Source organism: Sinohyriopsis cumingii, chromosome 1 (genome assembly GCF_028554795.1).
Source record: "Sinohyriopsis cumingii isolate HCF-2022 chromosome 1, ASM2855479v2, whole genome shotgun sequence".
Lineage (NCBI taxonomy): Eukaryota > Metazoa > Mollusca > Bivalvia > Unionida > Unionidae > Sinohyriopsis > Sinohyriopsis cumingii.
In genome coordinates, this window is record NC_142961.1 from 9,852,253 (window position 1) to 9,996,431 (window position 144,179).

Sequence of the window (144,179 nt, forward strand, 5' to 3'; positions counted from 1 at the left end):
CAAGTGCAGTTTAAAGATTCGATGAGTTACTTGGCCATGCCTTTGAGTCGAATGCCTAAAACGTTTGGAATGACAGAAATGGCTAAAGGTTATTTTCCTCACTTTTTCAATACGGAAGCCAATCAACACGCCGTTCTACCCCATTTGCCTGAGGCTCACTATTACGACCCCGACAACATGCGTACCGAACAACGAGAAGCTTTCTACGCTTGGTACCAGACTCACGCCTCCGACCCTTTCGACTTTCAGGAAGAAATGCTAAAGTATTGTCGTTCTGACGTGGACATTTTACGGCGTTGCTGTGGAAAATTTCGAGAACTGTTCATGGAACACGGAGGGGTCGATCCTTTGAAAGAAGCTTGCACCATTGCCAAAGCGTGTTCCTTAGTGTATCGACAACGATTCATGCCTGAAAACACCGTGGCTGTCATCAGTCCTCAAACGACCCACTATGTCAAACGTCAATACTCGGTCAAAGCCCTACGTTGGTTCCATTACTTGTGCGACAAGGAAGACAAATGGATTCAGCATGCCCGCAACGGAGGAGGTGAAAAGACCATCGGAACGTATTCGGTCGATGGCTGGGACTTAGAAAACCCCAAGATCGTGTACGAGTTTAACGGTTGCTTATTTCACGGATGTCCCGTCTGTTACCCTGATCGTAGCACTAAAAATCAGTTTTTACAACGAACCATGGAAGACTTGTACGAGGACACTTGACAGCGACGCCTAAAGTTAGAACAGCAAGGATACCAAGTGGTGGAAATGTGGGAACACGAGTACGATCACCGTATGAAAACCGATCCCGAGTTTAAACGTGCCGTGGAAAGTTACAAGCTGATGGACCCCCTAAACCCGAGGGATAGTTTGTACGGAGGAAGGACCAATGGCACCTGTTTGCTGTACCAAGCCGACGAAGAGAAAGGAGAAGAAATCAAATACTTGGACGTGTGTTCGCTGTATCCTTACGTGTGCAAATATTGACCCTTTCCTGCAGGGCACCCACAATTGTTCACGGAACACATCGACCTGAAAAACATTCGACAATACGAAGGCTTGATCAAGTGTAAAGTTTTGCCTCACACGAACCTATACCATCCCGTCTTACCTCACCATTGTCAAGGCAAACTGATGTTTCCATTGTGCCGTACTTGTGCCGAAACGTGCAACCAAGACCAACCTTGTCAGCACACCCAGGAAGAACGTGCCTTGACGGGAACCTGGATCAGCGTAGAATTGTTGAAAGCTCTGGACATGGGATACCAACTGTTAGAAGTGTACGAAATTTGCCACTTTCCCAAGACACAACAATACCACAAGGGTGACCCCAGTCAGAAAGGCATTTTCGCCGACTACGTGGATGCCTTTTTGAAACTGAAGCAAGAAGCCAGCGGCTATCCTTCCTGGTGTCACACTTCCGAAGACGAAAAGACATTCAAAGAGAAATACTATGAACAAGAAGGCATCTCTTTAGACCATATCGAGAAAAACGAAGGCAGGCGGTGGTTTGCCAAAGTGATGTTAAATTGCTTGTGGGGTAAAATGGCACAACGACCGTGTTTACCCAAGACGGAATATTTGACAGAACCTTCCCGCTACTTCCAGATGATTCACGACAAAACCAAATACATGAAACACGTGGACGTCGTTCGAGAGGATTTGATCTTGGTCAATTACGAAGAAGATCTGGACTTTGTACAAGACGACCCCTTTGGAAATGTCATCATTGCGGCTTACGTGACAGCTCATGCTCGCTTAAAATTGTACGAAGCTTTAGAACTGTTAGGGGAACGTGTCCTGTACTTTGACACGGACAGTTGCATTTACATCCATCACCCGAGTCAACAGCACCCTGACATCGAAGGAGACCGTTTAGGAGCCTGGACAGACGAACATCCCGACGACAAGATTCTAGGTTTCGTCATTGGTGGTCCCAAAAATTACGGCTACGAATACCGGGACCCACAAGGAGAATTGCACACGACGTGTAAAGTGAAAGGATTGACTCTGAATTATCGTACCAGTCGTGTGGTGAACTTTGGGGTATTGAAAGAAGCCTTGCAATCGGGAGAGGATGCAAACTTTAAAGTGACCACCTATCAACCGAACAAAATTGTACGTTTACCCACTCACCACATCGTCAGTCGACCCTTGGAAAAAGTCTATCAAATCGTGTACCAGAAGCGAGTGCGACTTCCCAATCATTTCACCTTACCGTATGGACACGTCGGTATTGGTCTGTATATAAAATGAAACCCTACGCAAGATCGATAGTTCATTGTGAATACCAAGACCGAGCGAACAAGATGAATACTTTCAGAGAAACACAAAACAAGTTTAGACAGGCACAATTCAAGTGTGGGGCTTCTGAAGTGGAATGCGATTGTGAGCCTTGCGACTTTTCAACCTGTGTTAGTGACGGTGCCAGAAGAACCCGTCACCCAGGACGGGACTGTCGTGGACAGGCCTGAAAGACCCTTTCGGGAGGACACTTGTGTGACCTTACCCCCTACTATAGAACTGGTTAGAACATTACCCAAAACATGTTGTACAGACATTTGTGTTTATTCCACGTTAATGGTTATCATGTGCCTTTTATCCTTATACTTAAGCCTTTATCTTTTATGTATTTTTGTCTTTCGTATTCATGTTTGAAACATTCAATAAACGTGTTCTGAAAAAAAGTATATAAACTCTCGTCTTGTTTGTTTTCGTGTCACAAGTGACATTTCTGACACTATGGCTACCTCTGCTGTCTCTGCTCCCTCTTCCTCTACTGTCAAAGTCATCGACGAACACTTAGATCGTGCCAGTTGGGAGGCTTTGTATCTTCGCCATCCCTTTAACATGCTCATTGCTGGATCTAGCGGTTCAGGCAAAACCGAATTCGTCAAACGTTTGATCGAACATAAACATCATTTGATCGATCGGCCACCTCAACGGATCGTGTGGTGTTACAAAGAGTGGCAATCGGCGTACAGCCTCTTGCGAGAAAGTCAAGGCGATTCCATCGTGTTTGTGGAAGGCATTCCTAAAGAAGACGACGGCATCGTCTCTGACTCCCGTCAAACCCATTTGGTCATTTTTGACGACATGTTAGGAGAAGAGGAAGAAGAAATTAAACTGTGGTTCACGCGCAAAGGGCATCACCGTAATGCCAGTGTCGTTTACATCACCCAAAATTTGTTTCAACAAAGTAAAGCCCATCGCACCATCAGTCTCAATGCGCATTACGTGGTCTTGTTTAAAAGCCCTCGAGATAAATCGCAAGTGCAAGTCTTAGCCAAACAGTTAGGAACGCCTTGGCTGACTCAGGCGTACGACGATGCCACTCAAACTCCACACGCCTATTTACTCGTCGATTTGAAACCTACGACCCCCGAGGATTTGCGATTTCGTACCCACTTGTTTCACCACTGGTGCCAAGACGGAGGGCCTGTCCTGTACACGTCTCCGTCCTCGACTTACTTTCACTCCACAAAAAAATCTATAAAAACCTCAGACCCTTTTCGTCTGTCTCACACAACGTCAACATGACGTCCCTTCAGTCGCATCTTCCCGTCAAATTGATTCGTGCCTTATATGGCATCAGTCGAGAAAAAAATCCACAAATACGAGCTCGTGTCTTAGAAGCTAGTCTCAAAGAAGTCTTACGATGGTTCACGGTGACGGCACGTCAATTACTCCAAGGAATCATTCAGATTCCTCATCAAACCAAACGCTTTTTCGATCGAAACAAAGTCGCTTTGGTCCAACTGGCCGATCCCCGCATCGACACTCAAACCAAAAAACAAATCATTTTGAAACCTGGAGGGAGCGGTACTCTAGGAGGGGTCATCATTCGCTCTCTCTTAAGATGGGATCCTAATGCCCCCAAACTTCTCCCCAAGAAAAAAGTCCAACGAAGCCCCAAGAAGAAGAAAAAGACCAGGTCCCCAAGAAGAACTTCTCCAGTGGCAGGACCTTCCTCTGACCAGACACCACCCCGGAAAAAGAAAAGAAGCCCCCAGAAAAAGAAACAGAGAAAAAGTCCCCAGAAAAAGAAACGTCCACAGCAGAAAACTAGTCGCAAGAGAGGCACTTCGGCCAGGACGCAACTTTACACTCGCAAACCACGACCTGCCACGGCGGTGACCGCATCTCCGGCAGCCTCACGTTCATCCACTTCTCCGTTGATGACACCAAGAACTGAAGAGTACTTGGAAACGTTGATCACACCAAGAACTTCTCCGTTGATGACCCCAAAAATTACTTCCCCAATGGTAGGACCCTCCAATTTAGTGGCAGTGGCTGCTGCTCACAAAGTACCTTCTCCCAAAATCAAAGTCCAAGAAAGATCGGGCATGTTACAGAGTTTACTGGATTTGTCCAAACAAGAACTGGCTCGATTTAGTCCGTTACGTACCCCTGCACGACGTGTCATGCCTGTCCTCAAATTGATACGAGGTAAAGACAATCAGTGGCGACGCGTTCCAGTATAAAAAAGGTGTGTGACCAAGTAGGGTGTCAGTGTTTTTTGGTGCTCCTGAAGACTCAAAGATGTCACCCTCCAGAAAACTCCAAGGAAAGAAAAGAAAAGGACTACCACCACGTTTAATCAAACATGGGGACATGTTATCTGTCCTGTCCAAAGCTTCTCCACCTCTACGAAAAAAACTCATTCAATCGGCGTCCAAAGAGGTCATCGATACCGTGTGCGAATGTTGTTTGAACGTCTTGAAAGGCACGATCCCTTTGTCCAAACACCAGAAACAATGCTTAAGCAAACATCGTCACGTTCTTCGCCAAATGGTTCAAAAGAAAATTCCGATTCGTCAAAAAAAGAAGATGTTGGTCCAACGTGGAGGCATTTTACCTCTCTTGTTAGGCCCCTTACTGAAAGGAGTCTTGGGAACCATGTTGGGAGGACTGGTGGGAGCAAGATAAAAAGGCCCTCGGAAGTCCCAAGATTTCAAAATCGACCCCTGACAACCCCATGGAAGGACGAAAACTAGCTTTAGTGCCTTACAAACGATGGATGGAATACCATCGTTGGCAAGAACAACGCACCCCGCATTTACCTCCCAATCCCCATTTGAGCGAGATGTCCCAGTTACAACACGAACTGCAGTCCCTGATGGATCGCCAAGATTTGTCCGAAACAGAAAAATCGCAAACGTACGGTCAACTCTTGCAACGACTGCAACTCTTTCACCAGAAAGCTTTAGACGAAACAGCTCTACCCACTCTGAAAGATTTTAAGACCTTGATGAAAAGTCCAGCACCATCACCAGTACCAGTACCAGTACCAGTACCACCACTACCAGTGACCAGGACAGAAAAAGGAGAAGAAGAAGAAGGGTTTCAAACTCCACCAGAAAAAGTACGCAAGTTAACAACACCACCTACCTCCAGAATTGGATGGATTAAAAAGATGATGGCCACCCCTTTTTCATCACAAGAGAAAAAGAAAGTGAAGAAAGAAGTGAAGACAGAAGTGAAACAAGAACCGATATTCCCCGCTCAGACATCCTCCTCTTCAACACCTATTGCCGGTCGCACACTCAAAGCATTGCAATCCAAGAAAATACCCCAAGAGAAAAAGAGTAGCATCCTCCAAGAGTGGGTGTCTTATTAACACACCAACCAACACAAAAAATGGAAAAAGTCTTAGCCAACATTTACTACGATCCCTCTCATCCTGCAGGTTACGCAGGAGTTCAAAAATTGTATCGTGCTGCCAAAACTCGACTGAAAAGTCTCCGTTTACCTCAAGTGCAACGATGGTTACAAGAACAAGCTACCTACACTTTACACAAACCCATTCGACGCAAGTTTGCCAGAAGTCGCACCCGAGTGGAAGGCATCGATCATCAATGGCAAGCCGATTTAGCCGATGTCTCTCATTTGGCCAGCTACAATCGTGGCTACAAATATTTGTTTTGTGTCATCGACGTCTTTTCCAAATTTGCTTGGGTCGTGCCCTTGACTTCCAAATCGAGCAGCGAGTTCGTGCGAGCCCTGCAACGAGTGTTGAAACAAAGTGTCCGTCACCCTCTTCGATGGCAAACGGACAAAGGCACCGAATTTCTGAACCAAGCTTTCCAAAAAGAATTAAAGAAACGTGACATTCATTTTTTTACCACCGAGAATCCCGAAACCAAAGCCAGCATCGTGGAACGTTTTCAACGCACTTTGAAAGAACGCATGTGGAAATATTTTACGCATCACCACACTCTGAAGTACATCGACATCTTACCGCACCTGGTGCAAGCGTACAACCAATCTTACCATCGAAGCATCGGACGTGCCCCGCAAGACGTGACTCCCGACAACGAAGTGTTGGTGTTTGAGCGTCTGTTTGGTACGCCCCCGACGAGGGCTGTCCCCAAGAAAAGTGGAGAGTTGGCCGTAGGAGATTGGGTGCGCATTGGCAAAACCAAACGCACTTTCGACAATAGTTACTTACCTAACTGGACGACCGAATTGTTTCGCGTCACTGGACGAGTGCATGGCCGTCATCCTGCCGTCTATAAATTGGAAGACATGAACGGAGAAGTGCTCAAAGGAACGTTTTATTTGCCCGAGTTACAACGTGTCACCAAAAAAGAAGACGACGTGTACGACATCGAAAGCATTCTCGAACGCAGAACCCGTAAAGTGGGCAAACGACGTGTCAAAGAAGTCAAAGTACGTTGGAAAGGATATCCACCCAGTTTTGATTCTTGGATCGAGGCTTCGCAAGTCATCGACTATAAAAAGAAGTGACCATCATGCCCTTTCACACAGACGCAGCTACGTCGACCACTCCTCCTTCACCTAGTTCTTCTGTGCAAGATTTACAAAAAAAACCCTTGTGGGTGTGGTGTGGAGAACGTGTGCCTAAAACGCAAATCGTCTTTTTCTGCCAAATCTTCGTGGTGTATTGTGTCATCGGGGCAGCCATTGCCAATTTGAGTTTGCAACAAGGAGACAAACAATTGTGGACCATTTTATTGAGCAGTTGCATCGGTTACCTGCTTCCCAATCCCTCCCTGAAATTCTCCTCGAACGGGAACCACGGGAACCTTGTGTCCAGTGCCAGTGCCAGTCACCACTCCAACAAAAATCACAACCAGAACCTCATTTTGGGCTGAGACACGCCTCTGACGTCCAGTAACCCCTCGGACAGCCACAGAACTCTGGAATTATGAGTCACCAAAACCAATTTTACTTGACCTTACCCAGTGACAGTTCCATGGAGGTGTTCCCCAACAACACGTTGTGCTGTTACACGGCCAAATTACCTCAAGCCATCCAGTTAGATCACGAAGCCCATTGGGAAGTGGCTTTGGTAGAAATGATTCACCCTACACAAATCCAAAACATCACCGAAAAGCAAAACACTTTTGAGGTCGAAATCCTGAACCAACAATTACAAGAAGTCATGAATGACATCGGGTTTTCAGGGGACACAAGACCATCCAACAATTCACCGTTCAATATCTACACCTTGAAAATTCCGGCAGGGTTTTATTTTAGTGGTCAACATTTGGTGGACACCATTACTTCCAGGTTCGAGTTAGCCTTTGACAAAGCCCTGAACAGAGTCAAAAAAAGTGTCACCCTGGAGAACTATAAAGTGGCTCGTCGCTTCTTGATGAAATTTCAGGATACCCAAACGTTGTCCATCAGTTTTAATCGTGACTTGTTTGATATTTTAGGTGGAGACAAAAATGGCTCCAAATTTTAAACCGAAGATCAACAGCAATACGGAATTTTACAAGTTTTTTCGATTCCCTGTAGAACTGAACCAAGGACTGAATTTGATGTTCGTGTACTCCGATGTGGTGGAGTATAACGTGGTGGGACACACCTTACTGCGTGTCATTCCTTTCAAAGTGGATAGTACCACAACCAGTGACCAGGAAGGTGGAAACACTTACCACGTCCACCGGGAATTTGTACATCCTCATTATTTGCCTGTCAACAAGTCGTATTTGGACACGGTCAACATTGCTATAAAAGGAGATTTGGGACAAAATATTCCATTCACCAAAGGAAAAGTCACGGTGAAACTCCATTTTCGAAAACGGTTCTCTCACGACTCGTAAGTCATGTATCCAGTGTATCGAGGGGTTGCTCGACAGCGAGGACACGGTTTAGGAGATATGTTAAAATCGGCCTTTCGTTCGGTGGCCCCAGTGTTGAAACCGATGGTGACACGATGATTGCACGCCTTGAAAGATGCCGCACTGACGCAAGGCAAAGAATTTCTCCAAAATGTCATCATCGACAAACAAAACCCTAAAGAAGCCTTCATGAGGGCAGGCAAAAATGTCTTGCTGCAAACAGGCAAAGACCTTTTGGGCCGACGCGAAACACCTATAAATGCCCTGCACGCTACCGAGTCACGCATTCAGCAAGGACAAGGCAGAAAGAGACGACGAAGAAAACAAAATCCATAATCTAACTCTTACCCTTGTCTAGTTCCAGCAGAGTTATCTCTCTTAAATGTAACAGCGTACCTGGTTCTATCCTTGTAAAATTGACAATCTAACATGGTTCTCTATGACAGAGGCGTAGCTGGGGGGGGGGGGGGGGGGCAGGGGGGTACATATGTCCCCGGGCGCCAAGGTACAGGGGCGCCAAAATGAGGCTTACAACGTTACATTATAATAAGTAAACAAGGGTAATATTCAAAAATGTGATTAGACGGGGAGGGGGCTGGGGCGCCAATTTTATAGTTCGTCCCCGGGCGCAAAATATCATAGCTACGCCTCTGCTCTATGACAGTGTGTAACATGCGTGCTGAAGTAGGATCTAAAGTATATTTATTTCACAAAACATTAGCATTGAGGTCTATGGAAAAACAATTGGTACCGTGATACCATTAGGGGAGGTAACATTATATTTTCCTCCTTTGAAGTTTTCATTATTATAAAGTTGTTTCCCTTGTCTGTTTGGTGTTATTTTAAACCAAAGTGCAGACAATAGAAATGGAACACTGAAATGTCACTCCTGCAAACAAGGAATTCTCTACAAGAAATGTCCTCACCAGTGCGACTTATGGGTATTGCACGCACGTTTTCCATGGTAACACATCTTTTAAGACTTAAGTTCGTAATATGTAGGTCCTTAATGTATCTTGTCTTCGTACAGTGGCAGCGCTAAAATCTGTCTCCGGAGATAAGCAAGTAATACTAATGTTTGTTTTTTAACAATTAATTGTGTTTGGTCCATGCTCACAAAAAGAAATGACAGAACAATATATTTTTAAAATTATCGATTTTAATGATCTCTCTCTCTCTCTCTCTCTCTCTCTCTCTCTCTCTCTCCTCCCCCCGTTCCGGTGGCCTAGTGGTTTGAACGTCCTACTCGGATGCGGGAGGTCGTGGTTTCGTACACCGGCCGAGTCATACCAAAGACTTATTAAAATAGTACTAACAGCTACATCACCTGGCGCTCAACATTAAGAGATTATACCTGGGATCAGGATAATGTGACTGGTGGGACATGATGCTACATATCTGCGACATGATGGACTAGTGCTATCCATCTCTATAAACTGTCACACTGCAGACACCGTAGAGATATGACTAACATTCTTAAAACTACGTTAAAAGTCCCAAAGTCTCTCTGTCTGTCTGTCTCTCTTTTCTCTCTCTCTCTCTCTCTCTCTCTCTCTCTCTCTCTCTATATATATATATATATATATATATATATATAGAGAGAGAGAGAGAGAGAGAGGAAAGATAAAAACGAAAATATAAGTGTATATTTATATAAAAACCCAGCTGAATGCGTATAAGGTTTGGAACTCCAAAATGTGAAAGGCCTCTGCTCTAGGGTCATTTATCGTATTCCTGATATGAGCTAGCCCCATGGTCGCTTCATTCCAAATGAAATAATTTTTCTTATCTTACAGTGAGCTTAATACGAGTTTGAAATATAAAGCATCTAGCTTCTTTAAGAAGAAATTCTTCGAATGAATGAAACACAGTTTGTACAAAAACAGACTGAACATGTCACTAAAAACAGCAATACCTACTGATTAAACAGATTTGTAATTTTGCATGATCAGCGATACTAGTACGTCACTGCGCCTACCATAAAAGGCAAGTTATTCTGCTTGTGTTTTTTTCTTTTAGACATAATGATACTTCACAATGATTACCATAAAACTGTAGTTTGTCAACATTTCGCTGCTTTTTTTAAACTTCGTCATCGGTGTTGAGAATCAATTCGTACCTTGGTAAACATCGATCGGATGTTGATACAGCATATCCAGTTTATCCGAATGATCTAACACATTGTCACCTTTAAATAAGCACTCTCAGTAATCAGTGTCATCAAACAGAGAAGATGCATAAGACCAATAAGAGCGATGGAATCTAAATATCCACTTGAACCAACAGTTTACATCAAACAACCAATAAATGTATCTTAGAACACACAGACTATGATAGCCGATTACAACAGAAGAAATGAAACATGGAGAACTATCACCTCGAGTGAAAATATTATTTTGCTGAACAACAGGAAAGATGGATAATGTGTACTTAAATGCTACAATTTACAGTCCAGGAAATCTGTTGTGAGCATGCTGAGGACAACAACAAAAATGCTCATACGCACCCAAAGGTTAAATCGCGGGAACTCTGGACGTTAATAAGTCAAAAGAGTGTAATTAAGTTGACATTTAACACAACTGGTGAGATATCATAGAGAAACTATTGAAAAACATCAATTCAAATGCTGGAGAAAATATGCCGTTAGGTAAAACATTGAAAGTACCATTGAAAGAAAAGGTTTAATAATTGTCAATATAGCTAAAGTGAGAGCACTAATCATGTGATCACTGGGTCTGATTATAACAAGTTGGGTAATCACTCCTCTACTAACTCAAACTCAAACACCCTACCTTCTCTTATCCCCTCATACTTTAGACGAATTTTTTTTACATAATCCAAAACGTTTTGGAAATCTTAGCCATTTATTTCTTTAAGTTAGAGAAAAAGTAAATGATACAATACTTGCATTATTATTAGTATGATAAACTGGTTATTCCATAGCGCTGGATATATCGTTTCCTTTCCTTTTTTTTTTTTTGGTTGTTGAAATTAATTTTGTTGGGGTTTTCTTGGTGGGTTGTTTTGTGTCCATAAAATCTTTAGGCACGATGTTTGAGAGAATACAATAAATTATCTAAACTTGGCAACGTAGTTAAAGTCTTTATTCAAAAGGCTATCATCGTAGGCGAAACGTCTGCAAGTGTACTGAAGGCACAATTTGTAATCCATATTAAAAAGTCAACTAAAATAACTCCTGTAACTATTAGTATGAATATAAATGATTTATCGATTACACCATGATCAGACTTTTCTGCTCTCCGAAACAAAATATTGCCAATTGACATTTCACGCGTACAGTTCGTTTCCTTACCCATGTCATTGTCATTCGTACGCCTGAATATCGGCTAATATACGTGGCAGTAGGAATGGCGGGCCAGGGTAAAGCACAGCAAGATCATCAGTCTTCATCTCTACATAATTTATACTCACTTTATCATCCTTTTATTTCTCTACAATCTCTTGTCATCTTAGGAATAATATTGTTTGTTATTTCTGTATTCATGATGTAATTTAGTTCCATTATAAATGAATCTTTGGGCTTCTGTGTATTGTTATTGTATCTGAAAATACCATCCATTTTCATCACCATGTCACTAATTAACAACACGATACCGTCATGACCAGCAATGCAATTAAATTTCACTTATTAAACTGTAATGCATTGTTGAAACCTTGCTGATTTGAACTAAATAGGTTAAATAATTTTTGGCGGTGTCTACTACAGTCGAAACAGAACGAGTAATATAATTTCGTTTATGCGCATGTGCGACTAATATGCAGATTACATAAGACCTTGACAGTTTTCTGCTTTAGTGCTTATTTCGTCAGCTGACATGTTCTACAAGCGTCAACTTCACCTACTCCATGGTTATATTTACGTTTCGAACAGCTGAAACAACAGTTGACGTTTCCACCATCTAATTTCGCTGATTTTACAAAACTCTCAAGTCACAATGTGATATGTATTAGTTCATAGATTCGTCACTGTCAAGATTTAACTTGTATTTGTCATCAATATTAATTGACCTGTATGTGACATCTTCAAGTTCAGGCTAGTAAATTTAAATTTCTTTAAATATTTGCGATATATCCTGGTACTTATTAATTCTTTTTTAATGTGATGTATTTTCTTATCTAAAATGAAGTGTAGAACAATATTCACATATACTTCGAATATGAGCTCACCTTTTTGTGCAAATAAATTGAGCCCCTATTTACTTTTTTCGTATTTACATGTAGTGTTTTTTTTTAAGTTATCCCAATAATCTATTCATTTCCTCTACTCTAATAAAATTTTGTTCACATTCATTTTACGCAATATTTACAAAATGGCATTTTGTATTTCACTTTTTCGCTCCGGTGATCGAGTGGTTAAAGCGTCCGCCTCGGATGCGGGAGGTCGTGGGTTCGAACCACGGCCGAGTTGCAGCAAAAAATTAAAAAATATACTAACAGCTTCCTTTCTAGGCGCTCAGCATTAAGAAGTTAGTGTTAGGACTGGTCGGCCTGGTGCCAGGATAATGTGACTGGGTGGGACATGATGATACATGTCTGTGGCATAATGCCCCAGTGCTAGACATCACTATAAACTGCCACACTGCCGACAGCGTAGCATATGACTGCAAAATTATTAAAGTCACGTTAAAAATCTAAATCACACACATATGTTACTTGTCATTTCTCTACCGCTGTTTATTAGATGTATTTGTAGCATTTTACAACTGACCGCACCATTTATTTCAGTACTTTAATGTTATGTACCTACTTCAGGTTAAATCAATGTTCTTAAAGTATTGCATTTTTGACATCAGTGTATGTGCACACTGTGTAGGATGTACTTTGGTTTACTCAGTTCATTAGTTTAAAAAAAAAACTTATTTTATGCTCTTTAATAATTCCATGTATGTGGTGCTCTTCATTAAACTCTGATAAAGATGTATGCTTTTATTACATCGTCTACAGAGGAGAGGTGTGTTGAATCAACATATAGTTTTATGGTATAATGTTTTCAGCTGCTTCCCAGCTGTCAAAATATTTATCAATTTCTTTCCATTTGACGAGTACATACTTTGTGCAGTTAATACTTCAAGTCTTCAAAATCTTTTCAACTTTGGATACATCAGTTTCTTTGTTGCTTAGATGTCATTCTGTTTCCTAAAAGACATCCTCTGTGTTGTCCCCTTTTCTCTCTTCCAGCTTGTAAACGATTGGGTTACCTGAAATTACTTACTATATTCAAAACTTGTTTTGATTTTGAAAATCTGTTTTGCCTTTTTAAATAAGGCTTTTCGGATATATATTTTGTTTAATAACGAAAACAATTAATCCATACTTTTGAGCTGTTTTATTCCTACTTTATTATTTCAATCAGTCATGTCGATTAATCTATTTTGAGTATTAATGTATTTGCTAACGTTTCTTCGAAAGTCAACCGATTTTCAGGTTTCATTTCGACTGGAATTCTTCCATTTTCTTTTCTTTAACGTTGTGTTAAATCTTTCGCCACAGATGCTCATTTATTTAAGCAATTTGAAAAAACCTCAGTGCTTTCATCTTCCAGCAAATCCTTAACTTTCCTGTTTTAAACTTTTTCCCTCATTAAACTATACCTTTTTTAAACTTTCTCTAATTAAAGATTTTTAAAAGCATTACATATGTCATATCCTATTTTGGTTTTAATTATACCAGTCTAAGTGTATTTGAAAGGAGATATATTGATATCCTTTATTATATTTTCATATGCTTACTTGTTAATATCTGTTTATCGCTGGACATGAACGAAGTTAACGTAAATACATTTTAAGGTAATTTTTTTAATCTTGCTTGTGTAATATGTACGTAGATTGTCTTCATCATTCTTTCGATTCAACACATTTTATTTTAATTTTGTCCCATTTAACTTGCTCCCAGGATTGAGTGACATTTGTGCGAGCAACCGCACTTTCATGATCGTCGTAAAGATGTCTTAAATACTTCACTTTCTCAACAATTTGACAGTATAGTTATTAAGACATATTTTTTGCCTCAAAAATCCTACGGAACTTCCGTCTCCAACAGACACTTTAATTAACAGAAATGTGCAAAATTTCTTAACTCCTTTCAAAATGTATGAATTTTTATAGATTTTGTCAGATTTTGCCATTCCTATAGTTTATTATAAAACAGCTACTGAGTTACGGTTTGTTGCTTGGACTCTAGCTTTGTTCTCCATAAACGCTATATGTATTATAGTCAAATCTTTGTAGATTAGACTTGTAAAACATTAATGGGTTTTCAAGTCATACTGCGAATTAGGCGAATAAAGTTTTTCGTATTTACCCATATATTAAAAAAAATGTCAGTTATTCATCCCTCATAAGCACTGCTCTAGATATCTTGCCTATAATACTTTTTATGCATTTTCGATGCTATCATTACTAAATGTAATATGTAAACAGGCAACTTTTCTAAAGAATTGTAGCATACTTTTAATTTTTCAATTAGAAATCCATATTTTTTATTTTGTATGTATTGTGCAACAAACCTGTCTTTGTTTAAAACTGTACAACATCCAAGCGTTTAAGCAAAAATACAATGTGTTCTAACACCGACATGTTTTTTTCAAGCTAAACTCACGAAATATCTATATCAACTCTCAGTAAACTTTGGTATTCAGTATAGTGTAGCTTTCAATTATTTATGTGGTGCAACACTTTCATATTAATGTGCTGCATGCCAACATGATAAAAAGCAAACACGTATGCTGGGATCCTGTGATAAGGGGGTGGGTGTTGTTTATTTTTATTTTTAAAACTATTAGTGGTTCTACGTATACATCTCAAAGACAAAACTAAGTATAGTATCCTCGAGGAATTTGTGGCATTTCTGTGTTTTTAAATAAAATACGAGTCGTTTGAAAATGTCATCAAACAGGAGGGATACGACATTTAAATTTGAAAAATTACTGTACAGTCCAGGGTCTTATTGCTACAAATGACTTGTTAAAGCTTTGCCGTACCAGCAAATAAACCGTTTCACATTTATTGCATCTCGCATTAAAATTTAGCTTTCACCAACCATTTAAAAGAACAAGTTGTTTGAACGAAATTAGTAGTAGGCTTTAAAGTAAACTACAAAATTTAAGGATCAACTAAAGAAACTTGTTCCAATGTCTGACCTTAAGCAAATTGCTTGAATGAGAGAAGCGATATAGAGAGAGAAAGGGGGGGGGGGGTAGAGAACAAACAAGAAATATTTATGTCAACCAGAAAAATTCTCTCGTTGTTGCAGTGTATGTACATGACACAATAGAGCTAATGCATTCTCTCTCTCTCTCTCTCTCTCTCTCTCTCTCTGTCTGTATGCTAACATGTCCGTATAGACTTTGCTGACAGATTCGAAGTGTACAAATTAGCATTGAATGGAACAAACAGAATAAATATCAGAAAACTCAAATAAAAGAGGCAGAAAACAACAAAAAAAGCACCTTTCCATACATTTAAAAGCTTTATTAAAAACAGATTTCCAGTTTCTTAAGCTAGTTTATTCTGTCCCAGAACAATTACACATGTTGATTCTAATGTATGATGTGTGCTGATTGAGTTCCTCGACAATTCATGCATTTCATCAGGTGATGCAGTCAAAATTATTATTTTTTCTCCATTTCCGAAACAATGAAAAACGCAATAATGTAAGTATGAATGTTGAAACGTCATTCCAGAAGTTCCTAAGCAAGTAATTATTAGTATTTTCAGTAAAGTGTGACGTTCTTTAGGAGTAATAATTATGTTATATCTAGCGTAAAATTCGTATTAAATGTTAATTTCAATTTCTATCAAGTTTGGAGGTAAACTGCACAGATCATCCATTCACAGCCACATTAGTATACACACTTCATAAACAATGTTTGGTTACAACTAAACATTTGGGCATAAATATACTTGTTTCACATATAGATCGTTTCGATGCGGCCCATCCATTTTTTTTTTAGTTATGACCAATAACTTACATCATTAGTAATTAATACTAAATCATTTAAAGTGTGCATTTCACTGGAGATTTAAGGTTTCTAACACATTCATTTCTGGAACTCTAACGACAGCAATGTTTCCTCAAAGACAAAAAATAACAAATGAAGTATTTAAAATGTACCATATTTACGTAATACAAACCAGATACGTTACAAAGATTAAGTTACCTATTTAGCTAAACTTACCACCTACACTCACTTATAAGTCGGGTCAAACTGCTAACACTATATACCCTGATCTGCCATCGAATAATGAGCCGGCAAATCACATTTGTTGTTTTACTAATTACTCTTAACAAACTGTATAGATCTAGATATGCCGTTGCATAATGTCACGGCATTTCTGAGTCTGCGCAGTTTGACGGTACTACTTATAAGAGAGTGTGCATGGTATCTGACTTTTTTTTATCACACGACATGACCGTCAGGGTGAGCCTTCGAATGAGAATACAGTGTAATCATCGATAACACGAGTTTTTGACGTCGTATCACATTTTGTCAACAGACATCCTCATCTGCATTATTTTTAGTTTGCTTATAGGAAGGAAGTTGAGAATTATATAATAAACATGCCATTCTGCAGAACCTTCACTTATACAAAAAATAGGACAACCTTCAGACCAATTAAGGTCAGGACTGGACGGTCTAATTTGTATCCCAGTAACAATGTCAATTTAAATTGAAAAATACAAAAATAATTGTTTCACTTTACAAAAATGCAGCCTTGCTTGATTCTATTTTCTATTTTCTTTTTTAAATACTTTCAATCATTCATATATATATATATATATATATATATATATATATATATATATATATATATATATGCAGCGTTAAAACTTCTCGTTCCTGCGTAAGAATTTGTGATGTATGTACTCAACATATGATTGATTCTAAAAATAGTTGATCAAATGGGTTTTTGTTTGCCCTCCATGGAAAGTAAAATGTTTCATATGCAGCCAAAAGGCACATATAAACAAAGTTAAGTTGGTAGCATTTTGGGATACAGAAAACTGAAGTGTCGTACGTTTTGTCACATACCTTGGTAAACGATTAAAGACAATACATTTTGAAAAATAAATAAATATTATTGACTCTAAATTCGTTCCCTTGCAGATTTACAAAATATGGGATGCTAGATTTAATAATTAATAGTCATGCGAATTATATACGTTATCAGGGTTTTCTGCAATGGAGATTTTATATTAAGGTAGCCATGGAATTTCTTCAAATTTCATAATTTTAACAATATACGTAGCATTGGTATCTGAAAATAATGTTGTTGAAGCTTATCCAGTTTGGAATAAAGTCACAAAATAAGACACATTCAAATATTTATTAGATTGTGATAAGGATCAGGGTCGTTAAATAAACCAGTAATATCTAAATAATAAAGACCAGATCACAAAATCTTGAAGACTGTGAATGTGGATTTATATGCCTTATAGTTTCAATATCACAGCCTATATCATAAAACAATATCATAACAGAAATCAACGAATCATCAGCAACAGGTACACGTGTATTAAATGGATGAAATCTAAGTCTCAATTAATAGCGCAAGGCATCCCTATCGCTATCTCCTACAGGTAGTTTTTGTATATATGCATATGTTAGTATGTGCTATGCATACATTTAAATTGGACTAGTGAACATTGATCGGAGTTTCATCTGTTAGTTATTGATGGTAGTTTCATCTCTTTGTGTGTTTAGCTAACTGGTCTGCCGTTTTCTTTTCATTTATATGTACATAATCATGTGTGTCTCAAAATTTGTGTATATATTAGATTGCCTCAAAGTAGATTAATCTATTGTGTAACTAGCTAGGTTTCCCTCATTAAATAACGTTATTATTATTATTATTATTATTATTATTTAGCAGGCTAAAACATATCTATCCCTATGTAATATAATGAAAACATTAATATATGAGAAGGTGTTACAACCAAAAAATCAAGAAAAAAAAGTTTCATTTTTGGGTCAATATTTTGTTAATCCCATGTGGTTTGTCGGATTAGTCTAAAACTTGGTAAAACCAAAACCGCCAATAGGCCCTGGGTATGTGGTGCTGTATTCGTACATGGAACCATAGTAGGGCGTGCTACTCTGGGGACACTGATTACACGTGCAGACTGCAGCCGTCTTCCAGCATATGCTGCCATCCCACAAAGGGTGTCCACTTATCAGATTGTTTCCATCTCCTAGTGAGGTATTAAATATAGAAATCATTCTTAAAAAAATAGAAAGAGCAGATTTTATAAGATAGACATAAATAATTAAATGGTTTTGAAAGTACTGATAAGTGTATTTTTTTGTGAAAACGATACATTAATATCGAAGGACTGAAGAAGTATTTTGTAAATCATTTTCCTTGACTAGATTGAACCTTTTGTTTTAAGACGGAAAGAAAGAAAGAATTCAATTTATCTGTAAATTACGATTGCGATTGTTTACCTTGAAAAGCAACAATTGTTAAACACTAATAGGACGGTCGTTAGTTTGATATCAAATCAGACCCAATGTTTACAGAATGGTAATTGATGTTTATTGATATTGTTAATACGCTGTCATCACACACTTCAACATTTCCATATCTTCTCTCTCCGTAATAAACTAACTTCCTAGCTACGTGCTACCACTGGTATATTTACGCGTAAAGGTGAAACGTAATTTATCAGTGCCAACAGGCTAATTGTACAAACAAGCAAAGCCATTAATTAATCGAATTTACTAAAAGCTGCCCTCAGTGGGATGTAGTCATCCACTATTACATACATATACACACACATAGACACATTCGAGGCAAAAGTAGCAATACTTACGCTCCCAGATCACCATGGGGCGTCGTTTTGGAGCAAATGGATTCGGACAACCACTTTCCTGGTACCACCCTAGTAATAATAATAATAATAATAATAATAATAATAATAATAATAATAATATCAATAATAATAATAATAATAATAATAATAATAATATAATATCAATAATAATAGTATCAATAATAATAATGATAATAATAATAATAATATCAATAATAATAATAATAATAATAATATTAATAATAATAATAATATTCTCTTAAAGTACAAAGAACCCAAAGATGCTGAGTATGTGCCTTTAGACTGCAGTATACATGTTCTTTTTGTGGACTGACCTTCCATGGAATTAGAAATTACATCTGTAAAAGAAAATACTATTCACTTTTAAGAGGCAGCTCAAATTAGTAGTGGTACCAAGGATACTTAGTCAGTGGCCCGCTGATGATAATTTTGCCCAAGTCCTAGCTTCAATTGATATCTGATATTGTTTAGTTAGAACATCCGCCTCGGATGCAGGAGGTCGCGGGTTCGAACCCAAGCCGAGTCATACCAAAGAATTATACAAATGGTACTAACAGCGGCCTTGCTTGGCGCCCAGCATTAAGAGATTAGTATTATGACTGGTTGGCCTGGCATCAGGATAATGTGAAAGAGTGGGACATGATGTTACACGTCTGCAGCATGATGCCCCAGTGCTAAACATCACACTATAAACTGCCACACTCCTTCATCGTAGCGATATGACTGGAAAATTGTTAAAGCTTCATTAAAAATTCAACACACACACACACACACATACACTCCGCCTAACATTAGTCCATTATCAATGATTAAAACTGGCTCATAATATTTTATATGTACCATATGAGAGTTTTATTTTTGGAATAACTGGTGAGCTCCTCAAATATAGGAAGTTTCATAACTTTTGCTACGGCCAGAAATAGCGAATTCCCGGATATACAAACTTAAAATCAAAAAGTTATTTTCCGTATTTTTAGTAACTGTCTCTGCCTTTATTATCACTATATTTAAATTTATGTTAAGCAATACGATGCTAAATCTCGATTTCATGAAAACGAATGATAACTCAATGTGTATAAAATGGCTGTAACATAATTTCGCCCAGAGAGCATCGTCTTCAGTTAGCTACACTTATTGAAACTTAGCAACCATGTTACAATGTTTATCTATAGGGATTAGGACACTTCCCACGCGGGGCTATATTTAATCACGAGGTCATTACACGTGATGTAACCTTATCTGCAACCTACTCTATTTGCTCCCGTTCGCTTTACACATGAAAAAACAGGCATACATTGCTAGTTAGCTCATGAAACGTTTATGCTTAAAATATCGTTATTTTCTATGTATTTTTCAAGCAAAACATATACCTTTTTGGCTTTTGACAATGGTCTCTACATCCCGTAAACCCATGTCTTTGTACCCAGCTCTGATGGCATCAGACAATCTTTTCATCCGACAAACGTGTTCACGGACCACCAGTAGCTCGGTTATCTTCTCACACTTGTCAGCATTGCAATAACCCAGCATCCTCTGCAGACATGGATTGATCTTGCCCATCACCGCCGCCTCATCGCACTGAGCAAACTCATTCTGGAGTAACCATTTGTCAGTCATTTTCATCACGGTGTTGTTGGCAACATGTTCCTTCAGGGACATCAATGTATGAAGCACCACGTCAAGAAAATTTGAGCAGCCATAAGACTTACTCTCTGTCATAGACGCTGTTTTCATGACGACAGATGCAGCAGATACGAGTTGGATCACCTTATTTAAGCCATTCTGGATCTCCCGCGTGTCAGCGAGCTTCATATATTCACTTGTGATTCCGTTCTTTACCAGTTTGATTACCTGGGCCGCACTACAAGCCAATCCGCCTATTGCAGAAACCTCGGTTCCAGGAGAAAACACGTTTCCGATCCTTGCGCTAGCCAAGGCTTGGAGACCCCACACAGCACCGATGAATGCTTGTCTACGGGCAACTGCTTTCATGGTCCATCCATCGGTCAACGTAGTGTTTAGTTGTTTCAAGATATTATCTGCTTCTCCTATAATTCCCTGTAAGGTAGAAAAAGGACTTCTTTCAAGCATATGCGTTATAAAATCCAAACTGTATTAACAAAATCTCCAAAACATTGTAACCTAAAAAAGTCATCGGTGTTGGCACACGAAGTGAAGTTTAACAAGCAGGATAAATAACACTACCTTACTTTCTATGTCCACGAAGATGACCAATCATGTCTAGATGCAAAGCAAATGATGAGATTACTCTTTTGCTCACACATGTTTTCGGTGCCTAAGTACTATACGTGCTGATTGAGATTTAATTTCCTCCCGGCAAACATCGTTATGTTCCTAAGTTCCATAACGCGAAAAAACGTTTTAAAAGATGTGTTGACTTTCTCAACAAAATTGTAAACCATTGTACTTGTTATATTTTTAAGAGTAATATTAAAAATGGATGTATTTATTTGTTTGTGTTCTATTTCTTGTTGTTTTGTTTTGTTTTGTGTGGGTTTTAAAAAAATTAAACATAGGCACTTTTTAACAATTTGATTACTTACATATATTTAAAGTTCATGGAGAAGTACACCACTGCCATTTTCCCCTGCCTACGAGCACTAACCCATTGAAATAAGTCATTATAAAAGAAGAAGTAAAAAGATGGATACATTCCGATTTTACGACCTCGTTTGGTTGTGAAGATCCTGCTACAAGATATTTTGCCTTACAGGCCTTTTGTTTTGTTCAAGACGCCAATCGTAAAGGTTTATTGTTACATCTATTTTTAAATGCACAACCAATACCTGCTTTGGCTGGGCAAACCCCGCTGGAAGATATTTTGCCGTACAGGCATTTTTTTATGTTAACACAGCTCCGGTGGCCTAAGTGGTTACAGCGTCCGCCTTGGATGTGGGAGGTGGTGGGTTCGAATACCTGACGAGTGCTATCAAAGACATAAAAATGGTACTAGCAGCTTGGCGCTCAGCATTAAGATGTTAGTGTTAGGACTAGTCGGCCGGTGTCAGGATAATGTGACTGGGTGGGACATGATGCCACATATCTGCGGTTAAAAATTAAAATCACACACACACATACACTGTTTTGTTCAGGAAGCCATCCGTAAAGTGGACAACTTCCTGACAAAACTCGCTATAGGGTGATAATACAGTCAGATTTTGCTCTGTGATAAACTTGGTTATTTGTGAAATCCATGGCCAGAGAGCTTAAGGTAATCGGGTTTTTCACTGCAAGTACTTTACTCATTTTGGTGAACCAAATTAAGTACTTTGAATTAAAGGAAGAGGAAAATAAACCATCCTCAGTAAACGCTGTACGCGGTAATGAAACCCAAGTACATTTTCGTTCATGTATAATGTAAAAGCACTAATTACACGCAACTCCGTGTCTGGAACAAAATCATAAAAGGAAACCTATACAACAAGTTTACGCCAGATAACGGGCGAATTTATTATCAATATTTCAATTATTTGCCTCATCCACAAAAGTCGTCAAAGGCATACAAATAAATCATACATTACACACAAGTATCTAAGTTACCTATAACTTTGTTGCCTTTCGACCACGAGCATGCGGGCATATATTTAATGGAAAAGATTATTTTTACCAAGTTCCAAGTCAAAAGTCACATTATCAAACGGTTAACGAGTCGAGCTTCCTCAAATGACATGGATGTAAAATCCGAATAAATGATTTTCAGCAAGAAATGAACCAATAAATGTTATCGTCCTTTTATTCACAGTTAGAACTGGTCAATACTATGTTGTTATCATTAGAATAGGAATTTCGTGTTGGGTAAATGAAAGAAGCAAACAATTACGTTCACTTTTGATTAAATCTGCCATACGTCATTTTTTATGGTGTGTTTCCTAATATATATAATATTTGGGTACTTAATAGAACAATTTTGTTTTGACGAGCACTAGTCTTAATGTGTTTTTAATGCAAAAGTGATGATGACGTCATCTACAGTAAAATGAATTAAATGAGGTGCATGAACGGTGATTGACGTTTTTTGCTTTAGTGTTACAGTGTATGAATAGACGTGCAAAAGAAATAACTTGCTTTTCTATTTTCCCTTCTTTATCTCTCAAACCTGATGTGTTTTTGTTAAATTATTCTGACAGTTTCTTCATTAAGGCGGCTATTTTCTCTTTCGTTAATAAGGTTTTTTGCATCTCGCTTTGAGAGTTCCCAGTTATAGCAGTACAAATTGTGTTCGATTATTAACCAAATCAGTATGAATTGTGTTCGATTCATAGTATGGTGATTACACGGTATGACTGCTCCTTACCGTGTCTATAAGGTAGCGTATGGTGATTACACGGTATGACTGCTCCTTACTGTGTCTATAAGGTAGCGTATGGTGATTGCACGGTATGACTGCTCCTTACTGTGTCTATAAGGTAGCGTATGGTGATTACACGGTATGACTGCTCCTTACTGTGTCTATATGGGTAGTGTATGGTGATTACACGACATGACGGCTCCTTGCTGTGTTTGAAAGGGTAGCGTATGGTGAATTACACGGTATGACTGTTCCTAACTGTGTCTATAAGGGTAGTGTATGGTGATCATACGGCATGATTGCTCCTTACTGTGTTTAAAAGGGTAGCGTATGGTGATTACACGGTATGACTGCTCCTTACTATGTCTATAAGGGTAGTGTATGGGGATTACACGTCAACACTATCGGTTTTTATCGTCGGAGAAATAAAACATTAACATTAACAGACACACATATACACACACGCACACACACACACTTGCTATTTCATAAATATGACATTAATGCGCCAAAATAATTTTGTTACTTCTCACCTGCGCTGCGTTTCTCAAATCATGTACACGACTAGTTGCTATTTCCCATTTGTGCTGTGCTTGGTTCAGCCAGACGGGAAGCAATCAATACAACAGCTACTTTGTTTCAAATTGCATTTTTCAAATGATACGCATTTCAAAAGCGTCACAGTTATTTCCAAATATGCCATTGGTGTATATATGTGTAGTACATGTAAATATGTAACCACGTAAGCACATGATGAGGGATAACAACTCTACTACTCACTTTAACCAGGTAAGCACATGATGAGGGATAACAACTCTACTACTCACTGTAACCAGGTAAGCACATGATGAGGGATAACAACTCTACTACTCACTGTAGCTTCTTCCTTAAATTTCCTTCATCTGAATTAAAGTTGAACAATCGTCCATTAATTGCAAAACGGGAGGTGTAAATATAAATATATAGCGAACTTTCATGGTATATTGGACTTTAATAGGTCTTCTGTTTGAAAAAAAAATTTGAAGACAATATAAACAATCAACATTTTCACACACATATGGTTGTTTAGACGGGCAGACAAACAACAGATCGATAAACGGGCGAACAAGCAAACGGACAGAGAACTGGAGCAACTGTGAGGAGAACAGACAGATTGGATGTAGACTCAAATGAACGGACCGACGATGAAATCAATAAACAAGCGGACGGATTGGCAAATAGCGAATAGACTGATAGACGAGTGGTGAACGGATGGAGGAAAGAGCTCATGGACAGTCAAAAGATAATGACGAATAAAATGATGAAAGTACGCACATTCAGATGGATGAAAAGACAAAAAAACTGGTCAATACATGGACAAACAGACGGTCGGAAATTCGAACAGATGAGTGAAAATAGTTCTGAATAGATAATAAATTTGTCAAATGAATAATTGGACTGAAACACGGGCAGATTATGCAATAATGTTATAGCATTCCTTCAAGCAATTGAGAAATCGACTAAAATGTATATCAGACAGCAAAATCTCGAATCGACGGAAGAGGTGCGAATAATTCTGCGCCGATTCGTCAGTGATGTTTTTTTTTCTTTCTTGTGTATTCTCAAATGTTATTGAAAAACTACGAGCACAAGCTACTTCGTCATACTCGACATAATCATCATTACCCAGGTTTGTCCTGGTCAGGATACACTGCAGTCATATCTCGTGTTGTAGATGTTGTAGTGTTTGCTTTCGTAAATTTAGACAAGAATCCAAGTGCTGCAAGGTTTATCCATTTGGATTTACGTACACACACCATATATCATTTTAACCCAGATTTGCAAACCGGTTGGGGGGGGGGAGGAGGTAGTGATGCGGATGAGATTTCTTCATTGTAATTTGAGTATTACCTGTTCATATTTTATATTTTACACATAATACTTTAACAACATTCTCTGTGTATAATAATAATAATTATACATGTTTAAATATACTTGTAAGTGTTTTTCATTTTTAAACCAAATACCGTGGATGGGACTTTCAACCGCATACATCAGCGTGAATTACGCAAATAGTTAACTTTACACCACCGGCACAAATACGGCCCACTTATGTATACATATTTATTGAACTAAGACCTAAAAAAAAAAAAAATTTTTCAAAGACAAATATTTAGTTGAGTTCATACTCAGTTTGAATAGTTGACTACAATTTTAACCTTTTTGCAGGTTCTATACATTTTCCTTAAGCAGATGAAATAACGATATTTCTGAACGTCGCATCACGTGTACAATGGCCTTCAACGCATCACATGTGCAATGGCCAGTCATCGCGTCACATGTACAACGGCCAATCAACGCATCACATGTACAATGGCCAATCATTGCATCACACCTACGATGGCCAATCATCGCATCACATGTACAATGGTCAATCAACGCATCACATGTACAATGGCCAATCAGTGCATCACGTATACAATGGCCAATCATCTCATCACATATAAAATGGCTAATTATCGCATCACGTGTACAATGACCAATCATCGCATCACATGTACATTTGCTAATTATCGCATCACATGTACAATGGAGATTGCTAGCGATTTGAAAAAGAAAAGAGTGTGATCCCTTGAGCAGTTGAAAATGATTGGCGACATGAAAAGTTGCAGATGAGGCAACATTGAAGACAAGACGAAATGCAGAGAAAGAAACGCATAAGGGAAATGTGTAATCTAGGTGGAAAACTAGAATTAATTACATGAAAATCAGGAAGAAAACAAAGGCCGTCATAGTGATATAAATTAGCTAGACAATATTCTCGTTTGTGATACCAGTAATATTGCTAAAAGGGAACCCGTATGGTATTGGCAGAAAATGCGTCTTCGATTTCTCTGCTAAAACCCTTTTATTTGCCCCACATTATAGTATCTCTGGTATTCCACTCTCGCATATAGTTTAGCTAATACATACTTCTTATCATTATGAACGAAAGTAAACATGCATTAAATTGGCTTGGTACGATCAAGCACAGGAAGAATGTGAAAATAAGCCACTCATTGATTCGTTTGCTTAATTTGACGATAAGAAAGAGTCTTTTATTGAACATTAATTGCCTTCATTTTAAAAGGAAATTGATTGATTGATTTCAAATCTTTAATATTGATGATTAAACGATCTGCAAGTAAATTGCGACATGTTACTGTGGGTGAAAATTGTGACACGTTACTATAGGTGAGAATTGCGACATGTTACTATGGGTGAAAATTGCGACATGTTACCATGGGTGATAAAGAGGAAGACACTGCAGCTACCAAAGTTCAAACTCCTGCACAAAAGTAAACTGAAGCATGTTATCATGTTTCATCTAAAAAGGGTAGACAGATACAGAAAAATACAAATACAATTCGAGAAAGAAAGGAAACAAATTGTAATAGTTTTCGTTTGCTACGTAGATAATCGTATTACCATTAGTTCTTGCTGAGAAGCATTCTTTACTCGCTCTGTGAGATGAAGAACCACGGCATTGGTCTGTTTTTCATCTGAAGACATGTCATCAACTTTGTCCTTCGTTCCATTAAAAAGCATGTCGTCATCCTCATTGTCTTGTTGCAGTTCTTCGTCACTGCAGTTGTACAGTTCACCTCGATCTTCTAGAACCTTTTCCAAAACCTTTATGGCTCCCATTTTGCTCCTGAGTGCCTGGTCTAGCCCATAATCATTCTCATTCATTTTTGCAATAGACCTGTTACCGTATGAATACTGAAAAGTAAAATACAGTGTCTTGATTTACCTTGTAAATGGAAAATACCCTTATATTTTACTACAAATTTTCCATGTAAATTGCTTTTGGTGTACAAAGTTAAGATAAGTAAAAAAAAATTGTATTTTGTATTTTCTAACTGGCAGTCAATAATATTTTTTCTATACACTATGAATTTTCGACTCTCATCTAGTTTTTATGCAAGGCTGTTATAAAACAGACAAACAAACAGCCAGCCAAAGACCATAGAAATACAAAGATTATTTAGTGTCTAATAGAAGTACGATTTAAAATTTCTAAATATCGGGCCTTATTAGTTTGAATTCTGATGATAAAAGGGCACCTAGTTGGTGCTTACCATATCAAGAGAACAGCCGTCTCTAAACTATTCGAAAATAAAGTGTTCCCATCATGCTGAATGAAATGGGAAGGGTTACCTAGATTACTCTACTTGGAGTCTGCTTTTTAAAAAAATCTTAAACAGTCCATATAAGATGAAAATAGTTCTCTTGTATTCTTTAATAATTGTAATAGACGTTTATGTAATATGCGTCTTTGTTTTTAAATTCATGTCAGGCCATAAAAGTCGCAAAGAGTTTGTTCAACATTCCTAAAAATTAAAAGCTTAATTTATGCATCTTTTATGTCAAAATAGCTTTCGAACACAGGAAGCTGAGCGCCAGTATGCTTACATTCTTAGAACCAATCGTCTAGTAAGTCTGGATGAGATCAAAGGAATGGTCAATTATGATTCTATGCTAATTTTATGGTTCGTTACCAGAATGATTAGATTGGTTTCGTGTTTTGGTACATCACAATTTTGAAGGCTTTTACATGCCAAAGCAAGTCGCGTACATTACCTGTCCACGGATATATCGTGGTAGCTGATCTTAACATGTCCAATGGCGGGAATCGAATCTGCGCATTTGAAGGAGTCTGCAGACGAGACCTGTTTGTGTGATTTGCTGTTTAGTAATGAACATATAACAGTGATTTCTTCTTTTTTCGCATCGTTCATATGTATGAGAGTATAGTGATTTTGTCCTTCAGCTAGGATTTAATACTAAGATAAAGAAAATAGTGAATAGTTTGATTTATATTGGCACCGTCCTCATACTTTTAACGGTGACTGAGTGGATAAGCAACTAAAATTGCAGCTAATGTTATACCATTAATGCAGAATAAATTAATGATTCCAGCCTCGCTCCATCACAAAAGATGAAGTCTTGATAACTTCTACTGAGGGCTGCAGAAACCAAACCCAGGGTGTCATTCTGTTGTTCCTTTAGTCGACCAAATATTTTATAGGTCATTTGAAACGATAGAAACTCATTCGGTAGTGTCAATCCCATCCCGCTGACAGCAGAGGAACAGAAAGAAGAAGGCTGGATTACATAATGTATTCCCTTATGAGCAGAAAAAGAGGTTGGTGCTGAGACTTATTAACACCGGTCTGGCTAGCGTGCATAAAGAAAGAGAAATAGTCCTTATAGTGGTGAAAATATGGGTGAATAAAATAAGAGCATCTTAAGAGAATAACTTTAACCTGTGTTAGTCGATTGCCTATTAATCTTGAAAAAGCTGTGGAGCTGAAATCAACAGAAAGAGGCCGTTTTGACCTCTGATGCATTGGACATGTACGTTGGGAGATTTGTGTAGTCATGTGACTAGCAATGCAAATGGATAGTACCAGGTTAAGTTTTATCAAAGCTGCAGTTTTATCTCGTTCGTTAGCCGATTCAAAGCATACTGGTTATACTACGCACAGTGTCTTTGAAAATAAATAATTTCATATCGATTTTATGCTGCGATAACTCGATGTAACATCATTCAAGTTTGTTCGGCTCTTTGGTAAGCGGCTACCCTGCACCGTCCCCGCACCGAGGCGGCGAATTCAAACCTTTAGATAAGCATGAGACTCTGACCCTACACTCCAACATAAATGTCCACAAATATCAAAACTGGGGTAGGTAGAATCAAAAGAAGTTCCAACTAGCAGATACCCTGATTTTAGGAGGGATTTAAAAAGAAACAAATTTTATGTTTCTTTTTTTAAAAAATTAATACCGCGCTTGAAGAAAGGGCCGCGATGTATTTGTTGCTGTCTCCCATGCTACTAATGTGTCTAGGTATCCGTGGAGATGTTCTCTGTCCTCTGTATTTATGTGTGGAAGACAGATCAAGACTTCACAGTCTGGATCAAGAAGCTTGTAAATTGTAATAACGATACACTGTGCAGACCTTTGATAGGTTTCCATGAACTTGTCGCGTGTATATGTATACAACAAGTAGAAATAGTTCACAAACTCAGAAACTGGAGATTTTGTTACTGCAGATAAGAATTTAATTCTTTTCAGCTTCCTATTTGTTTTGGAGTCTCTTAATATGCTTATATCGACATTAATCAAACAGGCGTATGCAGATGTTGGTTGCAAAGGAACCCTGAAATCCAAGCTATAAAAGAAAACTTATAGTTGATTAGGTGGCTGTTTTTTTTTTTTTATCTTGAGAACCTGAACTGGAGTATGCTTAAAGAGTCATTATTGAAGCAGATTATAGAGTCATTAATCAAGCAGAGTATCACATTGATTGAAAGGATCACTGAAATGCAACTATTAACGCACATGTAAAACTCCAGACTGCCAATAGGTCAAGAGCGGATTTAGATGAGCTTTTGAAAATTATACAGGTTATAGCAGCTAGAGTGTCGTGGAAAATGTACAGGTTTATAGCAGCTAGAGTGTCGTGGAAAATGATGATGCAAGTCCCTGTCAATCACTGAGTTTCAAAACTCAGTTTCTGATCAAAGCCCGTAGATGTGGAAACGTAACAGATATTAAACTGTTAAAACAAGTATTACACAATAATTTTAGATAAAAGACCAAACAGCACATATTTATTATGGTGTGCCATCTTGCCCAAGTATAAACATTTTTAACATGATTCTCAGTTAGTATGTTATCAAAAAGTTTGCTCTACCTCTCCCAACCCCCCAAAAGAAGGGAGACACTGAATAACGAAACTGATAGTGCTCGCTGTAGTTTCTGAATAAAATACTGTCTTGTTGTGATGTTTAATCACCACAAGGATTCAGATGTTTGCTTTAATCGACAAGTGAAGATCAAAGAGGGCGAAAATACACTTACTAGGTGACAAACACCTTTTAGCTGCAAGACTGGAACAGTTATCATGTCAAAACAATATGTATAGATACTGACCATTCCGAAAAAATAGTCAGAATTTGATGTAAAACGCATAGTTGTATCAGCAACGGAAATGAACATGCAATTTTATTCAGCAGTGCAAATGGATTTCTTGCAATATGACAGATTTGCAAACTAGAGCACCTTCCCATAAAATCAGATCAAAACAATTATCTGAATAATAATAATAATAATAATAATAATAATAATAATTTACCTCGAATTTAAACTTCTTTGGGTATTCGTCCTGGAGGCCATTGTTGAAGGTTAGGATCGCAGTTCTTCCGGCGTCAAATGGATCAGAATGAACGTTGCACATCTGTTCATACTGAGCTAAAAGTTCCACAGGATAAGAAAGACCAACATTTAGTCCTACGAAATTCTTTCTCTCTCTCTCTCTCTCTCTCTCTCTCTCTCTTGGATGGATGAATTTATAAAAGGTAAGATAGTTAGTTAGGAGGAAATGACTACATGTAGGTCGGTAAGTAGATATTAGTAATGAAAGTTGGTAGGAACATGAAAGAAAATACAAACACTGAAAATGCATAAGTGGCCGTTAGTCTTGGGTAAAGAGTTTGTGGGTATCTTTATATACGCATGTTTAGTAAGTACACTGGGAGCTGATTGTCATTGTTATTTTTACATTTTATAATGATTGAAACTGACACATACGTTATGCGAATGGAAATGTATTTCACTTACTGATCTTCATAATAGAGTCGCAGTTTACGTTCACATTTAACACGTTGAAGTTATTGCATCGTGCCGTATCACTTGTCTCGTTAGCAACGTTGAAAGGATCCACTGCTGTGACCAAAATAGCTGAGCCTGTATCAAATATATTGAAATGATTGTTAGATCAAAAACCGCGCTTTGACGCCAGAATGTATTACCAATGTAAGCTCAAAGTTGGTTGGTGAAACATTTTTATTGCGGCCTTATACAAAATATTTAACTCTTATTGACTAAAAAGACATAACTGTGAGGGAATACTTACTTCCAGCTTTGGACTGGAGTAATGAATGAGGACCTGGGGTGTAAGTTGCGTCCATAGAAGTGAAAGTTTTCAATTTGTATCACTTCGTTTGATGCGAGTCTTGGCCACTCTCTAGCTTATTGAGGTACCTACAGGTTTCAGAAGAATTTGATCTCCATTCCATAGTTAATTATTCTGCACATGAGTAAATTTCTATCTAAAAATGAATTCCTTTATTTGACCAATGGAATCATACATTATTTAAAGAAAATTTCAGAAATCTTCATGGAGCCAAAATTAGTTGTCTTTAAGTTGCTCCAGATGATGAATGCATAGTATGGTTTTCAATGGAATCGAAAGAAAGTAAGCTGAGGAAGAATGTCCGGTTTTAGAATGCAAAAGTGTGTACGACATCTTTTACATGATATTAAAAAAGTTCAACTTCTCCGATGTCTTGAAATTTTGTCAACAGAATGACAAAACACGGTACAAGTACACTTGCACGAAAATGTATTAGCCAAAACTGGACCAGGGCGAGAAATACCGACATTAGGCTAATATTAACGTTATTTGGGTACTTCACGAAACACGGTACTAACTGTATGGAAAAAAGGGAACCAGCCTGGAAATGGGTGAACATAAATTAGAGTGTATATGGGTTTGACTGGCCAGGATTGGTTGATATTGTAGGTTATTTTTTGATATATAGGAAAACGATTCTTTTGAGAGCCCTATTAGTTCTAAGTGAAAAAATAGACATTGTTTTATTGAGAAATTTCAGTCTTTTAACAGACTTGAGTTTCGAACACTCATTATTGAAATTAGCACCTCTTTGGTGAGGAATTGAAAGCACATGTATCAAACACATGCAGGTCCAGAAAATCCCACGGCTCATATACTTTTCTCTAAATAGAAGCTGACATCCAGGTTTCATGTATACTGATAAATATAGGTTTGATCATAAGTAGTTAGAAATTTTAAGTTTTTGAATTATTAGTATCATGGTGTTTGCATAGGTTTACTATGGGAGCTGAGTTAATACCGTGAGCCCTCAGGTTTAATTTAAAAGGGTACTAAGCAATTCTGACTGAAAAATAAAATGCAGGATAGTTATCAAATAGAAACAGGATTTTTCCATCAAAGGAAACGAAAAAAGTGCAGTTATTTGGCAGCTTTAACGGCAGAGACTGGCGCATTTGAGGAAGTGAATGATTAATTAATCTAAGTAAAAATTGTGAAGGATAATCATTACGATTTTCGATGAAGTATTATCAGGAGGTCACTTCGGCAAATTGTTTCAGTCAGCGGAAGATTCTTTATTCAATTTTCCCACTCTTTTTGGTTCCTTTCTGAACCAAGGGAACAGTTATTACATATTTACACTTAACGGACATCTGAACTCACTAACGGAGTGAAAAGAAGTCATTAATTTCCAGTTTTAAAAAATAATGGTTTACTTTCAACAAATAAGTTGGGGTGGGTTTTTTTCGGGTGTCGTGATCGGCCGGCATTCTATTAGTGTTCGATCATCATATCATTGTTTAGAGTGGCTACAGCAATGAGGTTCATGAAGGTATTATTTTGATACCGATCTCCTCAATTTCTTTATTTTACAATTTTCATTAACATACAGTTAAAACAAAATCCCAAAATGACCAATGATTTTGTGTGCTTTTATATCAAGAGTAGTTGAAAGCATTTTCCTCTAGCAATGTCTGTATATATTATCTAACATAAGAACGAATACGGAAAGCATGTGGGAGTTTTGAGACACCATCATATGCTAAAATCTGCAACAGCATGGCTACAACTCGATTTTGTCACAAGTTGAAACGTAAATATCTTCCAATACAACTAATGCTTGTTTGTTAATTGGTTGGTTTAAATTATAAAATAAATCACTTTAGTTTAAAGCTTGATATAGAATGTCGTCAGCGGAGAACAATATACCTGAAAATGACAAATTCTTAAATAGAAATCACAAGAAACAACTGCAACAGAAAGAATAAACTTTCATTTTTTCAGACGGCATAAATAAAGTGACATGCTACATTTTCGTTTCCTTTTTACGAGCCAGCCGGCTCTGTAATCGCGTGACGCATTACTGTATAAGAAAAATGAAATAACTATGTGCAGATCTAATGCCACCCAATTATATCGATATCATCAGAAATGATTAATATAATCGATTGATTCTTGTATAATGTCCGTATCATACATTTTAACCATTGATCCCATACTAGAAAACACATCTGCGAAACAATATTTACCGCAAATCTGGAGTTCCTTAACGTGGATGGATTCTTGGAGAACCTGATTGAGGGGACCTGAGAAATTATAAGTTCCTCCAGGGCCCAGGCCTGTAATAACGAAAAGGAAAGACCATATATGTCACAATTGTCATTATCTTCTTTGTTATCATTTATGTCATCGTCAACATAGTTATTATTATTGTCATTATTTACTTATATATATAATTATTATCATCATTACTATTAATGCCACTTACGATGTTATTGCTCCTATCACTGTTAGTACTGTCGCAGTTGTTGATGTTATTGTTATTTTTGTTATTATTTATGGTAGTGGTTTTTTTATTTGATAACAAAGTTACATAATACAACAACTATATCTCACCATTCTGGAAGGTGTGGGCCCAAACCACAGTTGATGAGGGTCCAATGTGGTACATGTTATTCGGTGTGCCAAAAGCGTCGTAACAATAGTCCGTAAGGGATGGACTGGATTTGGTTAGGTATGACACTATGATATAAGGCGAACCAGACGACGTAAACGGTAACGTACCATTCCCATTGTTCTGTACCCATCCCTGAAAAACAATGTGGTTTGTGCGTGTTTTTTATTGTTCTTTATTATTTTTGGTAACCTCATATTTATGTATTACCGTGTTTAGTGTTTAATCTTAAATACAATTTTTTAAATTATGTTTCAGGACAAACTGACTCTGGTGTAGCGTCAGCTTGCAATGTTTAAGAGGTAAGAACTGATACTCTTGACGTCTGGTCATGATGTCCTTACTGGTCGATGATAAAAGGTCAGTCAATTCAATCTTACACGATAAGTGTATTTCTAAAATAAAATAATACATATTTGGAAGTATCCACTTACTGATGATGTTGTCCATTATATTCTAATACAATTTTCATATTATGTGTCAAATATACAATTTTCATATCAAATGTCAAATATATAATTTTTATATCAAATATCAAATAATAAAGTATGTCTATATGTATGCTTGTTTATAATAAAATAATTCATGCTATGAAAATCACTCTCAGTCAGTGAACCTTTCTCAAGTACATACGTATGGAGAAAAATTCTTCAATCGCATTGTGGACAAATTATGGTAAATCGATCGACTGAATTATGCAAATATAGTTGATAAGCTTTTGGCCATGCTTTCAAGTCTTATTTTGAAAGTGAATAAACTTTAGCAACTGTCCATCAGCTGAATGAGAAGCACTTATGTCACTATTAGGTGTGTGTGTGTCTGTGTGCGTGTGTGTGTGTGTGTGTGTGTGTGTGTGTGTGTGTGTGTGTGATTTTTATTTTCAGTGTAGCTTTACCAATGTTTCAGTCATATAGCGACCTCACGCATTAGAGGCGGACGCTCTAACCACTTAGACCATAGGAGCGGTCGCTATTAGGTGTAAAGATCATGCAATTGGTAACTCAGCAGAAAGTCTTCATTTTGATTGATTGTCTGATTGTTTTAAAAGATACATCAACACTTTTGAAAGATTATATTATGCTGAGGCAATCAGAATAATGGGTCTTGCCTAGGGACATATCAAGGCCGGTAAAAATCTGGCCATAATTTAAACCTGTCGTGTTCTGTTCTTGAGTCCAGCACGCTAACCACCGAGCCACTGAAATTCAGGAATAAGGTAAACAGAAGAAAACAAAATTTATAGACATTAGTAATATCTCAAAGAGTGTAGTACAAATTCTCACATATTTGAGCTAAGAAACCGTTACACGTGAGTATTTTGTAGGCATTTGTACGTACAGTCTCATAAATTAGCCACCAAACATATATCCTCGTATGAACGTACCAATACAGATATGGAGGTTGATTTATCGAACTATGGTGTGTACCAATAAATAAGATTAGCTTTTAAAACTCCCTGTGCTAAACTGAGAAAGCTACCCAAGAGGACAGGACATAAATTCTAATATTTGTATTGTTCAAATGCGTTTGAAGCTAAATGGACTGAAACCTAATAAGAAACAATTTGAAGAACGTACCGTTATGTAGTTTACACCTGAATTTGAGAAAGTCTCTATCCACGTTTTACCGTCCTGGATCTCAAGCTGCGTGTTATTACTGAAAGCATCTTTGTTTGGACTTGTCATCATAAACAGCCCCAAGTCGATCGCTTGAAATTAAAGGAATAAATAACCCTGTCATTTACATGTGCTTAGAAATATGTCCATCCAAACTTAAGTCCAAATAATTTATATAAGAAAGATCCAAAATTTAATAAATACTTTAAATACTTTATTATTTAAAAATAACAACAATTTAATCAGACAATCGCCATTTTGCTCAAATTCAATGAACCAAATGAAAAAATTGAATAAAAGTTTTGAAATATAATCTATATAACTGGATCCAATCGATCTAAACTTCGAAAATGTCGAGGGAAACGGGGCATCCTTCAGAGACTCAGTCTACTCAATTGCATCTAAAACCCTCTGTCCCACCGCAAATAAACACTGGGATTGGTTTTATTAGAACGATGCTATCATACGGAGACTTCTGGATGAGAACCACCAATTACAGAAGACCCGATTAGGTGACAGCAATATCCTAGTCTAAAAATGCGGATTTCAACACCTTCAAGAGGACCGTCCATTGCAAACTCACAGAGTTGCAAGACTTGTACCTGAGCAATAACGCAAATGCGATTCAGTCATACGCATACATGAATGACATGAAAAACTTATATGATGCTTTGAAGACAATCAACGGGACATAGTCATCACGAATATCTCCAATACTGAGTGCTGACAGCGCCACGCTGCTGATAAAGAAAAGATAAGTTCATCATTTACTCACCCCGACAAATACATACGGCAAAATCAATGCTTAATTATTAGGACATCTTTCGATGAAGTCAAGCTAAACGTGTGATCCAGTATAAACCTGGAATGAATGTCATGTGCTGTGATGTTACAATGAAATATGCTTAGTTGAAAAATTCGTACTACCCTGTTATTTGTTATGATAGACTCAATATCCTCTTTCATGACCATGTTTAGTACCTGACCAAAATTTTAAAAGTCCATAGCGATCAAAAGTTTTCCTTCGGAAGTTTTTTGATGAAATTTAAGGTTAGGAGCATTCAAGAATCAGGATTGAATATACTTTTAATTTTAATTTTAATACTATATGAGTAGTACATTTTAGAAACACAATAAATATTTGATCTAATTTGTGTAAATACGCCAACATGAACATGTAGACGTGATGAATAAACAGCGTTACGTTGTTCATTTTGTTCTTATCCTTCTCTTATTGTATGACCTGGACGAGTTCATTGCTGGTAATTTACCCTGGACGAGTTCATTGCTGGTAATTTACCCTGGATGAGTTCATTGCTGGTAATTTACTTTGCTATTTAATCAGCTATCTTTGTACATTTCAAATTTTTAATTCGTGTTGATAACACATTTTGAAAAGAAATTCTTTGTCGATTTTCTCTTCATTTGCATCAATTATGAAAGACTGAAGTCTCACCTTGGCCCACAAAATTCTCTGATTGGAACGTCATTTAACTGATCCATGAAAAGGTAATTAACGCTATTGTTAATTTGTAGCGTACCATATGTGTTATCCTTTCAGTAGTCACTAGTGTCATTATTCATGTCATTGCAACACGTTTCGTCTGAACATCGATATACAGTCAGTCTTTATTAGTCATGAATCATCGATTCTATCATCGCAGTAATTGTTGAGCTTGTTGAGGTACATCAAGGCTATGAAAATTGTAACACTGTAACTACACGCTGGTTGTTTTTAAGGTTGTTGTAGTGGCACTTGTAAAACAACCGTTTTGAATAACGTAACACTGTAACTGAGCCGCAGTTGTGTTTCAGCAAGTTGTAGCAAAGACTGGTACACTGTAACTGAGCCGCAGTTGTGTTTCAGCAAGTTGTAGCAAAGACTCGTACATCAACCGTTTTGAAAGCTGTACCACTGTAACTACGCCGCAGTTGTGTTTGAGCAAGTTGTAGTAACACTGGTACATCAACTATTTTAAAGCATGTAACACTGTAATAACACCGTAAATTCGTTTTATTTTCTTAATTGATTTTCTTGATTTTCAAACTGAGCAGTCTTAAATCGTCTTCAATAATGTTATTATGGCAAATCATTTTCCTAACATTTAAAAATATGTAATTTGTAAATGTTTTAGCTGTTGTTCCTCTTTACAAATTCGCCATCTGTAATTCATTAGTTCAAACAAATTCTTTATCAAAGTCATTTGCTTCTTATTTTCTCTAATTTATAGTAATCCTCTATATGCCGATGCAAATACGGCGATAATCAATGAACGATAATCGATAATCTATAAGCGATAATCGCCTTGTTAATTTCGTTTGTGGAGAATAAAGGGTACGATTCGTTAATATTGCATTTACTGTTATGAGGACGATAGTAGTATATGGGGCCACCCTAGCGACAATGGGAATTAGCATTACAAAACCCCTTGGGCCACTCTAGCGACAAGGGAAATTTAACATGGAGAAAAACCCTGGGTCACTCTAGCGACAAGGGGAAATGAACATGGAAATTGAACATGGGAATGTCACCTGGGGATCCGTGGGAATTAAACATTGGTAACGTCATAGGTTTATAGGGTCAAAACCTTTTATAGGGTGAAATGTATTTGTAGGGACAAAGGGTTGATAGGGACAAACATAGACATACAGAAACAAACAAATACACATTGAAACACACAGAAAAGAGGACAGAAATATTCTAAAGAAAGACTCACAGATAGAATAGAGACTCGATAAAGAAAAGTCTGTTGTATGGGTTCAAAACATTTATTCAAGTACATATATACATGGGCTCTCTGGCCTGTGCTTTGGTCTAAGCACTATCCATTAAATACGTAAACATTTGAACATAAAAGAAACATATTGACGAGTTGTTTAGTTATTGACTCTAGTAAACTAATGTTTAAAATTAACGTTCACTCCTTTCTAAAATCACTTCATATGCAACGAATTTACATTAAATGTTCGTTTATAAGAAAAAGTTAAAACAAAACAAGTAACAAACAATCAAATAAGAGAAAGTTCGTGTTTGTCTCTCTATCCGTTACACACGTTGTTTAAAATCTGGTCAGCTACCACTTGTGTCCCAGCATAGATGTTTCCGATCTCGTATTCCCTGTCAGTCGTAAATCTGCTGTTACGTCCATCGTGCTAGGTACACTTATCGGTAAGCAGATCAAGAGCAGTGATCGTCTTCTTCCCATGGAGGTACAACATATGCCATATGAATAGTCACTTTTCCATCGGTGATGTCAAATTTTTCTCTCACCGACCGCACGTCTTCAATAGCCCTCAAAAGTTTGGAAGAAGTTATTTCTGCAGGTGTGCTAAATCCGAGACATACAGGCGAGTTCAAACTGTCGTGATACATAGATAGGCTCAAACGACCTTCATCTTTGACTTGGCAATGACATTTGAGTTCCTCTAACAGTGAGTCAAGTAGATCCGTAATGAAACCTGATACTTCCTCGGCTGGAACGTCAGACGCGAAGTCTTTAAATTTCACCGTGTAGGTGTAAGTTGTCGTTCTAAATTTTCTCGAGGTCGCTGTCTGGGTCATTTGGATGCTAAAATACTCCTTTAGGTCTATTGAATCCTTTCCCTTCTTGAACGCACTTTGCTGTGACGGTATGGTGGTGAAAGAGGTCAATGATGTTTGTTCCTTCTCGTTTTTCTTCTGCGTAGAGTTATTCATCTTTCTCGTCGCTTGTCCTCGCAATGAAGTGTCGTTCTTGGAAGTCGTCCCTTTTTATACTGGGTGATATCAGCATGTCCATAAGGTAAAGTTTTGTGGTCTGGAAGTTTCACTGGTTGCACGTAGTTTGTCATGGCATTAGTACATAACAACTAAGATGTGGTATTGCATTGGTGATGTGATCGTGAGGCATAGAATCACACCAGAGTTTCTCGTTGGACTTGAGTCTTACGCTCTATACTTGCTGTTTGAAAGGATTCATTTTTGTCGATTGGTCTTGGTAGTGACAATGAACTATTGGTCTTGGACGTTGTCCCTTTTTATATGCCGACAAATATCGATGTGACCGTACGGCAACGTAAAGTGATTGGGAAGTCTCACTCGCTTCTGGTACACGATTTGATAGATTTTTTCCAGGGGTCGACTGACGATGTGGTGAGTGGGTAAACGTACAATCTTGTTCGGTTGGTGAGTGGTCACTTTAAAGTTTCCATCCTCTCCCGATTGCAAGGCTTCTTTCAATACCCCAAAGTTGACCACTCGACTGGTACGATAATTCAGAGTCAGTCCTTTCACTTTGCACTCTGTGTGCACTTCTCCTTGTTTGTCCCGGTATTCGTAGCCGTAATTTTTAGGACCGCCACTCGCGAAACTTAGAATCTTGTCGTCGGGGTGTTCGTCTGTCCAGGCTCCTAAACGGTTTTCTTCGATGTTAGGGTGTTGCTGACCCGGTCGATCGATGTAGATGCAACTGTCCGTGTCAAAGTACAGGACGCGTTCCCCTAACAGTTCTAAAGCTTCGTACAATTTTAAGCGAGCATGAGCTGTCACGTAAGCTGCAATGATGACATTTCCAAAAGGGTCGTCTTGTACAAAGTCCAGATCTTCTTCGTAATTGACCAAGATCAAATTCTCTCGAACGACGTCCACGTGTTTCATGTATTTGGTTTTGTCGTGAATCATCTGGAAGTAGCGGGAAGGTTCTGTCAAATATTCCGTCTTGGGTAAACACGGTCGTTGTGCCATTTTACCCCACAAGCAATTTAACATCACTTTGGCAAACGATCGCCTGCCTTCGTTTTTCTCGATGTGGTCTAAAGAGATGCCTTCTTGTTCATAGTATTTCTCTTTGAATTGTATTTGGTCTTCGGGAGTGTGACACCAGGAAGGATAGCCGCTGGCTTCTTGTTTCAGTTTCAGAAAGGCATCCACGTAGTCAGCGAAAATGCCTTTCTGACTGGGATCACCCTTGTGGTATTGTTGTGTCTTGGGAAAGTGGCAAATTTCGTACACTTCTAACAGTTGGTATCCCATGTCCAGAGCTTTGAACAATTCTACGCTGACCCAGGTTCCCGTCAAGGCACGTTCTTCCTGGGTGTGCTGACAAGGTTGGTCTTGGTTGCACGTTTCGGCACAAGTACGGCACAATGGAAACATCAGTTTGCCTTGACAATGGTGAGGTAAGACGGGATGGTATAGGTTCGTGGGAGGCAAAACTTTACACTTGATCAAGCCTTCGTATTGTCGAATGTTTTTCATGTCGATGTGTTCCGTTAACAATTGCGGGTGCCCTACAGGAAAGCGACAATATTTGCACACGTAGGGATACAGCGAACACACGTCCAAGTATTTGATTTCTTCTCCTTTCTCTTCGTCGGCTTGGTACAGCAAACAGGTGGCATTGGTCCTTCCTCCGTACAAACTATCCCTCGGGTTCAGCGGGTCCATGAACTGGTAACTTTCCACGAGGCGTTTAAACTCGGGATCGGTTTTCATACGGTGATCGTACTCGTGTTCCCACATTTCCACCACTTGGTATCCTTCCTGTTCCAACTTTAGGCGCCGCTGACAAGTGTCCTGGTACAAGTCTTCCATGGTTCGTTGTAAAAACTGATTTTTAGTGCTACGATCAGGGTAACAGACGGGACATCCGTGAAATAAGCAACCGTTGAACTCGTACACGATCTTGGGGTTTTCTAAGTCCCAGCCATCGACCGAATACGTTCCGATGGTCTTTTCACCCCCTCCGTTGCGGGCATGCTGAATCCATTTGTTTTCCTTGTCGCACAAGTAATGTAACCAACGTAGGGCTTTGACCGAGTATTGACGTTTGACAAAGTTGGTCGTTTGAGGGCTGATGACAGCCACGGTGTTTTCAGGCATGAATCGTTGTCGATACACTAAGGAACACGCTTTGGCAATGGTGCAAGCTTCTTTCAAAGGATCGACCCCTCCGTGTTGCATGAACAGTTCTCGAAATTTTCCACAGCAACGCCGTAAAATGTCCACGTCGGAACGACAATACTTTAGCATTTCTTCCTGAAAGTCGAAAGGGTCCGAGGCGTGAGCCTGGTACCAAGCGTAGAAAGCTTCTCGTTGTTCGGTACGCATGTTGTCGGGGTCGTAATAGTGAGCCTCAGGTAAATGGGGTAGAACGGCGTGTTGATTGGCTTCCGTATTGAAAAAGTGTGGAAAGTACCCTTTAGCCATTTCTGTCATTCCAAACGTTTTAGGCATTCGACTCAAAGGCATGGCCAAATAGCTCATCGAATCTTTAAACTGTACTTGTCCCACTTGCATGAAAATGATTTTGGCTCCGTTCAAAGTCACTTTAGGACGTTCGGTGCCATGTTCCGTATAGTATCTGAGAAGAAACTGTCCATCGTATCCGGAGAAATTGTGAGCCATCACCGTGGCATGACGATGACAATCTCCGTAACGTTCGATGTCCTCTTGGCTCCACGTCTCGTCGATGGGGTTTAAGACCCATCGAGCGAAATCGGCTAGCGTGTTCGGTCCCCGAAAGATTTTTTCACGTCCTCCAGGAATCTTGCTGCAGTGAGGGCAATGACTGAAGATAGGTTCTTGAATGCACTTCTCGCACGCTCGATGAGCCACGCAGAAATTAGGAATGTGAATGCCGGTCTCTTGCATGCATTCGAAATCGAAAAAGATGAAATTGCTTTTCTTCTTGTGACCATCCTCTTTCTCTGGTTGGGTTTGGTATTTCTGCACGTAGCATTGGTGTTTCAAGTCCACGATGTGATGACAAATGTGACATTTTTTTTTTCCTGAACATACGTGTGCCTTGGTACTATTGGTACGTATGCCTTGTCCACACGTAGGGCACAATCTCAGGAGTTGACAAGCACATTTCTGCTGTGAACCTTGCGTCTTCAGATGTTGATGGTAACAGGCAGGGCTGACAAACGTGCGCAGACAAGCAGGACAATGCAATGGTTTTTGCCCTTCGCTCAGACAGGGTGGAGAGGCCAAACATCCTCGGCATTTCGATCCACAATGTTTGTGTTGCTCTCGATTATTATAACCACGGTCACATTTCTCACAGTAATATCTGTATCCCAGGAATCCGGGGATGGCGGTAATGGTATCGAAATGTTCATCGTGATAATAGACATGAATGTATTTTCCGTCCTTAAAGTCTTGGCCTCGAAACAACAGAGGTCCGCGCACTTCTTGAGGGTGCACTTTCAAGGTGTATCGTGGAGCTAGGGCATCTTGCAATTTTTTGCATCTCAGGAATGCCACAGGGTGTGTCTTTGGACAGTCCGGCTTGTTGTAACAGGAGTTCTGCTTCATTTCGTTGTTTGGCTCGATCGGATCGTTGAATAGTTTTCCAGGTTCTTTTCCATTCTACCGTGTCGTTCTTGTTGGCATAGGTTCGTCCCACCACGATGGCACGGGCTAAACACATCTGGTCTTGAGGGTTGTTAATTCGGACGAGACTTGTTTTGGTGTTGCGAAGGTCGTCCACCAATAAGACCTTTTTGCGTCCAGTCCCTTGAGGAGGAGAGACGTGGGCCATTTTCAGTGTGGCTTTACCATCGGTGATGTCAAACTGATCATTAGATTGTTGTACGTGTTGAATCTTGTCCATGACTTTGGAAGGGGTTAGTTCTGCGGGTCTGCTAAACTCGATCCAAACAGGGGATTTCAAGCTGTCGTGATCTATGGATAGTGTCAAGAAATCGTCTTCTTTGGGTTGACATTGTCGCTTTAGTGTGGTGAGCAAAGAATCCCACATCTCGGTGATAAACCCTTCTGCTTTCTCCAATGGTACGTCGGACTTGAAATCTTTAAACTTCACCGTGTAGGTGTAAGTTGTGGTTCTAAATTTTCTAGAGGGTCGCTTTTCCGTCTCTCGAATGTGATAGTACTTTTCAGGGTTAACTGGTGGACTTTGGTTTGGAGTGGGCTCTCTATGTCTGGTCGCAGACGTGGAAGGTGTTGGTTCAGGTTTGCTCATGTCTTCGTTTTGAGCGAACACTTCTTTTCGTGTGTGAGGCGATACGTCACTTCGCTGCCTCTTACGTTCTTCTTCTCTCTCACTGAAATCGTGCGATCGTTTCATCTCGATTGCTGATTCAGAAATGATTTAACCAAGTTCATTCTCTCCATATATACCCTCTCTACCTCTTGTTGTCACAATGACTTGGTATATTTCACAAGGGCAAGTGAAAGCCAAGCATATAGGAGCGCAACGACAGCGGTGCGTCTTAAACACCTCATGCATCTTGATGACCCTTCGATTCAAACCCTACCACGAAAGAAAAAAGTTGCAAGAAAAAAACCCAGACAGTTGGTGTCTTCAAGAGAGCTAGAGACGCCGGCACTGTGTCGCTGGGACACGTACGTACTCCAGAAAACTACGCCACTCGACAACGTTGTCTCCTTCTCTCAGTCACTTCTACTTTGTCGCTGAATACATTCTACCAACCCTGTTTTAACACACGTTTCTTCATCTGATATTTTTAAAAAATATACTAAACGCATTTTTAAAAGAACTACCCTTTTTCGACAGCAGTGACGGCGTCTCCTCCTGCTGTTACCACTGTTGCTGCACAAAGATGATCTTTCCTTAAGATCAAAATATGAGACAGAGCAAGTAAGTTGTGAAGTTGAGCGGAGGTGTCTAAACAACAACTGTCAAGCCCCTATGTTCCATTTCTGTTTGTGATAATAACTTGTGATGCTTCACATTTTCTAAAGTGGAAATCTTTACAAACCGTACAAAAGTTATATGACTTTGGCTTTTGACAGTTGTACAGACTCTTCACTTTATAAGTGTCACGAGAAAATAGTGTATCCAAGTTTTACCATTTTCCAAAACACCCACACACTTGCAACGTGACCAGAATCTGTACTTCTTTATTTGTGGATATCCAACAGACCCGTCCCAGCATATATAGCTGGTTAAGAACTGTAGGAATATCACCTCATTTTTTTTCAGAAATATCAAAGCTTTTATGTGTATCTTCCCTGTTCCACCCTTTATTAGTGCTTAGGTATATTCCCTAAAAAACACAAACAATTTGGAACAAAATTAAATTTTGAATTAAGGTTTCTCTCTGTTTATACATTTTTTTTTTCAAGTTGTTGGTACATGGCATATGACATCCAAATAGTTTCTCAAACTGAGAGGCATTTCTACACGTCATTGCCTTTGTTAAATTCGGTTTTGTTGGTTAGTCATCGTTAATCTTTAATTCTATTTTTATGATGTATTTCTTTTTTGCTAGAAGATTTAATTTATTTATGTTGTTTAGTCTGTTGCTGCAAAAAAGAAAATTCATGTATCTATAGCAAAGTGTTTAAGTTTGTTCAGTTTTTTATTTCAAGCTCTACAAAAGGTACCAAGTTTGTCTTGCAAAGGGATTGAAACTTTAAGTTACGCGGACGTGAAGGAAAACATACCTTTGTTACTACAATTTGCTGTCTTTGTGTTCGTTCTAATCATGCTTGCCTTATATCTTTTTGTTTTAGGATCATATTTCTTCTGATGTAAATACATACATCAATGGATAGACAGCTTGGGTTATCATCCTTGAGGTTCACTGTACTTTTAGTTTCTTTACTTCATACAAACCCCAAAATCACTAGCTTGAAGGGGAAAAAATAACAAAAAACTGACACCTGGTACTGTAACACATCTGTCTCTGTTGATGTGAGTGTGCTTGACAAAATGTTTGAGTAAGATTAAAAATGTTTGTCAGTTTCAAAACTCGAACCAGTACTGTGGCCGTTTAATATTTTCATGTGGCAAGAAGAAATGGTACAATACGCAACAAAGGGATTGTACATTTACGCTCCAATCTGTCTGCACTGCAATGGTAACAACGCTCTTGCGTTGACATTATTTTGCCACACTACCTAAGAAAAAACAATTCATCACTCATCATAAACGATTTCATTGGCTGTACATATTTTCTTACCGCTTTCGCTTCGAATTGACTTCAGTACCTTTTCGCACAGTGACAAGATCGGACGTGTTTTTTGCTTTTTTTTTATTCTGCGGCTGGTCGCTACACTACTTGCTCTGAATTTACAACCAAACATTGTGTTACGCATTGTAAGTGACTTCATTGGGCCAACCGATATTTTACACTTCTATCTCTATTCATGTGTGTGTGCTTGTCAAAGTGTTTGAGTAAGATTAAAAATGTTTGTCAGTTTCAAAACGCGAACCAGTACTGTGGCCGTTTAGTATTTGATCTGGCAAGAAGAAATGGTACAATACGCAACAAAGGGTTTGTACGTTTACACTCTCCAATCTGTCTGCACTGCAATGGTAACAACGCTCTTGCGTTGACATTATTTTGCCACACTACCTAAGAAAAAAACAATGCACCACTCATCATAAACGATTTCATTGGCTATACTTATTTTCTTACCGCTTTCGCTTCGAATTGACTTCAGTACCGTTTCGCACAGTGACAAGATCGGACGTGTTTTTTTTTTTTTTGTTTTTTTTTTTTATTCTGCGTCTGGTCGCTACTCTACTTGCCCTGAATTTACAACCAAACAATGTGTTGCACATTTTAAGTGACTTCATTGGTCAGTCGATATTTTCCACCGCCTTAGCTTCAAATTGGTTTCACTTGTTATTCGCACCGCGAGATGATCAGACGCGTTTTTCTGTACCTGACCATTAGTCACTTCACAAACAATAAAACCAACACACAAATGATCACGCCATGGGCGACTCATGGAAATTATGTTAGTCATGTTACGAAATATATCACGACTTGTTTGGATGTACTTTTCTGTGGTCACTCTTTAATCACATGCGTCTTCAGTTCACTCTTGTGATATTTTTTAAAGGGTGTATTTTTTCTATGGATGTGATTGTTATGTGCTATATGTTCTTTTATGTTTTCAGTGATTTTACTTTATATCTGTATTTTAATTTAGATGTATAGACTATGTAGTCTGAAATAAAGAATTCTTATCTTATCTTATGTAAGTGGAATGAGTGTTTCTTTGAAACTTTCGTAAGGAAAATATACCGTAAAAAAACAAACGTACGTGTCGTGATATTTTTAAAGTAGGAATACATGCTTTCTCTCTCTCTCTCTCTCTCTCTCTCTGTGGTTTTGATTTATACCCTAATGAAATATGTTCCCGTTTGAAGATACCTCTCCAAAATTGTGATCAGTGGTCACCATAATTACGCGAACTGTTCCGTTTGTCATCTTATTTTTTTCAAAAGTTTACACTCTAAAAAATTGTAGAACGATTTTTTTTCTTCCATCAGTAAATCTTTGGATAAAATAAAAGCTTGAGTTTGCACAATTCTGGTATCTTAACTTTATCCTATTTTGGAACTGAAACATGTCACGGAATTTTTTTTCTTCTAACATTAGATTTACAGTTTTCAGAAAAAAAGACAATCACACGGCTTTTTCAAGAATGAAGCAAGCGACATTGCACTGTATAACCCTGCCTATGGTTAACTCTGAATTCTAAAGTCAAAACATGGATTCAGGAAAAAATGTAACAATGTTCGTCCTATCCTCCTAAGACGAACATTGTTACATTTTTTCCTGAATCCATGTTTTGACTTTAGAATTCAGAGTTAACCATAGGCAGGGTTATACAGTGCAATGTCGCTTGCTTCATTCTTGAAAAAGCCGTGTGATTGTCTTTTTTTCTGAAAACTGTAAATCTAATGTTAGAAGAAAAAAAATTCCGTGACATGTTTCAGTTCCAAAATAGGATAAAGTTAAGATACCAGAATTGTGCAAACTCAAGCTTTTATTTTATCCAAAGATTTACTGATGGAAGAAAAAAAATCGTTCTACAATTTTTTAGAGTGTAAACTTTTGAAAAAAATAAGATGACAAACGGAACAGTTCGCGTAATTATGGTGACCACTGATCACAATTTTGGAGAGGTATCTTCAAACGGGAACATATTTCATTAGGGTATAAATCAAAACCACAGAGAGAGAGAGAGAGAGAGAGAGAAAGCATGTATTCCTACTTTAAAAATATCACGACACGTACGTTTGTTTTTTTACGGTATATTTTCCTTACGAAAGTTTCAAAGAAACACTCATTCCACTTACATAAGATAAGATAAGAATTCTTTATTTCAGACTACATAGTCTATACATCTAAATTAAAATACAGATATAAAGTAAAATCACTGAAAACATAAAAGAACATATAGCACATAACAATCACATCCATAGAAAAAATACACCCTTTAAAAAATATCACAAGAGTGAACTGAAGACGCATGTGATTAAAGAGTGACCACAGAAAAGTACATCCAAACAAGTCGTGATATATTTCGTAACATGACTAACATAATTTCCATGAGTCGCCCATGGCGTGATCATTTGTGTGTTGGTTTTATTGTTTGTGAAGTGACTAATGGTCAGGTACAGAAAAACGCGTCTGATCATCTCGCGGTGCGAATAACAAGTGAAACCAATTTGAAGCTAAGGCGGTGGAAAATATCGACTGACCAATGAAGTCACTTAAAATGTGCAACACATTGTTTGGTTGTAAATTCAGGGCAAGTAGAGTAGCGACCAGACGCAGAATAAAAAAAAAAAACAAAAAAAAAAAAACACGTCCGATCTTGTCACTGTGCGAAACGGTACTGAAGTCAATTCGAAGCGAAAGCGGTAAGAAAATAAGTATAGCCAATGAAATCGTTTATGATGAGTGGTGCATTGTTTTTTTCTTAGGTAGTGTGGCAAAATAATGTCAACGCAAGAGCGTTGTTACCATTGCAGTGCAGACAGATTGGAGAGTGTAAACGTACAAACCCTTTGTTTCGTATTGTACCATTTCTTCTTGCCAGATCAAATACTAATTGGCCACAGTACTGGTTCGCGTTTTGAAACTGACAAACATTTTTAATCTTACTCAAACACTTTGACAAGCACACACACATGAATAGAGATAGAAGTGTAAAATATCGGTTGGCCCAATGAAGTCACTTACAATGCGTAACACAATGTTTGGTTGTAAATTCAGAGCAAGTAGTGTAGCGACCAGCCGCAGAATAAAAAAAAAGCAAAAAACACGTCCGATCTTGTCACTGTGCGAAAAGGTACTGAAGTCAATTCGAAGCGAAAGCGGTAAGAAAATATGTACAGCCAATGAAATCGTTTATGATGAGTGATGAATTGTTTTTTCTTAGGTAGTGTGGCAAAATAATGTCAACGCAAGAGCGTTGTTACCATTGCAGTGCAGACAGATTGGAGCGTAAATGTACAATCCCTTTGTTGCGTATTGTACCATTTCTTCTTGCCACATGAAAATATTAAACGGCCACAGTACTGGTTCGAGTTTTGAAACTGACAAACATTTTTAATCTTACTCAAACATTTTGTCAAGCACACTCACATCAACAGAGACAGATGTGTTACAGTACCAGGTGTCAGTTTTTTGTTATTTTTTCCCCTTCAAGCTAGTGATTTTGGGGTTTGTATGAAGTAAAGAAACTAAAAGTACAGTGAACCTCAAGGATGATAACCCAAGCTGTCTATCCATTGATGTATGTATTTACATCAGAAGAAATATGATCCTAAAACAAAAAGATATAAGGCAAGCATGATTAGAACGAACACAAAGACAGCAAATTGTAGTAACAAAGGTATGTTTTCCTTCACGTCCGCGTAACTTAAAGTTTCAATCCCTTTGCAAGACAAACTTGGTACCTTTTGTAGAGCTTGAAATAAAAAACTGAACAAACTTAAACACTTTGCTATAGATACATGAATTTTCTTTTTTGCAGCAACAGACTAAACAACATAAATAAATTAAATCTTCTAGCAAAAAAGAAATACATCATAAAAATAGAATTAAAGATTAACGATGACTAACCAACAAAACCGAATTTAACAAAGGCAATGACGTGTAGAAATGCCTCTCAGTTTGAGAAACTATTTGGATGTCATATGCCATGTACCAACAACTTGAAAAAAAAAATGTATAAACAGAGAGAAACCTTAATTCAAAATTTAATTTTGTTCCAAATTGTTTGTGTTTTTTAGGGAATATACCTAAGCACTAATAAAGGGTGGAACAGGGAAGATACACATAAAAGCTTTGATATTTCTGAAAAAAAATGAGGTGATATTCCTACAGTTCTTAACCAGCTATATATGCTGGGACGGGTCTGTTGGATATCCACAAATAAAGAAGTACAGATTCTGGTCACGTTGCAAGTGTGTGGGTGTTTTGGAAAATGGTAAAACTTGGATACACTATTTTCTCGTGACACTTATAAAGTGAAGAGTCTGTACAACTGTCAAAAGCCAAAGTCATATAACTTTTGTACGGTTTGTAAAGATTTCCACTTTAGAAAATGTGAAGTATCACAAGTTATTATCACAAACAGAAATGGAACATAGGGGCTTGACAGTTGTTGTTTAGACACCTCCGCTCAACTTCACAACTTACTTGCTCTGTCTCATATTTTGATCTTAAGGAAAGATCATCTTTGTGCAGCAACAGTGGTAACAGCAGGAGGAGACGCCGTCACTGCTGTCGAAAAAGGGTAGTTCTTTTAAAAATGCGTTTAGTATATTTTTTAAAAATATCAGATGAAGAAACGTGTGTTAAAACAGGGTTGGTAGAATGTATTCAGCGACAAAGTAGAAGTGACTGAGAGAAGGAGACAACGTTGTCGAGTGGCGTAGTTTTCTGGAGTACGTACGTGTCCCAGCGACACAGTGCCGGCGTCTCTAGCTCTCTTGAAGACACCAACTGTCTGGGTTTTTTTCTTGCAACTTTTTTCTTTCGTGGTAGGGTTTGAATCGAAGGGTCATCAAGATGCATGAGGTGTTTAAGACGCACCGCTGTCGTTGCGCTCCTATATGCTTGGCTTTCACTTGCCCTTGTGAAATATACCAAGTCATTGTGACAACAAGAGGTAGAGAGGGTATATATGGAGAGAATGAACTTGGTTAAATCATTTCTGAATCAGCAATCGAGATGAAACGATCGCACGATTTCAGTGAGAGAGAAGAAGAACGTAAGAGGCAGCGAAGTGACGTATCGCCTCACACACGAAAAGAAGTGTTCGCTCAAAACGAAGACATGAGCAAACCTGAACCAACACCTTCCACGTCTGCGACCAGACATAGAGAGCCCACTCCAAACCAAAGTCCACCAGTTAACCCTGAAAAGTACTATCACATTCGAGAGACGGAAAAGCGACCCTCTAGAAAATTTAGAACCACAACTTACACCTACACGGTGAAGTTTAAAGATTTCAAGTCCGACGTACCATTGGAGAAAGCAGAAGGGTTTATCACCGAGATGTGGGATTCTTTGCTCACCACACTAAAGCGACAATGTCAACCCAAAGAAGACGATTTCTTGACACTATCCATAGATCACGACAGCTTGAAATCCCCTGTTTGGATCGAGTTTAGCAGACCCGCAGAACTAACCCCTTCCAAAGTCATGGACAAGATTCAACACGTACAACAATCTAATGATCAGTTTGACATCACCGATGGTAAAGCCACACTGAAAATGGCCCACGTCTCTCCTCCTCAAGGGACTGGACGCAAAAAGGTCTTATTGGTGGACGACCTTCGCAACACCAAAACAAGTCTCGTCCGAATTAACAACCCTCAAGACCAGATGTGTTTAGCCCGTGCCATCGTGGTGGGACGAACCTATGCCAACAAGAACGACACGGTAGAATGGAAAAGAACCTGGAAAACTATTCAACGATCCGATCGAGCCAAACAACGAAATGAAGCAGAACTCCTGTTACAACAAGCCGGACTGTCCAAAGACACACCCTGTGGCATTCCTGAGATGCAAAAATTGCAAGATGCCCTAGCTCCACGATACACCTTGAAAGTGCACCCTCAAGAAGTGCGCGGACCTCTGTTGTTTCGAGGCCAAGACTTTAAGGACGGAAAATACATTCATGTCTATTATCACGATGAACATTTCGATACCATTACCGCCATCCCCGGATTCCTGGGATACAGATATTACTGTGAGAAATGTGACCGTGGTTATAATAATCGAGAGCAACACAAACATTGTGGATCGAAATGCCGAGGATGTTTGGCCTCTCCACCCTGTCTGAGCGAAGGGCAAAAACCATTGCATTGTCCTGCTTGTCTGCGCACGTTTGTCAGCCCTGCCTGTTACCATCAACATCTGAAGACGCAAGGTTCACAGCAGAAATGTGCTTGTCAACTCCTGAGATTGTGCCCTACGTGTGGACAAGGCATACGTACCAATAGTACCAAGGCACACGTATGTTCAGGAAAAAAAAAATGTCACATTTGTCATCACATCGTGGACTTGAAACACCAATGCTACGTGCAGAAATACCAAACCCAACCAGAGAAAGAGGATGGTCACAAGAAGAAAAGCAATTTCATCTTTTTCGATTTCGAATGCATGCAAGAGACCGGCATTCACATTCCTAATTTCTGCGTGGCTCATCGAGCGTGCGAGAAGTGCATTCAAGAACCTATCTTCAGTCATTGCCCTCACTGCAGCAAGATTCCTGGAGGACGTGAAAAAATCTTTCGGGGACCGAACACGCTAGCCGATTTCGCTCGATGGGTCTTAAACCCCATCGACGAGACGTGGAGCCAAGAGGACATCGAACGTTACGGAGATTGTCATCGTCATGCCACGGTGATGGCTCACAATTTCTCCGGATACGATGGACAGTTTCTTCTCAGATACTATACGGAACATGGCACCGAACGTCCTAAAGTGACTTTGAACGGAGCCAAAATCATTTTCATGCAAGTGGGACAAGTACAGTTTAAAGATTCGATGAGCTATTTGGCCATGCCTTTGAGTCGAATGCCTAAAACGTTTGGAATGACAGAAATGGCTAAAGGGTACTTTCCACACTTTTTCAATACGGAAGCCAATCAACACGCCGTTCTACCCCATTTACCTGAGGCTCACTATTACGACCCCGACAACATGCGTACCGAACAACGAGAAGCTTTCTACGCTTGGTACCAGGCTCACGCCTCGGACCCTTTCGACTTTCAGGAAGAAATGCTAAAGTATTGTCGTTCCGACGTGGACATTTTACGGCGTTGCTGTGGAAAATTTCGAGAACTGTTCATGCAACACGGAGGGGTCGATCCTTTGAAAGAAGCTTGCACCATTGCCAAAGCGTGTTCCTTAGTGTATCGACAACGATTCATGCCTGAAAACACCGTGGCTGTCATCAGCCCTCAAACGACCAACTTTGTCAAACGTCAATACTCGGTCAAAGCCCTACGTTGGTTACATTACTTGTGCGACAAGGAAAACAAATGGATTCAGCATGCCCGCAACGGAGGGGGTGAAAAGACCATCGGAACGTATTCGGTCGATGGCTGGGACTTAGAAAACCCCAAGATCGTGTACGAGTTCAACGGTTGCTTATTTCACGGATGTCCCGTCTGTTACCCTGATCGTAGCACTAAAAATCAGTTTTTACAACGAACCATGGAAGACTTGTACCAGGACACTTGTCAGCGGCGCCTAAAGTTGGAACAGGAAGGATACCAAGTGGTGGAAATGTGGGAACACGAGTACGATCACCGTATGAAAACCGATCCCGAGTTTAAACGCCTCGTGGAAAGTTACCAGTTCATGGACCCGCTGAACCCGAGGGATAGTTTGTACGGAGGAAGGACCAATGCCACCTGTTTGCTGTACCAAGCCGACGAAGAGAAAGGAGAAGAAATCAAATACTTGGACGTGTGTTCGCTGTATCCCTACGTGTGCAAATATTGTCGCTTTCCTGTAGGGCACCCGCAATTGTTAACGGAACACATCGACATGAAAAACATTCGACAATACGAAGGCTTGATCAAGTGTAAAGTTTTGCCTCCCACGAACCTATACCATCCCGTCTTACCTCACCATTGTCAAGGCAAACTGATGTTTCCATTGTGCCGTACTTGTGCCGAAACGTGCAACCAAGACCAACCTTGTCAGCACACCCAGGAAGAACGTGCCTTGACGGGAACCTGGGTCAGCGTAGAATTGTTCAAAGCTCTGGACATGGGATACCAACTGTTAGAAGTGTACGAAATTTGCCACTTTCCCAAGACACAACAATACCACAAGGGTGATCCCAGTCAGAAAGGCATTTTCGCTGACTACGTGGATGCCTTTCTGAAACTGAAACAAGAAGCCAGCGGCTATCCTTCCTGGTGTCACACTCCCGAAGACCAAATACAATTCAAAGAGAAATACTATGAACAAGAAGGCATCTCTTTAGACCACATCGAGAAAAACGAAGGCAGGCGATCGTTTGCCAAAGTGATGTTAAATTGCTTGTGGGGTAAAATGGCACAACGACCGTGTTTACCCAAGACGGAATATTTGACAGAACCTTCCCGCTACTTCCAGATGATTCACGACAAAACCAAATACATGAAACACGTGGACGTCGTTCGAGAGAATTTGATCTTGGTCAATTACGAAGAAGATCTGGACTTTGTACAAGACGACCCTTTTGGAAATGTCATCATTGCAGCTTACGTGACAGCTCATGCTCGCTTAAAATTGTACGAAGCTTTAGAACTGTTAGGGGAACGCGTCCTGTACTTTGACACGGACAGTTGCATCTACATCGATCGACCGGGTCAGCAACACCCTAACATCGAAGAAAACCGTTTAGGAGCCTGGACAGACGAACACCCCGACGACAAGATTCTAAGTTTCGCGAGTGGCGGTCCTAAAAATTACGGCTACGAATACCGGGACAAACAAGGAGAAGTGCACACAGAGTGCAAAGTGAAAGGACTGACTCTGAATTATCGTACCAGTCGAGTGGTCAACTTTGGGGTATTGAAAGAAGCCTTGCAATCGGGAGAGGATGGAAACTTTAAAGTGACCACTCACCAACCGAACAAGATTGTACGTTTACCCACTCACCACATCGTCAGTCGACCCCTGGAAAAAATCTATCAAATCGTGTACCAGAAGCGAGTGAGACTTCCCAATCACTTTACGTTGCCGTACGGTCACATCGATATTTGTCGGCATATAAAAAGGGACAACGTCCAAGACCAATAGTTCATTGTCACTACCAAGACCAATCGACAAAAATGAATCCTTTCAAACAGCAAGTATAGAGCGTAAGACTCAAGTCCAACGAGAAACTCTGGTGTGATTCTATGCCTCACGATCACATCACCAATGCAATACCACATCTTAGTTGTTATGTACTAATGCCATGACAAACTACGTGCAACCAGTGAAACTTCCAGACCACAAAACTTTACCTTATGGACATGCTGATATCACCCAGTATAAAAAGGGACGACTTCCAAGAACGACACTTCATTGCGAGGACAAGCGACGAGAAAGATGAATAACTCTACGCAGAAGAAAAACGAGAAGGAACAAACATCATTGACCTCTTTCACCACCATACCGTCACAGCAAAGTGCGTTCAAGAAGGGAAAGGATTCAATAGACCTAAAGGAGTATTTTAGCATCCAAATGACCCAGACAGCGACCTCGAGAAAATTTAGAACGACAACTTACACCTACACGGTGAAATTTAAAGACTTCGCGTCTGACGTTCCAGCCGAGGAAGTATCAGGTTTCATTACGGATCTACTTGACTCACTGTTAGAGGAACTCAAATGTCATTGCCAAGTCAAAGATGAAGGTCGTTTGAGCCTATCTATGTATCACGACAGTTTGAACTCGCCTGTATGTCTCGGATTTAGCACACCTGCAGAAATAACTTCTTCCAAACTTTTGAGGGCTATTGAAGACGTGCGGTCGGTGAGAGAAAAATTTGACATCACCGATGGAAAAGTGACTATTCATATGGCATATGTTGTACCTCCATGGGAAGAAGACGATCACTGCTCTTGATCTGCTTACCGATAAGTGTACCTAGCACGATGGACGTAACAGCAGATTTACGACTGACAGGGAATACGAGATCGGAAACATCTATGCTGGGACACAAGTGGTAGCTGACCAGATTTTAAACAACGTGTGTAACGGATAGAGAGACAAACACGAACTTTCTCTTATTTGATTGTTTGTTACTTGTTTTGTTTTAACTTTTTCTTATAAACGAACATTTAATGTAAATTCGTTGCATATGAAGTGATTTTAGAAAGGAGTGAACGTTAATTTTAAACATTAGTTTACTAGAGTCAATAACTAAACAACTCGTCAATATGTTTCTTTTATGTTCAAATGTTTACGTATTTAATGGATAGTGCTTAGACCAAAGCACAGGCCAGAGAGCCCATGTATATATGTACTTGAATAAATGTTTTGAACCCATACAACAGACTTTTCTTTATCGAGTCTCTATTCTATCTGTGAGTCTTTCTTTAGAATATTTCTGTCCTCTTTTCTGTGTGTTTCAATGTGTATTTGTTTGTTTCTGTATGTCTATGTTTGTCCCTATCAACCCTTTGTCCCTACAAATACATTTCACCCTATAAAAGGTTTTGACCCTATAAACCTATGACGTTACCAATGTTTAATTCCCACGGATCCCCAGGTGACATTCCCATGTTCAATTTCCATGTTCATTTCCCCTTGTCGCTAGAGTGACCCAGGGTTTTTCTCCATGTTAAATTTCCCTTGTCGCTAGAGTGGCCCAAGGGGTTTTGTAATGCTAATTCCCATTGTCGCTAGGGTGGCCCCATATACTACTGACGATTCTTTGTAGTGGAGTAATCATGGAATATGGCAATTACATTCATGTTCTTATCACTTACCAGTTGCATCATACCTCAAACAAAAGGTTTTAATTTCATAATCTTGGTCACCACGTCTTATTTCCTTATAGGATTTTACATGTGCAATGATACAAATATCATTACATGTAAGATCACACGATAGTGATCTATTATTATCTGAAAGTCAAGTGGTATTCTAAACTTTTTTTCATGCACAAAAGCTGTATATTTTCAATTTCAAAATGCGTACATTTCCTCATCATAGATTTCTCAACTTAATATTCATGATAATTTTTTTGGATTGTAATTGCTCTTAAAGATACTGGTAATAGCACATAGTTCTATGTCATAACAGATGTCATAGTTTTCTATGTCATATAAATTGTTGTAGTCATTTAGCGTGAAAATATCATCACCTCCGTTGGATATGGTGATGTCTTTCACAAGCATTGCACCGAAATTGTTTCAGAAAGCATTAATATCATCTCCTTTCATCTTCCTAGTAAACAATACAAAGAAACTATCAGGTACAATTCCAATATTTAACATTGTATTTGTTTTTCAAATTTTTAGAGTTTGTTCGAGTCAAACTGAGCTTGGGATGTATAATATAAGACGGTGTGTTGGACTGAGGTTTTTAATTCAGTGTGGTACTTGTTTCTACTTGTAAGGAGTTATTTATTTACCTACGCTACATTTAGTGGGTTAAAAGAGCACAATAAAGGTTATGCTATGTCAAGCTCTATGTGTCCTTGTATCGAAGGTATAATCAGCATGTGTGAATACCACAGCAATACAAATACTATTTGTCATGTGAACAACAATTGTTTTCTTATATTTTTAAAGAACGTCAAAGACTTTCTTTTAGAAAAACCTATTAGCAACATGTATGCTAACAACTGTTATAAGTGCAATGAATATTGTTACGGATATCTGTATGAAATATTAATTTATAACATAGTTTTATTTAAATTATTGGGGTTTATGATCCTTATAATTTAATTCTTTAAATTAGGCGGTGGTGTGTGTTATTGTAAATGCACATGTACAATACGTGTAGGATTTTTCAAGGTAAAGTCAGCAACTATTTTGGTCAGGTAAGCCTCGCGTTAATTTGAATGAAGGTCACGAAAATGTCACATGATAATAGGAATGCAATTGTCCTGTAGAGACATGCACACCATAGTTGCTGAGTGACTAAATAATTCCAGAAGTTCATAACATGTCTATTAAATTATTTCACAATCTAATAATTTAAATGTTCGAGAATCCTTAAGTGATTCAGATTTTGTTGATTTGTTGCTCACATAAAGACTAAATAAGAGACTTCCATCACCACGTTAGTATTCTTTAGTTCACCTGCCGGTTTTGTAAGAATCGTGTGAGGAAATCGTGATTCATCTATAATTCTAATATGTTCCTTGGACTAGCAGAAGGCAAAATATTTCATCTAAAACGGACCGTACCTTCAGAATTTCGTGAATTTATTCAAGAACTTAAATATTTGAATAAATCTATCCGTGTATGTGGAACTTCAAGGATTTCAGTGATATTCTACTTTCACGGGATTACCTTAAAGTAAAACCTTTCTGATTAAGAACTGTGATTTGATTCTTCAGTGGTGCTATTACGTTGCCACATAAGAGCATTACAACCTTCATTCGGTATACATTGGGATAGTTTTCGGATTGATATTAAATTGATAGTGTAATTTAAGATAATATTCTAGGAATTCATACCCTTGAATTTATTTTTTAACTCTTTCACTTTGTTTGATTTTATATTTTACTGAAATAAGTTTATATCCCTAAACGTAACAATGTGCATTCGTATGTTACCTGTGTAGCAGAGGTCTGATATAATTCATACTACTAAGTTTGTCTTAGGTTTACCTTTTTTTAATTATGTTTTGGCTGAGAATATTTCTAGTATGGCGAGTAAATGCGTGTATAGAAAAATATCAGGCAGTTTGTATCATGGTGAGCAAATATATATAGAGCAAAGTATGATGAAAGTTTTACCATGATGACTAACTGCCTATAAAGGAAAGCATCATGCAGTTTGTATCATGGTGAGCAATACCACTAAAGCAAAGCATCATGCAGTTTGTATCATGGTGAGCAATACCACTAAAGCAAAGGATCATATAGTTTGTATCATGGTGAGCAATACCACTAAAGCAAAGTATCATGCAGTTTGTATCATGGTGAGCAATACCACTAAAGCAAAGTATCATGCAGTTTGTATCATGGTGAGCAATACCACTAAAGCAAAGTATCATGCAGTTTGTATCATGGTGAGCAATACCACTAAAGCAAAGTATCATGCAGTTTGTATCATGGTGAGCAATACCACTAAAGCAAAGCATCATGCAGTTTGTATCATGGTGAGCAATACCACTAAAGCAAAGCATCATGCAGTTTGTATCATGGTGAGCAATACCACTAAAGCAAAGCATCATGCAGTTTGTATCATGGTGAGAAATACCACTAAAGCAAAGCATCATGCAGTTTGTATCATGGTGAGAAATACCACTAAAGCAAAGCATCATGCAGTTTGTATCATGGTGAGAAATACCACTAAAGCAAAGCATCATGCAGTTTGTATCATGGTGAGCAAATACCACTAAAGCAAAGCATCATGCAGTTTGTATCATGGTGAGCAAATACCACTAAAGCAAAGCATCATGCAGTTTGTATCATGGTGAGCAAATACCACTAAAGCAAAGCATCATGCAGTTTGTATCATGGTGAGCAATACCACTAAAGCAAAGTATCATGCAGTTTGTATCATGGTGAGCAATACCACTAAAGCAAAGTATCATGCAGTTTGTATCATGATAAGCAAATACCAATACAGCAAAGTATAATGCAGTTTGTATCATAGTGAGTAAATACCTTTAAAGCAAATTATCATGCAGGTTATAGAAAGCTGACTCTCGAAGCCTTGTTCTTTCTTTATTTCATTCAAGTGTCAAATGTCTTCGCTCTGTTTTACTGAATTACAGTTCTTCCATTATTGCCACCGGCATTAATTCTGTCATTTTCACGTATATCTGGATAAAACTCCATTATATATATATGGGGTCTGTATCATGGAACGCAAGAGGGACATGAAGGCATGCGACATTTTACCCAACGGCTGGGAAGTGCTGGCCGAGGACCGAGGCACCTGGAGACTGACGTAATTAAGCAAGGGCATAGCAGTCGCTGATGCGAGGAGTGGCCAGTTGGCGGCAGAGAAACGTGACAGAAAGAAGAGCGCGGCAGCAACCCCAGTAACTCAGACTTCCCAGTATGTCTGCACCAAATGCAACAGGGACTGTCACTCGCGCATAGGCCTGCACAGCCACAGCAGACGATACCAACACCCCAGAGACAGACGCATGGTCTCTCAGACTGAGCCGCCAATGATGAATGACGATCAGGGAACATTGCCACTTAAATTTATTACGCCGATTTTGTTAGACTTACCTGACTTTGATTGTCTGACCTTATCGTATACTTTCCTATCATTGTTTGAATGTAATGTATGGTTACCAGGTCCTCTGAGATATATCTCCGTTATTATTCTATTATTCATGTAAATGAAAACATGAGTTACATGGCGATCTTAGAATTCTAGCATTTTCATCGTGTGTGTTGGTATTTAATCCGTTAATCGTTCCATCCGAAATTACAAGTAATGACTATTAACATTCTATGAAACAGAAAACACAATTAAAACGATTTTAAAGAAGTTCAGATTCTAGCAAAAATAAATAATATCCTTTAGATTAATTTTTGGTTTCACTGATCTGATAGAGGAAAATGTAAAAAAATATCCAAAAATAATCCAGTAAAGGTCTCTATATGGCGTGCTGGCTATTTAGTCATACCAACTGAGAATTGTACTGTGATACTGACACTGTGTAAATGTTATGTGGAGTGATTGTAAATTCTGTGTCGTTTGCTTAGTACATCAGCATTAATCATTTCTTTCTTGTAGGCATTTGCAGTCATTCTCTCTTTGACCTATTCATGTAAGAGAGTGATTTGGGTCGCTCGACTTGGCAGTCACTCACTTCTCACCTCTGCCCGGGTGGGTTTGAGTCTGCGCTCGGCCAAAATATGTGCGAGAAAGCTTGACGGTAGCTTCCCTTGAGTCAATGGTTGTTTCGAAGTTTTTCGGGTTCTTCCTCCTCTAAATATCCTGGCGGCCATGTATAGTCGTCTATCAAGTTGTGAACAATGGCGTTAAACCCGCATAACCAAACAAATCCTTGCTTTATTGAGGTAGATTCTGAGGTAACAACAGTCTTAGTTTAAATCATTTAGTTGGTGTAGTGTATGCTATTGCTTTCTGTTCGATCGAGATTATTGTCGTTAGCAAATAAATCAATAATTTACCAGTGCTGTTGTGAAATGGATCTGTAAAATCTAGTTATCCCTCAATGAGTCTGTCACGATTTGTCTGCGCTCAGATGACGATTGTAATAAAACTTTTGATTTATTAGTCTCCCCCCCCCCCCTCCGCCACAGTACCAATAAAGTGAATGACTTGTAAACGTAAAACATCACAGCTAAATTAGTCCAGGGTTAGCATTGCTTATCGTCTTTGCTGTTTAGATTACTCATAGCAGAAGCCTCTATTTCATTGTGTTTTACAGCATTGCTATTAATCATTTTGCCACAACAGTTCTTGCCAGAATACCTTCCAGTATTGTATTATCACCAGTAACACCCAAAGGAACAATTATGTCTGCAAGTATTCCCGCTTACCTCGACCCAACTGCACAAGCATCCATAAATACCAAAATAGATTCTACCCTTGCATCCACCCAATTAAAATGTGTCGATGCTATTTTGTGGTACATTCTAACACCTCTATAATTACCAGATTATTTCAGTCTTGTTACCTTGTTGCAGTCTTACATTTACACCGTTGCCATTTTTTGGGGGGGAGTATGATATCGCACATTGGTGGGATGGTGGGATAATATATATATATATATATATATATATATATATATATATATATATATATATATATATATATATATATATATGTGTGTGTGTGTGTGTGTGTGTGTGTGTGTACGAGTAAATTCTGCTTTACAGTGGTTGCAACATGTTGTATTCACTCTAAGGCTGTTTAGTTGGAAACAATGTGATCCGTTTGCCTGAGCTGAGGTAGTAATCACAGGCCTAATTGTTTGGGGTTATACTATTGCACATTTGATATACACTGCCTTCATTGCCCGAGACAAGCCGAATGTGCAATGGCATAATCATTTTAACAGTTTTCTTCGGGTTTTTTTCAAAACAGAAGGTCCAAAATGACTCCTTTGCTGTGCCCTTAAATGGCAAAGGTCCTGTTCAGTGTCTGGTATCATTTCATGTCATTGTAATCATCAGTTCATTTTAGAAACTAAGTTGTCAGTTAGAAGACAATGTACGGATCAATGATATTACAGTGTAAATTATCCCACATCGCAATGATTGGAAAATTTAGCAGCTCTATCATTGATAAAGAATACATATCCTGATTTTGTTTCTCGCAGTATTTTTAATACTTTTTTACGGTTGAATTTTACCATGTTTTCGTACGTTTAATTTGCAGTAGTTGTTGTTCAAGTTAGTTTGAAGCAGTGCTGTGTCAATATCGTTGCGTGAAAAGTGGCGAAGATGATGGTGATAGTTTCAACAATTCAGATAAAAATCCAATGACTGATGAGGAGGAGGATGCATGTGTGGATGTGTAATTGGATTGGTACACAGGCATATACAGGTTGATATATACTGCATGTGGATTTGTTGGAAGCAAAGTAGGTAAATAAATACATAGATAAGCACAAACCAGATTACCTTTGTAGTCACATTTTACATGAAAATGTAGAGAGGTATTCCGCACTTCACTCGAAAATATTGCCTTTACAGGTAAATCCACTGCAAAACATTAAAGTATGAAATCATGGAAGTGTTCCTGTCAGGTTAAATTAGGTCAAATCATTTACAAATACTTCTTCAAACCAACATTCACACACGCTCATATAGATCAGAACTTATCTAGATAAATAATGAAACTGAATGATGTTTTAGAAGACATCCGTGCTGACAAAAAAAAAGGTAGACTCAACGTTCGTACTTAGATTATTAAGAAGAAACTTCCTTCTACATCTGAACCTAATCGTAAAAGTGACAAATATTTATTTATTTATTTATTTATTTATTTATTTATTAACATTTGGATACAATATTTATCAAAAACAAACAAATTGTTATTTACCAAAGATATCTTTAACCGAGATTGCTAGTTGTTAAGCCATCTAAAATCTAAAATGTAGCCTATCAAATAAATATAAGACTTCTTTCATTGCTTCGAAGTCCTCAAACTGTCTAAGACGATCATTGTTCGTTTCCTTCTAAGTCCTCAAACCAGCTAAAAAGATAATCGTTTTATTGCTTCGAAGTCCTCACACCGGTTATAGATCGTTTTATTGCTGGGTTAAATAAAATAACTCACATCAGAAGTTGCATCCGTTCGTTGTTGTAATTGACTAAATTGTCATTTTTGGAATAAAATGATGAAGTTTTATATTTGATTCTTTAATCATACACTGTTGCAATGTTCATTTATTCTTCTTGATTCTCGTTCGTGTTTAAATTAAAATTTTCATACTTCTCCTATATTGTCTGTTTGTTCGTATTTCAATTGTTCCTTTTCCCATTCATTCATTCATTCATTCATTCATTCATTTATTTTAATTATTATTATTATTATTATTATTATTATTATTATTATTATTTGTAGTAGTATTAGTAGTATCGTCAGAAATAGTACTTCTTCCACATGGTTGATCACGAGGTACGCGTAGAGTATAGTTCGCAAAGGATGCAGACACATTGACCCTTTCCTCCTCCATGCGTATTACACCACCTACAAAGAAAAAATTGAAGGTACATACACGCCAGACAGAACTCTTTGTGTCAACAAAGTCCAACATTTCTGACCATACTTCCCTAACTACAAATAGTACGAAACCTACAACAGCTCTTTAAATGTAAACAATTCGAAAGTTCTCAACAATAATCTCTAACACATGAAATTTTTATATGATTTGTATGTTGTGTAAAACTACTGACAACCAATGATGGCTTAAGATTCCTAATTGATTTCTTACCCAATACCCAATTCTTTCCTTCCCAGTACCCAATTATTGTGGACCAAGTCGTTGCTTATCAGATCTTGCCAGTTTTCTTCTACTCGCTCAAATTTAATTTGTTGGTCATATTTGGTCACACTTTCTTTCTTCCTCCATTATGATATGCAGCCCAGAGACAAATCATCATAAAAATACCGGATAACCAAACTGGGGGACGAGCGGATATTATCAATTCTCTTCCTCTTTATTTATCTAAAGTTACTTAGCTTTGAATGACCATTTATTGTTTGTTTTACACATATGTACACAACAATGGCGTCACTAGGGCTGGTGTCACCCAGTGCGGTAACTCATGGTCTCACTCCCAAGGACCTAGTTCAGTAACAGACCATGCAAAAATTGTATTGACAGTCATTTCGGTGTCACCCCCTCTGATGGTGTCACCCGGTGCGGTACGCAACCCTCTAGTGACGCCTCTGGTACACAAGATACTGACTGGGGAAATCAGAAAGAGTAGCAAAGGAATGTACAAGAACAACAACGACGTTGTACTTATAGAAACAGTTGGATAAATAGAAGTAACGTAAACATGACTATGATACTGTTTCGTGAATGGGACCTTTCTGTGAAAGAATAATAGGTTTATATCTGACATTTTATCAGTTAAAATCATGGAAATATACAATTAATAATCATTTTTGATTAAATCGAGAGAATAATGCGGTAATTAAGTATACATGCATACTTAAACTTCCCTTCTATGAGTTTCCTTTGACATTTCTCTCCTCATTTTAGATATGTTTGGACAGCTATGCAAGAATAAGAGGTCAGAGCGCACAACACAGAATTTGCTGAAGATAAGTAGTTGTGACCTAGGATTGCCGTTTTGACAGAGACAAGCAACATTAGGCCACACTGTACTGAAATGCACTTGTCTGATATCGATAAGACAAAGATTTATCTTCTTTGATCTAACAACTGAAACTTAATTTGTAACTTTACTAAGCTGACACATGTGACGATAATCCATTATTCAATGACATTTCCGGAGATAGATTGTTTGTATGACGTTATACTTTAACCTCTGACATAAAGCAAACTTTAGGCCACCATAAGTGTGGATCACGTGACTACACAATGTAAGAAACTGCAAAATTACGCTGTCAAGTTGAAATCATTGCAAATTTAGCTCATGCGGTGGCGTATTAAAGAGGCGAAATGTGTTTTAATATTTATGAATTACAAGATACACATTCTTCTTATCGATATCAACTGATAGGCTTCAATACAAAGCCACAACATCTGGTCGTTCCAATTTAACGCAACTACGCTTTAGCGCTACCGCGTGCTTTTGGCTAACTCCAAATATCCAAAAGAACAGGTCAGAGGAAACTCGAAACGAAACCTTTTCTTGTGCTGTTGATCCTCCCCTTGGTGTAGCAATTGTCCGAATTCATTAAAGCCCGTAGACAAGTTTTGCTTGTTAAGTTTCAGTACGGTTGATGTTCCATGTGTATCATTTTCACTTGGTATTATGTTGTATTTTCCTTGTGGTTCATTAGGGTGGTGGTCCAAGATTGGAAAAGCTACAGCGACATGATGGTGTATCTGAGGTGCGATATTTAAAATACATGCATATTTGATGAGTACAGCGTTTATTCAGTATCAACATGGGTCATCACATTCAGCAAAAGTGAACAACACCATCTCAAAAATAGATTAAATATATGTTACATTATGATGGTAATTTTTAATAGTTACCAATATCTACACCATTCACTGAGAAACGCACACTATCTGGAGGTTGCTTAGTGCGAACTATCGCCATCGGTCCCTTCCAGCACAAATCCTGCAAGTAATAAAATCCTTCAATGAACCAAATCTGCCTCGTATTTTAATAAGAACAATTTAAATTTATCAAAGCAAGCTATCCTTTATTAGAAACTCACTGGTACTTCATTCAATATTATCTCGAAGCATATGGGCTTTTTCTAAATTATGAAACCAACTTAATCCAAACAGGCTGTTACTGTTGGCGTATGTTCCAAAAGCATGCACTAAATGACTATTCTTGAAATTTCATTACCAAACCAACTTGAAGAGAGAAAAAATTAAGTAAGGAAGAATGCAATAGATAAAGCAAAATACAAAAAGATTAAGTCTTTACTGAGAAAAGTCATAAACGACAAACGACGATTCAATCTAGGTGTTAGTATACTCACTTATATCCAATTTCTCGAGAACAGGTTCCGAAAGTAAAGCTTCAAATTGGTACTTACAATACTCAATGTAGTTGCATTGGATCAACTAAAATAAGAGGCAGAGACAGAGAGACAGAAATTCACTACACTGATAAATCTTATGCCGTAAATGTTCGATAAAGACAAACAGTGTTCAATGTAAGAATTCATTTATCATGTCATTGGTATATTAATCTGGCAATAGCATATCCAGCATGTTACACAGTAAGAATGTATTTTTATGTTACTAAAGAAACAAATAGTATTAAATATTAATACCAGTTCACGAGAATCTCGATGGGAAAAGCCATCATCTGGCAATATTTTAGCTAACCCCTATTGCTTTGTAAGCACATATGTCCGGCTTCTTCCTTTTGCGCTTCCTGCTCTCATGAAATTCGATGAACACAACTCTTTTTTGGTAGATGTCTGAATAGACAGATAGACAGATAGATAGATAGATACAATACAAATTTCTGACACTCACCAAAAGGTTTATGTTCATGTCTTTCATGACCTCTGCAACATCGACGCCATTCTCACCGTCACATCGTATATAAAATCCTAAAACACAATCAAGATAAAATATTTTCACAAGTATGTTAATTTATAAAAATCATTTCAAGGTCCTATTGGATATTTTTTTTAATTCTTCTTCTGATTATTTTTATTAATATTGTTAGTTTTCCACTAACAAATTAATAACACTCATCTGACCATCTGCCCCCCTACCCCCAACAACAACAACAGGATCAGATCAGAGAGAATCACAGCAACAAATCTGAAATTGGGGGAAAGCGAGTCAGCGTGCGGATGGGCAATACGTGTAAGAAAATGCTTGTTAACCACTAACTACTTAACCAGGTCCAGGTGTCCCAACGAAAAATAATAAATTGTGTACAACCCCAGTGAAATATTTTTGGGAATCTGCAGACCAGTGTCAAGTTTTTGGTGTCGATAATTTAAAGATAACACCTTTTTATATGTATGATTCTTGTCGAAGTTAAGCAAACTTTCTTCGACGGGTTCCTGTTGAACGTTTAACCACATATAATCATCAGACACTACTAACTGGTCAAATATAATTTTGCTACAGAGTTTTCGCCATGCTCATAATCTGTGTTTTGAAACGCTATGAATATATGGATTGGTTCGCTGACACCCTGTTCGATAGTTATGTGCCATGAAAGCTGTTGAACGTTGGTTTCTGTCGAGTCTGTCCGGAGCTGGAGAAATAAAAGCGGTGATGTTCATCCAGAACCCATAAACGATATCAAACGTTTTCATGTAGCCATTGAAGCGATTATCACCTGCATCCACACTATTATTGTCGGCAATAAAACTTTGCCATCAGCGAGACAAGCAGCACTCCAAATTGCGTAGTTGCATTCAGGCTTTCGTATTATGTGACTTTGATTTGGCTCCGAAAATAGCTTCGGGAACATCTCTCCAAAACCCGAATATATGACTGAGAGAAATCGCACACTAAAATGACAGTGACATGATGCATTGCAACATAAATCTCGTGTCAAACACGAAGTGTTTCAATGGAAAGCTATTCAGGGTCATCGTCGGTGTCGTAATATACATCATTGACATATTCTATGAGTTCGTACATCAACACATGAAACGTCTCTGGGTACATGGTATTATCTATGCGTGAACTGATCCCACAATTATTTCCAGACGATCCATAAGTTCATTTATCTAATTTTGGTCTACAGATCCCCCGTTAACCCTTCCTTGGAACATTTGGTTGTCCCACGTTTGTGTTCACGACCATTGAGACCTTTTACATAATTTGGTTGTTCTTTTTATTCCGAGGGGGAGTAATGTTCTTCTTGCGGCGTCGGTCAAACAGCTTAAAGATCATCAATGGCAGAATATTCATCAATTGTTGAAAAGAAATCAATGGTGGTCGTGGCACCGACGGCTCTTCAGGGGACACCGAATAAATCATTGTGGCCACTGAATAGATCGCCAGAGTATTAAAGGTCAACTTCTAGGAAGTACCTGATGTTGCTGTCATTGTCAGATTTTTCCATTTTCTATTTACCCGGGATCAATACAGTCATCCCCTCAGCAGGTATGGACTGCATCATTGCCCATTCAAGATATATCATCTCTATTTGGTTTGGCTTGCATCCATTAGTCTCGAGAGACGATGGAAGACCGCACATAAGAGATGTCCCGGTGGATGGTTGTTCAGCGTCTGCTGTGGCTATGTAACCCAACGCGGCAGTGGTAGTCCTTGCTGAACTGGAAGGTTGAGTTTAGTGTGGGTTGGAGCTGCTTCGTCTTCCTCTGCGATTTCTTTCATCAACTAGTTAGCGTAGCTTGTACACGCCGGCTTTCAGACTAGTGATCAGAGCATGTCGCCAGCTGGACCTGTCTAGAGCAAGCTCTTCCCAGGTGATGATATCGAAGTCAAGGGCTTTCATGTCGCGCTTGCACACATTCTTGAAGCGGAGATGTGTGGCCGTCCGATGAACTTTTTAAAAGAGGAAAGTTTCGATAAAGAATTTATTTGGGGATCCGTCCGTCATCCATCCGAAGTACATGGCTCAGCCATCTGATGCGACATTGGCGGAGGAATGTGACCATATTGGGAATCTTGGCACGTTCAAGCACCTCAGTGTTTGTTACTCGATCGCTCCAGGTGATTGCACATATGCGTTGGAGGCATCGCATGTGAAAGGCGATCAGTCTTTTCTCATGTGATGCGTACAGAGTCCAGGTTTCACTCGCGTACAGGAGAGTGCTTAGTATGCAGGCACGGTAAACGAAGATCATATTGTTCAGCGTCAACATGCTGTTGTTTCACACTCTCTGCGACAACCTGGAGAGAGTTGCTGGTGCCTTTCCAATCCACTTGTTGAGCTCAGCATCGAGTTAGAGATTGTTGGTGATGGTAGTGCAGAGGTACGTGAATTGCCTAACTACCTCGAATTTGTAGTTGTTGGTGATGATGTTTGTGGGGTCCGCGTCCTGATCCATCACGTTTGTTTTCTTTAGGCTGATTGTCAGCCCAAACTCATTGCATGCTTTAGTAAAGCGGTCAGTCAGGCGTTGTAGCTTAGCTTCTGTGTGAGTGGCTACAGCAGCATCGCCTGCAAAGAGCATGTCCCTGATGGTTGCTTCACGCACTTTGCTCTTTGCCTTCAGTCGTGCCAGGTTGAACAGTCTGTCGTCTGCTGACGTGTGCAGGTAGATCCCTTATGGGGGCAAGGACGCAGCCCTGTTTCATTCAATTGCGGATTCAATGGGGTCGGACGTTGAGCCATCAGACTACATTGTGCCTTTCATGTCATCGTGGAAGGACTGGATCCTGCTTAGCAGCTTTAGAGAGTATCCAATCTTCGCCAGGATTGTGAAGAGTCTGTCTCTGCTGACCAGATCAGACTCCTTGGAGAGGTCTATAAAGACCAGGAATAGGGGTCTGTGTTGTTCTCTGCATTTCTCCTGCAGTTACCGGACGGAGAAGATCATGTCGATTGTGGACCTCTCCGCACAGAACCCACACTGAGACTCTGGATACACTTTGTCAAAAAGCGGCATCTTCAGTCGTTCAGGATGACGCGTGCGAAGGCTTTACCCACGATGCTTAGAAAGGATATGCCCCTGCAGTTGTTGCAGTCGGTTCTGTTGCCCTTGTTTTTGTACAGGGTTACGATATTGGAGTCTCTCATGTCCTGAGCCACTGCACCGTCATCCCAGTACTGGCAGAGGAGGTCTTGCAGGTATGTGAGCAGCACGCTGAAGCCGCACTTGATGACTTCATCTGAGATTCCATCCTTCCATGGGGCTTTACCTAAGGACAGTTTCTCGATGACCTTCTTTAGTTTGGCTACAGTAGGTTTCTTGTCCAGTTCAGCCATGAGAGGGGTGGTTTTCAATGGCGATGAAGGCATCGGCGGTTCTCTGTGGAGTACAGTTCAGGGTAGTACTCCACCCAACGCTCCATTTGCATGCCCTTGTTGTGGATGGTATCGCCTGCGCACGGCTTCAGTGGTGCAGTCACTTTCTTCGTGGGACCCATTGCTTTCTGTATGCCATTGTACATTCCTCTGATGTTTCCGATATCTGCTGCTGACTGGATGCTCTGACAGAGCTGAAGCCAGTATTCATTGGCACACTGCTGTGCTAACCTCTGCACTTTTTTTGGTAGACCTGTATGCCTATAGTGTGTTCTCGCAGGGGCATCATTTATATTGCAGGCGAGCACTGCGGCGCTCTTCTATGGCTGACATGAGTGTGACGGAGTTAGCCACAAGCCAGTCGTTGTTCTTTGACGGCTTCTTATCAAAGATCTGTGTGGCTGTGCTGTACACAGACTCTCTGGTGTAATTCCATCTCCCTTTGGCACAGCCGCTGAGAGGTTCTGAGTCAAACGACTTGGAGAGGACATAGGTGAATTCTTCAGCCTTGTCTGGACATGACGTTCCGCTCACATCAATGCGTGGTTTACCCTCTTGCTTAGAGCGGTGGATCTTCTTAGGCTGAAGCTTCAATTTGCAGCACACCAGTGAGTGGTCGGTGTCTCAGTCAGAGCTGTGGAAGTTACGGGTAAGAAGCACACACTTCATGGCAGACCGTCTCATAATGATCAAGTTCAGCTGGTGCCAGTGTTTGGACCAGGGATGCCTCCAAGTCACGTCATGCTGTGGCTTTGTCTGACAGAAGGAATCTGTGATGCTGAGGTCGTGTTACGATCACATCTCTAGGAGACGCTGCCCGTTCTTATTCATCTTCCCAATGCCAAACTTGCCAAGACAGGATGGCCAAGAGTCATGGTCGGCACCCACTCTAGCGTTGAAGTCGCTCAGTAATATCAAGTTCTCTTCCTTGGGAATCTTGTTGACAAGCGAGTCTAACTCGTCGTAGAACTCATCATTGGTATCTGCGGCGGCGCTTAGTGTGGGAGCGTAAACGCTGATCAAGTTGACAGACCCGGATGTGATGTGGAGGAGGAGGGATAACAGTCTTCCATTTCCGTGTTGGCAGGGTTCTATCATTCCAGCAGAGTGTTCCTGGTGGCGAATCCAATACCAAACTGTCTGGCTTCGTCTGCGCTCTTTCCTTGCCAAACGAACGTGTAGTTCTTTTCTCTTAGGAAACCGTTATCTTGTAGCCATGTCTCCTGTAGTGAGGCGATGAAAGTTCGTCGTTGATGACTGCAGTCTTTCGAACATCGATGACTGTCTGGAGATCATCTGAGAGCCCAGTCAGCATGATCCTGACATTCCAGGTACCTAGCTTGAGGATTGATGGTCTCTTTGTTGTTTTTTTTTTTTTTATTGCTTTGATTAGTAGTTCCAGTCCGCTTGTTATGTACTCGCGTACCTTAAGCCTTACGCACCAAGCAAGGCAGACGAACTGTGGCGTGACGGCACCTTATTGCCGGGGGGCTGTCCAGTGAGACATGTTGGTCTCTCCCATCGTCGGAAGCAGCCCCTGACTCTACGCCAATCGAGCGGTGACTTATAACTGGTAAACTGCTATTTCCCGTGTTGTGTTGACGCTGTGGAGTGAAGGTGGAGTGTCCTATCCCGGGCGAAAGCCTGGGCAGGGTGATATGGAGATTCAGCTATTGCCCATGCAGCTGATTCCCCCTCTCCACGAAGCTGATAGACCCAAGGGAAAGGACAAGCCGATACGTCATGGCACCAGTTACGTTTCAGGAATTGCCGAGATGGCATTGAGGGAAATGCCAAGTCACGTTAAGGACCCCGTTTTCGTATTTTCGGTTGAGGTTTACTCGCTTAGTCTTTCCCAAAAGAGGGTGTAGTCGCAAGGCAGCGAAGGTTTGAAGTGAGAGTTTACCTTCTCCTATATGGGAGACCACCCAAGGTTAACGATCCCCATCTGCCAGAAGCGTCTGGTTTTGAAGCGACAGAAACTCACCTGTCATCCCTTCTCCAGTCAGCCTAAACAGGTTCCGCCACTTGTGAAGGCCTGGAGCTGGATTTTTGGTTTTCAGAGGCTCTGTCAGGCGCAAGGGCTGTTATCGCCGGGGGCGGATGTGGGAGATAAGCACCCACTTCCCTTGGAAATTTCCCAATGTCTTGCGTTTTTTGGTTTATACAAATCGTATTCGTTAAGAAGGGGATTGGTTGCTCGAATGTACGAGTGACTAGACATGCTCAATACATAAATATTGATTGAATTAGGTAAACAGTTCAAAGTTGATTTCTTTTGTTTATGATAGTAAAATAATCCGAGGTCATACCCGGGAATAAAAAAGTGAGCTGGGTCTAAACACACTCGCATAGCAGTATTACGTAAATACTCAAAGACATCCACAAGAAGCAATGAACCAGTGTTCAGATACAAATCATGTTAGTCTTACTTTTGTGTATTCATAGTCTTAAGTGCTGATACCTTCTTGAATTCAAAAATGAGTACAATTCTTTGATTGGTGGTAACTGGGTTGCATTAAACTTAACTGAATCACTCGTGTACTCGTATGGGTGTACTTCTTTTCTCAATGCCAGCTCAGCTTGTCAGGGTTAGCAGTAGCGTGTCAACTCGTGATATTGAATCGATCACGGGATCCCGCCACAAGGTTACTGGCTACCTTATCGAGACTGGAATTAGGGTACTGCAGTGAATCTGTGAACTCGACCTGCCCAAGCCTAAATGTCATATCATAAAGAAACATCTAGACCGAATCCTGACCACAATGTAGCATTTATGGTTCAGTCACTCTACTATGTTTGATCACGGTTGTAGCAAAACAAAAAAACAAACATTCGAGTTATCGTCGGGAAGCGGAATTTCCACGGGAACGTTCGAAGGTGTCAAGTCGGCACAGATGATATACGGTACTCTCATTTATCAATGCACCTCTGTAATTTCAGAATGTTCTTAGACGGTCCTGGCATGGTTGTGCGCTGCAATGCGTCGTTAATTTCACCACGGTGAAAGGCATGGTTGTCAAGCAGCTTTTGCGTTGTGGATAAATGCAGGCAACTTCGACATGGATTTTTTCTCTCTTTATGCTTGCTGTCAATTAGGCAAGCGAGAAAGATTCTTTATCCATACGTAATGACACCGCTACTCAGAACTATTCATATCCCTCAGTAACACCAGATTAAGATGGGTCTGTCCGTATGAATTGTTGCTTTTTAAATGTGAGGATAGTGCAAGTGCAAAACCTTTGTCCCAAGTGTATACGTTAACGGCAATGCCAGGTTTGAGTTCTTAAAACGTTTTGAGTATAGCATTAATAACCTGTATAGGAAATTCTAAGTTACCAATGTTACCAATGTTAAATTCCCTTAGATATTGTTGGTAGTTTAGCGGCTGATTTTTGTGATCGCTCGCTGGATGTAATTCAGAAGCTTGCGTGAATTTAATAAATCAGATTGTAATCATTTTTTACGTTTAGCACTGACCACGGCGGTACAAATGTAGATATTATTTAAGAGGAAACATTTGTTTACAATATTAATTGAAACTAAGCAGTGTTCATTGGACTAAAATATTATTCTGTAACTATTGTGAATTATTTAAAGGAGTTCTGGACAGTGACATTTTGTAACATCAAGAATGCTTACAAATCAGGGCATTCGAGGATATACATTTCAGTCGGATTCAATTCATTTTCATTTTATAACTTTGATAATTAAACTATTTGTTACGTTTGCAAACTTGTTGGTTTATCTTCTTTCTGTTACTTATTTTTTTACCAAAAGCCGTAACACTATAATTTGAACTGCGCAGTGATGTATTTGGCGAGGTACGTGCTTGAACATCCATACATTTGTCTAGAGTCCACCCTGATCCTGACATAATCATTTGCACATCTGGAACAATTTCAATATTAACCAGGATGTGCCCGAGCTCAGCAACGTTAATACGATTCTGGAACACACTTGCTTGTGTCAGGAGGGGTAAAATTAGTAAAGTCATGGGATATAGAAAGCCTTGAGCAATGTCAGAAGGCCCGGTCCAAAAGCCCTAGCGGAACATGTTTTTGCAATTTAATATAATTAAGCCCGCAGAATGGTGAGTTCGTGGAGGTACGTAGTTGAACTTCCACGCATTTATCATGAATCTGCTTTGGTATATTTTCCAATATCTCAAGAAGCGTCGCAAAAAAGTATCGGTGTATTTATGGTTCAGTATCTCATGGGAACCGTTACGAATTTTCGGGATTGCAATTCTTAAGGCATCATTGTCTGATGACTTAAGATTAGTCGGCATTAGTAGCATTCTTAAAGTCAGAGGGTTAGAAGGCCTTGACCGATATCAGTGAACCCGGTCCAAAAGCTCCACTGTGATACCACTGATGTATTTTGCTAAAAGCCTAGCTCGTGACAGGACATTAATCGGGATGAAGCGTTGCTATAATCACGGTACATTGATGATAATAACATCCAGTCACGATAACGATGAATCATTATGACCAGAATGATTTCCTGGATATATCAATTTGCGCTTGTCACAAAATGTATGGTTCATTCTTACCGCTGACGGAAACTAAGCATGAATGAACTCTGATAGCGTTTGAAATTAATGATAGTTTTACATAGGAAAACAAATTCAGAAATGAATCTCTCTCTCTCTCTCTCTCTCTCTCTCTCTCTCTCTCTCTCTCTCTCTCTCACACACACACACACACACACACACACACACACACACGCACAGAGAGAGACAGGCAGACAGACACACACACTTCTTTTTATCTGCATGTAATATACATATTAGAATGATATCCGTTTAAATTGTGTTTATGATAATGATGCGTATAATTTGCGTAAGTCTAATAGCATCATTTATCATGTAGATTGCCCATGTGTTCACCGCCCCAGGTGGCCTATTGGTTAGAGCGTCCGCCTCGGATGCGAGAGGTCGCGGGTTCGATCCCCGGCCGAGTCATACCAAAGACTTACAAAAATGGTACTAACGGCTGCCTCGCTTGGCGCTCAGCATTAAGAGGTTAGTGTTAGGACTGGTCGGCCTGGTGTCAGGATAATGTGACTGGGTGGGACATCGTGTTACATGTCTGCGGCATGATGCCCCAGTGCTAAACATCACTATAAATTGTCACACTGCAGACATCGTAGCGATATAACTGAAAAATTGTTAAAGCTACGTTAAAAATCTAAATCACTCACTCACGCCCATGTGTTCAAATATAGCAAAAGTAACAAGAAAGGCAGTTTCCATATGGATTCAACTGTGCTTTCAAGAATATTAAGTCAACGCATTGCTCAACACATGAACTTTTACATCATTCTGATATTCCCAAGACAGTGGGTAAATTCATGACGACACACACACACCCCCAAAAAAAACAAAAAGAAAGAAAACAACAACAACACAACAAACAATGACGAGCTCATCAAGTAGCCTTATTTTCAACGCATATTATACCCACCCACCCCGTCCTTGATTCACACTGTCTACTCCTAGACAGTGACACAAAGACTCATAATACAAAATATGCGTATATATCATGCGTTTTGAATTTTGTCATTGCATTTGCCATTTAAATACATCTGACCTATGACTAATTACATCTGACCAATGACCCCCTCCCTGTCATCTTAGCACGGGGGACCAAGGATTATATCCCTCTCGCAGATTACTGCACTACGAAGTTTCATGACAATCCTCAACGCTGTAAACGCGGAGGTGTGGTAATGGTAATGGGAACAGAAAGACGGACAGACGAAATATATCACATATATAAAATCTACGAATGGGGATATAAGGGTCACAATGTACTAGAATGTTACGGCGTCACGAGGTTGTTCTTCAAGAGCAAAGTTAGTGATTATAAAACCTATAAAATAATACACAATCAATACTTCAAAACAAACCCAACCCATATCAAGTACAATTTAATCAATATTTGCTGCGAACATACACAAAACATCTTTTAAATATATTGCAACAGTGTTGTGGAATATTATTCCCGATGATATTAAACAAACACAAAGACTTTTATATTCAAGAGCGCGTCTCTCACAAATTTCTTCTTTCTGATTATGACAAATTTCAAACAGAGATACCAGACTTTGAGATACCTATGTTGTACGTTACTGTTGTTGACATACCTGTTTTAATATAATATCTGTATGTGTGTGTGCTTATCATCATCAATATTATTATTATTATTATTATTATTATTATTATTATTATTTTTACTTTTATTATTTATTATTATTATTATTATTATTATTATTATTATTATTATCATGATTATTATTATTATACAATTTGCAGCAAATCGGTATAATAATAATAATAATAAAGTACGATAACGACGATGATGTTTTGATTTTGTGGGTTAAAGCGCCATTTTTCAGCACATGATAGACTATAAAAGGACGGCCAGTATGTTTTTTGGGAGGAAAAATTCGAGAAAACTCCGGAAAGGACCAACGCCTAATACAAGCTATTGGCATGCTTTCTCGCACATGTTCACGTGGACAGAGATGAGATGCATAAACGATCTTATAAAAATGCGAGCGCCTTAGATCACTTCGTCACTCAACGACGACGATCACGATGAAGATGATGATGATGGAGGTTTTAATGAATTAGAATATCGAGAAACACTGAAATATTATGCAGAAGCAATGGATTATATGAAAGCGATATTGTTAAGCTATTGGTATAAAATGAAATGTAGAAGTTGTCCATTTTACCTTTCAATCTTATGAACTGGAAATATTCTATAATAATAAAATGATTTTCAACACAAAACCTCTATAGTTAGATAAACCCTGCATTCGATAAATAGTACGATCTCTGCCGATTTCATCAAATCGATTTATCGCTGAACCATTGATATACGAATAATCGAGTGCCATTTTTATCGGACATTTACATCTGAGTACGGGGCCCCGAGTGGTCGAGTGGTCTAAAGTGCTCTCCGTTACGGATCACTGCCATCTCACCTCTGTCTGCGTGGGTTCGAGTCTCGGATTCTGCTAATGTGGGTATGTGAGAAAGCTTGCCAGTAGCTTCTTGTGGGTCGGTGGTTCTTTCCGGGGTTTTCCCGGGTTCCTCCTCCACCATTAATACTGGCCGCCATGTATAGCCTATCGTGTACTGAAAAATGGCGTTAAACCCTACAACAACAACAACAACATCTGAGTACTGTCAAATAGCTACGAATAATATGCACAACAATCACTTAAAAGTACAACATTGACATATATTTATAGACTGTATGAGAGAAGGATCAAGGTAAAATCGGATTATAATGCATACCATATTAGCAGTTTCTAAATATTGATTGCAAAGCGAAGTTCACCAATGTGTTCCGAGTATATACGAATAATCTGTCTCTACTCATTCCGCTTTCTTCCATAACGGAGAACATCTACAAAGAATAATTTCAAAGTGGAAATGTCATTTACTTGTACTTTTGACGATTGATTACATTGTTATTGCTCATCCTTGAGTTCGAAGATTTCCGTAACATCTTCACTGCCTGGTTTGGTTTATATGAGTACATGAGTGGCTCTCTAGAGCGCACTTAACAGTCAGGTGCTAATTTTAGTAATGAGTGTTCCAAATTCAAGACTGTTAAAGGACTTTAATTCCATCAATAAAACATTGTCACAATTTTTCCCTTTACAACTAATAAGGCTCTCAAAAGATTATTTTTCCTACTTAAAAAAAAAAAACTACATTATTAACAAATCCTGGCCAGCCTAATCCATATATACTCTATGTTATGTTCACCCATTTCTAGGCTGGTTCCCATTTTTCATCTCATTAGTACCGAGTGTCCTTTCTTCACCTAAAGACCAATGGTGTATTTCAGGCAACATTTAAATATTTTACCTTTACTTAAGAAAATCAGAAAAAATATTAAAATAAAACTTTCTAATAAGAATCATCTTTTTTAATATCACCATTTATTGCTCTTCAATTTAATGCAGAAATATATCACCATCCTTGTCAGATTATGTAATTAATAAGGAAAATGTCAAGGTGACCATCTATATGTATATGTTTTTTTACAGAAAAATATATTTAAATGACAAAAATTGCCTAAAATTATCGCCCAGAAGACATATAATTTAAAACTAAAGTAAGGTAGACATATGTCCATTAAAATGCAAATATGAACTTTCAAAACATTCACTGAAAGAAATTAGTGGGATGAAAAGTCATGAGAGGTCATTACCATTAAGCATGGTGGAAGAGACATAAGTGATCATATTTGCAGCATTATGTTTCAAAACACAACTAGGAAATATCATATTGCTTACTGTAATAATTCTATAAATGGCAAATTGTATAAATTTTATATATATTCATCACTTAGATATAAACCAAAGTGCTAAACACTCCACCTAACATAGTCAAATCTACACACTGTTCCCCTTCCCCCATCTTGGCAATAGTTGATATATCTAAACATGCGTTTAATATCCTACTGATAGTCATTCAGTGGTTTACAATAGATATTAATTTTGCTTGTCATCCACAAATAGAACTATCTGATTACATCTGTAGCAAAGTTAACTGCACTTGCATATGTTGAGTCACTGTGTATTGCTGTGGCTGTCTATAGGACTCACGGTACTAATTCAGTTCCCATAGTAAACCTATACAAACACCATGATATTAAAAATTCAATAACTTAAAATGTTTGAGTCCTCATGATCAAACCTATATCCATCAGTGAAGATGAAACCTGGATGTCAGCTTCTGTGTTGAGGAAAGAATATGAGCCGCGGCATTTTCTGGACCTGCAAGTGTTTGAAACATGTGCTTTCAATTCCGCATCAACGTGTCAGGTGTTAATTTTAGTAATGAGTGTTCCAAACTCAAGACTGTTAAAGTACTGAAATTCCATTAATAAAACAATGTCTCTATTTTTTCACTTACAACTAGGATAAGCTCTCAAAAGATTCTTTATCCTAAAACATTACTTACATTATTAACCAATCCTTGTCAGCCAAATCCATATATACTCTATTTCACCCATTTCCAGGTTGGTTCCGATTTTTCCATGGCATGTGTCCTTTAAGCCAATTTGTGTTCTAAACGGTTTGCGGCAAACATGACAGACGACGTTTGGGCTTGCTTGGACAGTAGGACGCGCCTCATTTCACTGTATGGACGAGATCCCGCCAAGTGGAGCTATCCTATGTGAGGTCTTCCCAAGAATCAGAGTTAATATCATTCATGGCCACATTCGAACTCCGAGGCCGAACAACAACACAGTACAACTGGTTAAATCGCATGCGCGAGCCATGCATATTGATTGTGTTGAGAAGGTTTATGAAATACGATGATGTAATGATCTTAACAGAACTGAATGAGCTGTGATCAAAGCATCTCATTCTTGATGAAAAGTTTTCTCAGAGTAAAGTACTATGCCATACCTAAAATCGTTCTTTTCAAAACCTGGGAAAGCATCTCTCATGGCTATTGTAAGTTATTTATCTTGCACCAGTGGAAAAATTGGCTGTAGTTTACTATTTTCTTATAATAACAATGTGAGAAATGACACCAGTCTAAGAATATGGCATCACTATACATAAGTAGTGAAAGGGGGCACTCTACGGACAATGGGAATTAGCATTACAGAACCCCTTGGGTCAATCTACGGACAATGGAAATTTAACATGGCGAAAAATCGTGGGTCAATCTACGGACAAGGGGAATTTAACATGGCAATAAATCGTGGGTCACTCTACGGACAAGGGGAATTTAACATGGCAATAAATCGTGGGTCAATCTACGGACAAGGGGAATTTAACATGGCAATAAATCGTGGGTCACTCTACGGACAAGGGGAATTTAACATGGCAATAAATCGTGGGTCAATCTACGGACAAGGGGAATTTAACATGGCAATAAATCGTGGGTCACTCTACGGACAAGGGGAATTTAACATGGGGAATAGAGTTTGGGCTTGTTTAGGGATAAGGGGAATTTAACATGGGATTTTTTTAAAAAAAAAAAATTTTTTTAAAAAGGGGTAGGCAATGGAAAGGCTATCTCTTTTCGAGAAATATGGCTGGCCCTGAAAAGGGCCTTTGGGTTTTCTTCTTCTGCTTCTAATTTCTTCTTTTCCTCCACCAACTTCTTATTTTATCTCCAACACTCTTTCTCTTCTTCCCTTTCTTTTTTTTCTCCTCCTCTTCTTCTTTCTTCTCTTCCTCCTCTTCTTCTTTCTTCCTCTTCTCATTTTCTTCTTCTTTTTCAATTTTTTCGTTCCATGTTCTTATTCTTATCTTTTCCTCTTCATCCTCCTTCTCCTCCTTTATTTCCTTCATCACACCACTGATCATGTCCTTTGCTTTTCTTAAGTTGTTAATTTCCATTTTTACTCTATGCGGACTATAAGAATAGTGGTCTTCAACGAGTCGTACGAGCATTTGTTCTATCATGCCCAAATTGTCAAGGACGTCTTGCAATGATTGAAATTTATCCAGGTGGTTTGAAGCCATTTTCTATGTAGAATGGTTTGAACGACGAATACTGTGGGTTCTTATACTTAAAGCGCGTACGTGAAGGAAAACATCCCCCTAAAAACATAAAATGGATCTTACCTAGATCATGACCAAACAACGCGCGGACGTGAAGGAAAACATCCCCTACTTTTTCATTTCATATAATATAACCCAAACTATACTCTCCACATTTGCTAAGAAACAATAAAGAAACCCATAATCTACTATTCGCACAAACATACCTTTACTCATACAAACACAAACACAAACACATACCCTCACATTTTTTAAAAAAAGAGTTAGTGTTTATATACACACTACTCTACCTACACACATTGGCAAATGGATCGTTATTTCTTTTCTAGAGTATTGGGTAGCCCTGAAAAGGGCTGTTTTGTTTGGAACTTCATGGGCACCTGGTTAATGGTGGCACCTTCCAGGCCTGGCGCCACATACGCATCTTATCCCCCAGTTACTTTTTACCTTTTGGGGGGAGAGAGCAGAGGCAGGATATATCGCTTCAGAATCCCAATTTTCGCTCTCTGGGATTTTGAAATTTTTTCTTCTCTCCTTTTCCTCCTCTTCTTTGTTTCTTCTTTCCTCTTTATCTCTTCTTTCTTCTTCTTCTTTATATCTTCTCTCCTCCTCTTCTTTGTTTCTTCTTTCCTCCTCTCTTATCCTTCCCTCCTCGACAATGGCTTCCGCGGCCAGTTCATTTTATATGCGCCTGGCATATTCCAGATGCACATGAAGCTCCAACAGTTTCTCAAGTCTCGTGTTCATTTTTTTGGTGTTGATCAATCAACAAGGGTAGCTGGACTGCCGAACGAGTTTCAATTTATACTGAAAGCGCGGACGTGATGGAAAACATCCCCCTAATAACATAAAATTCATCTTACCTAGATCATGACCAAAAAAACAACAACGCGCTGACCTAAAAGAAACACTCACTCACTTTTTATGCTACTCATCACTATTTTAAAATTTTTTATAAATCACTTCAATAGACTATCCACATACTCAAAGCAATTCAATCTAACTCCAAATATACACCTCAAACACCAAAAAACATCATTTTAATCTACTATCCACACCAACTTACTTGAGCTCTTACAAACACAAACACACCAACACATATCCTCACATTTTTTAAAAGAGTTAGTGTTTATTTTCACACTACTCTACCTACACACATTGGCAAATTAATCGTTATTTCTTTTCTAGAGTATTGGGTAGCCCTGAAAAGGGCTGTTTTTTTGTTTGCTATGGCATTCTTTTTTAGTTTCTAAGAATGCGATGTCCTCTGAGGATAGATTTTCTGGCAATAGGTCTGCTTCTTCGGAAAGAGAAGAAGAACTCTTTGGTGTCGATACGGCAATCGACAAAGCCTCTGTCAGCTTCAGGTTGTTGCTGTTGTTGTTGCTGCTGTTGCTGCTGTTGCTGCTGTCTCTGAAGTCTGTACTTCTCTGTCCATTCTTCTTTTTCCCTGTTCATTTCTTCTCTGAAGAGCTCTTCTATCAGGTCTTCAGTGATTTTTAACATTCTCACATTCTCTATTTCTTCTGGCTTCGGTATCAGACTGTGTCTGACCCTATGCAAATTCACGTAGGCTTCGTTGAGCTTAGCTAGTTTGGAGCACATCTTCGTAGGAGGATGAGTCGACAATGGATGGTTAGACTGGGAACAAACCGGTTCTTAAAGTCAAAGCGCGGACGTGAAGGAAAACATCCCCACACGGTTTTCTAGTCTCAACGTTTCAGTGAGTGTCATGAGAGGGATAGTAAGAAATCAAAGAGAATCAATTCAACATTCTTATAGCTAAACAAACCACAAAGGCATTTTTTTCAAAACACAACATTTTTTATTCAAAAATCACTTAACATTAAACAACAACAACTCTAACATTTTTTAACAATAATCCAACACTATAACATCAAACAATTTTTTTTCAAATCACAAACATTTTTTCTCAATTGACACTCTACTTTGAACAGGGCTGACAACGTTGTGAATGAAATTGTGATTTCCACTGTTGGAAATCATTAGGCCATTGATGGACACTACGTTTCCTAGCTTGAGACAAAAGATAAGCATAATGGTCACAAAACCATCGATCTACTTTCACATCGTTTCTAGCAGAAGAACGAGGATCAAAATGAGTCACTAAATGTTCTAAGGAATAGCCCAGGCTGCGATGATGCAGAAAATACACACAGTACTGTCCACACACCAAGGAATCTGTGCCTTGTAATTTCACGTTATTGAATCGGGTGGTTTGAGCATTTCTTCTCATAAAGTCGATGATATCGTCTTCCAAAGGGGGCAATCCGTACGAATCGAAATATTCCACACATCCTTCTTGAGGAAAGTAGACGGCTACCCAGTGGGTTCCTGGGAGATGACTTTCGTCCGTGTTGATCACGTAAGCTTGATGGTCTTTAGGTTTGCGATGAGGGAGTTCATCTTTAGCACAGACGACAGGATTCCAAGAAGCCGTATACGAACTGTGGTTCAAAAGGTAATAAAGTTCCCAGGTATCCATTGTTTTGTGTGGTTTTTTTCTTCTTCTTCACAGGTAATAATAAGTCGTCAATTCGATCCTGACTTTTTGCTTGAAAATGTCTGACGAATAAACGGTTATTCGTTCTGTTTCCTCACTCTGATTCAGGAGAGCTTCGATACGATGAATCTCTTGAGTGGTTAATGGTGGACAAGAATGTTCACGCAAGTCTTTATACCACTGGTGCAACACGTCTTTGTCCGAGATGAGACTCCAAGCTTCGTCCAGATACTCGTCCAATTTTTCTTCTTGACTTAACATTGGGCATTTATCGTGTTGAATTTGACTAGGATGATCGTTTTGACATCCATAACAATTTTTCTTGATCAATTCCGTCATTTTGTCGACCAAGTGTTTGGCAAAACAGGAGACTAAATGGGCTTCTTGTTCTGGCCATCTCGACTTCATCATGATTACTTCTTCTTCCAGGGTCTCCTCACATTCCATGTCCAAAGTTTCTCCACTAGGTAAAGAGGGATAACAGTCTTCCATGGTTTCTAGTAATTTAGAATGACTTCTCTCAAACTGTTGATTTCTATGGTATTATCGAATTCTGCATACAGGATGACGTTCACTGTTGCTGGCAGAGGATTTGCAAACTGAAGTTCCACACGAATCTGGCCAGATTTTATAGGGTGGAAATGTCCCTCGTCGCTGCCTTGGTCTGGAGTGAAATCGAAAGCCCACAAAGCATAGCCTCCTGCATAATCGTCGTACTCAATGCCGTGACTGGTGTTGGTTCCTAACTGGCCGGTGGCTTCGTACAGGGACAAGTACGATCTCAAGTAATTGTTGTTGGCAAAGTCAGGTTCGAAAGGTCGGGTACACAAGGTCTTGCCATCACGACTAACTTCGATTTTCTTCACGTTGAAGTGTTGAAAGTTGAAAGGATTTTCTTTGATGGTTCCGTTGAAGGCTGAATTCAGGACCATACCAAGGATTAAACGCTTGGGTAGCTGTCCTTGAAACAGGTGATCTTCGATCATGGAATGCTGTCCAGCAGGAATGGTGAACGTTTTCACTTCCACACGTCGTATGGGATACTTGGCGGTCGTTCTGCTCAACGTTTGACTGATGTCGTTACCCACTTTGGGTAACACTTCTACGCGTCGTACGTAGAGTTTGGCTTCTTGGATTATGCTTTTAGGAGCCTTAGCAAGATCAGCAGCCTGCAAATGGAAAGTGGCACTGCTGCGATTCAGTCTCAAGCGGACATTGACCCCGTTGAGCAAATATTTCTCTTGCAACCACATGTCCAAATGCAAACGATCCATCAGTTCTAAACTCTTTTTACCTAGGATTTTGTTTTCTCTTGCCTCAAAGCCTTCATTGCTTGTATCTATTGTGTCGAACTTGTCCGGTGTGTCATCTACCCACAGCACACAGGCATTGAGATGACTTGTCTTGGCATCTGTTCCGTACGTCAAGAGATTTTCCAGGTAGGCACGGTAAGGGTAAGTATCCATGCTGCTGCTGACCAGTTTGTTATTCAAGTACAAATCCACTGAGCTGAACAAGGAATGCATGAAATTGTTGACGGGAGCTATATCGTCATCGTCTTCTACTCCTTTATCATCTTTTTTTAGAACTTGGACTTTTAAGTACAAGTAACTGCTATTCAGATCGATGTAATCTTCGGGCTGTCCTTTGATTTCAAACTCGATGGGAGCGGAATCGGTCAATGAGGAGACGGGATGAAATTCCACCCATTGGGATTCTTGCATGGTCATCATGGTGGGGGGCATGGCAAACAGATCCAGTTCCGTCTTGGAACAAGCGCAAGACTCTCGGTGCATCATTTTGTTCTGTGTTTCAATAATCGAAAACGTCTAAGTCTCGAACGGTTCTTCTTTTCTTGGCCTTTCTAGCTTGAAGTCTGGTGAAAGGGTGTTTTCTTATTCGTCGTCTCTTTCTGCCTTGTCCTTGCTGAATGCCAGACTCGGTAACGTGCAGGGCATTTATAGGTGTCTCTCGTCGGCCCAAAATGTCTTTGCCCGTTTGCAGCAAGACATTTTTGCCTGCCCTCATGAAGGCTTCTTTAGGGTTTTGTTTGTCGATGATGACATTTTGGAGAAATTCTTTGCCTTGCGTCAGTGCCGCATCTTTCAAGGCGTGCAATCCGCGTGTCACCATCGGTTTCAACACCGGGGCCACCGAACGAAAGGCCGATTTTAACATGTCTCCTAAACCGTGTCCTCGTTGTCGAGCCACCCCTTGGTACACTGGATACATGACTTACTTACGAGTCGTGAGAGAACCGTTTTCGAAAATGGAGTTTCACCGTGACTTTTCCTTTGGTGAATGGAATATTTTGTCCCAAATCTCCTTTTATAGTAATGTTGACCGTGTCCAAATAGGACTTGCTGACAGGTAAATAGTGAGGATGGACAAATTCGCGGTGGACGTGATAAGTGTTTCCACCTTCCTCGTCAGCGTTTGTGGCAGAATCCACTTTGAAAGGAATGACACGCAGTAACGGCACGGAGGTGTGTCCCACCACGTTGTATTCCACCACATCGGAGTACACGAAGATCAAATTCAGTCCTTGGTTCAGTTCTACCGGGAAACGAAAATACTTGGCAAAAGAGTCGTTGTCATAAATGACTGGTAATTCGGGGGATTTTTTTTGTTCTCCTATCTTCCTCATCTCCATGTCACCGCCCAATATGTCAAACAATTCAGGACAAAATAAGAAAGACATGAATTTTTTGGACCCCTCAGAAAATTTCATCAGAAAGCGACGAGCTATTTTGTGGTATTCCAGGGTGACACTTTTTTGGACATTCCCCAAAGCTTTATGGAACACGCCATTAAACTTGGAGGCTATGGCGCTGACCAAATGATGACCACTGAAATAATAGCCTGGGAGAATGGACAAGTTGTAGGTCCACGTTTTAGTTTTGTCATCATAGGTTTTATTGCTATATGTGCCAATCTTATCCAACTCATCTTGCAATTGTTTGTCATGAACTTCTACCTTAAAATAATTTTGATTGGGAATGACATTGTGGACTTGGGTTGGGTGAATCATTTCCACTAAAGCCACTTCCCAATGGGCTTCGTGATCTAAGGGGATGGCTTGAGGTAATTTGGCCGTGTAACAGCACAACGTGTTGTTGGGAAACACCTCCATGGAACTGTCACTGGGTAAGGTTAAGTAAAATTGATTTTGGTGACTCATAATTCCAGAGTTCTGTGGCTGTCCGAGGGAATATTAGTGGATGTCAGAGGTGTCTCCGCCCAAAATGGGGTTCTGGTTGTGGTTGTTGTTGGAGTGGTGACTGGCACTGGCACTGGACACAACGTTCCCGTTCGAGGAGAATTTCAGGGAGGGATTGGGAAGCAGGTAACCGATGCAACTGCTCAATAAAATGGTCCACAATTGTTTGTCTCCTTGTTGCAAACTCAAATTGGCAATGGCTGCCCCGATGACACAATACACCACGAAGATTTGGCAGAAAAAGACGATTTGCGTTTTAGGCACACGTTCTCCACACCACACCCACAAGGGTTGTTTTTGTAAATCTTGCACAGAAGAACTAGGGGAAGAAGGAGTGGTCGACGTAGCTGCGTCTGATGTGTGAAAGGGCATGATGGTCACTTCTTCTTTTTATAGTCGATGACTTGCGAAGCGTCGATCCAAGAATCGAAACTGGGTGGATATCCTTTCCAACGTACTTTGACTTCTTTGACACGTCGTTTGCCCACTTTACGGGTTCTGCGTTCGAGAATGCTTTCGATGTCGTACACGTCGTCTTCTTTTTTGGTGACACGTTGTAACTCGGGCAAATAAAACGTTCCTTTGAGCACTTCTCCGTTCATGTCTTCCAATTTATAGACGGCAGGATGACGGCCATGCACTCGTCCAGTGACGCGAAACAATTCGGTCGTCCAGTTAGGTAAGTAACCTTTGTCGAAAGTGCGTTTGGTTTTGCCAATGCGCACCCAATCTCCTACGGTCAACTCTCCACTTTTCTTGGGGACAGCCCTCGTCGGGGACGTACCGAACAGACGCTCAAACACCAGCACTTCGTTTTCGGGAGTCACGTCTTGCGGGGCACGTCCGATGCTTCGATGGTAAGATTGGTTGTACGCTTGCACCAGGTGCGGTAAGATGTCGATGTACTTCAGAGTGTGGTGATGCGTAAAATATTTCCACATGCGTTCTTTCAAAGTGCGTTGAAAACGTTCCACGATGCTGGCTTTGGTTTCGGGATTCTCGGTGGTAAAAAAATGAATGTCACGTTTCTTTAATTCTTTTTGGAAAGCTTGGTTCAGAAATTCGGTGCCTTTGTCCGTTTGCCATCGAAGAGGGTGACGACCGCTTTGTTTCAACACTCGTTGCAGGGCTCGCACTAACTCGCTGCTCGATTTGGAAGTCAAGGGCACGACCCAGGCAAATTTGGAAAAGACGTCGATGACACAAAACAAATATTTGTAGCCGCGATTGTAGCTGGCCAAATGAGAGACATCGGCTAAATCGGCTTGCCATTGATGATCGATGCCTTCCACTCGGGTGCGACTTCTGGCAAACTTACGTCGAATGGGTTTGTGTAAAGTGTAGGTAGCTTGTTCTTGTAACCATCGTAAACGGAGACTTTTCAGTCGAGTTTTGGCAGCACGATACAATTTTTGAACTCCTGCGTAACCTGCAGGATGCGAGGGATCGTAGTAAATGCTGGCTAAGACTTTTTCCATTTTTTTGTGTTAATAAGGCACCCACTCTTGGAAGAGGCTACTCTTTTTCTCTTGGGGTATTTTCTTGGATTGCAAGGCTTTGCGTGTGCGACCGGCAATAGGTGTCGAAGAGGAGGATGTCTGAGCAGGGAATATCGGTTCTTGTTTCACTTCTGTCTTCACTTTCTTTTTCTCTTGTGATGAAGAAGGGGTGGCCATCATCTTTTTAATCCATCCAATTCTGGAGGTAGGTGGTGTTGTTAACATGCGTACTTTTTCAGGTGGAGTTTGAAACCCTTCTTCTTCTTCTTCTTTTCCTTTTTCTTTCTTGACCACTGGTACCGGTACTGGTACTGGTACTGGTGATGGTGCTGGACTTTTCATCAAGGTCTTAAAATCTTTCAAAGTGGGTAGAGCTGTTTCGTCTAAAGCTTTCTGGTGAAAGAGTTGCAGTCGTTGCAAGAGTTGACCGTACTTTTGCGATTTTTCTGTTTCGGACAAATCTTGGCGATCCATCAAGGACTGCAATTCGTGTTGTAACTGGGACATCTCGCTCAAATTGGGATTGGGAGGTAAATGCGGGGTGCGTTGTTCTTGCCACCGATGGTATTCCATCCATCGTTTGTAAGGCACTAAAGCTAGTTTTCGTCCTTCCATGGGGTTGTCAGGGGTGAATTCTGAGATCTTGGGACTTTCGAGGGCCTTTTTATCTTGCTCCCACTAGTCCTCCCAACATGGTTCCCAAGACTCCTTTCAGTATGGGGCCTAACAAGAGGGGCAAAATGCCTCCACGTTGCACTAACATCTTCTTTTTTTGACGAATGGGAATTTTCTTTCGAACCATTTGGCGAAGAACGTGACGATGTTTGCTTAAGCATTGTTTCTGGTGTTTGGACAAAGGGATCGTGCCTTTCAAAACGTTCAAACAACATTCGCACACGGTATCGATGACCTCTTTGGAGGCCGTTTGAATGAATTTTTTTCGTAGGGGTGGAGAAGCTTTGGACAGGACAGATAACATGTCCCCATGTTTGGCTAAACGTGGTGGCAGTCCTTTCCTTTTCTTTCCTTGGGGTTTTCTGGAGGGTGACATCTTTGAGTCTTCAGGAGCACCAAAAAAACACTGATACCCTACTCGGTCACAGGCCTTTTTTATACTGGAACGCGTCGCCATTGATTGTCTTTACGTCGTATCAGTTTGAGGACAGGCATGACACGTCGTGCAGGGGTACGTAACGGACTAAATCGAGCCAGTTCTTGCTTGGACAAATCCAGTAAACTTTGTAACATGCCCGATCTTTCATGGACTTTGATTTTGGGAGAAGGTACTTTGTGAGCATCAGCCACTGCCGCTAAATTGGAAGGTCCTGCCACTGGGGAAGTTCTTTTGGGGGTCATCAACGGAGAAGTTCTTGGTGTAATCAACGTCTCCAAGTACTCTTCAGTTCCTGGTGACATCAACGGAGAAGTGGACAAACGTGAGGCTGTCGGAGACGCTGTGGCAGGTCGTGGTCTGCGAGTGTAAGGCTGCGTCCTGGCCGCAGTGCCTCTCTTGCGACTAGTTTTCTTCTTCTGTGGACTTTTCTTTTTCTGAGGACTTTTTCTCTGTTTCTTTTTCTGGGGGCTTCTTTTCTTTTTTCGGGGTGGTGTCTGGTAAGAGGAGGGTCCCGCCACTGGAGAAGTTCTTCTCTTTCGGGACCTGGTCTTTTTCTTCTTGGGGCTTCGTTTAACTTTTGTCTTAGGGATAACTTTGGGGGCATTAGGATCCCATCTTAAGAGTGAGCGAATGATGACCCCTCCTAGAGTACCGCTCCCTCCAGGTTTCAAAATGATTTGTTTTTTGGTTTGAGTGTCGATGCGGGGATCGGCCAGTTGGACCAAAGCGACTTTGTTTCGATCGAAAAAGCGTTGGGTTTGATGAGGAATCTGAATGATTCCTTGGAGTAATTGACGTGCCGTCACCGTGAACCATCGTAAGACTTCTTTGAGACTAGCTTCTAAGACACGAGCTCGTGTTTGTGGATCTTTTTCTCGACTCATACAAGGCACGAATCAATTTGACGGGAAGATGCGACTGAAGGGACGTCATGTTCGCACTGAGTGTGAGACAGACGAAAAAGGGTCTGAGGTTTTTATAGATTTTTTGATGGGAAGTGAAATGAAGTCGAGGACGGAGACGTGTACAGGACAGGCCCTCCGTCTTGGCACCAGTGGTGAAACAAGTGGGTACGAAATCGCAAATCCTCGGGAGTGGTAGGTTTCAAATCGACGAGTAAATAGGCGTGTGGCGTTTGAGTGGCATCGTCGTACGCCTGAGTCAGCCAAGGCGTTCCTAACTGTTTGGCTAAGACTTGCACTTGCGATTTATCTCGAGGGCTTTTAAACAAGACCACGTAATGCGCATTGAGACTGATGGTACGATGGGCTTTACTTTGTTGAAACAAATTTTGGGTGATGTAAACGACACTGGCATTACGGTGATGCCCTTTGCGCGTGAACCACAATTTAATTTCTTCTTCGTCTTCTCCTAACATGTCGTCGAAAATGACCAAATGGGTTAGACGGGAGTCAGAGACGATGCCGTCGTCTTCTTTAGGAATGCCTTCCACAAACACGATGGAATCGCCTTGACTTTCTCGCAAGAGGTTGTACGCCGATTGCCACTCTTTGTAACACCACACGATCCGTTGAGGGGGTCGATCGATCAAATGATGTTTATGTTCGATCAAACGTTTGACGAATTCGGTTTTGCCTGAACCGCTAGGTCCAGCAATGAGCATGTTAAAGGGATGGCGAAGATAAAAAGCCTCCCAACTGGCACGATCTAAGTGTTCGTCGATGACTTTGACAGTAGAGGAAGAGGGAGCAGAGACAGCAGAGGTAGCCATGGTATGAGAAATGTCACTTGTGACACGAAAAACAAGACAAGAGTTTATATACTTTTTCAGAACACGTTTATTGAATGTTTCAAATATGAACACGAAAGACAAAAATACATACAACCCAAATAGTGATGTACAGGAATATAAAACACAGCAAAGCGATCAAAGTGGAATATAAACAAGTGTCTGTACAACATGTTTTGGGTAACCAAGATGTCCTAGGGACAGTGTGTAATGTTCTTACAGTCTCTACATGAGGTATTGTCACACAAGTGTCCTCCCGGAATGACCTTTCAGGAATGTCCATGACAGTCCTGTCCTGAAGCGAGTGGTTGTTCTCGGTGACGGGTTCTTCTGGCACCGTCACTAACACAGGTTGAAAAGTAACTTTTTTCCTTGAACAACTCTTGTGCATACTGGGCCACTTCTTGGGTCCAAGCCTCAAAACCCCCCTTTTTCCAGTCACGAACATCTGTCCAATGAGGGTGTAAGTCACAAGCTACACACACATCGTCATACACGTCTTGGGTAGCTAAAAGTTGACGAATCTTTTTTTCCTGTTGAGGTCGAGAAGTATCCAGATGAAACCGCAAGGCTTTGAGCAAAAGGAGTTTTTCGTGACCATTTAAGGCCATGGAGGTGGTAAGTACTGATCGTAAAGAGTCCACAAAGAATCGGCTGGTAAACGAAATCCCAGAAAACAAGTCACTAAGACACACACCACTTGTCGTCCCAAATTGAATGGATACAGTTCTTGCAATAATCGATGGTAATGATCCACGGTTTGAATATGGTCATTGAGCTCCTTCCACGGAATCTGTTGGATTACATACGACATAAGTCGTGGCATGGCAGCCTGTTTTTATAGTCTCTTTGTTTCGAAAAGAATACACGTACTTTCTAGCCAGTGATCTTCGTTTTCCAGTGGGTAATGTAAATCTTGCATACTGTAACCGAAACGTCAGAGTTCGATTAGAAGTTTCCTCTTCCGCTAAGTAGATTCCACGTAAAATATGTTGGTAATCCTTTACCTCGTCTTCCTCAATGGGTTGCTCTAGGTGAATCTCGAAATAACCAAAATGATCAACACGTGAATCATCGGGGGCCTGGAAGTATTGAACAAGGTCTGACCACTGAAACAATTTCTGACGAATCAGTTCTCTTATACCCTTCAGGTACCAGTGGTTAAAGATCTGGTGACGTAACGGATGCAATTGTTCTTTACGTTTCACTTGTATTTTGACCAGCTCTCGGTAAATGCGTTCTCTCAACTCCACAGGCAAAGCACGAATGTTCTCTTGTAAAGTATCCATGAATAGGTCATACTAAATTCTCTTTGGTCTGACACAAGAAATGTACTCTTTGCACAAACATGGTTTTACTTCAGTGTCGAATTTAAATCGTTGAGTCACTAATCTACACATTACAATTCGTTCAGAAGTTTCCTCTTTCACCAAGTTGACATTGCGTTCAAGATGTTGGTAATTCGTTAACTCTTCCTCTGGAATTCGATGCAGTACGTTTACAATGATGTAGGTAGAATCCTCCATAACAAACCAATCCTTTTGAAAACTAGAGGATCGTTGATCAATGTCTGTCCGATGGAACACTTTCAATTGAATCAATCCTTGTATAGCCTTCAGGTACCAGTGGTTCAAACACCGGTGACGTAACGGATGCAATTGTTCTTTACGTTTCACTTGTATTTTGACCAGTTCTCGATAAATGCGTTCTCTCAACTCCACGGGCAAAGCACAAATGTTCTCTTGTAAAGTATCCATGAACAGATTATTATGGTAAGAAGTTACTTCAATGTCTCGGTCCCACTAAGGGTAAGTAATGACAATTCGGTGACCATCGAGCATGTTCTACGTAGGCCGAATCTTGCGGTTCCCAGTGGTGAAGTGACACACCGCAACTGAAGCACTTGACTTTATCTCCTTCGCCCAAGTAGAAAAATCCGGCTCTGGCTAATTCTTCAGGGGTCGGTCCTCCCAGATACTTTGGCCATTTTCCTTTGAACGATTGAAGACGATTTTCAAAGTCGCAGTATTCCGACAAACGCACAGGGAACGAATATTCGTCTTTCACAGGTTCGTTTCGATGAGGGTTGGGTGACAGGAACAGGAGTTTGCTCAGGGCTGGATGACATCCGTAGGGAGGTAAACGTGAAGGTCGACATTCCCCTTTAAACCCGGTAAAATGTCTAAGAGGACGAGCGGCATCGCTTTCACATCCCTCAGGTTTGACACGCACAGCATCACTTTCCATGACAGGGGCAGTGAGAACAAAGTTCCCATGATGCTTTACGGCATCGCTCAGGTCACAACGTACAGCATCGGTCCCATCGCAAGGCTCACAATCGCACTCGTCTGCAAACTCCGTTACGCAATTACAATGGTAACCACATGGACAATCGCAGTTTCCTTCCGGACATTTTCCGTCGCAATGCCTGGGTCTTATCCATCCAATATTAGTCACACTAGAGGAAGATACAACTTTTTTACAATCCCCAAACTGAAACGATGTCTTTTTCAAAGTATTCATCTTGTTCGCTCGGTCTTGGTAGTCCCAATGAACTATCGATCTTGCCTAGGGTTCCTTTTTATATACAGACCAATACCAACGTGACCGTACGGTAAGGTGAAATGATTGGGAAGTCGCACTCGCTTCTGGTACACGATTTGATAGACTTTTTCCAAGGGTCGACTGACTATGTGGTGAGTGGGTAAACGTACAATCTTGTTCGGTTGATAGGTGGTCACTTTAAAGTTTCCATCCTCTCCCGATTGCAAGGCTTCTTTCAATACCCCAAAGTTGACCACTCGACTGGTACGATAATTCAGAGTCAGTCCTTTCACTTTGCACGTCGTGTGCACTTCTCCTTGTTTGTCCCGGTATTCGTAGCCGTAATTTTTGGGACCGCCACTGACGAAACTTAGAATCTTGTCGTCGGGATGCTCGTCTGTCCAGGCTCCTAAACGGTCTCCTTCGATGTTAGGGTGATGTTGAATCGGGTGATTGATGTAAATGCAACTGTCCGTGTCAAAGTACAGGACGCGTTCTTCTAACAGTTCTAAAGCTTCGTACAATTTTAAGCGAGCATGAGCTGTCACGTAAGCCGCAATGATGACATTTCCAAAAGGGTCGTCTTGTACAAAGTCCAGATCTTCTTCGTAATTGACCAAGATTAAATTCTCTCGAACGACGTCCACGTGTTTCATGTATTTGGTTTTGTCGTGAATCATCTGGAAGTAGCGGGAAGGTTCTGTCAAATATTCCGTCTTGGGTAAACACGGTCGTTGTGCCATTTTACCCCACAAGCAATTTAACATCACTTTGGCAAACGATCGCCTGCCTTCGTTTTTCTCGATGTGGTCTAAAGTGATGCCTTCTTGTTCGTAATATTTCTCTTTGAATTGTATTTGGTCTTCGGGAGTGTGACACCAGGAAGGATAGCCGCTGGCTTCTTGCTTCAGTTTCAAAAAGGCATCCACGTAGTCGGCGAAAATGCCTTTCTGAGTAGGGTCACCCTTGTGGTACTGTTGTGTCTTAGGAAAGTGGCAAATTTCGTATACTTCTAACAGTTGGTATCCCATGTCCAGAGCTTTGAACAATTCTACGCTGACCCAGGTTCCCGTCAAGGCCCGTTCTTCCTGGGTGTGCTGACAAGGCTGGTCTTGGTTGCACGTTTCGGCACAAGTACGGCACAAGGGAAACATCAGTTTGCCTTGACAATGGTGAGGTAAGACGGGATGGTATAAGTTCGTGGGAGGCAAAACTTTACACTTGATCAAGCCTTCGTATTGTCGAATGTTTTTCAGGTCGATGTGTTCCGTGAACAATTGCGGGTGCCCTACAGGAAAGCGACAATATTTGCACACGTAGGGATACAGCGAACACACGTCCAAGTATTTGATTTCTTCTCCTTTCTCTTCGTCGGCTTGGTACAGCAAACAGGTGGCATTGGTCCTTCCTCCGTACAAACTATCCCTCGGGTTCAGCGGGTCCATGAACTGGTAACTTTCCACGAGGCGTTTAAACTCGGGATCGGTTTTCATACGGTGATCGTACTCGTGTTCCCACATTTCCACCACTTGGTATCCTTGCTGTTCCAACTTTAGGCGCCGCTGACAAGTGTCCTGGTACAAGTCTTCCATGGTTCGTTGTAAAAACTGATTTTTAGTGCCACGGTCAGGGTAACAGACGGGACATCCGTGAAATAAGCAGCCGTTAAACTCGTACACGATCTTGGGGTTTTCTAAGTCCCAACCATCGACCGAATACGTTCCGATGGTCTTTTCACCCCCTCCGTTGCGGGCATGCTGAATCCACTTGTCTTCCTTGTCGCACAAGTAATGTAACCAACGTAGGGCTTTGACCGAGTATTGACGTTTGACATAGTGGGTCGTTTGAGGACTGATGACAGCCACGGTGTTTTCAGGCATGAATCGTTGTCGATACACTAAGGAACACGCTTTGGCAATGGTGCAAGCTTCTTTCAAAGGATCGACCCCTCCGTGTTCCATGAACAGTTCTCGAAATTTTCCACAGCAACGTCGTAAAATGTCCACGTCGGAACGACAATACTTTAGCATTTCTTCCTGAAAGTCGAAAGGGTCCGAGGCGTGAGCCTGGTACCAAGCGTAGAAAGCTTCTCGTTGTTCGGTACGCATGTTGTCGGGGTCGTAATAGTGAGCCTCAGGCAAATGGGGTAAAACGGCGTGTTGATTGGCTTCCGTATTGAAAAAGTGTGGAAAGTACCCTTTAGCCATTTCTGTCATTCCAAACGTTTTAGGCATTCGACTCAAAGGCATGGCCAAATAGCTCATAGAATCTTTAAACTGTACTTGTCCCACTTGCATGAAAATGATTTTGGCTCCGTTCAAAGTCACTTTAGGACGCTCGGTGCCTTGTTCCGTATAGTATCTGAGAAGAAACTGTCCATCGTATCCGGAGAAATTGTGAGCCATCACCGTGGCATGACGATGACAATCTCCGTAACGTTCGATGTCCTCTTGGCTCCACGTCTTGTCGATGGGGTCTAAAACCCATTGGGCAAAATCGGCTAACGTGTTTGGTCCCCGAAAGATTTTTTCACGCCCTCCGGGAATCTTGCTGCAGTGAGGGCAATGACTGAAGATAGGTTCTTGAATGCACTTCTCGCACGCTCGATGAGCCACGCAGAAATTAGGGATGTGAATGCCAGTCTCTTGCATGCATTCGAAATCGAAAAAGATGAAATTGCCTTTCTTCTTGTGACCGTCCTCTTTCTCTGGTTGGGGTTGGTATTTTTGCACGTAACATTCGTGTTCCAAGTCCACGATGTGGTGACAAATGTGACATTTTTTCTTTCCTGAACATACGTGTGCCTTGGTATTATTGGTACGTATGCCTTGTCCACACGTAGGGCACAATCTCAGGAGTTGACAAGCGCATTTCTTCTGTGAACCTTGCGTCTTCAAATGTTGTTGGTAACAGGTAGGGCTGACAAACGTGCGCAGACAAGTGGAACAAGGCACTGGTTCTTCGCTCAGACAGGGTGGAGAGGCCAAACATCCTGAGCATTTCCATCCACAATGTTTGTGTTGCTCTCGATTATTATAACCATAGTCACATTTCTCACAATAATAAGCATATCCCAGGAATCCAGTGATACTGCTAATGGTATCGAAATGGTCATCGTGATGATAAAGGTGAATGTATTTTCCGTCCTTAAAATCTTGGCCTCGAAACAACAGAGGTCCGCGCACTTCTTGAGGGTGCACTTTCAAGGTGTATCGTGGAGCTAGGGCATCTTGCAATTTTTGCATCTCAGGAATGCCACAGGGTGTGTCTTTGGGCAGTCCGGCTTGTTGTAACAAGAGTTCTGCTTCGTTTCGTTGTTTGGCTCGGTCGGAACGTTGAATAGTGTCCCAGGTTCTTTTCCATTCTACCGTGTCGTTCTTGTTGGCATAGGTTCGTCCCACCACGATGGCACGGGCTAAACACATCTGGTCATGAGGGTTGTTAATTCGGACGAGACTCGTTTTGGTGTTGCGAAGGTCGTCCACCAATAACATCTTTTTGCGTCCTGTCCCTTGAGGAGGAGAGACGTGGGTCATGTCCAGTGTGGCTTTACCATCGGTGATGTCAAACTGATCATTAGATTGTTGTACGTGTTGAATCTTGTCCATGACTTTGGAAGCAGTCAATTCTGCAGGGGTGCTAAACTCGATCCAAACAGGGGATTTCAAACCGTCGTGTTGTATGGAAAGTCTCAAGCGATCGTCTTCTTTGGGTTGACATTGTCGCTTGAGTGCAGTGAGCAAAGAATCCCACACCTCGGTGATGAACACTTCTGCTTTCTCTAACGGCACTTCAGCCTTGAAATCTTTAAACTTCACCGTGTATTTGTAAGCCGTAGTTCTAAATTTTCTAGAGGAGCGCTTTTCCGTCTCTCGAATGGAATAGTACTTTTCAGGGTTGACTAAGGGTGGTGAACTTGGTTTAGAGGGTTGGGATTCTGGTTCACTCATGTCCTCTTCAAAATCACTGGCATGAATTTGTGCCAAGATTTCAGCCCTGGTACGAGGCGATAGATCACGTTTCTGCCTCTTACTTTCTTCTTCTTCTTTCTTCTCGAATGAATGGGATCGTTTCATCTTGAAAGCAAAAAGTCAAATGACTCAAGTTCAAACACCATAAACTACTTTATAGTCATAGCAGACCAGCGTATATAAAAGGGTGTGTGTCTTGTCCTTTCACTATTCATTTCACTCTCAAGCCGAGCACAACGATGGAAGAGACTAACCAGATGGAACGTTTCGTCAGAGCTTTGCGAGGGGTCATTAGAAAATTCTCTTCAGACCAGCCTACGGACTACTCTCCTTCCTTTAGAGATAAAAGTCAAGATACTTGCTATATCTGTCAGAAGAAAGGGCATTGGTCCTCAGAGTGTCCAGACCGTCAAAAAAGAAAAAAAACAGGGGATAAAAAAGACAAAAGTCAAGATACCTGTTATTATTGTCAAGAAAAAGGACATTGGTCTCCAGATTGCCCAAAAAAGAAACAAGAGGAGTCAGAAGAAAAGAGGAATTCTTCAGAAGAAGAGAGGGATTCTTCAGAGGAAGAGAGGGATTCTTCTGAGGAAGAAAGAAGACAGGTGAAGAAAAAGAAACAGGAGAAAAAAAGAAGAAGGGAAGAAAGTGAGGAGGAAGAAGAGGAAAAGAGTGTGACAGTGAAGAAATTCAAAAAACAGAGAGACTAAACAAGGAGACAGAAGAAGTCAATGAACTTTTAATTAAAGTGTTGAGTTGAGAATTGTGAATTGGATTGTAACAATGGATAAAAGAATAAATGAATGATATAAGGTAAGTGTCTTTGAGTTTTGATTTTAAAATAAGAAGCTACACTCACGCACTCATACACAGACACGTACTATAAGGGTAAAATGGGTGGGGTTTTTTTGAGTTATTGGCAAATTGAAATTGTATTTCTTTTCGAGAAATGTGGGTGGCCCTGAAAAGGGCCTTTTTTATATATGGTGTAGGGGTGAGTTTAAGCAATCAACTTTAACTGCCTTATGCCTTTGCCACGGCCAAGGCGTACTTCTGGACTGCGTAATGTTGATGATGATGATAATGATTGGGTTGAAATCACTAAGGGTGGTACGGTAGGCTTAGTCACAGGGTTGACATGTTTGGCTCGGGAAGGTCGTATTCTCTTCGGTCGTGATAATGAAGTCTGATACATTTGTTTCAGACTTCTTAACTCCGCTAAAATGTCCAACAGTACCGTGACCGTTTGATTTTCACCCTCTTGTTTCTTTGCTGCTACTTCTTCTTGCTGTTGTTTTTTTCTTACCTCTTCTTCTTGCTGCTGTTGCTGTAGGAGAAAAGCCTGTTCCGCTTCCTTTTGTCGTTGTATAAATTTCTCCAATTCTTCTTTCTGTCTCTGTCTAAAATTCTCCACTTGCGGTAATGAAGAAGGTAACGAAGGTTCCGGAACAAATTCTTGCGAGGAGAGAAAATCCACAAAATCCCAATTCACCTCTTCTGAAAGTAAGTCCGGGTTCCCTTGGGCGGTCTCCCCTGCTGGTGCACCCCACTGGATCGTTTTCTAAGTTTCCGTCATGTTGAATCACTGTCGCATAGATTGACTGCACACAAGCGCTAGAGAATCTATATTGACTACGTGACGTCACAGACTGCTCTCTTCGGATTGGATGCGGGCTGACTGAATTCTGTAACGCGTGTTCGGATTGGTGAATGAACTCAATCCGTTTCAATCCTTTCTGTCCCTATAAATAAGCGCCGTTCAATGCATTGATTCACCTATTCTCGGAGCCTCAACATGTGGACAGACGTTGAATCTTCAACCCTTGTGTCAACAATGATGTTCAGGACGGACATGCTCATGTATGTCCGATCCAAGTGGACCGTTGTCTACAGGACCAACAGCAGTCTGTGGATAAGAAGAGTCTATATAGAGAGACAAGGTTGCCTCAAGAGGACTCTGATGTATGGCCCTGCTGTAAGACGAAGTTTGAGGACAAGAAGATGTCGCAAATGCCCTTTATGTTAAGGGCATATTAACATAAACCAAAGGCCCTTTTCAGGGCCAGCCATATTTCTCGAAAAGAGATAGCCTTTCCATTGCCTACCCCTTTTTTAAAAAATTTTTTTTAAAAAAAAAAAATCCCATGTTAAATTCCCCTTGTCCCTAAAAAAGCCCAAACTCTATTCCCCATGTTAAATTCCCCTTGTCCGTAGAGTGACCCACGATTTATTGCCATGTTAAATTCCCCTTGTCCGTAGATTGACCCACGATTTATTGCCATGTTAAATTCCCCTTGTCCGTAGAGTGACCCACGATTTATTGCCATGTTAAATTCCCCTTGTCCGTAGATTGACCCACGATTTTTCGCCATGTTAAATTTCCATTGTCCGTAGATTGACCCAAGGGGTTCTGTAATGCTAATTCCCATTGTCCGTAGAGTGCCCCCTTTCACTACTTACATACCTGTATAAATAGGTTGTTTGCTACATACATACACACACTACATATACAAACAATATCATCATCAGTCCAGTTTTTTGTTTGTTTGTTTGTTTTTGGGGTTTAACGCCATTTTTCAGCACAATATTGGCTATACATGGCGGCCAGTATTAATGGTGGAGGAAGAACCAGGGAAACCCCCGGAAAGAACCACCGACCCACAAGAAGCTACTGGCAAGCTTTCTCAAATACCCACATTAGCCGAATCCGAGCCTCAAATCCACGCAGACAGAGGTGAGATGGCAATGATCCGTAACGGTGCGCGCTTTAGACCACTCGGCCACTCGGGGCCCCCATCAGTCCAGTAGTTCGCTACGTACATACACACACTACATGTACAAAAAATAACATCATCAGTCCAGTAGTTCGCTACATACATACACACACTACATATGCAAACAATAGCATCATCAGTCCATCCATCAATCATGTAAACACTTATGCAGGCAGACATTTCTAAATGAATTTGATATGTACACATTTTCATTGCAATTCTTTCTGCATTCTGTTCCCACCTCCCTTCTCATGCATAACGGACAAACTACGCGGAAATGTGGAGTGAGAGAGAAAAGAAATTTGGGCTGGATTAAAACCTTGAAATAGAAATTACACAAAGTAACCTACAAGAATATGGTTCGTCGTACGATATGTATGCACTTTCCTTGGGATTTGTCTACAGTGTTTACCGACGATACAACGTTGAAAACAATGTTGATATTATTCAGTAAATTTCTCGGTAACATGGTACACATAATGTCATGTATTTAATGTGTTGTTGTTGTTGTTTCTTAAACATATAATGTTCTAAAAATCGATTATTATTAACTAAATATGAAAATGTCCAAATTCCAAAGGCCGCTTCTCTCTCTCTCTCTCGATCTCGATCTCGACCATCGTAGCTGGATACAGGCTAAAATCTATGAAATGATGAGTGTAGAGGGTTTACAAGGACTTATGAATGATGGTAAAAGCGAATTCAAACCGACAAAAGGATGAGAGAGAGAGAGTGTGTGTGTTTATGGTCGGTGGTACTGTTACTAAAACAGAATAATGACTTGGATCAACTGTAAATATATTAACTATTTTAATTACCTCTTGCTGGTTCGTCATTTTGCATATTAATTTCCATTCGCCGGTACGTGAATGGCTAAGCGTTCATGTGAATGACGTAGCTAACCAAGTGTTTGCAGTGCTCTACTTTCATCATTAAAACCATCGTTAATGTTTAAATCATAAGTGTCTATTATATTGATTTAACCAATGTGAAGACAAATAGAAACTAATAAAAGGAAACAATCAATTTATCAATATGCAAAGGTGAGCGTGAATAGTTACAAAAGGCATAGAACTACATTTTGTAGCGGACACACTCGCGGATGTGAGTTCCTTCACTCGGTCAATGCACAGCTGACTGTAGTAAATCTTAACTCAGTTCAAAGGGCAAACAAATGTATTTGTATGTGATATATATATATATATATATATATATATATATATATATATATATATATATATATATATATATATATATATATATAATTATATTATTGTCAATGGAATTTTTACTGTCTATTGTTTTTCAATGAAAATTCATTTTTGTTAACTTGCATCTGCCTTGGTTACAAAGTACAAAGTATGATGCTAGCCATGCCATCAATTATTTTAAATAATCCAGAATATGAACAGAAAATTACCCTTTTTATCCAATTTACACATACAAAAGGGAAAATATGAAAAAAAAACTTAACAGATTAGTTATCATGCAAATATAATGCAAATGCAAAATAACACGAGCACACAACATAATAATATATCTCATTTTAGTGAATTTGCATTGACATAAAACGAAAAAGTATCGATTACTGTTCATTTCTACTACCACCATTCAATCACACATTTTTCGGTCATAATCTTGTATTGTTTGATTTTTACTTTGTTTGGTATGGTTTTGGTGTAGCTTTCTAACATTAATGGTTATGTATATCACGTAAATTAATGTTATCGTCACTTCCTATGTACACTTATTTTAATTAATTTTTAATTGAGTTATGTATATTCCCCATATTTTCTTCATCAGTATCGTACCAACTACAATTATCACTTTCAACACTACCACTTTACATACCAATCGCCATCATTATCATGATCAACGATTTAGCAATTGGAAAAAAAAAATGAAACCTGATGGACGTTTTCATTATTCTATTTGAGATTTACATCATACGGTCCCTGTAATAACTTTAATATCTCTCCTAACAAGGAAATAGTATTCATTGGTATAACACAAAATCATTTTGTTTTCACGACGCAAATTGCACGGTTATTTTTTTCCACATGATACTTGGAACATTTTGTAGTAAATCAATTTGTTGTACAGTCAATTTCAGGTCTTCCGTGCATTTATGTTATAGACGTGAATCAACAAGTCTCTTTATGTATTTTTTCAATAACCAATTAACTGCCGTAATATCTCATATTTCAGTAATTTCGTTCCATTATGCAAATGAACTTGTCATGGTTGACATAGTATAGAAGCTGACCTAGTAGTTATTTCAGAATAATAAAATAAAACATGCCCACCCCACCAATCCGTAGCTGAAATTCACAGTAACAAAGAAATGGTGAACAACAGCGATGAGTGCTAGCTATAGCATTAATATTGCTACAGCGATGAGTACTAGCTAATTTATTGCACTGATATTGCCACAGCGATGAGTACTAGCTAATTTATTGCGCTGATATTGCCACAGCGATGAGTGCTATCTAATTTATAGCATTGATATTGCCACAGCGATGAGTGCAAGCTAATTTATAGCATTGCAAACGGCTCTTGTGATATCTCTTTTCCGTATTTGTGAGACTAAAACATATTCCTACCCACCTACCTTCCAACCTACCTTCCAACCTACCAACCAGTTTATGAACAATTAGCCTGCACATTTACCTACTTTCCATGCTTCCTACCGACCTACCTATACCCTCTTATTGAAAGAGTTGCGTCCATAAAAGCACTTGAACTATAAAAATTATAGTCACCAAAATGAACCTTTTCCATCCTCCCTTTAGTTTATATATAGTGTATATTTATGTCTATTTCGTATGATTTATGCAAAGATAAAATAAAGTGGTGACTCTTAGTTTCACTTTAGTTTTCCTCCTCCAGGTAAAGTATTCGTCAATTGCTTGTACTCAGAAGTACATAGTCATATCAATATTGAAAAAAAAAGTTCTCGATATGGACGAAAAAAGTGCGAGAAATAAATTCAAGATATTATTTATAATCCCATAGTGATGTGTTTAGATGTAGATTAGCTTTCGTTGGGCATCTGATCAATTTGGAATTAACTGTACTGGTATTTTATTCATAGTAACAGTCATGGTCATCATGATTACAAGGACAGTGCGTTCGGGTTTCCGTGGGAAATAAAGATTATTTGCAATTATATGTACTGTGCACCTAATTAAATTGATCTACCTTAACTGTGTGCCTAATTAAGCTGATCTGCAATAATTGTGTACCGAATTAAGCTCACTAACTGGTTATGTCTTTAGTTCAAACCATCTTACTGAAAATAAGTTATAATATATGTAATAGTATCACCTGTCTAAATCAGACAAACCAATGTCATTGATTGCTTACACGGTCAATAGACAATTTTACCGCTGTGTAATTCTATGTATGTATGTATGTATGTATGTATGTATGTATGTATGTATGTATGTGTGTGTGTGTGTGCGTGCGTGCGTATGTATGTATGTATGTATGTATGTATGTATGTATGTACTGGTGTTTAATAGCACCTTAGCACAAATCCGCAAAATATAAAGTTTGGTAAAAAGAAATTTCTTACACGGTCACGTTAACATATTTACTTGTCCTCACCTTCAACCTCATATCAGACAATGTCAGGACATACCCACGTGATAAGTTTGGTTTAATATGTAATTATTATTTTTGAGAAATAACTATCAAGTTGTTGAACTGGCATCAGTCAAGGAATTATATATATATATATATATATATATATATATATATATATATATATATATAGAGAGAGAGAGAGAGAGAGAGAGAGAGAGAGAGAGAGAGAGATAACAAAAAAATCCATTCATATGTATGTGGCGTATGTTACGTGTTTAGGCTCTAAAAACAGTAACAAAGAAAACATGAAGACAACAAGCTTTGTAAAATTTAACAAATAACGTATTTCCCTGGGAAAATAATGTAAGAATGAGTAAAAGAACTTATTGTTTTAAGAATCAAATCCAAAATTAATCCAAGAATAATCAAAAAAAAAATTAAATTTGAAGAACTATAATAAAATATTCTAATGAATTTAAGTTCGACTCCCGACGTAAAATCCAAAATGGAAGGCGATGACGTATGCCATAGCTTGCATAGTGCTGTTGTGTCTACAGTTGTTTGTTGGAATAATATTCCGCTGTTTCAATTACGAATACACTTTAAAGAAATATCTTTGTCCAAGAATTCTAAATGAGCACTAAACTATTTCCAGGAAAAGAGTTAATCTTTCAGAATCCAAATAATTTGAATTGAAATTAAAATGTAACCTCCAAACTGGTCACAACAAAACGAACATCTTGACATCAAGTGTTTAAACGTCCAACTAACTATATGTTTTTATAGACATCGGTATAAAACCTGAATACTGTGCAAAAGAGATGCCCGGATGAGGGTTAACCCTCTGGTAAAACCAGAATTTCGAGAACATCGAAGAGCTATTTACGTCTAAATGTATGTATTCCCAGTCAGCCTCGATTTCACTATTATCAATCACACACTATGAGTGATTTTTTAAAAGCAAGTTGTTTACTTGATTCTCGGTCAAGATCAGGAACTAGGTAAGCAAAATGATACAAAGTTCTATTTTTAGCTGTTTTCGACTAAACATTCAGGTCAAACTAATATCTGGAAAGTATCAAACTCCAGTAGACAAAATTACATTACTTTAACATGTAATCATTTTTTTTAAACAAAGTTTAAAACTGCAAGCAATAACCGTTGACTTGACTCCAACGTAAAATAGGTGTGGTCTTCCAAAATCTTTCCATTATAGTGTGGCTATATGTCCTCCATATTTAATCAAAACCAATTACATATTGCAAGAAAGGCATTACTTAAAAGATCATGCCACAGCCACACTTCATGCGATGACAAGTTTCCGAGGAGCCACTATGGTGCCATGTTGGACTTCAGATAAAGACCATTTTCACTCAGAGCCAGTTACGTATTGATATTGCATTTTTGTATCAGAAAACCAATGTGTTTAGAAGTCATATCAAGACTTTTATGATGGTCATCAAAGCAGCCATTTTGATGTTTAGGTCAGTGTCGTTTTAATATAGGAATACATGTTGCAAAAAGACTGAGTTCAATTTCTTTTAATATAAAAATCTTGTCGGAATAAGCTCATTGGAAGAAGACGTAACTAGATTTTTCAGATAACGGCAAATCATATAGGGATCATTTCATTTAGAACCAACCTTATATTCGAAGAAGTGTTTTAGTGAACACAAATAATTGTAGCTACGACCATACTTTCACGAGAATTAGTGATAACAAGATCTTCCAGATAAATGCCATGGCCAGATTGTTGATCTGATCCTTTGTGGACCATTTGGATATCATCGGAAGTCTTTCACTGAAAACCCGTCTGTATCTGGCCATCTGTTCAGCAGTAGATGCAATGTGAGATTTTCAGGATGGCTTTCATGTCGGTCATATTGGAGGTCAAATCGGCACCATTTTAGTTTACGAACAGCTACGTATTATAGAAAGATATGAAGTCAAATCCAAGTGAAGTACAATAATCCGTAATTCTTGTTCAGCTAAAATACAAATTCAACATTTATGATATTGTGCTAAGTATGAATTGAAATAGGAGATTTTCGTCGTTCAGATCTCCAGTCATCCCAATTTTTTTCATAAAATAATTGATTTTAACGGCATTTTTGAGACATTATTGGCTATATCATACTGAGGAAATGGAAGTTAAATGCCTTCGCGAAGGGCATGCCGATGCAGTCGACGTTCTACCGACTGAGCTACCTCGGATCATTACATTTTATCGGTACTAAAAATATATTCATCTCTTCTCATTTATAAAAGCATTTATCTGGGGATGAATATATATATATATATATATATATATATATATATATATATATATATATATATATATATATATATATATTACTGAAAATTAAAACGAAACTAAACGGTCGTAGGTACTGTACGGAAAATTTCAATTATTTTATATTTGTTCTCCTTATCTGTGATGACATAACAACCAGGAAAATATGATAAGTCATCTCCACCTGCAAGAAATGTTAAATGCTCGTAACTTTAAACCTAATGGACACAGTGTTTATTCCTTATCTTCAGTCTCGTTCTAACAGCTCTCTTACACACAACGTACTGAGGAAGAGAAGGGGGCACACATATTTTATAACAGCTTAGAGCGAGGCATGTACATGGATGCAAACTCTGTATCATTTTTATTAGCACTTTTTTCTTTGTATCAAATAAAGGAAATAATGTACAGTACTATTATATAGGTTCTAACCAATTTTCTTGATTTTCTCTCTTGAAATTTTGAAGTTTGATTCCTCACATTTATTACAGTTTATCTTAGTCCTTTAGCCGTGCTCATAAAAATGATATGACCACTAAATCTCAGGTCCAAGCTTCAAATAGCCTTCATTAATGTTAGTCTAGCAGGAAGCTGAATAAATGATTATCCTAGAAATAACGTAGATTGACGAATTTTTGTTTGGTAATTAAAAATGGATCATAATTCTGAAGATAAAAAAGAAGAAAACTTAAAGAGAGGAAACGTCATGGCCCAGAATTTGTATTATCAAGCTAAGATATTCAGCGATTTGAATTAAGCTCTGTTCCTACCATGGCGGTTGTCAGCCAAGTGTTGCATAACAGAGTTTTCAATGACCGATCTCCTCAACAAGCTAACTGAGAATACTTACTAAATTGCATTTGTTATCGACGTGATGTATGGGTCCAGCAATCGGCCAGGAGTATTGTGGATTCTTATGCAGATGTTTCTCTATGCCTATCAATTCTTTCTTCTAAATAGTATTTCATGGTTAAAATATGCATGTCGCTAGTTTTATTTTAAAGAACTTATTTTTACAATTTGAGCAACGCGGCCTCTGTTGATTCGAACGGGCTAATTTGACTGGCAGTGTATAACATAACAAAAACCTTACTGCTATAAGACGATTGCTAATTATTTTTTTCTTCGCATTACAACCGGATCAGATTAAAATAAAACCTTGATTCCATTAAATGTAAGCTAAAAGTCAAACCCCATCCACACAACATTGTTTGTTTCCTCTGGATTGTTTTTAAAATCATAAAATTTCCCTCGAATTCATGTGCCGGAAATGGCCTCGGTCTTCATCTTCCTCCTTTATATCTGTCGTCATTTTGGTGCAGGTAAATAATGGCATGGAATCTTTTGATCAATATTGTTAGAATATTTGGACCTAGAAAAGCCTTTGGAGAGAGTGAGAATGAGCAGAATTTGATAACATAGCTGTTCTGTGTTCTACACAGTGTTCTGTGTTCTATACTGTGTTCTGTGATCTATAATGGTTATGTATTGGCATTTCATACAGTCTGATATGATCAGACCAGTTCTAACTGGTTTGAAGGTTTCGATTTTGCTATATCATCTGTACTCAAGCAGCTATTATGTGTACTACGTAAGTACAATTTTTTATTTATTTTTTACTATTAGTTTGTATATAAATATTTTTAAGGAAAACACATAGCAGCAGCTTGTACTCATAAATTAATATTAATCTTTAAAAACAAGACAGATTCATTTTAATAAAAATTAACGGTTTCGTGGAACATATGTGACCTGATACGTCTTTAAAAAAATAACGCAAACAAAAACAGAAATAATGTCATAACCGACGTCACTATATAATAATAATAATAAGACAAAAGTCTTGCAAATGATCGAAGGGTGGATTTCTCTGCCATATATTTGTCTACTGTCGTCAAGAGATTTTTTGGCTATTTGGTCGTGGACCAAGTGTATAATTTGAAGTGATATTTAACCTTGACGGATAAATGGCGACTAATCAAGCTTTTATTATTGCCACAGATCCAGAAAACAAATAGCCATAGTGTTGGTCGGGTACAAAAGAGTCAGTTGTCTGAATCACTTGGATGGGTGGTAGAAAAATTCGTAAAGATACTCTACCTGCTCAGAAGGAGAATTATGATATTACCCAATATTAATAATGTTTAAAATTATCTTTCGAGAGCAGTTTTGTCTTCCGACAGCTTAATACGAGGTTACCATGGTTTATATGACCCCTGCTAGTTATAGCGTCAAGTCACGATCATAATTTGAGTGTTTAAGAGCTGAAGGATGTGGGAGTCTTGTAAGGTATGTGATACAAATCTAATTGTCTGATACTTGCATTGTATGAAAACATGTATAAAGGCGCCAACAATCACTAAATGAATCTACAACCCCTATTGAAATGTATCTGTTAAATTTAATGTAGTACTTTGAAAAAAAAATAAAAAAAAAATATATAAAAATAATGTGAAAACCAGAAAAAAATAATTTGGAAACATGTTGACCTCTGACTTTGCACATAGCAGTCCTGTGATAATAAAACTTACCTTTTTGACTCTCACTCTTGGTGTACTCATGGTTGATGAAAATGAAAAATAGGAAAAGACACCACCGGGTGCACAGTAAATCTCCCATATTCATTTAAAGACTTCTGTACATCTGCTTACAGCAAGGCAAACTCCTCGTGTCTGACACTAGCAGCAGCTTGAAGAACCGGTTTACATCAACACGTGAATAGGTCGCTGGATGGTTGTCACGGCAACGCACAAACAAATACGCCGACTGACAGTTAGATTGTAATAGTGAAACATGATATTAAGAAAGTGGTACGATATAAGTCAGTATTTTTGCAAATTTATCTGATGCGCCTGTGACTGACGTGTTGGTCTGATTCTGAGACACATGATTGTCGTTTCGCGTAACAATTAGCAACAAATCAACGGTAATTTTAAGGGTAGGATTTCAGTGCTCATAAAATGTGCATATAACAATAACGAAATTTAAAAATGTGGTTTTCAGCTATTAATAAGCTTGAATAAAAATGCAAAACTATCTGAAATCTTCCACGTTCATCTTGAGTGTATTACTGGTTATCAAGTCATTCCTTACTTATCAAAACTGGTGCCCTTTTGACTGGTACATGTTAACTTTAGAGTGGCACTGAGCCCACTCACCCCAACCCCCCTTTGTGCGAGAAGTTATGATATAGATTCTTCCAAACGTGAAAGCTGGCAATGATCTTATCATATGCCAGTAGCTTTTAAATAATTCTGGGTCATGACTCTAAAAGTATCAAGCAATGCCTTCATACTTTTTACTTGTTATTCATTTTTCTTCTATTTTTTCAAAAACAAGATAATAAAGAGGGCATTGTATCGTTCAGATTAATCTCCATTTTTTACATTTTCTTTGTTACATTTTTCAGATCTGCAGTTACTATGTACTGTATGATAATTGACGAGTCCTGGATCGATTTTGTTAAAATTGCATCAATATTTGTTATGGTCCCTAAATCTTTGATGACAGTAGTGAAGGGGGATACACTAGCGACAATGGAAAACCGAGTCAGAAAGATCGATGGAAAGTTTGGCGACAAAGGGAATTTAACATGGGAAAATTTAATATGGTTGTGACTATAGAGCGACAAAAAAAAAAAAAGAATGGGACAGTCTAGCGACAAGGGTATGGAGCTGTCTAGCAACAAGGAAAATTGAATATGGGAATAGTCGGTAGTTTAAGGACAATGGGACATACCATTAATAGAGAGACAAATACAGAGATAACACAGACAACATACAACAAACAAACACAAACAACTATACAACCGAATAAAAGTAATTTTGGCGCGAAAGCAAATCTTTTCGAGGCGTATCTACAACAGACAACGTTCAAACAACTATACAACTAACTGAAAAAAAAGGTTTAGGCAAGAAAGCAAATCTTTTCGAGGCATATGAGTGGCCCTGAAAAGGGCCTTTGGGTACTTTTATTTTCTCCAGTTCTTCCTCCATTTCCTCACTTTTTCAATCATTCCTTCCTTCTTTTTTTCTCTCTTTCTCTGGCATCTAGTCAGGATGGCCCATGAGTCCACATTTTCCTGCACCTTCATCCAGTTTTGATTTACTCTATCAAACTCCTCTTTTTTCTTTCTGTTTTCGTTGTCCTTTCTTTCTTTAGACCACCTGTCTTTTATCTTCCTCACTTCTTCTTCCATCACTTTTCTCATTGATTCTTCTGCTTTCATTAGCAGGCTCAGCCCTCACTTCATAAAGAACCACTCTGTCCAATTCAATATTTCTTCTAAAAAAAACACCTTACTTTCATTGCATTATCAAGGGCCTCCTTTAAGCTGCCCACTCTCACGTATGTTGGTTGAATGAAGCCTCTAAACTTTTCTACTTCCTCTTCGATCATACTCTCTACCAGATCCTTGACTACTTTCAGGCTGGTCACTTGACTTGTCACAAAGTCACTGGTAATTAGATACCTCAATTCCATCTCAAGCCTTTCCACCACATAGGTGGCATCCACCATCCAGTACCAACTGTCTTTAAAGCTGTTAAACAACTCTGTCGCCATCTTCGTTTATTCGATCTAATTTTTGGGTCATGTCGGTAATTCTAGAGATTTGTTTTTCATGTATTTATTTTTTATGGCTGTCACCGGGTTGAGTGAGTGGATTCGTAGAGGTGTTAATTTTCATGCCAGATTGTTAAGATGTTGTTTAAGAGACAAGGAAAAAGAGATATATAAAGATAAAGAGAAAGGTAGGATAAAATATTTTTTTTAAATAAATATTTTTATTGTTGCGTTTTTTAATTTTAAGTCTTGCCATTTATGTTTTCCAGGCCATGTATTTTTTCCCCAGGTAGTTATCCTTGTCGATTTAATCGAATCTGAAAGAGACGTCAAAGTCACCTATGCTGGGCGGTCTCTTTTTATTGGCCTGGTTCCCAGTCTTGTGTTACGGGTTTAGTAGGTTTGTAATTTCATTTTCTAGGTCATGTATATTTTAATCCCAGATAGTTGTCCTTGTCGATTGCTCGAATCTCTAGCAGACGTCCAAGGACACCTAATCTGGGTAGTCCCTATTTAGTCTGATTCCTTATCTTATTGATTTTGAGTATAAAATATTTTTTACAGTTATTTAAATGTTTTATATAGTCCTGTTTCTTGTAAGTACGATATTATGTTTTCGAATGTTAAGTTAATATTGGGGTTTGTATTCATCAAGAATTCTGGTAAGTGGCTGGGGATCCAATCTTACTTTGTTTAACTTTAAACTTAGCCCTTTCCTTTTTAAGTGTGTGGCAGTTGTTAAAAATATGATCTAAGTCTTCTGGGACCCGGCAGTGATAACAGTTAGGGTTGTGTGGTTGTGGTCAGCTTGGTTTTGCCTGTGAGTATTCTATTTATGATTTTTTTGGTCGTTGCCTTTTGTTTTGGGTGGTTTCCTATTTCTATAGAATTTTTTAATGATGGTTTTTAGTTTCCTGCCTTTAGTGTTTGCGTTCCATAGTTCCTGCCATTTATTGTCAATGAGGGTTTTAGATATGCTATAGAGTTCACTTATGCTATGATCTAGGTTGATGTGGGTGGTTTTGTTTAGTTCTTGTTTAGCTGTCATATCTGCCATATCGTTACCTGGTGTGTTAATATGGGATGGCATCCACATAAATTCCACTTGTAAGTTATTATTGCTTACTTTTATTAACAATAAATTGGTTTGCCTGAGATAGTTTTTTCTTGATTTGGTCTTGTTATTAAGTATTGAATTTATTACGCTTAGCGAGTTACTTATTATTACCGCTTGGGGTAATTTGTTTTCTTCTATCCATCTGAGGGCTTCAAGGATGGCCCAGAATTCAGCTGCGAATATATAGGAGAGGTTAGGTAATCTTCGTCCTACTTTAATATTAAGTTCTGGGATTAAGTAAGTTGCTGCTGCTCTGGGTGGTTCTGTTATTTTGGATCCATCAGTATATATCTTTATAAAGTTACAATATTTGGTGTTGATCTCTTCTATACTGATTGTTTTTAGTTTGTGTTCTTGTTCATTTTTGTTGCCATATTTCGTAATAAGGGCGTTAATTGAAGGGCTGATATTGTTCCATGGCTCTGTATCATAGTGATTTGTAATTTCTGCTTGAAAGTTATCTATAGGAAGTTGTTCAGCTAGTTGGTGTACTAGTTTCCCTGCTGGTATATTTTGTGTTAGTTTAGTTTTAAAAGTCTGTTGCATTTATTTTTAGCTACCCGTGTCGGGTACGTAAGATTTCTTGATTGGATCCCCAGGTGGTTCCTTTAAGGTTTGTAAGGAGGTTAAGGTCTTTATTGCACTTTTTAACTAGTTCGTTAATGTGATGTCCCCAGTTTAGGTTAGCGTCATAGAACATTCCTAACAATCGGGCTACTTTTACGAATTTAATTTCTTGATTTTGAATGGTAAGTTTTGGATACTGATTTTGGGATTTACGTTTGGCAGAGAACAATACTGCTATAGTTTTTTTCATGGGATAATTTGAACCCCCATTTATCAGCCCATTTCCCTATATTGTTTAAACTTGTTTGAATTTCGCCATTTACTTTGTGATTGGAGGGACTTCCTGCTCTCCATAGTCCGCTATCATCAGCGAATTGTGAAAGTTCGATTAGGCTTGATGTCAAGTTGGTGTCCAAGTTATTAATCATGATGCTGAAAAGGGTTGGGCTGAGTACGCTCCCTTGTGGTGTACCGTTTTCAAGAGGGTGTAGTTCAGAGCAGGTGTCGCCAACTCTAGTTCTTTTTTTACGATCGTCGAGGAAATTCTCAATGAAATTAAACATTCGACCTGTGATGGTATAGTGACTGAGTTTGGCTAATAAGCCTTTGGTCCATACAAGGTCGAATGCCTTTTCGAGGTCAATAAATACTGCAATTAAATTCCTATCAGCTTTGCGTTTAGAGTTGAACGCTAATTTGATTCCGGTTTCCAATCGTATTAGTTGATCCGTAGTGGATCTTTTGTTTCTAAATCCGCATTGATTGTCAGAGATTAAGTTATTGCTCTCTATGTGGTGTTTGAGTCGGTTGGTGACTATGGTTTCCATGATCTTTCAAATGTTGTTTGTTAGGGAAATGGGTCTGTAAGAGTTAATATCATTTGGGTCTTTTCCTTGCTTAGGTATTGGTATTACTACTGGATGCTTCCATTTATCGGGTAGCTTGCCTGAGGTCCAAATTTGGTTTAGTAATTTAATAATTGATTGTTTGAAGTTATTTGGGATGTTTTTGTATATGGTGTAACCTATTTGATCTTCCCCTGAGCTAGTTTCATTTTTGGTTTTTAATGCTAGGTTCCATTCATAAGTTGTAATGTCCTTATTTAGGTTCGATACTTTGGGACCGAGGTCTTTAAATAGATTTTTATGAGTTTTTTTCTACTTTGTCCCTATGTATTTGAAATGCTGGGGTGTGGTTGGTGTTACTACTCATCTCTGAGAAATACTGAGCTAGTCGGTCAGCTTTTTCTTTATTAGTAATGGCTCCAGCTATTTTCAGGGTGGTATTAGTTGTCTTCCCTCTAATTGTTCTAATCTTATCCCAGACTTGTTTGGTACTAGTTGTAGTACATGTATTGATATTTGTGCAGTAGTCATGCCAAGTTGTTTCCTTTGCCTGTTTAATTAGGTTTTTAAGGTTTTTCTCCCTTTGTTTATATATAGTGAAGTCAATAGAGTTTTTAGTGCGTTTGAATTTATTGAGGGCTTTTTACTTATCAGTGATGGCTTGTTTGCATTCATCATTCCACCATGGGACAATTTGTTTATCTGGGTTACCACTAGTTTTGGGTATGTTGGTGGTGGCTGTCTTTAGTATGATATCAATCAGGTTTTCATAATAGTTATTAATATTGTCATTTTCTAGGTTTTTGGTGTCTACTTTGCTTATTGTTTCATTAAATGTTGTCCAATCTGCTTTTGAGTATATCCATCTAGGGGTTCTTTTGAGCGAGTTGTACCGGACTGTCATCTGCAGGGTGACTATTACTGGGAATTGGTCACTGCCCAAGTCAGTTTGATCCACCCTCTAGTCCGCCACCTGGGTTTTTGATGGCGAGCAAGTGGTGAGGTCGATGGCGGACATGAGACCTTTTTCTCAGCTGAGGATTGTTTTGTGCCGTCATTTAAGAGGGCGCTCACCAGTTTCTTCGTTTCGTCTCAGCACTCTAGGCCAAGAGAGCTTCGATGTGATGGATCTCTAGAGTCATCAGTGGAGGAGTGGAATGATCAAACAAGTCTTTATACCACTGATGCAACATGGCTTCGTGCAGATACTCGTCCAATTTTTCTTTCTTGACTCAGCATCAGACATTTATCGTGTTGAATTTGACTGGGATGATCGTTTTGACATCCATAGCAATCTTTCCTTATCAATGTACAGCAAGAAGAGGACGGTGAGACAGTGGAGATAAGCCTTCTTAAGTAAAACAGCCTTGTTAGGGCTACACCGGAGATCTTCTACTTGCCCTATAAGATTCCATTTTGATACACAACTCTTAAGTTGCCAAAGCTGACTGGAACCAAGAACGATGATTCTGAACTCATGCAATTTGCCCCAAATGCCCCTAACATCGGATTAAGATCATAAAAACAATGGAGAAATGCATTTCATACCTGACGACAGGAATATTTGTTTTCTCATATACTTATGCTCAGTATCAAAATTCGAAACTATTTAATTTTTCCAGTTCAAAAGGACGCGAACCACAAGTAGGAACAGTTCAATCAGAGAAAAATGGACGAAATTTGAGGTATTAGAGAGTGACGTAAACAACGGGGAAACATTTCATCCTCTGTACATTTCTTTTTGACCCCAAAAGCCAAAACTAGCCCTGTAAAGATCCATACTGACAAGCTGCTGCATAATCTAACTGCGTCGTCACATCCCAAGTGAGATTACAAAATTAATCGGCTAATATGACTGGTTAATTCTTTTCGGAAAAATACAGGTACGCATTGTACACGGCAAAAATGGAACTGTACAGTAAGACAATGCACTACTCAGGAATATTTTAATCGAATGTGACTATCAAATGTTTGGCGTTAGATTATGGACCACTCAGCACAAAATAGGTGACTAGGCATAGAATTGCAACAAATTCAAAGCGCGACACTTGTACAGATAGTAACTACCTTGGAAGGAATAGGATCGACGGAAGCGTTTGGGCCAGCTCAGCTTTCTACGACTTGTGTAGCCTGACAATAATGACGGTCAATCGAAAAAATTAAGTAGTACACAAAAGCGTGTAATTTGTAGAGCCGTGAATGTTGCAGGCGACATATGACTTAAATCCAAAGTAGAAGTGACACTAGCAGTAGTAGTAGTAGTAGTAGCAGTAGTAGTAGTAGCAGTAATAGTAGTAGTAGAAGTAGTAGCGGTCTACTGCACTTTTTAACCATTTTACCAAGGACATCAAGTCATGTGAAAAAGACTAGCCCGAAGTATAGCTAAAGTAAACATAGGGTATGACTAAAACCTTAAAAGTTACATAAAACTTTTATTTTGTATATTGGCATCAACTACACGCACCAAATTGCAAGGAATGCTTAGATATTTTTATTTGCAGTAACTTTGTTGCTTTTTTGTATTTTATCCTACATTGCAATATATTCGTCTTGTTTGCGATTCCGTGTCACAGTTTGATCTTAAAAGCTCATAGTAACAGCTTATAGATGTAATAAAATTGGCAAAGACATTCTTCTGTTTTGCTGTATCTTTTGCCATACGTTTACGGACCAATTCACTTGGAGCTATTAAGAAAACAACATCCACTTTTTGTCTGTTTGAATATTGCAGAGTTTGTCATTGACAGGGTTAGTGGTTTCTTGATAATTGGATAATTAAGCACGCCGAATAATTGTTTCCATGGTTACCTGAACATATCGATAATTACAGCCGATATTTATACTGTATATTATTGATATTTCCATAGTCTATGTACAAGCTTCTCGTCGAGCTTTCTTACCTTTAAATTTAGCAAACAGAAGAATGATGGTCAACAATCAATCAGGGTTCAACACATTTTGGCCGCGGAACCCAGCGACTGCCAAAATATTGGATCTGGGCTAACTCAAATGGCCCATTGGGCTGCTAAATGTAAGAAGATTTGTTCTTCATTTTTTGAAATTATAACTATGACAATAATGCATGAGTACAATTACGAATGACTCGTAAGAACAAAATCGATTTGCAGAACATGCCACTAGATACGAAGCTTCGGTTCTAATTAATTTTCTAATGTCTCATCCATCTTACAATTCAGATTTACAGATGAAATTGGGTCTAACAATCGATTAGTCCTTCATAAAAAAAAATTGCTGAAGTAATGTGAACCTGGAAGTAATTGATATACTTTACCATGTTAAAGAAAGTCCTTATATATATATATATATATATATATATATATATATATATATATATATATATATATATATATATATATACTTTATTACACTCAAATTGTAAAGTTTACAACATATGAGGTATATAAGGAAAAGAACATGAGTATAGCGTACGATTTCATGACATAATGCTTAACAGGAATTAAAACAGTCAGAAACCACAATGTAAAAGCTTTTACTATTGGTCTAGAGTTGTGTATTCATTAAAAGGTTGTATTTACAAACCTTATTCTTGGAAATGTAAAAACGACGTTAGTCCTGAAAATTTAAAAAGAGGTCTACAGGTTTGTCTTGTACCAGTAAAATAAGAACATGACATAAGATAATGTTGTTCATTACCTTTTTTCTTGTGACTGATTGTACAATCTCTTTCATTATAGGAAGCATTCGCCAATCTACCATTTTCAATAAGAACCTTTAGATTTGCAATCCTAAACTTAATTAATTTTTTAGATATATTTTGGATAATGGGAAAATCCAAAGTAGTATTTGTATTTTAGTCAAACTCGTTTTCGCTTTTATCGATTTTTTTCTTTTCGTTTCTCTAATGGAAATGTTTTGGATTGTTCAACCTCTGCATGTTAGTTGATGTAAAACTGTGAGAATGTAACATCTTGCATTGTGTGATATTATCACTCAGATCTAAATAGCCTATGACGTACGTTGTTTTCATTGATCTAATCGTGCTTTCATTCACCTTGTTTAGTTTACGTCATCTGTCTGTCCGACTGTCTCTGTAAATTTTTTATTTTTCTATATCTCTGAAAATGTAATAGTATTAGATGATAAAAGGCGGAATGCATTTTTGTTTCCCGGCTCACAGAATTTGGCTTGTGGGCCTAAAAATGATAACATGTGTAGGATTAAGTAGATCAGAGGTCAGTCTGGCAGTATATTGAAGAGCGCAGTTTGTTTGTCTAGGAGAAAATGACGATTCACTTGTCTAAGCATAGACGTCTTCTGAATTGAACGTTCTTTATGCTTGCACACCAAGTCGATGTCCTAGACTGTGTTACGGATCTGGTATTTACAGGTAAGATTTAAAAGTCAATCGGTACTCACTCGAGTCATAGTCGAGTTCAGAACTTACTAAACATCGCGTGTAGTCTAAGTAAGACCTTCCGGTCTTCTCCCCAAACTTTGCTTGTCACGATTCGTTTAAAATCGAGAGATTTGTTACATTTATAATTGAGGTATCTAATATAATGAAGAAAAGTTAGGTGCGGGCAAAAATAAGTCCAACAAATTTGGTCTCCTCCACAACAGCGATAAAAGAAGAACCGTCAACAAAGAACTCGGGGGCATCGTGCACATTCTCTTTATTAGGCAAAAGTGAAAACAGTTTTGGATTTCGAGAATTTAACCTCCTTTTCTTTGACCCAAGTTATTCTTTGATCTGCAGCTAACAACAGTGACTAATAACATGCTGTCTTGAGACAAACACATTATCCTGACGACAGCTACCAGAAAGGATGATATATCTACCTTAACGTTGTCCTGGCGACAGCTACCAGAAAGGGTGGTATCTGTCCTGACTCGGAAACTGCAGTCTTTAAACCATTGAACGACGAGATTGGTGTATAGCCCTTCTTACTGGGTTATATATATTATTAAATATGCTGAGCATTGTTGTGGTGTCATATGCTTTCTCCGAGTCTAGAAAGACGGATGAGATGTTTTTTTTCTTTAAGGAAGCATCTCTAACACATGCTTCAAGTCTGACTTGATGGTCATTAACGGTGAGGCCACAGCCGGCAATCTTGGTCCAAATGAGTTTTCTCGAGTCGTACGGATAGTTGAACATATATTCCTTTTTTGATGAGGCCTCGAGACGCTATATCTCCACCATCCACATTTTGTAGAGCCATCGCTGATGCGGTTCCAATGGCCTCTAACTCATCCACATTTACAATCGCGCTGTCAGCGTTGGAATAGACGCGAGAAATGGAAATAGTTCACTTTTCATTTGCATTTGTGTTCTTTTGTTTAGCTGTCATGAGCTTATTTAATATCATTCAGTTTCAATACACCGACCATTTCCGCTCAAGTTTGTAAGATACAATTTCGGTGGCACTTCACGTTCATTTTTATTGCGATTTTAATTTTCACAAATTGATTTTCGGCTAAAACCAATTTTAAACATCGTGAAATCAAATTATTTTTAATTATTCAGTTCAATTACGATTTTGTGAAAACAAGTACGAGTTTGAGAAAACTTCGGGGTTTCCACTAGCGTGTCGATAACCCTCATTCGGCCAGCTGTGCTCACCAACAGTAGAGCCTACTCTGGTAGAATCAGAGCAATACATCCATATTTAGCACCAGCCGGATGAATACACGCTTAAAAGTACATGACAACCGCTGGTCTCTATGCTAGCAGCAGAGAGGGTGAACAGACCATAGAATTCCGACAAAATAAATAAAACAAACAAATAAATCATCTCGTAGAAAGGTCCAGATTTTACAAATGAACTTTCCTTGAGATGTTTATTTTTGCAATGGACGATTGTGCTAATAAAACCTCAGTTCGAAATAGTATCTGAAAAAATAAAGTACTCTACGTGTTTATTTATTTCTTGTTTATTTTTTTGACGACCAACGTTGGTAGGTACCCTCTCTGCTGCTATTAATTTACCACCATACCAAGTTTGATGAATATTTTTCAACGCGTTCTCGCTGTCGTTTTTCCTCATCTGTTTCATCTTCATCTGAATCTTCGGAATTTGTTCTATGTTTCAAGTAATATTCAAGTTCTGATGGTGGTTTTTCTATTTTGGGATTTATGTTCTTTCTTTTTCTGTAATAGTTCATCAAACTTCGATATCGATCTCCACCGCAATTTTTGCAAATCTGATATAATCCTCTAACACCGTTGTTACAACCAACACATCTTCGTGGACCAGCATGAGGGTTTTTCTTTATAAGATAATTATGTTTCTTGCAATATTCTCCACGGCACCTTTTGTTGCATTTATCTGTTGTTCCTTGACGTAACCACGCACAGTTGTTCATTATATTAATGATATCTGTTTAATTCAATTTAATTTTATCATCACCCCTGTTACCCAAATATTTTATCAATACCCACACGATATCTTGTTCTTGGATCATGTAAATTTATTGTTATAAATCCATGCGGGGTAGCTTGCGCTCGTGAGAAGAAATTTTTGAATTTAATTATATCCATGTCACCACCACACCAGGTTTGATGAATATTTCGCAACGTGTGTGTGTCTACGCCATTAAACACAACTAAAATGTTGCAGTTGTCTCTGATCACTTTTGGTATTTGTGTATATCGTTGAGTAACATAGATCACGTCTGTATTTTTATGTCTACCTCGGGAAAATATTCTGGCTGGATTTGATTGTTTATCTAGCATCACATCGTCGTATACAACTAAATTATTAATAAATCCATCTATGGAATCTACGGATGGTGCTTCATCAATATCGGTTATAAACTCTATAACATCATTATCTTCATCCAGTAATCGCGCGTTTTCATTGAAATCTTTAAGTACATCATAACATCGTTGATCATCAACGGATGGTGCTACTAAATACAACTTATCCCATTTCAACCATCTCATTATCAGATTAAGTAATAATTGCGTCTTACCCGATCCAGATGGTCCTATGATAATCATTCTGATGGAGTTCGGTAGCGCAGGATGATGCTTAACTGGCTCTCGTTGCCGAGTTGCTGAGAAATCAATTATATCCATATATATTATAACATGAATTTATATTGTTTACGCTGTAAAGTTAAAACTCCAACTATTGATTTAGCTACAGTTACAACAAAAAATAAAAAAATAGCGTACGGTGGAAAATGTTCTGTATGCTGTAGAAAGAAATTTTCGTTTTTACCTAATAAGCGGGGGGGGGTGATATTGCTAATTTGATGTCAAAGTTTCCAGGTGCTCCATGGGCTAAATACAGCGGGGAAAAACATCTACCAGGATATAATTATTGCGGTCCTGGTACTCGACTCGATATCAGGCTCGATAATCAAGATCAACCAAAACCAGGCGAGGAACCAATAAATGCTATTGATCGAGCTTGTCATGCTCATGATGTAGCTTATAAAAGTCAAAATCTACAAGATAGGCATATTGCAGATGTAAAATTAATTCATTCATTAAATTCTATAAAAAATAAAAATATTAGAAAATCATTAGCTAATTGGTTAGTAAGATCCTCGATGAAAGGTAAATTAGCGATTGGGGCTGGTAATTAATAATGGAATCAATTTATTATTCGCCGAGGGGATACTGGAGAGGCAAAGCAGCTATTGGTAAACTCGCTGATGCAGCATCGGTTAAACATTCTACTGCTAAAGCGTGGTTATCCAAACAAGCAATATGGCAAATTTATCTACCACGTCCTAAACAAATTCAGTACTCGTATTTCGATGTCAGTGTTCCTAATGAAGTTCATCAAGCTGATATTCTGTTTTTACCGCATGATACTGTACGTGGAAAAACGTACAAATACGCGTTAACCGTAGTTGATGTTGCAAGTAGATATAAAGAAGCAGAACCGCTATCGGCGAAAACATCATCTGAAGTAGCCGATGCGTTTGAACGAATTTATCAACGAGGTGGTCTACGATGGCCACAGCTACTACAGGTTGATCCTGGTAAGGAATTTCTTGGTCCAGTATCATCGCTGATGAAACAACATAATACCAAAATACGACGAGGTCATACTGCAATTCACCGTGATCAAGCAATTGTTGAGCGATTTAATCGAACACTTGCTGAACGGTTATTTGGATATCAATACGCGAGGGAATTTATTCAGGATAAAAGATCTCGCGAATGGGTTGCAAGATTACCAATCGTGATAGCTGCATTAAATAATGAAATCACACGAACAACCAACATGAAACCCATTAGCGCGGTCACAAAAAAAAATATACCAACACAACGAAAAGATGCTGGAAAACAAAAAATATTAGGTGATGTCACAGTCAGATATTTATATGAGCCTGGTGAACTTGAAGGTGGTAGCGCGAGAGCAACTGATCCTATTTGGAGTGTTACCACACACAAAATATCTACCGTGACAAGATCCACTGGAAGAAATGTAGGCGTTTCCAGACCTGCAATCTACAGATTAGATTCTGCTGCTCCTCAACGTGGATTTACACGTGAACAACTACAAATAATTTCCGCGGATACACAACTACCGCCGCGATCACTTCGGTGATTTCGATCACTTAACTAGCACTAGTGCCAGCACCCAAGGCGCTAGCGCCTCTACGTCGATTACATTCGAGACAGGTTAACATGATATTGTCTCGTGTATGACCGCGACTATTATCTTTTCTATCTACGGTAAATTGTCTTGAATCATTACTCGAATACCGCCATAACATTATACAATTACAACTGGTGCAATGATTGTTCTGCTGCTGTTTTAACTCAATAATAAATTCAACATCAAGATCAAAGTCGCGTTTATTTTTTTTGTCAGATTGTTTGTATCCGATTAATTTTTTTCTTATTATATCATCATCGATGATGTTAAATTTATCAACGATTTCAGGAATTATAATTCTACGTAATTGAGATATATTTCTGACCCTCGATACCGCTAAATAAACTAAATTTGACCACTCGATGCGATCGTCTATAATCCAGACTCGTGTATCAGAAATAGTTAATCCCTGAGACGAGTGGATCGTCATGGCGTATCCCAACACCCATGGAGATTTGTCAGCGTGTAATGCATCTTCGACTACACTGATATCAACGGCGACAATATCATTTAATACGAGATTCTGTTTCCTTGACTCTGTCAAGGGTCCTGGAATATCAACATTAATATTCTGTTTTCGTGTATCTGATGGTCTATAACACAACGGTACGGGTAGTTCTGAATATTGTTCTTTATGTAGCTGAAATAACTGTTGTTGTAAAGCGTCTCTGATTATTTTTCTACTTGCTACGATCAAATCGGTGGGTCTCCATGAGTTCAAAAAATCACTCATTGATGTCTCTGAGATCACTCCACGTAATATTTCACACTGAATTTTGTTTGATTGTAATCTGATTAATTTTTTAAACTCCTTCAAATTTGCATCAAAAGCTCTATGATCATCATCTATTTCTTCGTAATAATCAACGAAATTTTTTAACCAGTCATGTGGAGATGGTCCAACAAAAGGCGGAGGTTGACCATGATCGCCACACATTATTATGGCGGTATTTTTCGTCAACAACCAATCAAGAAACGTTTTTAATGTATCCAATGACACCGTGCATATCTCATCCCAAATAATTATTTTAGGTATATATTTTTCCCCCATCCGTTGAGGAGTCCATGTATCCCCGCGCCATCGGAAGAAACTATGATACGTACACGATTGTACTTGCCGCTGTTTCATCTCACGTGCAAGTCTATGTGTGGGTGTCAGCACGATTATATCTGAATTTCTAAAAACATTAATCGCTCGAGTCGTTTTGCCGCACCCACCAGGTCCATTGAGATATACTGTCTTATATCTGGTTATTGGATCACTCAACGATGGTGCCTTCGACATTTCTGATATTTTATTACCCTCACGATAAACATCTCTCACTGGAACATCTGCTGATTCTACATAATTGTGTAATAGTTCCTTTTTTATTCTCCACGAACCCCATCGTTCATCATTACTTGTAAATTTCATAACAGGTTCTAAATATTTACTTGAAATATAAAACGAATCTGTTGCGACTCTGACTGCGGTCTCAGGAAATCTATTAATCATCGATAATAAATTTATAGAAACATAAGCCAACATGGAAGATCTTAGATGAGTATATTGCGGGGATACGTCATTTATGTAACTAACGATCGTACCTAATTTTGTTCCGTCGGATAAATAAACACTCTCTCGATTTACAAATGTATTTTTCGCCGTTGTATCAGCGATTATAAAATCGTACTCGGCATCATCTAAAATTAATCGTGCGTGATGTCTTTTATAATCATATGCACCACCTTGAGTAAATTTACCTATAATTTTTCTACCGAGATCTTTTGCGGTTTTGAGTTTATTAGGAATATCATCCTTAAACTCGCTGATAACTTCAGAATCTGACATGGGCAACCAAACTTTGGTCTGTGCATGATATGATATAATTGCCTCACTGACCACCAACGATGTCAGTATCATACAATCTAGCATATATCGCAACAGAACTATAGGTGCCCAACGTTTTTCACAAAAATGTCTGCCAAACCAAACATAACAAATCTTGTGAAGATTTTCGTTAAACTCGAACGACTCAATACAGGCGAATCCAGTCAGATCAAAATCAGGTAATGGTCCATTAATTGCCACTCGCGTCATCTCGTTTGTAGGGTGACCAAATCTTTCAAAGTACGTAGAACAATCTCCGTATCCTAGAAAACTTCCCGGATAACATGCAACCATATCAACCGAAATAACATCATTGTAATTGTATTTGGTATTCCATAATCCGCCATGTCCATATTCGACGCAACTTGCGCGTACGTCCTCGAGTAAATCAAATCGTGTTGGTTTCCATGAATTTCGTTCTCTGGCGAAATGAGCCGCAACAGATGGAACGGTAAAACAATTAGTTAGTAATTTGTCAGTATTTTCCGCGTGCTTGCACTGTAAAAACGTCGCAAGATTTTTCATCTCGTCATGGAGGGATTCTGTGCGATATATTTCACCGTTCGGTTTGACAAACTGATCAAATTCACCCTCTTCATTACTTTTGAATAACCATACCGATACAGGATCGGTTTTACTTATTTCGTTGATAAAATCAAACATACTCATATCTGCCACAGAATTATCTGCCCCAGATAATTCTGTGGGGTAAAATCTAACAGTTCGATCACGTGGAAATATTGTTACTGCGTTAGTCCATGCGTGCGCGTTATGATCGATAATATTTATTGGAGCTCCCTTCGATTTATATTTCGACTGGTACAGTACTTCTCCCGTTATTGTTGCTACGGTTATTGGAAATTTTAATATTTTTCCTAACTCAGCAACATCTTTTATTGTAGCACCTTTATCCTTAACTGAATCAGCCCACGAGTTTATTTTTTCACGCCTTAAATCAGTTAATCCATTTCCACGCATCGCGTTTGTAAAGTGTTCTATTACTCGTTCAGCCACACAATTTAACCTTGACAAGGTCAAGGATGATAATTTCATCGGCGCTAGTTTATCAACGTTGGGTTTTTTATTTATCTCATAAATTCCATAAATAACCGCTGTTACAGGATACGCTCGCTCATAATACGGTTTATCAATACCAGTCAATAGACCCGGTCTGGAATTTTTACTTAATATGATAGTTTTATTATTGCCAAGAACAGGATCATATTTGTCACGGATAATCCAACTATCTGTTTCTGTTAATACAATAAATTTTACTCTGAAGAAATATTTTTGATTGCCCTCGTATTCAGCGATGTAGTTAATGATAGTTGCTGCTCGCTTGTCGTTCATTGTGGCGTCCGTGACAGTGTTGCGTATAATCTTGAACGTTGACCATGTATGAGATGCACCATCCGTGTAAAATTCTTTCTTAGCGTCATGAATTTTCGAGATCAAACTTTTATTTTTCGGATCAACCAGATCTCGTACTGGCAAGTCAGAAGATAATCTGTCAAGGTTGAATTTATACTTAACAGGCCTAGTTTGGGATAATCTCTCAAACTCGTTCATATAATTAAAACAAATATTTAAATAAAGAAAATTATATATATATATATACAATGTCCCAATGTAGATGGTTGATGATCGGCTCAGTAAATCGATGCAACAAATCCTGTAGAAAGGAATTTTGTTGGATGCACTCACAAAACATACGACGAGGAAGTCTAGGACCAATACCATGTCTACGGTGTGGTATTGGAGTACGTGGAAAGACAGAATTATGTGGAAAGTGCGGCGGGAAACGGTTCAGAGAGCTCAAAAGATATTATGACAAAAAAAATAATAGCGGTGAAAACGCTATAAAATCCGTGAAGGATTATATATCAAGATTTCAGACAAACAATGATTTAAACATATAATATTATTATAATGGAGCAAAATATATTTGTCCCACATCCTGTCATAACAAACTATGAATCAAATATTAATGGTATCATCAGACACTGTAGGTTAAAAAAACCAGTTGGTAATGTTTCTAATACTGGCTATCTTAGATTTACAGTTGGAAAGAGAAGATATCTATGTCATAGATTTACATACGAGTGTCACAAGGGTTTGATCAATGACGGTCTTGTTATTGATCATATTGATGGAAATCCTCAAAACAATAATTTATCCAACCTTCGTGTTGTCACTCGAAGCGTGAACTCTGCATGTGGTAATACAGGAAGATATAAGACAATCGGAAAGAGGGGGGTAATTTCTACAAACATAGAAACCGGTAAAGTAATTATGTTTCAGTCTATGAACGCGGCTGCGACATATTTTGATATTAACTCGCGTTCAGTACAAAATGTGGCAGATAATATAACCAGATCTGCTTTCTCGAAAAAATATAAGCAGAAAATTACATTTCAGTATCAATAACTATCATCACCACATTATTAACTATCATCACCACATTGAATTAATTTTTTTAATTTATGTCACAGTAGGTCCTCCATACACTACTGAATTTTTGATTTAAGGGGAGATTACTTTGTAATATATAGTTTTCTTCGTAGATGGTTGGTTTTTTATGATCGTAATTAGTCAGTTTAACTAATTACATCGTAACTAATTACATCGTAACTAATTACTCGTAGAAGTATTATTTATGGTTTTTAAATATTTTCCCATCATACAACACATGATCCGTAGGAAGCTGTGTGTAAACAGAAACCGTTACTCATTGTAATTGACCTGCAGTTGTGTGTTCACTGAACTTACAATTCTGGAAAGTTCTTTGACTGGTGCATTAATGATACTGTTATTATTGATTTTCGGTCTGCTACAAATACAGAAACTATTATTCAGAAACTGTTATTATTCAGAAACTGTTATTATTCAGAAACTGTTATAAATACAGAAACCGCTACAAATACAGAAACCGTTATTATTCAGAAACCGCTACAAATACAGAAACCGTTATTATTCAGAAACCGCTGTTTAGTGTAAATATTGGTTCCTTAGCTATATATTAACTTCCGAAACATATGTTCGTAACAATGTTTGATAGCTCGATCAGTATGGTATTGGACTGTAGCGCTCGCGGTCCAGGATCGAATCCCCATGGCTGACAATTTGTCGGTGGTGCGCATAATTGCGATTTTTATAATAGTGGGGGGAACCGCAATAACCCCTCCGCTCAGCAAATTCACAAACCACAATATTGACTTGTGGTTGATACATATTTTCGTATCACCCACTGGATTAATTATTGTGGGTGTGATTTTGCTGAGCGTACATGTTTGTACTGTCCTTAGTTAAGTTATATGTTTGTACTTCATTCATAATCTGAGCTCGCTAATACACTCGATAGGGGCTCTTCATTCATTGTATATAACCATTTCATTGTATATATGTATACCTCTAAACCTGGTAGATTGCGGTGGCAAGCTACGAGTTTAATGAGGACTGTGCTGTCCTTGTGCCGTCCTTAGTTAGTTATATGTTATATGTATACCTCTAAACTTGGTAGATTGCGGTGGCAAGCTACGAGTTTAATGAGGACTGTGCTGTCCTTAGTTAGTTATATGTATATCCTCTAAACTTGGTAGATTGCGGTGGCAAGCTACGAGTTTAATGAGGACTGTGCTGTCCTTAGTTAGTTATATGTTATGTGTATATCCTCTAAACTTGGTAGATTGCGGTGGCAAGCTACGAGTTTATGAGGGTTGTGCTGTCCTCCCTCTTGGGCCTCTAGACCGTTGTTTGGCGGGTTAGGGGCTCTCGTAGAGGGAATATTTGCCTAATGAACTTGGTAGATTGCGGTGGCAAGCTACAAGTTCTTGGCTGTGCTGTCCCTGAAACATCCCGACGAACTCGCTAATACACTCGATAGGTGTTCTAGGGATATTTTTTTATTTTAAAGATTTATATATTATATAATGAACCATGAAAATATCAATGATGTAATTGTCGCTATTAAAAAATTAAAAAAAGATGGAATTAATATATCTGATGAACTTAATCCTGAAAAAATAGTTTCTGACTTTGAGATTTTACAAGAACGTAAAACCATGGGGACACACACACTATCATCTGAATACAGGCTCATGAAACGGATTCAATCGGCAATGTTTCAGTCGCTAGCTACCGTAGAAGATGATCATGTGAAGGAGTTCGTTCCTCTTTCTACCGCCGTAGAAAGAATTAAGTCGTTATTATCCCACGAGTATGAGGCGAAGAAAACGATTAGTACCCGCATAAGACAATTAAGAAAAATAATGTCAGCGAGTAACTTCGTTACTGGTGAAACGATCCAGAGTAACTTCGTTACTGATGAAACGATCCAGAGTAACTTCGTTACTGATGAAACGATCCAAGGTAACTTCGTTACTGATGAAACGATCCAGAGTAACTTCGTTACTGATGATAATGAAAATGAAAGTTTTGGTAACTGGGGTCCATGTCAACGCTGACCACGTGTATTGGTAGTCAAAATCAAGAAAGTTCTAACCTTGTCAAATTTGTTCCTAATAAATTTTATTTATTATAAATTTTATTTTTACTGAGGATTTATTTTTTTTTTACTAAAATCAAGAAAAATGCACAAATTACTTGATTCTGACGGGGTAGTTGGTAGTCAAAATCAAAGAAAAATGCACGAACTACTTGATTTCTGATGGGGTAGTTGGTAGTCAAAATCAGGAAAATTGAGCAATTTCGTTAAAAAAAATCAAAATCTCAGTAAATAAATAAATAAAATTTATTAGGAACAAATTTGACAAGGTTAGAACTTTCTTGATTTTGATGGGGTAGTTGGTAGTCAAAATCAAGTAATTCGTGGATTTTATGTTTCTGAGGGGGTAGTTGGTAGTCAAAATCAAGTAATTCGTGCATTTTTATGTTTCTGAGGGGGTAGTTGGTAGTCAAAATCAAGTAATTTGTACAATTTCAGTAAAATTAATAAATATTATTTTTTTTAAGTTGATCGAATTTGAGTCTGATCTCTGTTACAAATGTTCTTCTAACTGTTAAGAAATCCTCGCGTGTAAAACCCTCCTCCACATGAAGATCTACGATAAAAGTCCTTACGACTTTACATACAGATTTATTACAAGCTCTTCTTCACGTATGTCAATCAAGCGATTAAGGTGGTCTGTGAGTTTAAAATTGATTCGCGTTAACATATTATTGTGACACCGCAAATACACGGGATTAGTTGGTTCTTGCACGATTAAATTTCCAGGGGGAACTTGTGGTGTGAACGTGTACAGGATGTATCCTTGTTGAGCCTGATTTGATCTTCCGAGATCTATTTGATAGCTGCCATCGATTACGTCACAAACCAGATTGACCGCGACCGTCGGTGTTATATTAACGATCCGCGGGGATACGTGTCTTCCGCCGCCATGTGGATCATTATCATGTCTGAGAACAGTTGGAGGTATTAGTTTTTTCCACGCATCGAGTATTTTAGGAAAGTTTTCGTTGATAAGATCGTTTAATAATTTTACTAGTTCTCTAGCATCAATCCCGGGTATTACAAATGTTGGTAATTGTTGTTCAGTTATTTTGTAATGATTGAGAAACCATGGTCCAGCTTTATAATTATCAATAATTTTATCTCCGTATTTAACCATGTTCACAATGATAGTTTTATTAACGTGTCTAATATCTGATATGACCTGATTTAGATGTTTTATCGTCTCAATGATTTTTTGTTTTACGTCATCGCTGTAGCTATCAGTAAAGAAATTTCGTAGTTTGTTGATTGATTGTTTAAATTCAAAATTAATAGGATCAGAATATGATTTAATAAATTCTTCATCAACGAGTGGATATATTCTATCACCTGTATGACCATCACGTAAATCATATATTATTATAGGAATTTTTTCACCATCAGGAAAATTTATATAAGAGGAAATGTCGCCCTTCCAGCTCCACGGATATTTACCTCTATATTCAGGAACTATCATAAATTTTCTTTCATCTGTGATAAAATCAGCCCGAGTTGGTTCTGGTGGTCCTTCATACACCGGGGGAACATCCGGCCAACCTAGCACTGATCTGATTGAAGATTGATAAATATCAACGGCATAATCAGGCGAGTTTATTTCAACCGTCGAGGACAACGTCGGCTCATGAACGTTTATTGATATTTTTGATTCCTTCCCCGTTATTGATTTTATTCTGCGCGCAAATTCCTCACTGATCTCTTCAATCTGGTAACTGCCAGTTGGTATTCCAACAACAACCCAGTCAGGTGTTCCATCGGATTTGTTCTTGTTAGCAAATACAAGCGAATTATTTGCTGGTGTACCATGAAACGATTTTGATCTGATATTGGGCCAGCTGTAATATACCCGTAATTGAGCTAGTGCTATTTCCTTTACTGGAATTGCAGTAGGAAAATTAACACTAAATTCAGGATTAGTTGAACTTACCGAGATCATCGTTATCTTTGGCGGAGTTGTGTTGGTCACGATCTGCTGGAGTAATTCTGTCATTATTAATACTTGTATCTTTAATACCTTCATCGTATATTTTGGTCATCATTGAAAATTCGAAATCAGATATAATTCCATCACTGAGACTCGCTGATAACAACGAGGATAATTTCGAGTATGCTACCGTCACTGTATGTAATTTTATTTTGTAATCGGATAACTTTTCGTTCGTACAAGTACATATTTTTTTTGTGATGATACCAAGCACACCTGCAATAGTTGTTGCTGCTGAAATACAAACAGTTACAGCTACTGGTGCCATCGTTGTCAACGCTGATAATATTACACCGGTTCCAGCAACAACAGCGGATACTGAATAAACAATCACATCAACGATAACCAATCGTCGTCGATATTTTTTTACTTTTACTGTATATTGATCGACTTGATCTTTTAGCGCAGCCTGCCATTCACGCGCTTGATTGTATCTGTATTGCGCACCGTCCATATATATTTTTATGCAGTAACCAATTGAGGTGTTTCAGCTACAAATTCCAAACACCACCAGAAGGATGTTGCGGTTAATGTCTTATCATCTGCTTCCAGGATAAATATTTCTTTGAATCCGATATTTAATATAACAGATACAACCCCGGAAAACCTGTCGGTGGAATGACGCCATGGAAACGTTGTAAATATTTCAAATTTTGCAGCACTGAACACAGACAGCCTGTACACGCCAGTGGTTGTTGCGGTATATTCGATAGTATTATTCTGTTTTGACCATGTTGCGAATCCCGATGATACCGTGTATACGATGTTTGTGATATGCCCGGGAGATATTTCAGCTGGAATTTTAATCAGATTGATTTTATTGATAATCTCAGGAATTCCCGCTACGATGTCTAGTTGTGTTCGTTTGATCGTGTCTAGGTTACTTTTGATATCAGAAAGTTTCATGTCAATGACGGGAGGATTTCCAAAGAACTTATTTGTGGCATCATCGGTTTTTTGAAAATTTCTTCGAAGCCTTGTAAACGCGCCCGTGTGAACGTCATACTCGGCCCGTAGCGTGGATAATTTACCGTCTACGGTGCCATAGTTGACATCAACGTATTTTTTTGTTGCTGCGTCTTCGTCAGATGTTGGATCTTTTAAAACTACTATTTTGTTTCCGTTCATGCTGAGTTCACCCATCATTGTGTCACCGGTGTTTCTCACGCGATTAGCAACACTTTTTACAATTTCATCTCTGATGGTTTTAAGTGACATACTTGAATCTCTGATTTTGCCGCTATCAGTAAACACGGGAATATTATCCGTAACTGCACCGAGTACTCGCCGGACTATATCATTCCATCTGATATTGCTGGTTTTTAGTTTACCATATCGATCTTGAAAAATAACAACTTCATCTGGGTCAACTCCAGCAAGGTTCATGATATCAGCGAGGTCATCTTTAGTCGCATACTTTGACAGATCAACGTCGGATTTTATTTTCTTACCAGTAGAAGATCTTCCGTAAATATCAACCATTATAATAAGATCCGTTGTTTAAAATGCTTTACGCGCAACATATCGGTTGCTTGTATAATCGTGCACGACTTTATGTGGCGGCTTGGATGATTTTGATATTGCATCGAGTACATTAATTACTTCACGGCCGCATATTGGCGGATCTGTTATTGTTTGTGTGGGTAGCGTTGAATACCAAACTTTATAACCGCTAGTTGTTGCGTGGAGTGGTGCGACATACTTGATAAATTCAACAGGTGGAGCTAACCCGTACGAGTCAAAATAAACAATTCCACGCGGATCAATCGCGTATGATACCCAATGAGTACCAGGTCCGGAACGTTTGTCAAGATTAATAATACCTGTTTCTAGTTTGTTTGGTTGTTTCGGTAATTGATCTCGCATAAAAACACCTCTAAAGGCAGATATTTTTAATTTTTTAGCAGCATCAAGTAAATCAAAATTTGATGATGGAACATTTAACGAAATGACCCTGGAAGCCTTAGGCCTCTCCCCCAACGAGATCCCGGTAATCTTAGACCGCGCCCCTTTTTTTGTACCCCCGCCCTGTTGCTTTCTTTAGTGCCATTCCAGCGGCTGTTCCAACAGCACCTAACGCGGCCGCTTTTGCTACGGCTGGAGCAGCTGCAGCTATTAATGCCGGAATGGCCGCAAGAAGTGGAAATATACCACCCGTTTTAACCATGTCTTTGATGGCGCTCGGGGAGAGATGGAATTGAACTCCAGTTTTTGATTCTAGGGCTTTATTGAAATGTTTAATCTGATTATTTGTCAACGATAATTTGTTTGGACCACCACTAATCTGATCTCGTTTTAGTGATATTTTAGTTCCGCATTTGTTGGCGGTTTTTGATTGAAGCTTTTTTACCTGACCAGGAGTCAGAGTAACATTAACATGACCATACGACATTTTTATATAAAATATATTTTTCTAAATAACACGATTAAAGATTTTCCACCGGTGCATCAACGACCCTCATTCGACCACTACCACCTTCAAGTAACATGGCCTTGTCGCTAAGTATGACCGCGATCGCTCTGTAGGCACCACCAGCTGGCGGGGCAGTAACATGAGCTCGAAAGTGTATATCAACAACAGATTGTTTGGATAAATCAAGATGTTCTAATGAAAAATAATAAATCGGATATAGACCTGTAAAATCTAGTTGTGATATTTGCAACCCGGTATCTATATTTTGATCACGTCCCATGAATGACATTAAACGATGATATGCGCGCGCTACATGATTCTGTGCATAATTTAGTTGTATATCCTCGGATGGTTCTTGATGTCCATTTATCCGTAAAGAAACTTCACTAACTCCAAGATTATCAAATATCATATGAGATTGTTGTTGATCATTTATCCGAGCATTATCTTGTAGTGCAATAAAAATATGTCGTGGTGCAGAAACACCCTGTTGTGATGCTATATGCCATGTAAATAAACCATTAATATTGCTTTGAGCAGCATCTGTGGTTACTGTTAACCATGATAGCAATGATTTACCGCCTTGATCCATAAAAGATAGTAATTTTTGTTCCTCAGTAATAGATGGAGTCATTACTGGCATCCACAATGAAAGTTTTGATATATTTACTTTACCAGCATCAGCAACACCAGCACCTCGCCAGATTGCATCATTATCATCACCTTTTCTTACGAGCACAATTGTGTGTTTAGCTCCAAAGATGACCTTTCTAACATTTCTGCAAAATCCAAAGATGTGAGATAATGGAATTGCACACGAAAAATTTCTATTATCTCCCGACAGCGCTGCTTGGCGTGTTGCAAATCCCAAGTTGAAAGTCGCGCTATCACCTTTTACAATATCAAAAGCAGCAGCTGGTCTGGCTGCGTATTCAGGACCATCAGCAACCGGTTGTGGATCAGATGCAGTATCTCGAGGTGTTCGTATTTTAGCATACCTGATATGATCAGCGTTGTCAGTAATATCCTTAGCAAACATCATTGTTGGACCAGCCGATCTTGTAAAGTCGTCAGAATATCTCGCCAGACCAATTATTGTTGTAGCAACATCGACATCCTTCTGAATTGATTCAATATTTTTTCCATCAATCATGTATGTGGCGCTATCAAACAGTGCCATAATTCCGTTGTTGACAAAACCAACACGCAAATTAGCAGCATATGGCGTATTAGCTACAACATTCGTTACAAGTCTACCTTCTACTTCAATAAACGCTTCAGCGGGCAAGAAATATCTACTTGTATCATGAACCTGTAATTCGATTCTCCCCCGCTGATTTGGTAGTCTTGCGTCATAAGAATAAAATTGATAATCACGTACTGACTCGTACTTAAGGACAGGTGCCTCCATATCAAATGCTGGGTCTGATTCGCGCCTGAACATTTTTATTATAGTTACCATTTTTCCAAATGATGATCATCGTCGACGAAGACCACTTCCTGCTATTAAATTTGATGTTATATTTTTTTCTGCTTCTTCAGATATCGCCGCTAGTTTTTGATTTGCAGCCTGATTTATTATTTTACTAACATCTGCAGGCATCACCTCAGTACTTGCCAGTTTCACCGGTGGTTGTTGTTTTCGTCGCAATAATCGTGATAATCTTTCTTTGATCGCCGAGAACGTCTTACCAGCAACATTGACAATTGCACCAGGAGCTTTATCACGAACAATATCAATAGCCTTCATCGATAATTGTTTTGCAACAGGTGCTACTTTGGGAGCTATCCTCGTGAATAATCCTCGAATGACATCACCAAGTCCATTTCCGTAAATTGCTTCATAGATTGGTAATCGTGAGTTTACCGCTCTAACCTGTGTGGGTTTACGATGATTATCATGCACAATCATCTTATTTTATTTACCATTTATCTAACAACTAGTCATCAACGAGCTCATCAATAAGTTCTCGGTAAACGCCGATATCCATGATACCACCTTGAAATAGTCGCCGACAAATATCAGCTGCTTCATTGGTTATTTCTGGTGAATTATTTCCAGCTCGTTTTCCTCCTATGAGAACTTCTAACCGTGACACGTCATTGATGATATTATCAGGACATAAACCAGATCCTGTTTTAGGTTCATCTTGGGGTGGTGGTTGCATTACCGAAGTAAGTACTTCAGTGGTGTCCGGGGGTGAACCTTCTCGAAATCCATGTGGTGAATCTGTCGGTGTAAATGTCATTTTCGGTGCAGGAATTTTCTTCGTGGAGGGTGATTTAAGTGACTCTTTAGCCTTTTTAATTTCCGACATCAACCCTTGCTGCGGCGAAGAAGATTGTTGTTGTTCTATTTGTTGCAGAGGTGGAGGAAGCTGATACTGGGAGGACTCTCCCTGTTCCCGTCTCCCTCTAAGTCTTTTTACTTCTTCTTTAAGTCTTTCAAATTCTTGACCTCTAGCTTGTTTTTTATTGTAATATACGCGATATATCCATTTAATGAAATTATCATCGTTTGTTTTTTCATGACCGGGTTTTAAAATACTAGATTTATTAGATATATTTTTTAATATCATCTCAGGTAATCTCTCTCTTTCAGTGTTTCTAATTTCCTCAACAACTCCTTCGTTAAATCTTGCAATTAATCTTAAGCTCTCCTCTGCTGTTTTGGGTTCAGATGCAAGTTTTTTTCTCACATCGGCGACTTCAGCACGAAGTTCTTCAATGCCTTCAAGTATTTCCTCATCAACAGGTGGAGGCTGAGCTGCGGCTATGTCAGTTGGAAGGTCTCGTAAAATCTTTTTTGTTTGTTTGGTTCTTCTTGCTATTTTTTCAGCCTGCACTGCAGTTTGTTTTGATACCGGAAGAAGATCTTCTTTGATGACAGTTGCAACTTGTTCAGTAGCTGCAGTGACGGGCTTAAACAGTTTTTTAGTGTCTTCTTCATACTCAACTTTTGCTTCTTGTTGCGCTTGTAGATTTTTTCTAAATGAGTCTCTGACAGGAAGAAATTTTTTAATTGTTTCTAATCGTTCTCGAGCTGTTCTTGCAGTATGAGATTCTGGATGTACCATTTTTATTATAACATAATAATTTAATTAATATCAGCAAAAGAGGAGCAGCAGAGAGGGTACCTACCAACGTTGGTCGTCAAAAAAATAAACAAGAAATAAATAAACACGTAGAGTACTTTATTTTTTCAGATACTATTTCGAACTGAGGTTTTATTAGCACAATCGTCCATTGCAAAAATTAACATCTCAAGGAAAGTTCATTTGTAAAATCTGGACCTTTCTACGAGATGATTTATTTGTTTGTTTTATTTATTTTGTCGGAATTCTATGGTCTGTTCACCCTCTCTGCTGCTATGCTCGAGAGAAAGCTAATAAAACGGGTACAACGTGGCGAAGTCTTTCTGGAAATCTGGTACATGCGTTGATGTTTTGATTCTTGCCCATATACAACAACAGTTTATGATATGCACTTGTGATACATTTGTTTAAAGTCAAGCAAAAATTTCTTCGCATGGTTCCTGATTACCGGTAACTGAGGGGAAACTTCGTACACTAACCTATCAAATATCATCACACTACTGGTCTGTCCGCCGTTTACCCGATTACTAGTTTGAAACGACGTTTTTTCTGCACTGACATATTGTTTGATAATTATTTCCATGAAAGCTACTGAATTTTTCTTCTTTCTATCGATAATGTGGTGAGCGCGAGAAACTACGGCCTTGACATGCCCTCGGAGCCCATAAACGAGAACCAACGAATTTATACGATCAGACAAGGGGTCATCACAAGCATCCAAAGTGTAAATTTGACAACTCAAATTTTTGTTAGCGGTAACAACTGTGTGATTCGCTCCGAACATAGCTTTGCGGATATCTCTGAGAAAACCTAAATATCTGACTAAGAGCAAACGATAATGAGGGTCCGCTAAGCTATACTACACGCTGCGCACATCCAAGGTTGAAATTCGTGTAGAAGCGCCACAAACACAAGGTCTATCAGGCAAATAAGTGTGTTGTGGTACACGCAAGCAGCCTGCATAAGGTGGTGCACGACATGCGGAATATGATCTGCATGTTCATCCGAGCCCTTGTGAAATATCATTTACGATGTATTTGGAAAGTTCGAGAATTCTCGTGGCAACGTCAATGTTGTCTAAATATAGTTCAACTTCCTTTCATTTGATGAGATATCGTGCGCTGCTGAACAATGTTATGATACCGTTTTTTCATACATCTAATCTTAGCATTGATGGGGTAACACTGGCGCGTCCATTTAAAACTCAATAGCGGATACATATTTGAATTAAGCCATGATAAAACTTAATACATTTTCCATTTCATCCAACAATGTTTGCTTCCCTTCCACAAGTAAAGCATTATCAGTAGTGAATGGGGTTACCCTAGCGTCAATGGGAATTAGCATTAAAAAACACCCTGGGACACTCTAGCGTCAATGGAAAATTAACATGGAGAAAAATCGTGGGACAATCTAGCGTCAAGGGGAATTTAACATGGGAATAAATCGTGGGACTGTCTAGCGTCAAGGGGAATTGAATATGGAGAAAAATCGTGGGAATGTCTAGCGTCAAGGGAAATTGAATATGGGATTTTTTTTTTTTTAAAAATAAAAATTTTTTTTTTAAAAAGGGGTAGGCAATTGAAAGTCATTCTCATTTCGAGAAATATGGGTGGCCCTGAAAAGGGCCTTTGGGTTTATGTTAATGTATCCATTAACATAAAGGGCATCTGCGGCATCTTCTTGTCCTCAAGCTGCGTCTTACTCGAGGGCCATACATCAGTGTCCTCTTGAGGCAACCTTGTCTTTCTACGGATACTCTTCGTATCCACAGACTGGTGTCTGACTTGTCGACAACGGTCCACTTGGACCGGACATACATGAGCATGTCCGTCCTAAACATCATGGAAGACACAAGGGGGGATGATTCGACTGTGGTCCACATCTTGAAGCGACGAGAACAGGTGAATCAATGCAGTGAACTGCGCTTTTTTATAGGTAGAGGAAGGATTGAAACGGATTGAGTTCATTCACCAATCCGAACACGCGTTGCAAAATTCAGTCAGCCCGCATTCAATCCGAAGAGAGCAGTCTGTGACGTCACGTGGTCTATATAGATTCGCTAGCGCTTGTGTGCAGTCAATCTATGCGACAGTGATTCAACATGGCGGAAACTCAGAAAACGATCCATTGGGGTGCACCAGCAGGAGAGACCGCCCAAGGGAACCCGGACTTACTTTCAGAAGAGGTGAATTGGGATTTTGTGGATTTTCTTACCTCGCAAGAATTTGTTCCGGAACCTTCGTTACCTTCTTCATTACCGCAAGTGGAGAATTTTAGACAGAGACAGAAAGAAGAATTGGAGAAATTTATACAACGACAAAAGGAAGCGGAACAAGCTTTTCTCCTACAGCAGCAGCAAGAAGAAGAGGTAAGAAAAAAACAACAGCAACAACAGCAAGAAGAAGTAGCAGCAAAGAAACAAGAGGGTGAAAATCAAACGGTTACGGTACTGTTGGACATTTTAGCGGAGTTAAGAAGTCTGAAACAAATGTATCAGACTTCTTTATTACGACCGAAGAGAATACGACCTTCCCGAGCTAAACACGTTATCCCTGTGACTAAGCCTGTCGTACCACCCTTAGTGATTTCAACCAAATCATCATCAACAGTACGCAGTCCAGAAGTAGGCCTTGGCCGTGGCAAAGGCTTAAGGCAGTTAAAGTTGATTGCTTAAACTCACCCCTACACCGAAAAAAGGCCCTTTTCAGGGCCACCCACGTCTCTCGAAAAGAAATACAATTTCAATTGCCAATAACTCAAAAAACCCAATTTTACCCTTATAGTACGTGTATATGAGTGCGTGAGTGTAGCTTCTTATTTTAAAATCAAAACTCAAACACACTTACCCTATATCATTAATTTATTCTTTTATCCATTGTTACAATCCAATTCACAATTCACATCATACCACTTTAAAAAAAAGTTCATTGACTTCTTCTTTCTCCTTGTTTAGTCTCTCTGTTTTTTAAATTTCTTCACCGTCACAGGCTTTTCCTCTTCTTCCTCCTCACTTTCTTCCCTTCTTCTTTTCTTCTCCCGTTTCTTTTTCTTCACCTGTCTGCTTTCTTCCTCTGAAAAATCACTCTCTTCTTCTTCTGAAGAATCCCTTTTTTCTTCTGACTCCTCTTGTTTCTTTTTTGGGCAATCTGGAGACCAATGTCCTTTTTCTTGACAATAATAACAGGTATCTTGACTTTTGTCTTTTTTAGCCCCTTTTTTTTCTTTTTTGACGATCTGGACACTCTGAAGACCAATGCCCTTTCTTCTGACAGATATAGCAAGTATCTTGACTTTTATCTCGAAAGGAAGTAGAGTAGTCCGTAGGCTGGTCTGAAGAGAATTTTCTAATGACCCCTCGCAAAGCTCTGATGAAACGTTCGATTTGGCTAGTCTCTTCCATCGTTGTGCTCGGTTAGAGAGTGAAATGAATAGTGAAAGGACAAGACACACACCCTTTTATATACGCTGGTCTGCCATGACTATAAATTAGTCTATGGTGTTTAAACTTGAGTCATTTGACGTTTTGCACTCAAGATGAAACGATCCTATTCATTCGAGAAGAAAGATGAAGAAGAAAGTAAGAGGCAGAAACGTGATCTATCGCCTCGTACCAGGGCTGAAATCTTGGCACAAATTCATGCCAGTGATTTTGAAGAGGACATGAGTGAACCAGAATACGAACCCTCTAAACCAAGTTCACCGCCCTTAGTCAACCCTGAAAAATTATATTCCATTCGAGAGACGGAAAAGCGCTCCTCTAGAAAATTTAGAACCACGGCTTTCAAATACACGGTGAAGTTTAAAGATTTCAAGGCTGAAGTACCGTTAGAGAAAGCAGAAGTGTTCATCACTGGGGTGTGGGATTCTTTGCTTACCGCACTCAAGCGACAATGTCAACCCAAAGAAGACGATCGCTTGAGACTTTCCATACAACATGACGGTTTGAAATCCCGTTTGGATCGAGTTTAGCACCCCTGCAGAATTGACCGCTTCCAAAGTCATGGACAAGATTCAACACGTGCAACAATCTAATGACCAGTTTGACATCACCGATGGAAAAGCCACATTGGACATGACCCACGTCTCTCCTCCTCAAGGGACAGGACGCAAAAAGATGTTATTGGTGAACGAGCTTCGCAGCATTAAGCGTAGCCTTGTCCAAATTCACAATCCTCAAGACCAGATGTGTTTAGCTCGAGCCATCGTGGTGGGACGAACCTATGCCAACAAGAACGACACAGCAGAATGGAAAAGCGCCTGGAAAACTATTCGACAATCGGACCGAGCCAAACAACGAAACGAAGCAGAACTCCTGTTGCAACAAGCTGGCCTGTCCAAAGACACACCCTGTGGCATTCCTGAAATGCAAAAGTTGCAAGATGCCCTAGCTCCACGCTACACCTTGAAAGTGCACCCTCAAGAAGTGCGCGGACCTCTGTTGTTTCGAAGCCAAGATTTTAAGGACGGAAAATACATTCATGTTTATTATCACGATGACCATTTCGATACCATTACCACTATCACCGGATTCCTGGGATATGTTTATTATTGTGAGAAATGTGATTATGGTTATAACAATCGAGAGTAACACAAACATTGTGGAATGAAATGCCCAGGATGTTTGGCTTCTCCACCTTGTCTGCGCACGTTTGTCAGCCCTACCTGTTACCAACAACATTTGAAAACACAAGGTTCACAGAAGAAATGTGCTTGTCAACTGCTGGGATTGTGCCCTACCTGTGGACAAGGCATGCTTACCAATAATGCCAAGGCACACGTATGTCGAGGAAAGAAAAAATGTCACATTTGTCACCACATCGTGGACTTGGAACACCAATGCCACGTGCAAAAGTACCAACCCCCACCAGAGAAAGAGGACGGTCACAAGAAGAAAGGCAATTTCATCTTTTTTGATTTCGAATGCATGCAAGAGACCGGCATTCACATTCCTAATATCTGCGTGGCTCATCGAGCGTGCGAGAAGTGCATTCAAGAACCTATCTTCAGTCATTACCCTCACTGCAGCAAGATTCCTGGAGGACGTGAAAAAATCTTTCGGGGACCGAACACGTTAGCCGATTTTGCCCAATGGGTCTTAGATCCCATCGACAAGACGTGGAGCCAAGAGGACATCGAACGTTGCGGAGATTGTCATCGTCATGCCACGGTGATGGCTCACAATTTCTGTGGATACGATGGACAGTTTCTTTTGAGATACTATACGGAACAAGGCACAGAACATCCTAAAGTGACTTTGAACGGAGCCAAAATCATTTTCATGCAAGTGGGACAAGTACAGATTAAAGATTCGATGAGCTATTTGGCCATGCCTTCGAGTCGAATGCCTAAAACGTTTGGAATGACAAAAATGGCTAAAGGGTACTTTCCACACTTTTTCAATACGGAAGCCAATCAACACGCCGTTCTACCCCATTTACCTGAGGCTCACTATTACGACCCCGACAACATGCGTACCGAACAACGAGAAGCTTTCTACGCTTGGTACCAGGCTCACGCCTCGGACCCTTTCGACTTTCAGGAAAAAATGCTAAAGTATTGTCGTTCCGACGTGGACATTTTACGGCGTTGCTGTGGAAAATTTCGAGAACTGGTCATGGAACACGGAGGGGTCGATCCTTTGAAAGAAGCTTGCACCATTGCCAAAGCGTGTTCCTTAGTGTATCGACAACGATTCATGCCTGAAAACACCGTGGCTGTCATCAGCCCTCAAACGACCCACTTTGTCAAGCGTCAATACTCGGTCAAAGCCCTACGCTGGTTACATTACTTGTGCGACAAGGAAGACAAATGGATTCAGCATGCTCGCAACGGAAGGAGTGAAAAGACCATCGGAACGTATTCGGTCGATGGCTGAGACTTAGAAAACCCCAAGATCGTGTACGAGTTTAACGGTTGCTTATTTCACGGATGTCCCGTCTGTTACCCTGATCGTAGCACTAAAAATCAGTTTTTACAACGAGCCATGGAAGACTTGTACCAGGACACTTGTCAGCGGCGACTAAAGTTGGAACAGGAAGGATACCAAGTGGTGGAAATGTGGGAACACGAGTACGATCACCGTATGAAAACCGATCCCGAGTTTAAACACCTCGTGGAAAGTTACCAGTTCATGGACCCGCTGAACCCTAGGGATAGTTTGTACGGAGGAAGGACCAATGCCACCTGTTTGCTGTACCAAGCCGACGAAGAGAAAGGAGAAGAAATCAAATACTTGGACGTGTGTTCGCTGTATCCCTACGTGTGCAAATATTGTCGCTTTCCTGTAGGGCACCCGCAATTGTTAACGGAACACATCGACCTGAAAAACTTTCGACAATATGAAGGCTTGATCAAGTGTAAAGTTTTGCCTCCCACGAACCTATACCATCCCGTCTTACCTCACCATTGTCAAGGCAAACTGATGTTTCCATTGTGCCGTACTTGTGCCGAAACGTGCAACCAAGACCAGCCTTGCCATCACACTCAGGAAGAACGTGCCTTGACGGGAACCTGCGTCAGCGTAGAATTGTTCAAAGCTCTGGACATGGGATACCAACTGTTAGAAGTGTACGAAATTTGCCACTTTCCCAAGATACAACAATACCACAAGGGTGACCCCAGTCAGAAAGGCATTTTCGCCGACTACGTGGATGCCTTTTTGAAACTGAAGCAAGAAGCCAGCGGCTATCCTTCCTGGTGTCACACTCCCGAAGACCAAATACAATTCAAAGAGAAATACTATGAACAAGAAGGCATCACTTTAGACCACATCGAGAAAAACGAAGGCAGGCGATCGTTTGCCAAAGTGATGTTAAATTGTTTGTGGGGTAAAATGGCACAACGACCGTGTTTACCCAAGACGGAATATTTGACAGAACCTTCCCGCTACTTCCAGATGATTCACGACAAAACCAAATACATGAAACGCGTGGACGTCGTTCGAGAGGATTTGATCTTGGTCAATTACGAAGAAGATCTGGACTTTGTACAAGACGACCCTTTTGGAAATGTCATCATTGCGGCTCACGTGACAGCTCATGCTCGCTTAAAATTGTACGAAGCTTTAGAACTGTTAGGAGAACGCGTCCTGTACTTTGACACGGACAGTTGCATTTACATCCATCACGTGAGTCAACAGCACCCTGACATCGAAGGAGACCGTTTAGGAGCCTGGACAGACGAGCATCCCGACGACAAGATTCTAAGTTTCGTCAGTGGCGGTCCCAACAATTACGGCTACGAATACCGGGACAAACAAGGAGAAGTGCACACGACGTGCAAAGTGAAAGGACTGACTCTGAATTATCGTACCAGTCGTGTGGTCAACTTTGGGGTATTGAAAGAAGCCTTGCAATCGGGAGAGGATGGAAACTTTAAAGTGACCACCTATCAACCGAACAAGATTGTACGTTTACCCACTCACCACATCGTCAGTCGGCCCTTGGAAAAAGTCTATCAAATCGTGTACCAGAAGCGAGTTCGACTTCCCAATCATTTCACCTTACCGTATGGACACGTTGGTATAAAACATTGGTTGTAAGAGGATAGTCACCCGCTAGAAGGATGACTTCGCCACAGCAAGAATCGAGTGAGAAACCCGATGAGAACTCCAAGTTCAAACCCTACCATTTTCCAGTCTTCTTACCTGACTATTGTGATTGTGCCCGTCGATTGGACACGTTTCAGAAATGGCCTACGGATAGGGAAGGATTACCTTCTTCGCATGTTTTAGCTAGAACAGGATTTGTCTACTTGGGACCTGAGTCAGGATTGGGATACGAGGTACAGTGTTTCGATTGCAGACTGAAGTTACGAATGGATCTATGTATCTATAAAGATTCAGCTATTCTGGAACATACTAGATGGTCTCCGCACTGCCCTTACCTTTCTATGGCCTTTCCACCCATCACACTACGGCACAATGTTGACGGTAACTTAGAGACGGTACCTTCCAAAACAAGACATAAAAAACATAAAAAAGTAACGATGTACAAGCTTAAGACTGCATTGCGACTAGTATAAAAAGGGGCTATGGTCAAGATCGATAGTTCATTGTGACTACCAAGACCGAGCGAACAAGATGAATACTTTCAGAGAAACACAAAACAAGTTGTTTAGAAAGGCACAATTCAAGTGTGAGGCTTCTGAAGTGGAATGCGATTGTGAGCCTTGCGATGGGTACGATGCTGTACTTTGTGACCTGAGCGATGCCGTAAAGCATCATAGGAACTTTGTTCTCACGACCCCTATCATGGAAAGTGATGCTGTGCGTGTCAAACCTGAGGGATGCGAAAGTGATGCCGCTCGTCCTCTTGGACATTTTACTGGGTTTCGTTTTAAAGGGGAATGTTCACCTTCACGTCTACCCCCCTACGGATGTCATCCAGCCCTGAGCAAACTCCTGCCCATGTCACTCAACCCTCATCGAAACGAACATGTGAAAGACGAATATTCGTTCCCTGTGCGTTTGTCGGAATACTGCGACTTTGAAAATCGTCTTCAATCGTTCAAAGGAAAATGGCCTAAGTATCTGGGAGGACCGACCCCCGAAGAATTAGCCAGAGCCGGATTTTTCTACTTGGGCGAAGGAGATAAAGTCAAGTGCTTCAGTTGCGGTGTGTCACTTCACCACTGGGAACCGCAAGATTCGGCCTACGTAGAACATGCTCGATGGTCACCGAATTGTCATTACTTACCCTTAGTGGGACCGAGACATTGAAGTAACTTACCAAAATCTGTTCATGGATACTTTACACGAGAACATTCGTGCTTTGCCTGTGGAGTTGAGAGAACGCATTTACCGAGAGCTGGTCAAAATACAAGTGAAACGTAAAGAACAATTGCATCCGTTACGTCACCGGTGTTTGAACCACTGGTACCTTCAGGCTATACAAGGACTGATTGAGTTGAAAGTGTTCCATTGGACAGACATTCATCAACGAACCCCTGGTTTTAAAAAGGAATGGTTTGTTATGGACGATTCTATCTACTACATTGTAAACGTACTGCATCGAATTCCAGAGGAAGAGTTAACGAATTACCAACATCTTGTACACAATGTCGACTTGGTGAAAGAGGAAACTTCTGAACGAATTGTAACGTGTAAATTAGTAACTAAACGATTTAGATTCGACAATGAATTGAAACCATGTCTGTGCAAACAGTACATGTCTTGTGTCAGACAAAAGAGGATTTAGTATGACCTATTCATGGATACTTTGCTAGAGAACATTCGTGCTTTGCCTGTGGAGTTGAGAAAACGCATTTACCGAGAACTGATCAAAATACAAGTGAAACGCAAACGCAAAGTTATTGAACCGTTTTTA

The 144,179-nt window shown here is 39.2% G+C and overlaps 1 protein-coding gene across 1 annotated transcript; it reads right to left on the minus strand.

Moving 5' to 3' along the window:
• Window positions 1–15,565: 15,565 nt before the first annotated feature.
• LOC149806401 (uncharacterized) lies at window positions 15,566–107,955 on the minus strand. Its single transcript, XM_089952819.1, has 14 exons — window positions 107,818–107,955; window positions 66,026–66,102; window positions 65,060–65,147; window positions 62,977–63,072; window positions 62,001–62,081; window positions 35,447–35,577; window positions 33,812–34,004; window positions 33,445–33,534; window positions 30,901–31,026; window positions 30,416–30,531; window positions 26,701–26,994; window positions 20,315–21,002; window positions 18,924–18,992; window positions 15,566–18,302 (listed from the first exon to the last, which is right to left on the minus strand). The coding sequence occupies exons 1-14, from the start codon at window positions 107,909–107,911 to the stop codon at window positions 18,121–18,123; spliced, it is 2,325 nt and encodes a 774-aa protein (XP_089808945.1). The 5' UTR covers window positions 107,912–107,955; the 3' UTR covers window positions 15,566–18,120.
• Window positions 107,956–144,179: the final 36,224 nt, after the last annotated feature.

Bases quoted from the DNA above. Each gene is read 5' to 3' on its own strand.
- LOC149806401 (XM_089952819.1), bottom strand. From the start codon at position 107,911: ATGAATATGGGAGATTTACTGTGCACCCGGTGGTGTCTTTTCCTATTT. The intron at 31,027-33,444 runs GTAAATATTGTT...TATTTGATACAG, and splicing joins TAAGGAACTCCAGATTTGCG to GCTCAGCTATTTTGGTCACA. The intron at 21,003-26,700 runs GTAATACGATTA...TCTACCTTACAG, and splicing joins CTTCTCAGCAAGAACTAATG to GGAATTATAGGAGAAGCAGA.